This window comes from Bos indicus x Bos taurus, chromosome 13 (genome assembly GCF_003369695.1).
Source record: "Bos indicus x Bos taurus breed Angus x Brahman F1 hybrid chromosome 13, Bos_hybrid_MaternalHap_v2.0, whole genome shotgun sequence".
NCBI classification, from domain to species: Eukaryota; Metazoa; Chordata; class Mammalia; order Artiodactyla; family Bovidae; genus Bos; species Bos indicus x Bos taurus.
Window position 1 is genome coordinate 35,012,110 of NC_040088.1, and position 130,138 is coordinate 35,142,247.

The window sequence follows — 130,138 nt, forward strand, 5'->3', positions numbered from 1 at the left end:
TCTAGAGGTGGTCTCCAGGGGGAAATACTCTAAGCCACATGGGCTCCTCAGCCAGTGGGACAGACATGCCAGAAGGAGCTGCAGGAGGAGAAAGGGTTCTTGCCAAGAAGGGTAGCACTGCCCTTACCTGTCCTCCCTTCTGCATTTCCTGGTTTTGGTGTTTACATGACAGTAGCAACTCTAGACATTCACATAGTCCGTATGGAAGAGGAGTGAGAGAAATCAACCACATCTCTCTAACAATGCTCTGTGGTATAGTCCAAGAGTGGGCACCTGCTCCTGCCAGACTGGTGGGAAGCCTTCCCAGGACATTGTCAGAACTTTCAGCATTTCCAACTATAGAGTCATAATGGGCATGGCAAAGTTCATCCTTTTCACCTAGTTGAGTCAGCCTGAGAATAACACCACTGCAGAAGAAAACAGAGCCAAGACATGGGGAGAAAGAGGCAGGGCTCTGATGAAATCCTGAGTCCTGCCACAGCTCTCACATCTCAGTTATGACAAATACACTCCTTTTGTCCCTGAGCTACTTTCAGATGGTCTCTTCTCTTCCTGATTTCAATCTTGCAAGATACAGACAGCAGCTGATTTCAAAATGGAGACATTATTGCTCCCATTTCAATGGGACACATCTTCCAGAAGCCTTTCCCAACCCCTCTAATCAGCAAGAAGCCTCCTGCATTGAAACCTACAGTTCTGGGGAGTTACCTGGTGACCTAGCTGTTATGATTCCTAGTTGTTATGATTCCTGCCTTAGCTCAGGTTCAGGGAACAGAGACCTCACAAGCCACTCAGTGTGGTCAAAAAAGAAAAAGAAACCCACAGTTCCAACAGCCCCAGGCCTCTCATTTGGAACTTTTTATTTATAATCCCATTTATAAAGCATTTTCCAGTTACGAAGCCTCTTTCAGACACATAGTCCATACAAGAAGTAAACTGCCTGGGTTCAAAGCCCACTTTGCCCCTTCTTAACTATGTGATGTTGGGCCAGTTACTTAGCCTCTTTGTGATTCCGTTTCTTCTACTTAAGGCTGCTATGATGTTTGGTTGGTTGGTGTTCAGTCGCTAAGTCGTCTGACTCTTCGCAACCCCATGAACTGCAGCACACCAGGCTTCCCTGTCCTTCACTATCTCTCTGAGTTTGCTCAAACTCATGTCCATTGAGTCTATGATGCTGTCCAACTGTCTCATCCACTGTAGTCCCCTTCTCCTCTTGCCCCCAATCTTTCTCAGCATCAGGGTCTTTTCCAATAAGTCAGCTCTTAGAAGAGTGCTCAGCACATGGTAAGATCCATATACATGCCTTCCATTACTTATTATAACTACTGATGTTATTTTATCCCAAAACAACCTTTCAAAGTATGTATTACTGTTTTTATCCTTATTCCCGTTTTACAGGTTAGTGAAGCAGAGCAGGACCCTATAGCCCTTGTTCCGCCACCCCCCCCTCCCCATCCATATCCTCTGCCTGTCTTTTGTCAGTGGTAAACTTTAATCATAGAATAAGTTTAATAGAGCAATGAAAAATGCAGAAACAAAGGAAGACAGTCAAAGGAGACCAAATAATAATAATGTAGTCATTAAGCATAGTCAAAGACTTTTAGTTCCTTCTCAAGGGCTATAAATATTCTGAGCCACAGCCCATGAGCTGTCTTATAGAAACTGAAATCCCAGGTGGTGAAGTTAACTACATGATGACCAGACTGTACAGATGACATGAGTTGTGACAATTATGAGAACTGGGCTCAAAAAAAAATGGAAACAAACTGACCTGAAACTGAAGATTAACTGTACCTAAAACAATTGAGATGATGCTGCTCAGACCACTGATGACCAGTATGAAGATGACTGTTCTATTTCTGCATGTAGCCCCCTCCTTCTGTCTATAAAACCTCTTGCTTCCCCTAGAGGTTGACATCAGAGGCTGGTATCAGAAGCTGGCATCTGAAAAAAAGCAAACTTTTCTTTCCACCAACCTGGCCTGTTTATTGGCTTTTGAGCAGCTAAGCAGCTGTACCCCTCACCTCTTGGTAACATTGAAAGTGAAAGTGAAAGTCGTTCAGTTGTGTCTGACTCTTTTCTGTATAGTCTATGGACTATACAGTCCATAGAATTCTCCAGGCCAGAATATTGGAGTGGATAATCTTTCCCTCTCCAAGGGTATCTTCCCAACCCAGGGATTGAACTCCAGTCTCCCTCATTGCAGGCAGATTCTTTACCAGCTGAGCCACAGAGGAAGCCCAAGAATACTGGAGTGGGTAGCCTATTCCTTCTCCAATGGATCTTCCTGATCCAGGAATCAAACCAGGGTCTCCTGAATTGCAGGCGGATTCTTTACCAACTGAGCTATTATCAGGGAAGCCTCGGTAACATTAGGAGACTGAAAATATCGTATGGAAAATTCATTTAGTGAACAAAATTGCTGAGATAATTTCAAGTCTTCTGATTCTATATACCCATCAACAATCTTCCCAAACTGTAATGTGTAATTAGGACTTTCCTAATATTGTCATATTATTCAGCTTTTGTATTTGTATGCCTATTTTAGGTCTTCTCATTAACTAAACTGTAATCTCCTTGATGCTAGAAACTCTCACTAATACATCTTTAAAATCCCTGTATGGTGTTAGAAAGTGTTCTAATTTCATTCTTTTACAAGTGGTTGACCAATTTTCCCAGCACCACTTGTTAAAGAGGTTGTCTTTTCTCCATTGCATATCCTTGCCTCCTTTGTCAAAGATAAGGTTTCCATAGGTGCGTGGATTGCCTGAGCAAGTAGCACAGTAGCGCCAGGTAGTAAACAAGCATTGTTGTTGTTTAGTCCCTAAGTCGTGTCCGACTCTTTGCAACCCCATGGACTGTAGCCACCAGGCTCCTCTGTCCATGGGATTTCCCAGATGAGAATATTAGAGTGGGTTGTCATTTCTTCCTCCAGAGGGTCTTCCTGACCCAGGGATTGAACTTGTGTCTCCTGTGTCTCCTGCACTGCAGGTGGATTCTTTACTCTCTGAACCATCAGGGAAGCCCCTAGTAAACAAATACCCAGTGACTAATAATATTTAATGGGATAGAAATACATTAATACTTAATGTGTTATACATTAATTCTTTAGGTGGTAGAGACAGTTTGTAAAGCAGGATGTATATGAATCTTATTACTGTAAAAAATATTTTTCTATGTATTTTTCTGTATAGAGACAGAAAAAAATGACTAAAGGAACTTATATCCAACAAGTCTGTCATTTCTGGGTAATGGCTTATGGATAACATTTTGTGTGTTTCTGGGATTTTAATTAATAGATTTCCAAAATTATATACACCCCAGTGTCTATAGCAGAATTATTTATAACAAAAAGATATGGAAGCAATCTAAATGCCCATTAACAGATGAATGGATAAAGAAGATGTTGTATGTACATACAGTGGAATACTACTTAGCCACACATAAAAAGGAATAAAATTCTACCATTTGCAACAACTTGGATGGACCTGGAGGGTATTATGTTAAGTGAAAAAAGACAGAGAAAGATAAATACTGTGTGTTATCACTTATACGTGATATCTAAAAAAAAGTTTATGGATAAATATAACAAAACAGAAACAGACTCATAGACATAGAGAACAAACTAGTATTTACCAGTGGGGAGAGGGACAAGATTGGAGTGGGATATTAAGAGGCACAAACTACTGTGTATAAAACAAATAAGCTACAAGGATGTATTATACTTCACAGAGAATATAGTTAATATTTTATAATAGTATAAATGAAATACAACTTCTAAAAACTGTGAATCACTGTATTGTGCACATGAACCTAATATAATATTGTACATCAGCTATACTTTAATAAAAATAAATAAAAATTTAAAGAGACTTCCAAAGACTCAACAGCTGGCAGGTGTGATGTGCTGTGCTCTCTCACTTCCATCCTCCCCAGTGCTACCTGAGGGCTGTCAGGGTTCCTGTAATCACCTCAATTGGAAATGGACCAAGGAGCCTTCTCAAGTCCAGAATCTATATTTGTTAATATCCTCGGTGTGACCACCTGTCTCAAGCTCTCCCAGTTGGGTTCAAACAGCTTGAGTGAATGCACCACTTTTCAGTGATGCATAAAACTCCCTCTTAGTGCTGCTTGGTGTCTCCTCAGTAAAGGATTCTCAGAGGAGCATAGAAACTGCCTGTTCTTCATTCAAGAACTCTCCCAAATAGGGGGTGGACGATCCCAGGTGATCCTCTGAGCAGAAGAGAGCGAAGTTCCCCATGGGCGCTCTCCATTCTACATCTTCTACCACCAACATACATCTTACAATAGAGAAAAACACATTGTTAAAAGCATTGTAACCTGTATTGAAAATATACTGAAATGAGTTCTTTGTCCAAGTCTTGCCAAGTTTGCATGCTTTTCCTAGTATTTATTTTTGCTCTTTGGGAGTCGAAGCATAATCATCTTTAAACAGTCTATTCTGGATTTTTTTGTTTGTACTTCCTCTCAGATTCCTGGGATAGTTTTTTATCTCTACAGTGACTGGCACAGACAACTCTAGACATCTATAAAAGGTCTTACCTAATTTCTTTTTTTTTTTTAAGTATTGGGTTTTTTTTTTTTTTTAGTATTATCTTTAAATATTTCAAAGGATTAAAAATCAGGAAACTATAGAGTAAGACTGGTTCCTCTTTATTATTTAGCAAATATTTTTTGGTAACTTCTATGTAACAAACCCTGGGAAAAAGTGAATTAAAATACACACTTTTCTTATCTTCCAGGAGCTTAGAGTCTAGTAGCCTTCAATCTCACTCACCTCTAGAAGTGGTGTCCCTTTTCTCCAACTGTCATCTGTCTATTCTATTATTGTTGCTACTGTTTAGTGACTAAGTTGTGTCCAGTGCTTTGCAACCCCAGGTAATGTAGCTTGCTAGGCTCCTCTATCCATGAGATTTACCATTCAAGAATACTGGAATGGGTAGCCATTTCCTTCTCCAGAGGATCTCCATGACCCAGGGATTGAACTCACATCTCCAGCCTTGGCAGGCAGATTCTTTACCAGTGGGCCACCAGGGAAGCCTATGCTCTATGCTCTTTAAATTTTCCAAAATCAAAGCTTTGCATACACACTAAACAGAAATATCAGAAGGAAAGGAATTAGGGGAAAAGGAGAGGTTGCCTCACATATTGTCTTCCTAGTTATTGGTTTAACATCTACCTTTACAAGTGTATTGCAAACTCCATCAGGGCAGAGACTATATCTTTTCATTCATTGCTTTATCTCCAGCACATAGAACATTGACTGGCACAGATGAGGCACTCAACAAATACCGATTGATTTGTTGAATGAATGAATGGACTTAGGAACATTGCCTGACAGGGAATTCACTGGCTGTCCGGTGGTTAAGACTCAGCACCTTCACTGCCATGGGTTTGGGTTCAATCCCTAGTCAGGGAACTTAGATCCCAAAAACTGTGTGGGGTGTGGGAAAAAAAAAAGAACATTGTCTAACAGATGTAGGTGCTCGTTTATGGATAGTTAAATGAATAGGTGGTCTGAGTAGATGAGTGGATAAGCATATAGATTAGCTAACAGTGGGGATGAATAGGTAAAAGGGTGGGAAGGTCAAGGAGTGGATGGATGGGTCAGGTGGTGGGGTAAGCAGATACATGGTTGGGTTGATGCATATGTGGTTGGTTGATTTTAAAAATGGAAAGTTTCAGTACAGTTACCAAGATTCTTGTGATAATGTTTGTAAAGAGGTTTGAATTTTCTCTAGTCAGGAAGAAATCACAGAAGCACCACCATAGTTTGGAGCAGCCCACGGCCTAAATATTCCTAAATCACACCCCACACCAAGGTCATGAGGCTCTAGCAGCACACATGGTTCAAACCAGGTACATTTTGCTACCCTCACCCATTCTTACTCCTGGCAACAGCATCTATTTACCCTTTGAAGAATCACCCACCCCTCCAAATATGATCTCATGAGTGCACAATAACATGAGCTGGACTACTCGGATATTTTGAACCTGAAGCAGGAAAACACTGTATTTGTTTCCTAGGGCTGCCATAACAAAGTATCACAAACTGAGTGGCTTAAAACAGTAGAAACTTTTTATCTCATAATTCTGGAGCCTCGAATTTTGAAATCAAGTTGTTGACAGGGCATTTCTCCCTCTGAAATCTGTAGTGGAGAATCCATTCTTGCCTCTTCTAGCTCCTGGTGTTTGCTGGAAATCCTTGGCCTCCCTTGGGTTTTAGTTGTGTCACCCCAATCTCTGCCTCCATGGTCAATCACCATCTTCTCCCCATGTCTCTCTCTTCCCCTCTAATAAGGGCACTAGTCATGTTGGATTTGTCACCCCACTCCAGTATGACCTTGTCTTAACTCAGACAACCTACTTCCCAATAAGCTCACATCTGCAGATATTGAAGAGAGGACCACCACGTATCTTTTGGTCAATACAATTCAATGCCTAACAGACACAAAGCCTGAAACCATTTGTCTGAAAAGAGAAGCCTAAAGTGATTTGATCCCTCTATGCCTTAGTTCCTGTGCTTTCCAAAGTCTAATGGGGAGCTTTTCCCTGAGTCTGTGAACTGCAGCTACTTAACCGTACATTTCAATTTTATTTGTTCACTCTTTTAAGACAGAAATGGTTTATGTTGTCTACAACCAAAATATCCTACCAGCTAGACCCAGTCCTCCAGGACAAAGGGATTGGGTGTGGTGCACACACAAACACACAGTCATCTCTCCTTCGACCTTGATGAGTGAGCTTGTCAAGAAGAGGCCAAGGGGTTCCTTTGTCAACTCAAATGAAAACAAAAGGTCTTTTCCAGTACATTTTGCTTAACCTTGGGGGCTCAGACAGTAAGGAATCTGACTGCAACGCAGGAGACCCAAGTTTGACCCTAGGTTGGGAAGACCCCCTGGAGAAGGAAATGGCCACCCACTCTAGTATTCTTGCCTGGGAAATCCCATGGACTTCCCAGGAAGTCCGCGAAGAGTCAGACACAGCTGAGTGACTAACAGTTTCAGTTTTCCTCTCCCTCTGTATTTTAGTTTAAGAATCTTGAACAGTTCATCAGCTTGATTGTGTTGAATCCTTGTCTAAACTTATCATAAGGGTATTGTGAAAACTAACTAGGGGAAAGAGGTTTGAAAACACAATATGACCAACAAAGTGTCACGAAACAGTGAAGGCCATACTTTAGTTGATGAGGACTGAGAGTAAACTGTAGATTCAGAAGACTCTTGTTAAGGGTCAGTCTCTTATCCTTCTGTATTTTCCTTTGTAAACAATTTTATTACCTGAAATTGCATTTTATTTGTATTTATTTATTTACTTGCCTATAATCGACTTTCCACTAGAAGACAAGTTCCTGTAAGTGGGGACTTGATTTCCCTTGCTGAAGTCTCCATAATGCCTGGATGAATGACTGAAAGAAGCTGCATTGTCAGCACTGAAGACAAATTGGTTAACCTGAGTGTTTGTTGTTTGCCAACTTATTACAGGAATTGAGATAAACTAAGACTAGTAATAGGCTTCCCTGGTGGCTCAGACAGTAATGAAGCATCTGCCTGTAACGCAGAGACCTAGGTTGGATCCCTGGGTCGGGAAGATCCCCTGGAAAAGGAAATGGCAACCCACTCCAGTACTCTTGCCTGAAAAATCCCATGGACGGAGGAGCCTGGTAGGCTACAGTCCATGTGGTTGCAAAGAGTCAGACACAACTGAGTGACTTCTCTTTCTCTTTTCTTTCTTAAGATTAGTAATGCACAATGTAGCCTGGAGACCAGCAGCATTGGCATCATCTGGGAGCTTGCTGCAATGCAGGTTCTCAGGCCCCAACACAGACCCACTGAGTTGGAATTTGCATTTTAACAAGATACCCAGATGATTCATCTGCAAGGTATAGTTTGAGAAGCCTTGAATGTGAAAGGTGCATGAAACTGTTCATTTATTAAGGTGAGTGAAACTATAAAACATAGACATTACCACATTATTATATTGTCGCTATATGTCCCTCACTTTTTCACTTGTGTGTCAAAAGACAGGTATCCTAAGGGCCTAATAGAACATAATATTTAATATAAGAGTGATAACAATGCATAATAATCTTAGAGGAGTTCTGATATACTGCTGGACAGAATATTAACAGATACAATCTTTCTGGTGAAAAAGCTTTACAATCACACCAAAACTCTTTATTTTTTACTCATTTTTGTTTATTTAAACATCTGGATGCTCTGAGTCTTAGTTGTGGCACGCAGGATCTTTTGGTTGTGGCATGTGGGACTAGTACCCTGATCAGAGATGAAACTCAGACTCCTTGCATCAGGAGCATGGAATCTTAGCCCTGAACCACCAGGGAAGTCCCCCAAAACCCTTTAAATTTTTACATACTTGCACAAAAATTTAGCAAGATGTCCAGCAGAGCCTTAACTTGGAGGGCAATGGAAACAATTCAGAACAGTAGATAATGGATTAAAATAAATAATTCTTACCCAGACAGTAAGTAGAAAGCTTGTAATCATGTTCAGTATATATGAACATATGTATTATTAGTACAATGATTAAGCAATATTAATACAATTCATACATCATAATCTTTTAAAACTATTTTACTTGTTTCCCATTCTGCCTGTAGACACAAGGAGAAGGGGTATTTATCTTCCCTTGCTGCTGCTAAGTCGCTTCAGTCATGTCTGACTCTGTGCGACCCCATAGACGGCAGCCCACCAGGCTCCCCGCTCCCTGGGATTCTCCAGGCAAGAATACTGGAGTGGGTTGCCATTTCCTTCTCCAATGCATGAAAGTGAAAAGTGAAAGTGAAGTCACTCAGTCGTATCCAACTCTTCGTGACCCCATGGACCGCAGCCTACCAGGCTCTGCCGTCCATGGGATTTTCCAGGCAAGAGTACTGGAGTAGGGTGCCATTGCCTTCTCTGGATATCTTCCCCTACTTGGGTGAAAATCAGGGCAGCTTTTATAAGATATCTGGGCCCTCTTAGATCATGAAAAGTGCTCCTGACACTCGCTGGTCCTTTAAAAAAAAAAAAAAAAGTTTGATAAGTGATAGTCTAGTTTCACGTAAAAATTTAAATATCAACTTCATTCAAAGTTAAAAGTTCTCCTTCCTCCACCTGTGCTTCCCACAGCTTCACCACCTGCAGTGCTAGTTCTTAAAGGAAGGTTAGGAATTTACACAAAGAAAGGGTGGAGGAGGGCAGTACAGACAGAAAGAACTGTGTAAACAAATGTGAGAAGCAACAAAGAGCACACCTTTCTCGGTGGACTCCAAGAAAACCATCCTGCTGAGATAGAGCCCTCTTAAATGGCAATAAACTCTCAGAAGCTGCCAGAAATTCAACCTATCAAAACTAGGTAGAATTGGAATTTGCAAAACAATACTGCATGTGTGTGCCAATAGTATTGTGAGCTATTGAGAGCATTGATTTGAGAGTTAAACAGGTCCAAGTTCAAATTCCAAGTTTTCCACTTAATAGCTGAGTGACCTTGAGCAAATTGCTTAAGAAGCTTCAGTTTCCTCATCTGTAAAATGTCCCCTTAGTTTGTGAGGATTAAGTGACATAATGCACGCAAAGAACTAGATACTTTGCCTGGGACACAGAAAGTACTCACCAAAAGGTTAAAGACTGCCTCCATGACCCAGGAAACTGCAAACTTGAGCTTACCCTCCGTAGTGGTCAAGGATTGGAGCAACTGTCATTTGCAATTACTACAAAGAAGTTGAGGTTGCCATCTGCTGTTCCCTTCCTAAGAACAAAGAAAAATGCAGGAGAGATATTCACTGGAAGCCTTAGGGCAAGACTCAGACTCAAACTGGGCTCGGGAAAGGAAAGACATTTCCTTTAAGTTAGTAAGTACTTAGAGAAGACAAATTTTTAGAGACCAGTGGAACTGGAGCCCAGAGAGCCCTTCCAGAAAGCTCTATAACCCTAAGATGCTGGATGGGAAGTAAAATCCAATAACAACAGATAACAACAGAAATCCCTTGCATTCCTATACACTAATAATGAGAAAATGGAAAGAGAAATTAAGGAAACAATTCCATTCACCATTGCAACGAAAAGAATAAAATACTTAGGAATATATCTACCTAAAGAAACTAAATATGTATATATAGAAAACTATAAAACATTGGTGAAAGAAATCAAAGAGGACACTAATAGATGGAGAAATATACCATGTTCATGGATTGGAAGAATCAATATAGTGAAAATGAGTATACTACCCAAAGCAATTTATAGATTCAATGCAATCCCTATCAAGCTACCAACGGTTTTCTTCACAGAGCTAGAACAAATAATTTCACAATTTGTATGGAATTACAAAAAAAACTCAAATAGCCAAAGCAATCTTGAGAAAGAAGAATGGAACTGGAGGAATCAACCTGCCTGACTTCAGGCTGTACTACAAAGCCACAGTCATCAAGACAGTATGGTACTGGCACAAAGACAGAAATATAGATCAATGGAACAAAATAGAAAGCCCAGAGATAAATCCACGCACCTATGGACACCTTATCTTTGACAAAGGAGGCCAGAATATACAATGGATTAAAGACAATCTCTTTAATAAGTGGTGCTGGGAAAACTGGTCAACCACTTGCAAAAGAATGAAACTAGAACACTTTCTAACACCATACACAAAAATAAACTCAAAATGGATTAAAGATCTAAATGTAAGACCAGAAACTATAAAACTCCTAGAGGAGAACATAGGCAAAACACTCTCTGATATACATCACAGCAGGATCTTCTATGACCCATCTCCCAGAATATTGGAAATAAAAGCAAAAATAAACAAATGGGACCTAATTAAAATTAAAAGCTTCTGCACAACAAAGGAAACTCTAAGCAAAGTGAAAAGACAGCCTTCAGAATGGGAGAAAATAATAGCAAATGAAGCAACTGACAAACAACTAATCTCAAAAATATACAAGCAACCCCTACAGCTCAATTCCAGAAAAATAAATGACCCAATCAAATGGGCCAAAGAACTAAATAGACATTTCTCCAAAGAAGTCATACAGATGGCTAACAAACACATGAAAAGATGCTCAACATCATTCATTATCAGAGAAATGCAAATCAAAACCACTATGAGGTACCATTTCACGCCAGTCAGAATGGCTGTGATCCAAAAGTCTACAAGCAATAAATGCTGGAGAGGGTATGGAGAAAAGGGAACCCTCTTACACTGTTGGTGGGAATGCAAACTAGTACAGCCACAATGGAGAATAGTGTGGAGATTCCTTAAAAAACTGGAAATAGAACTGCCTTATGATCCAGCAATCCCACTGCTGGGCATACACACTGAGGAAACCAGAATTGAATGAGACACGTGTACCCCAGTGTTCATCGCAGCACTGTTTATAACAGCCAGGACATGGAAGCAACCTAGATGTCCATCAGCAGATGAATGGATAAGAAAGCCGTGGTACATATACACAATGGAGTATTACTCAGCCATTGAAAAGAATACATTTGAATCAGTTCTAATGAGGTGGATGAAACTGGAGCCTATTATACAGAGTGAAGTAAGCCAGAAAGAAAAACACCAATACAGTATACTAACGCATATATATGGAATTTAGAAAGATGGTAACAATAACCCTGTATACAAGACAGCAAAAGAGACACTGATGTATAGAACAGTCTTTTGGACTCTGTGGGAGAGGGTGAGGGCGGGATGATTTGAGAGAAGGGCATTAAAACATGTATAATATCATATATGAAATGAATCGCCAGTCCAAGTTCGATGCATGATACTGGATGCTTGGGGCTGTGCACTGGGACAACCCAGAGGGAGGGTATGGGGAGGGAGGAGGGAGGAGGGTTCAGGATGGGGAACACGTGTATACCTGTGGCAGATTCATGTTGATATATGGCAAAATCAATACAATATTGTAAAGTTAAAAATTAAAATAAAACAATAAAAAAAAATAACATTTCCCACTATCATAGCAGAAGGGAAAAGGCAAGGAAGAAGGAGTGGTTTAAAATACTTTTGAAAAATTATTCATTTTAAATTTTTTAACAGGTTAAAGCCTATACTTGATTAAAAGCAACAGATTTGTTAGAGGAAGCATGCTGATTGAAACCACCCACCCTGGCCATGAGTTGTTTTGCAACAGGAGGTCCTGGTAAGGAACAGGGGACTAATAAGCCTCCACCAACCAGAAGAGTTCAGGAAGGTCAAAAGGAGACACCACCTGCCTGACCACCTCCCAGAATCCTTCTCTCTGGCATCCATCTTGGCTGAACAAGGCATGCACCACCAGGAAGGACTCTGTCAGAATTTTTGGCCAAAGACAACCCAGAAACTAATCCCATCACCATAAAACCCAAAACTGCAAGCCATGTGACAGAGCAGTTCTCCTGGGTTCCCTTACCCTACTGCTCTCCACCTGGGTGCCCTTTCCCAATAAAAATCTCTTGCTTTGTCAGCACATGTGTCTCCTCGGACAATTCATTTCTGAGTGTTAGACAAGAGCCCAGTTTCAGGCCCTGGAAGGGGTCCCCCTTCCTGCAACAGATTCATACACCATTCCTTGCCATACAGTGTCCTCCTGTTCCCAGAGGCAAATATTTCTAATTCTTTTAGCTCTTTCTCCTGGGTGTTAAATCTATATCTCTATACAGTGGAACCTCATTACTCAGTTCCATATTTGAGAATTTGTCCAGCCTTCCCTGGTGGCTCAGACAGTAAAGAATCTGCCTGCAATGCAGGAGACACAGGTTCGATCCCTGGGTCAAGAAGATCCTCTGGAGAAGGGAATGGCTACCCACTCCAGTATTCTTGCCTGGAGAATTCCATTGACAGAGGAACTTGGCAGGCTACAGTTGATGGCGTCACAAAGAGTCAGATGTGACTGAACAACAAACACACACTACTAGCTAAACTTTATTTGTAACTCCAAAATTAATATTCAAGGTGCTTTTGCAGCAGACAACAAAAAATCTGAGTCATCTCTAACATGCTCGTGTCCAACTGAGGTGGAGCAAGACAGTAGATGGCTTTCTTATTTCATGTCTCACACAGATGTCTTCAAAAATAATCAATAAAGAACTTCCCTGATTGTCCAGTGGTTAAGAATCTGCCTGCCAATGTAGGGGCCACTGGTTCAATCCCTGGTCTAGGAAGATTCCACACGTCATTAAGCAGCTAAATCCACGTGCCACAACTACTGAACCCTGCTCACTCTAGAGCCTGTCCTGGGCAGGCCTCTAGAGAAGCCAACACAGTGAGAAGCCTGTGCACCACAACTCAAGGGTAGCCTCTGCTCTCCAAAACTAGAGAAAGCCCGCACGCAGCAACAAAGACCCAACACAGTCAAAAATTAATAAATGAATAAATAAAATTTTAAAAATAATAATCAGTTAGAAATCTACAATAGTAGTATAAGAGAGATTTATTTGACCCAAATTGAGGACTATGGTCAGGGAGACAACAACTCAGATTACTCTGAGGAACTGCTCTGGAGAAGCATGGTTTTCTGCACAGTTTTATGTCTTATCATAACAAAGAACATCAAGCAAGTCAGGGATACATCATTTCAAGTTTTCAAAAATAAACAAATAAGCACATACACAGCCAGTTAGTATGTCCTTGGCATCTAGGAAGGGAGTCATCACTGAAGGAATACCAGCATTGGCATCACTTGAAGACAGGCATTTCAACTTTATTTTTAATGTGGACATTTCTTTACTTCTAGTCAATGCAATCCTTTTTTTTTAGTGATTAAAGCAGATGTACAATGTATGTTCAAGAGACCACAAACAAGCTGTTTCAGTTAACATAAATTCAATTAAAATCATGATTAACCCAGAAACCAGGCATTCCCATACCTCAATAGGTGAAATTTTCCATCCATTATTTTTCCCTTTTGATGGCAAATCTTTCTATAGAAAGCACTAATGATCAAAATATTTGTCCCCTCAAGGCCAGGGTGGTTGCTGCCTGCCCTGGGCCCATCATGTCCCTCAGTGCTAAGCTTCCTTTTTTGTTGTTTACATATGTATAGAGATCTGCCTAAGAAGGAGATAGCCTACCATCCAAGTGAGGGGCCTGTGCCAAGAGGAGCCACAGTGGAACAAAGCCTGAGCATGGTGGGAGCCAAGCAGAACATAGCCCCGGCACACAGAGGAGATCCTAATCCCACCTGGCCCGCACTGCCAAGGCAGGCCTGGCATGCAGGAGGAGTGCTGGGTGCTCTCCATTCAGAGCCATGTCATCCACAGCTAGAGGGCAACTGAGTGGCCATGTTCCTGCTGCAGGTTTTGGGGTTTGAGGTGGACACAGTGAATTTTGTCCAGTTTTCAAACCACACAGGCCACTCTCCCTGGAAGGGCCAAGTGTTGAACTCAGATGAACTCCCCAAGCTGTCAGATGGGCTGAAGTTGAATGACATGAAGAAATATGACAATGTGCTCACAGGTTACATGCGAGACAAATCCTTCCTGGCCGTGGTGGTGGACATCCTGTGGGAGCTGGAACAGCAGAACTCCAGGCTTATGTGAGCAACCCCATGACTGGAGACAAGTGAAATGGAGAAGACTCCATGTACTTCCCTTGAGGACTTCCTTCAGGTTTACAGAGGGAAGGTCATGCTGGTTGCAGACATCATAACCCCCAACCAGTTCTGGGGCTTCCAGTGGTAAATAACCCACCTCCCAGTGCAGGAGAACTAAGAGATGCAGGTTTGATCCCTGGGCCAGGAAGATTCCCTGGAGGAGGACATGGCAACACACTCTAGTATCCTTGCCTGGAGAATCCCATGGACAGAGGAGCCTGGCGGACTACAGTCCATAGGGTAGCAAAGAGTCAGACATGGCTGAAGCAACTTAACACACACAACCAGCTCAAGACTGCGTTGCTGAGCAGGAGGAAGATCCCTAGCCAGAAACAAGCCTTAGCAATGATGCATGTGCTGCATGATGGGCCCCAACATGGTGGTCATCACCACCTCAGATCTGCTGCCATCCAAGAGGCAGAAAATACCCAGTCGAGCTGGGGAGCCTGAGGATGCTGACCACCGATGGCTCTGTGGTGACACAGCACATTCATGTGGAGATGAGCAGGGTGGACACAGCCTTTGTGAGCACTGAGGGCCTCTTTGCAGCCATGCTCTTGGTGTAGACACACAGGCACCCTTAGGATCTCTGGGTGGTCTGTGAGAACACCATGTTGCCAGGTACCATGTTCTGCAGTGGACAGTCAAGTGCACAAAAGCCAAGGCTGGGGACAGACCAAAGCCTAGCCTGGCCTAGCTGAAGCTGAGAATGGTCCAGAGCAAAAAGAATATCAAGAACCCAGAGATCATTGTCCAGGCCACAGTGCTATGAGTGATGCAGAAACCTGCCTCCTTAATGCCCATCGTTAGGTTTTCATCCTTGTGAAAAATGTAACATCTACCTTAGAGCTGTGACTGAAATTTGATTTTTCTTTTATGAGAAAAAAAAAGAAAGAAATTTGCCTGATTATTCAACTGGGGGAAGGCAGAGTGGGGGGACAAGTCAGACACAGCTAATTGGGCATGCACAGGCATGCTAATTGGGGAACATTTTATAGGCAATGCATGCATGCATGAGTGTGCTAAGTCGCTTCAGGCATGTCCAACTCTTTGCAACCCTAAGGATTGTAGCCCACCAGGTTCCTCTGTCCGTGGGATTCTCCAGGCAAGAATACTGGAGTGGGTAGCCATGACCTCCTGCAGGGGATCTTCCCAACTAAGGGACTGAGCCCACATCTCTGATATCTCCTGTGTTGGCAGGTGGGATCTTTACCACTAGCACCACCTGGAAAGCCCTTCAGATCAGATCAGATCAGATCAGTCGCTCAGTCGTGTCCGACTCTTTGCGACCCCATGAATCACAGCACGCCAGGCCTCCCTGTCCATCACCAACTCCCGAGTGCACTCAGACTCACGTCCATTGAGTCAGTGATGCCATCCAGCCATCTCATCTTCTGTCGTCCCCATCTCCTCCTGCCCCCAATCCCTCCCAGCATCAGAGTCTTTTCCAATGAGTCAACTCTTCTCATGAGGTGGCCAAAGTACTGGAGTTTCAGCTTTAGCATCATTCCTTCCAAAGAAATCCCAGGGCTGATCTCCTTCAGAATGGACTGGTTGGATCTCCCTGCAGTCCAAGGGACTCTCAAGAGTCTTCTCCAACACCACAGTTCAAAAGCATCAATTCTTCGGTGCTCAGCCTTCTTCACAGTCCAACTCTCACATCCATACATGACCACAGGAAAAACCATAGCCTTGACTAGATGGACCTTTGTTGGCAAAGTAATGTCTCTGCTTTTCAATATGCTATCTAGGTTGGTCATAACTTTCCTTCCAAGGAGTAAGCGTCTTTTAATTTCATGGCTGCAGTCACCATCTGTAGTGATTTTGGAGCCCAGAAAAATAAAGTCTGACACTGTTTCCACTGTTTCCCCATCTATTTCCCATGAAGTGATGGGACCAGATGCCATGATCTTCGTTTTCTCGATGTTGTGCTTTAAGCCAACTTTTTCACTCTCCACTTTCACTTTCATCAAGAGGCTTTTGAGTTCCTCTTCACTTTCTGCCATAAGGGTGGTGTCATCTGCATATTTGAGGTTATCGATATTTCTCCCAGCAATCTTGATTCCAGTTTGTGTTTCTTCCAGTCCAGCGTTTCTCATGATGTACTCTGCATATAAGTTAAATAAACAGAGTGACAATATACAGCCTTGATGAACTCTGTTTCCTATTTGGAACCAGTCTTTTGTTCCATGTCCAGTTCTAACTGTTGCTTCCTGACCTGTATACAAATTTTTCAAGAGGCAGGTCAGGTGGTCTGGTATTCCCATCCCTTTCAGAATTTTCCACAGTTTATTGTGATCCACACAGTCAGTCACTCAGTCATGTTGGACTCTTTGTGACCCCATGGACTGGAGCCCACCAGGCTCCTCTGTCCATGGAATTCTCCAGGCAGGTATACTGGAGTGGGTAGCCATTCCCTTCTCCAGGGGATCTTACTGACCCATGGCTCGAACCCATATCTCCTGAATTGCACGCAGATGCTTTACAGTCTGAGTCACCAGAGAAGCCTTTATAGGCATAAATTTTATCAATTATACTGAATTGTCACATAAACATTGTTACACTTGTTTTTAGCAATAACCTTAAAGCATGTCCTGAATAACTTCATAGCCAGCAAAAGAATAATAATACCTACTATGACAAAGACGATCATTTGTAAAGCAAAGTAGGAAAAAAAGATCAGATGACCTTGTAGCCATTTCATCCTTTTGGGAAATTGTGTGTGTGTGTGTCTACTTTTCCAGGGTTGTTGATATAAGTGCAACAAGTAGTGTGAGCAATAGAATTATTGCTTTCTTGTTTAACCAGCAAAACTATGAGGCAGTTCTATTATCCAATATTATGTGGGCTAAGGAATTTAGGGATGTCTGCTATGCTGCAGTGCTTTTTGCACTTTCCTCAACTATTTGACCAATGGTGGCTGATGGATTTCTAATCATATCTCTGTTTATACATACTCCTGCGTTAGGAACCAAGATTGCCAAAATATTTTGACATGAGATATCTTATTATCTTGCTAACATGGATCTCTTGACTCTGTAATAAAGAGGGAAAATGGATTCATCTCTTTACTTATGTATAGACAATGTAGTAATATATTATCGTAGTAAACATAAGCCTTCTATTTGCCAGCTAGTTAAGACTATGTGCCCATCTTTAGGAAGGTGGATCAGCTCCAATATCACATACAAAGACAAAACCTGGGTGAGCACAAGTAATCTCTCCCACAGTGCTTTCACTGCTAGCCTCATTAGCTGGAAGTTTTGTTAGCATGAAATTAAGCCATGGGTCATTTCTCTTGCAGGCTTTCCAAAAGCCATCTCTATAGTATTTGACATAAGGGAGTCACTGGCATAATTTACTTGTGTTTTTTTTTTTTTTTCATTAAGACATTTGTTAAGTAAATAAGAAACAGAATGAGGTGTCCTAAAGTAAGTTATGTCAAGTCTCTAAGGATCAAGGATCATATCAAAGGAGGGACACATCAATATATTGAAGAATTTGTACCTGAAAGGTTAGGCCAGAGGGAGGTTAGTATAGGTGGATGGTAATGTTAGAAACATTTGAAAAGTCAGCGATATAGGTATTATGGTCTTGTACTATGGCCAATTGGTCTTGCGCTAACAGAGGAATTTGATGGCAAATCCAACAATCAATTAGATTGCCTCCAGCAGTTATTGTTGTTGTTCAGTCGCTGTCATGTCCAGCTCTTTGAGACCCCATGAATTGCAGTACACCAGGCTTCCCTGTCCTTCACTATCTCCCAGAGTTTGCTCAAACTCATGTCCATTGAGTTGATGGTGCCATCCAACCATCTCATCCTCTGTCACCCCCTTCTCCTCCTGCCCTTAATCTTTCCTAGCATCAGGGTCTTTTCCAATGAGTTGGCTCCTCACATCAGGTGGTATTGGAGTTTCAGCCTCAGCATCACTCCTTCCAATGAATATTCAAAATTGATTTCCTTTAGAATTGACTGATTTGAACTCCTTGCTGTCTAAGGGACTCGCAAGAGTCTTCTCCAGCACCACAATTCAAAAGCATCAGTTCTTTGGTGCTCAGCTTTCTTTATGGTTCAGCTCTCACATCCGTGCATGACTACTAGAAAAACCAAAGCTTTGACTATACAGATTTTTCTTGGCAAAGGGATGTCTCTGCTTTGTAATATATATTAATGTCTAGTTTTGTCATAGTTTCTCAAGGAGCAAATGTCTTTTAATTACATGGCTGAAGTCACTGTCCATGGTGATTTTGGAGCCCAAGAAAATAAAATGTCACTCTTTCCACTTTTTTCCCATCTATTTGCCATGAAGTGATGGCAGTGGATGCCATAATCTTAGATTTTTGAATGTTGAGTTTTAAAGCCAGCTTTTTCACTCCCCTCTTTTGCCTTCATCAAGAGGCTCTTTAGTTATACTCTGTGACAATTTTACTAAAGAATTTTCTTTTCATTCTCAGCATTAGGACAAAAGTATAGCTAGAAGCAAAACAATAACTTTGCATTTTGAATAGGAGGACAAGTATTTAGTACACAGAACAATTGAATTAGTAGCATGGGTCTTACAGGCCCAGTGTGGATTCCTGTGTCAGCTGTATGCCATTGCTGTCATCCTTCTGTCTTAGTGTGGGTGTCATTTGAGGTCAGAAGTCCTTTCTATACAACAGTCCAGTGCAGAAGCCCTTCTTAAGTAGGAAATACAAACTTAAGAGTCAATTCCCATCAGTTTCACTGTACATGAGCTACTTAAGAATACTTTTTTTATTAACTTATTTTTTATTGAAGGATAATTGCTTTACAGAACCTCAACATGAATCAGCCATAGGTATACAAATATCCCCCCCCTTTTGAAACTCCCTCCCATCTCCCTCCCCATCCCACCCCTCTAGGTTGATACAGAGCCCATGTTTGAGTTTCCTGAGCCATACAGCAAACTCCTATTGGCTATCTATTTTACATATGGTAATGTAATTTTCCATGTTACTCTTTCCATACATCTCAACCTCTCCTCCCCTCTCCCCATGTCCATAAGTCTGTTCTCTATGTCTGTTTCTCCATTGCTGCCCTGTAAATAAATTCTTCAGAACCATTTTTCTAGACTCCATATATATGTGTTGCTGCTACTGCTAAGTCACTTCAGTTGTGTCCAACTCTGTGTGACCCCATAGATGGCAGCCCACCAGGCTCCCCCATCCCTGGGATTCTCCAGGCAAGAACACTGGAGTGGGTTGCCATTTCCTTCTCCAAAGCAGGAAAGTGAAAAGTGAAAGTGAAGTCACTCGGTCATGTCCGACCCTCAGCGACCCCATGGACTGCAGCCTACCAGGCTTCTCCGTCCATGGGATTTTCCAGGCAAGAGTACTGGAGTGGGGTGCCATTGCCTTCTCCATATATGTGTTAGAATATGGTATTTATCTTTCTCTTTCTGACTCACTTCACTCTGTATAATAAGTTCTATATTCTTCCACCTCATTAGAATAGACTCAAATGTGTTCCTTTTTATGGCTGAGTAAAGGCCCATTGTGTATATATACCACAACTTCTTTATTCATTCATCTGCCAATGGACATCTAGGTTGCTTCCATGTACTAGCTATTGTAAATAGTGCTGCAATGAACAATGGGATGCATGTGTCTCTTTTAACTTTGGTTTCCTCAGGGTATATGCCTAAGAGTGGGATTGCTGGGTCATATGGTGGTTTTATTCCTAGTTTTTTAAGGACTCTCCATACCGTCTTCCATAGTGCCTGTATCAATTTACATTCCCATCAACAGTGCAAGAGTGTTCCCTTTTCTCCACACCCTTTCCAGGATTTATTTTTTGTAGACTTTTTGATGAGGGCCATTCTGACCATTGTGAGGTGATACCCCATTGTAGTTTTGATTTGCATTTCTCTAATAATGAGCAATGTTGAGCATCTTTTTATCTGTTAGCCATCTGTATGTCTTCTTTGGAGAAATGTCTGTTTAGGTCTTTTTCCCACTTTTTGATTGGGTTGTTTATTTTTCTTGTATTGAGTTGCATGAGCTGCTTATGTATTTTGGAAATTAATCCTTTGTCAGTTGTTTCATTTGCCATGATTTTCTCCCATTCTGAGGGTTGTCTTTTCACCTTGCTTATAGTTTCTTTTGCTGTGCTAAAGCTTTTAAGTTTAATCAGGTCCCACTCATTTACTTTTGTTTCTATTTCTATTACTCTAGAAGGTGGGTAATAGAGGATCTTGCTTTGATTTATGTCATCAAGTGTTCTGCCTATGTTTTCCTCTAAGAGTTTTATAGTTTCTGGTCTTACATTTAGGCCTTTAATTCATTTTGAATTTATCTTTGTGTATGATGTTAGGAAGTGTTCTAATTTCATTCTTTTACATGTAGCTGTACAGTTTTCCCAGCACCATTTATTGAAGAGGCTGTCTTTGCCCATTGTATATTCTTACTTCCTTTGTCACAAATAAGGTACCCATAGGTGCATGGGTTTATTTCTGGGCTTTCTATCTTGTTCCATTGGTCTATATTTCTGTTTTTGTGCCAGTACAATCCTGTCTTGATGACTGTAGCTTTGTAGTATAACCTGAAGTCAGGAAGCTTGATTCCTCTAGCTCCATTCTTGTTTCTCAAGACTGCTTTGGCTATTCAGGGTCTTTTGTGTTTCCATATGAATTGTGAATTTTTTTGTTCTAGTTCTGTGAAAAATGCCATTGGTAATTTGATAGGGATTGCATTGAATCTGTGGATTGCATTTGGTAATATAGTCATTTTCACAATATTGATTCTTCCTACCCAGGAACATGGAATATATCTCCATCTGTTTATGTTATGTTTGATTTCTTTCATCACTGTCTTATAATTTTCTGTGTACAGTTCTTTCATCTCCTTGGGTAAGTTTATTTCTAGATATTTAATTATTTTTGTTGCAATGGTGAATGGGATTGATTCCTTAATTGCTCTTTCTGATTTTTCATTGTTGGTATATAGAAATGCAAGTGATTTCTGTGTATTGATTTTGTATCCTGCAACTTTACTAAATTCACTGATTAGCTCTAGTAATTTTCTGATACCATATTTAGGATTTTCTATGTACAGTCATGTCATCGGCAAACAGTGAGCAATTTACTTCTTCTTTTCTGATCTGGATTCCCTTTATTTCTTGTCTTCTCTGATTGCTGTAGCTAGGACTTCCAGAGCTCTGTTAAATAATAGTGGTGAAAGTGAACACCCTTGTCTTGTGTCTGATCTTAGGGGGAATGCTTAATGCTTTCAGTTTTTCACCATTGAGAATAATGTTTGCTGTAGGCTTATCATATATGGCATTTACTATATTGAGGTAGGTTCCTTCTATGCCTGTTTTTTGAAGACTTTTAATCATAAATAGGTGCTGAATTTTGTCAAAGGCTTTTTCTGCATCTATTGAGATGATCATATCATTTTTATCTTTCAATTTGTTAATATGGTGTATCACATTGATTGATTTGCATATATTGAAGAATCCCTGCATCCCTGGAATAAACCCAACTTGATCATGGTGTATGAGTTTTTTGATGTGTTGCTGAATTGTTTGCTAAAATTTTGTTGAGGATTTTTGCATCTATGTTCATCAGTGATATTGGCCTGTAGTTTTCTTTCTGTGTGTTGTCTTAGTCTGGTTTTGGTATCAGGTTGATGGTGGCCTCATAGAATGAATTTGGAAGTGCTCCTTCCTCTGAAATTTTTTGAAAGAGTTTTAGAAGGATAGGCATTAACTCTTCTCTAAATGTTTGATAGAATTCTCCTGTGAAGCCATCTGGTCCTGAGCTTTTGTTTTTTTGGAGATTTTTGATCACAGCTTTAATTTCAATGCTTGTAATTGGGTTGTTCATAATTTCTATTTCTTCCTGGTTCAGTCTTAGATGATTGAACTTTTCTAAGAACCTGTCCATTTCCTCCAGATTATCTATTTTATTGCCATATAGTTGTTCACAATAGTCTCTTATAATCATTTGTATTTCTGCATTTTTCATTTCTAATTTTGTTGATTTGATTCTTCTCTTTTTTTCTTGATGAGTCTGGCCAAGGATTTGTCAATTTTGTTTATCTTCACAAAGAACAAGCTTTTAGTTTTATTAATCTTTACTATTCCGGAGAAGGCAATGGCACCCCACTCCAGTACTCTTGCCTGGAAAATCCCATGGACGGAGGAGCCTGGTGGGCTGCAGTCCATGGGGTCGCTAAGAGTCGGACACGACTGAGCAACTTCACTTTCACTTTTCACTTTCCTGCATTGGAGAAGGAAATGGCAACCCACTCCAGTGTTCTTGCCTGGAGAATCCCAGGGACGGGGGAGCCTGGTGGGCTGCCGTCTATGGGGTCACACAGAGTCGGACACGACTGAAGTGACTTAGCATAGCATTGTTTCTTTCATTTCATTTATTTCTGCTCAGATCTTTATGATTTCTTTCCTTCTACTAATTTTGGGGGTTTTTTCTTCTTCTTTTTCCTGAAGTTTTAGGTGTAAAATTAGGTTGTCTATTCTATATTTTTCTTGTTTTTTTTTTTTTAACTTTACAATATTGTATTGGTTTTGCCAAATATTGAAATGAATCCGCCACAGGTATACATGTGTTCCCCATCCTGAACCCTCCTCCCTCCTCCCTCCCCATACCCTCCCTCTGGGTCGTCCCACTGCACCAGCCCCAAGCATCCAGTATCGTGCATCGAACCTGGACTGGCGACTCGTTTCATACATGATATTATACATGTTTCAATGTCATTCTCCCAAATCTTCCCACCCTCTCCCTCTCCCACAGAGTCCATAAGACTGTTCTGTACATCAGTGTCTCTTTTGCTGTCTCATATGCAGGGTTATTGTTACCATCTTTCTTAATTCCATATATATGCATTAGTCCACTGTATTGGTGTTTTTCTTTCTGGCTTACTTCACTCTGTGTAATAGGCTCCAGTTTCATCCACCTCATTAGAACTGATTCAAATGTATTCTTTTTAATGGCTGAGTAATACTCCATTGTTTCTTAAGGTAGGATTGTATTGCCATAAACTTCCCTCTTAGAACTGCTTTTGTTGCATCCCATAGGTTTTAAGTTGTGTTCTCGTTGCCATTTGTTTCTAGAAAATTTTTTTATTCCTTTTTTGGTTTCTTCAGTAACCTGTTGGTTGTTTAGAAATGTGTTGTTTAGTCTCCATGTGTTTGTGTTTCTTACAGTTTTTTTCTTGTAATTAATATCTAGTGTCACAGCATTGTGTTCGAAGAAGATGCTTGATATGATTTCAATTTTCTTAAATTTACTGAGGTTTGATTTGTGACCCAGGATGTGATCTATTCTGGAGAATGTTCCCTGTGCACTTGGAAAGAAGGTGTATTCTTCTGCATTTGGATGGAATGTCCTGAAGATATCAATGAGATCCATCTCACCTAATGTATCATTAAAGACTTGTGTTTCCTTATTCATTTTCTGTTTTGATGATCTGTCCATTGGTGTGAGTGGGGTGTTAAAGTCTCCTACTATTATTGTGTTACTGTCAATTTCTCTTTTTATGTCTGTTAGTGTTTGTCTTATGTATTGAGGTGCTCCTATGTTGGGTGCATAGATATTTACAATTGTTATGTCTTCTTTTTGGACTGATCCCTTGATCATTAGGTAGTGTCCTTCCTTATATCTTGTAATCTTCTTTATTTTAAGGTCTATTTGTCTGATTTGAGGATTGCTACTCCAGCTTTCTTTTGCTTCCCATTTGCATGGAATATTTTTTCCATCCTCTCACTTTCAGTCTATATGTGTCTTTAGGCCTGAAATGGGCTTCTTGTAGACAGTATATATATGGGTCTTGTTTTTGTATCCATTCAGCCAGTCTGTCTTTTGGTTGGAGCATTTAATCCATTTACATTTAAAGTAATTATTGATATATAGGTTCCTATTGTCATTTTCTAATTGTTTGGGGTTGATTGTAGATCTTTTTTCTTCTGTTGTATTTCTTGACTATAGAAGTTGGTGTAACATTTGTTGTAAATCTGGTTTGGTGGTACTGAACTCTTTTAACGTTTGCTTGTTGAAAAAGCTATTTATTTCTCTATCAATTTTGAATGAGATCCTTGCTGGGTACAGTAATCTTGGTTGTAGATTTTCCCCTTTGAGTACTTTAAATATATCTTGCCATTCCCTCTGGCCTGCAGAGTTTTGCTGAAAGATCAGCTGTTAAACATATGGGGTTTCCCTTGTATGTTACTTGTTGCTTCTCCCTTGCTGCTTTTAATATTCTTTCTTTGTATTTAGTCTTTGTTAGTTTGATTAGTATGTGTCTTGGGGTGTTTCTCCTTGGGTTTATCCTATATGGGACTCTTTGTGCCTCTTGGATTTGATTGGTTATTTCCTTTTCCATGTTGGCGAATTTTTCAACCAAAATCTCTTTAAAAATTTTTTCATACCCTTTCTTTTTCTCGTCTTCTGAGACCCCCTATAATTCAAATGTTGGTTCATTTGATATGGCCCCAGAGGTCTCTGAGACTGTCCTCAGCTTTTTTCATTCTTTTTACTTTATTCTGCTCTTTAGAAGTTATTTCCACCATTTTATCTGATTCATTCTTCTGCTTCAGATATTCTGCTATTGATTCCTTCTAGAGTATTTTTAATTTCAGTAATTGTGTTGTTTGTCTCTGTATGCTTATTCTTTAACTCTTTTAGGTCTTTGTTAATTGATTCTTGCATTTTCTCCATTTTGTTTTCAAGGGTTTTGATCATTTTACTATCATTATTCTGAATTCTTTTTCAGATAATTTTCCCATTTCCTCTTCATTTACTTTAACTTCTGTGTTCCTAGTTTGTTCCTTCATTTGTGAAGTATTTCTCTGCCTTTTCTTTTTTTTTTTTCTTTTTTTTTAAGTTATTGTATTTGAGGTCTCCTTTTCCCAGGCTTCAATGAAAGTTGAATTCTTTCCTTGAAGAAGATTGAATTCTTTCTTCCTTTTGGTTTCTGCCCTCCTAAGGTTGGTTCAATGGTTTGTGTGAGCTTCGTAGAGGTTGAAATTTGTGCTGAGTTCTTCTTTGTTTTTCCTCTGATGGGCAAGGCTGAGTGAAGTGGTCCTCCTGTCTACTGATGACTGAGCTTGTATTTTTATTCTGTTCGTTGTTTAGATGAGGCAACCTGCACATGGTGCTACTGGTGGTTGGGTGATGCCAGGTCTTCAAGTGGTTTCCTTTGTGTGAGTTCTTACCATTTGATATTCCCTAGGGCTAGTTCTCTGGTACTCTAGGGTCTTGGAGTCAGTGCTCCCACTCAAAAGGCTCAGGGTTTGATCTCTGGTCAGGAACGAAGATTTCACAAGTGGTTTGTTATGGCATGAAGGGAGAGTAACACAAATATCCAAAAACGAGAAACCAAAGATGAACCCCAGATCAATGGCAGCTACAAAATCAGGCAAATAATAATTAAAATAATTGAATATACCCATGTATATATACACTCATGAGCATAGTGAAAACAGTCCAACAAAAATAAAGCACAGTAGTTATCCAGTGAACAAAGGAAATCAAAAATTGTATTTATCAGTTAAGAACAAAACTAACTTGTGCACAAACTGGAAAACAAAACTAAAGCAAGGTTCCAAGTGGAGAATAAAGCAATGAAAACAAAAGTAACAAATGTATTGAGAGGAAATGAAAGAAAAAAAAGAAAGAAAGAATAGATATGCAAAGTTAAATAGAGGTAGATGAAGAAGATATATGTGTATTAAAGATTAACTGCAAGGGGAACAGAATAGTAGGAAAGGCAAACAAAGGAATAAATGTAGAAAAAATATAACAGGTTTAAAAGATTAAAATTAATAAGAGGAAAACTCCACAGAACTGCAAAATCCCAATGTAGAAGTTTATGACAACAATAAAAAATGTGATTGAGAAAAACAAAACAAAAAAAACTCAAAAGCTTAATTGGATTTCTTAGTGCCAATAAAATCGTCAACTACAACAAGGTGGGGGGGGGGGTGCAAAAGAATCTACAGAACAAGTCAAAAAATAAGAATAACAAATGTTTTTCTTGAGTCACTGCTGTCAGAGTCCTTTCCCACGCTGGGAATCACAGTCCACCTTACCTCCCTAGGATGCCTTCCAACACTGTGCTGATCTCTGGACCTGCTGTGGGGGCCGCTCAGATTCTAATCTGGTCCTACACCTGTGTGTTCTTGCCTCCAATGTCCTCAGCTATCAGAGCTAGTGCGTTTTCTTTTGTGGGAGCTCTCAATGTCCTTTTATATATTCCATAGACACAGAGTCTGCCTAGTTGATCATGTGGATTTAATCTGTAGCTTGTACAGCTGGTGAGAAGGTTTGAGGTCTTCCTTAGTCACACTGCCCCTGGGTTTCAACTGTGATTTTATTTCCACCTCTGCATGTGGGTCGTCCACTGGGGTTTAGCTCCTGAGGCTGCCCTGAAGGGCTTGGATTTGCCCTTATGAGGGCCAGGTGTGGGGGTGGTGCAGCTGCTTGGGTTGCAGGGGTTCTGGCAGCACCAGGTACTCAGGGGGGTTGACGGCTAGGGCAGCAGGAAATATAGTGCTCTAGAAGGTATGGCAACCAGTATTGGCTGATGTGCTCCAGTATTCTTGCCTGGAAAACCCTTTCTCTGACAGAGAAGCCTGGCAGGCCACAATCTACAGGGTCACAAAGAGTCAGACAGGACCAAAGCGACCCTGCGTGTATAAACACAAGACTTATTTGGTTGTGGGTTGTTTTTTTTGTTTGTTTTTTTTTTTGCCTCTGGCAACTCTGCCCCAGTGAGAGTTGAACACAAAAGTGGTGCAGCTGCTTGGCTTGTGGGGGCCCTGGCAGCACCAAGTGTGCAAGGACACAGACTGCCTCCGCTGCAGGAGTTATGGCCCTATCAGAGTCTTTTCTTCAAGCCTCAGGTAGCTGGTGATCAGAAGGCCTCTTTGGCCAGTCTTTGTCCCTAGCTTCCCATTCAGGCACTTAGAGGCATCCCTTGCCTTGGGTCCTTCTCTGTTGTTCCACGCGTCATGCACATAGAGGGGGCCCCCCCTAACAGGGGTCCTACTCTGTAATCTGGCGCATCAGGCACTTAAAGGGGCACCCTGGGTGGGGTCCTACTCTGTAGTTCAGTGCATCAGGTTTTGGTGCCGGCCTCTCTATTATTCAGCTGCCAATGCTGGTATGTGGAGAAAGGGTTTGGCTCCACCCCCTACACCTGGCTCAGCAGTATCGCCTTGCTTCCATGGCTACCTGGCTTTCCTCTTTTCCACCATGATCTCCTCCCTCACATCCCCTCAATCCATCTCTCTGCAGTCAACAACAGCCCTTGCCCTGGGATTGCTCCACAATCCCTAAGCTCCATCTCCCAGCCGCTGCCCCTTCCAGGAGACCCACATTCCTGCCCGGCATATGTATGGCTGTGGCAAGGACCGTCTGATTCTCATTCCATTTAGGCTGCCACGGATCAGCTATTTCACCCTCAGCCTTAAATTTTTCTCCTCTGACTCAGACAGTTGCCCCACTGTGGGGTTTGGAGCCCTGCTTCAGTGCCCCCACCCGCCGAGGGCAGGTCCAGTCCTACTAACACTCCTGTTTTTCCTCCTAGTTCCTTTGTCCTACCGAGTTTTGCGTGGTTCTATGTATTCTTTTCCACTGGTCAAGTACTCCTGTCTGTTCTCAGCTGGTGTTATGCATGCACTTCTGTGTCTGAAGGTGTATTCCTGATACATCCGTGGAGAAAGATGTACTCCACATCCACCTACTCCTCCGCCATCTTGTTCTCCCATCAAGAATATCTTTCATCTATGATGGGAAGTCCTTTACATGGTGTTTCTCTCAGTAAGCATGGTCTCCTGGATGCAGATCATGTGGCATCTAATCTTCATCCAAAGATAGATTACTGTAATCAACTTCAGAAAAAGCTTAGAATATTCTTTCAATAATTCAATAAAATTTACAGTAAAGTAACATAGCAACAAAGAGGCACCTCAGGTGTAGGTAGTAAAAGCAAAACTTCAGTATAAACAAAACCTCAATATCCATAAAGATATATTATGGAAACATAATTTTTCTCTCTAAATTATCTTCATTTTTACCAAATATAATAGTCAAATTAAGACTAATTTGTTTGTAAAATAAACCTGGTTCCAGTAAACTTGGCCTGATTACATAGGTGGAATTGATCATATAGGTTCTTTTAAATATGGCTTTGCTGGAACTTTTCAAGAGGAATCAAAAGTCCTCTCAAAGAGTAGCTTTGAAAAATACACATTCAGTTCAGTTCAGTTCAGTCGCTCAGTCGTGTCCAACTCTTTGTGACCCCATAAACTGCAGCACGCCAGGCCTCCCTGTCCATCACCAACTCCCAGAGTCCACCCAAACCCATGTCCATTGAGTCGGTGATGCCATCCAACTATCTCATCCTCTGTCGTCCCCTTCTCTTCCTGCCCTCAATCTTTCCCAGCATCAGGGTCTTTACTATGTGTAAAATAGATAGCTAATGGGACATGGTGGTATTATGCAGGGAGCTCAGCCTTGTGCTCTGTGACAACCTAGAGAGATAGAATGGAGTGGGAGGTGGGAGGGAGGTTCAAGAGGGAGGAGACATGTGTATACCTATGACTGATTCATATTTATGTATGGCAGAAGCCAACAGAACATTGTAAATCTACTACAATTGAAAATAAAATTTTTTTAAAGTCCTCTGAAGACCAAGAGTGTCATGCCAAGGGCTTGCCATGAGATTCTGCCTGCAATATCTAAAGATTTAGGGGTATATCTCTTTTCCCAGGGTCTAAAATACCTTGAGGTTCCTGCATCTGCCAGGAAGTAGCCTTCCTTACTCTCTTGGATAGGCTGCTGGGAATCCAAGAGTTTCTAAATTCTGGAGGGTTCAAGTAGAGAGGAAAGATAAATGCTTCAGTCTGCTTACAAAGATACAATTTACAAAATTGTTGTAAAATTAGCTTAGGATGGAAAGTTTCCTTTGTTTCAGAAAAAAATTAAAAATTAGTAATATTTCAGACAAAAAGGTCATTAAAATTGTATTTAGTTCATTCAGTCTCATGTAATTAATTTCTGTTCTACTCAAGTCCAGTTTTCCCATTAGTTTTATTGACCTTGCCTGATGATTGAGGATGACAGTGTCAGTGATAATTTCAAGAAATTTGCAAAGGTTTTTGTTAATACTCATCTGATTTGCCTGGTGAAGAGGTGCCTTAATCACTGGAGATTGTAGAAGATATTCTCTAACTGGAAAACACATTTTCTAACAGTTTATCATTGTTAAATCATCAGCCTTGCAGAAAGAGAAGATTTTAACCCATCAAATGAAAACTGGGATTTGTCAGAGAGCTGGGGAGAACCCAGCAACCATCTTGAGTTTCCCACTTACAGTTGTCACTTACCCACCTTAATTTCTCTGATTTAGGAACAGACTGATCATGTTACAAGGACATCATGATGGCAAAAGCCTGACGATAAGGGGTCAATCTTGCAGAGGCAGAATGGACTTTATCTATATATGCCATAATCTTACAGATTCTGTTGTTACCTTTACATGAAAGCCAACTAGGGCATTCTCCTAATATTTGAGTTCAGTTCCTTTGACATAAGCCTCAATTTTAATGACAAGATAAGATTTTATGTCAGGACATATGACTTCCAGGAATTCACATAATTTCAGGAGACTCGCTGTCCATGGAATTCTCCAGGCAAGAATACTGGAGTGGGTTGCCATTCCCTTCTCCAGGGGATCTTCCCAAACCAGGGATTGAACCTGGCTCTCCTGCATTTCAGGCAGACTCTTTAACATCTGAGCCACAAGGGAAGCCCACATAATATATTCTGATACCTATATAACATGTATGGAGATGATTTAATGCTACCTTTTATTTTACAGTGCTTCCCATATAATTTAACATACTGAATAAGCCTAATTAGTTTACTATCTCTCTTTGAGATGCTTCAGGACAAAAATCTTAATTTTCTTTTTATTTATTTATCTTTGGTTGTGCTGAGTCTTCGTTGCCACATGCAGGGTTTTCTCTAGTTGCCACAGTGGGGACTACTTTTCATTGCAGTGCATGGGCTTCTCATTGCAACGGCTTCTCTTGTTGCAGATCATGGATTCCACGTGTGCAGGCTTCAGTAGTTGTGACTCATGAGCTCTAGAGTGCTGGCTCAGTAGTTGCAGAGCAAGGGTTTAGTTGCCCTACTTCATATAGGATCTTCTCAGACCAGGGATCAAACTTATGTCCCCTACTGGCAGGTGGATTCTTAACCACTAGACCACCAGGGAAGGCCCATTTTGTTTTTATTTCTGTATTTTTAAATTTTTATTCATTTATCCTGGCTTCATCACACAGCATGTGGAATCTCAGTTCCTTGACCAGGAACTGAACCTGTACCCCTGCATTGGAAACACAAAGTCTTAACCACTGGACCACCAGGGAAGTCCCCAAAATCACTTTCTTTGTCTTAACAAAATGCATTTCCACTTTTCATACCCTCTTTTACTGAAAACACACATCTTATTTTCATTGTATAGTGAAATATTTCCCTATTTCAAATAGTTTTGCTGCTGCTGCTAGGTCGCTTCAGTCAGGTCCGCCTCTGTGCCACCCCCCAGATGTCAGCCCACCAGGCTCCCCCATCCCTGGGGTTCTCCAGGCAAGAACACTGGAGTGGGTTGCCATTTCCTTCTCCAATGCATGAAAGTGAAAACTGAAAGTGAAGTCGCTCAGTCGTATCCGACTTGTAGTGGCCCCATGAACTGTAGCCTGCCAGGCTCCTCCATCCATGGGATTTTCCAGGCAAGAGTACTGGCGTGGGCTGCCATTGCCTTCTCCTTCAAATAGCTTTAATTACCTATATATTACTATTTTTAATTTTTTTAAAAACCTGGAACTTCCCTGACAGTCCAGTGATTAAGACTTGTGCTTCCACTGCAGGGGGCATGGGTTCAATCCCTGGTCCCAGAACTAAGATTTCACATCCCACAGGATGTGCAGGGAAAACGCAAGGGGCGGGGGAGGAGGCAAAAAAAAAGCCTGAATCTCTAGCAAAAACAAAAGCAAGCAATTGTGAACTGTTTGTCATATCAGCATTTCCTGGTTGGCAAACTTGTAAACATACTCTGTAATCTCTAAAAACATGCATTTACTCATATCAAAATTTCTTCCCTCAATGTTATACAAGACATGTTTCCAATAAACTCAAACATCTTTAATTTTTCTCTAATAAGGGGAGAAAAGTGGGTAAATTTAGACTTGCTTAGCAATTAATGTTTTAGTATCTTACCTTAATTGGAAGTGATCCGAATATTCAATGAATTCCTATCATTTAACTTAATTTAGAAAAAACTTTCAGAGAAGGAAATGACAACCCACTCTAGTACTCTTGCCTGGAAAACCCCAAGGACAGAGGAGACCGGTAAGCTGCAGTCCACAGGGTCAAGAAGAGTCAGACATGACTGAGCGACTTCATTTTCACTTTTCACTTTCATGCATTAGGGAAGGAAATGGCAACCTACTCCAGTGTTCTTGCCTGGAGAATCCCAGGGATGAGGGAGCCTGGTGGGCTGCCATCTATGGGGTCGCACAGAGTCGGACATGATGGACACGACTTAGCAGTAGCAGCAACAGCAGCAGAAAAAAACTTTAAAGCTTCAAGGTACCAAAAACCTGGAGAAACTATTTTTAGGTAGACATACTACAAAGCCTGACTGGCCTCTTGAGAAACCTATATGCAGGTCAGGAAGCAACAGTTAGAACTGGACATGGAACAACAGACTGATTCCAAATAGGAAGAGGAGTTCATCAAGGCTGTATATTGTCACCCTGCTTATTTAACTCATATGCAGAGTACATCATGAGAAACGCTGGGCTGGAAGAAGCACAGGCTGGAATCAAGATTGCCGGGGGAAATATCAATAACCTCAGATATGCAGATGACACCACCCTTATGGCAGAAAGTGAAGAGGAACTCAAAAGCCTCTTGATGAAAGTGAAAGAGGAGAGTGAAAAAGTTGACTTAAAGCTCAACATTCAGAAAACGAAGATCATGGCATCTGGTCCCATCACTTCATGGGAAATAGATGCGGAAACAGGGGAAACAGTGTCAGACTTAATTTTTCTGGGCTCCAAAATCACTGCAGATGGTGACTGCAGCCATGAAATTAAAAGATGCTTCCTCCTTGGAAGGAAAGTTATGACCAACCTAGACAGCATATTCAAAAGCAGAGACATTACTTTGCCAACAAAGGTTTGTCTAGTCAAGGCTATGGTTTTTCCAGTAGTCATGTATGGATGTGAGAGTTGGACTGTGAAGAAGGCTGAGCACCGAAGAATTGATGCTTTTGAACTGTGGTGTTGGAGAAGACTCTTGAGAGTCCCTTGGACTGCAAGGAGATCCAACCAGTCCATTCTGAAGGAGATCAGTCCTGGGTGTTCTTTAGAAGGAATGATGCTAAAGCTGAAACTCCAGTACTTTGGCCGCCTCATGCGAAGAGTTGACTCATTGGAAAAGACTCTGATGCTGGGAGGGATTGGGGGCAGGAGGAGAAGGGGACGACGGAGGATGAGATGGCTGGATGGCATCACCAACTCGATGGACATGAGTTTGAGTGAACTCCGGGAGTTGGTGATGCACAGGGAGGCCTCGCATGCTGCAGTTCATGGGGTCGCAAAGAGTCAGACACGACTGAGCGACTGAACTGAACTGAACTGAACTACAAAGCCTACCACAGTGCAGTCCATGGGATTGTGAAGAGTTGGACATGACTAGGCAACTGAACAATGAACAACTGCAAGACAATCATTCTTAAAGAGTTCACCTAAAAACTTTTATCCCATTTATTTCTATTCATTACTGATGAAAATTTCATATTGACAAGTTAATTTTCTTGTTGATAAATTTTGTAACAGAGGTAACATGAGCTTACTGATTTTTAGTAAACCGAGGTAAAATATAAATGTTATATTTAATGTTGGTGACTAAAGACATGTCTCCCTTAGTCAAACCAACAACTTAAACTTGTTTTCATTCATTAAAGATTAATCCTAGATCACATGATCTTTTAAAATTTGGGCTTAGTTTTATGTTATGTTTATAAATATTTGATTTGAGAATTCACTGGAAGGCTAGTGGTTAGGACATCATGCTTTCAATGTAGGGTACATAAGATCCCACATGTCACTTGGAACAGGAAAAAAAAAAATTTTTTTTTTTAATTTGTAGGTGCTTTTTTCTTAAGCCAATTAGTAGAGCTCTTTAAAAAACTAATTTTTATATTATCTAGAGGTATAAACATCATAGTTATAATGTGTACACATACATAATACATCTGCTGCTGCTGCTGCTAAGTCGCTTCAGTCGTGTCCGACTCTGTGCGACCCCATAGACGGCAGCCCACCAGGCTCTGCCATCCCTGGGATTCTCCAGGCAAGAACACTGGAGTGGGTTGCCATTTCCTCCTCCAATGCATGAAAGTGAATCTAGCTAGACACAAACAGAGACCTCATAGTTTTCTTGCTTGAGTTTTAAATGACCTCTTTTTCCATTTTTTCTTTTTTTAAGTTTTAGGATCTACTAATTGAACTGTAGTCTGAAGCAATGTGGGCTGTGTTTACATTTCAGGGACATGATGAGAGTTAAAATTTCAAATATTCTCCTAGGACTGCTTTTGTACTATCAGGATTACAATTTTGAAAAGACGTTTTATTAAGCCAGCTTACTCTAACTGTGCACACAACAGACTTGGAATGTCAAAAGTGTCCCATTCTTGCCATTTTAGGGCTGGATAAGTACTGGCAAGTATTGACTCTGTACCAATGGTACACGAAGCTAACTGAAGTTCCAGTGGGTAATCAGTCTGTCCAGGAGCTGGTAGTCTTTAAAAGCACAATTTCCTCCTCCTCTTTTTTTCCAATTTTATTTTACTATAAAGGACAAATATCTCCAATTTTAAGCCACATTTTTTTAAAAAGTCAGCCAACTCGTTTCACTTCAAAGTTCCTTCTAGGCTTTTCCTGCCTAGCAATTCCCTCTAGGTTCTCTACCCAGTAACTTTCCCCTATGCGCCTTTCATTAGGAAATATAGTGGTATCCCTTTAAGACTCCAAGTCTTAAGATAACAAGCAGCTCAAATAAAATTCATTGACCATCACTTAATGCAAGGAGATCCAGATACCAGGAAAAACTCAAGGAAGCACCTGAAAGATGCTGTGAAGTTTGTAGGGTTGGGGCCCAAAGTAGACTCCAGGTAACCTCCGGTGAATTTTTATGATATCCTGTGGGTTATGCCAAGCAATGTCATTGGAAATTATCAGTTAAAAAATCTATAGTAGAACTATAAAAGAGTTTTATTTGGCCCAAATTGAGGACTATGGTGTGGGAGAGAGCCTCTCAGATTAATTTGAGGAACTGCTCTAGAGAAGCATGATTTTCAGCAGTATCATATCTTGTCAGAGCAAAGAACATCAAATAAGTCAAGGACACATTCCTTCAAGGTTTCAAAAATAAACAGATCAGCAGAGCATATATACAGTGAGTCAATATGTCCTTGGCAACTGGACAGGGTGTTTTATAATTGAAGAAATACCAGCACTGCCATCCTAAGAAGGGATAATTTAATCTTTATTTTTAATATGGACATTCTTTACTTCTAGTCAACACACCCTTTTCTTTAATAGTTAAAGCAGATGTGCAAAATATGCTCAATAAACCACACACAGACTGTTTCAGTTAGCATAAACTTTAAGCTAAATCATTTACAAGCCAAAATGATTTCCCCATACTTCAATATGTGAAATTTTCTTCCATTATAGAGGAAGAAGAATGGAGAATGACCAGAGGATGGAGATCAGTGGACAGTGTCGTGTTCTGCAAAAATCTCCAGCTCTGGGGTCATTTGGATGCAGTGTGAATCCCAACTCTGGCATCTATTAGTGGAGCAGCCTAAGTTAGCCACAACATTTCTGAACCTCAGAAAATTTTTAAAAATAGAAGCTACCAGGATAAGTTGTTTTTAGATTTAAAATTATGATCTATGGGAAATATGTATGTATGTGTGTTTGTGTGCATATATCTCCCAAGGAGCAATGGTTCATTATTGACTAATCCAATGGTCATGGCAACTTTATAGAACATAATTCCCATGAATAATAAGACTCAACTGTATATAATATGTTTCTACTACTAATTCTTAAGTTATCAATTTGAGACATCTGTGGACTTCCATGTATAATAGATGAGTATTAAGTTCTTTTACAAATCTCCCACCTCCAAAAATAGGTATATCTAGGCATATTTTTCAGAGAAGGCAATGGCACCCCACTCCAGTATCTTGCCTGGAAAATCCCATGGACGGAGGAGACTGGAAGGCTGCAGTCCATGGGGTTGCTGAGGGTTGGACATGACTGAGTGACTTCACTTTCACTTTTCACTTTCATGCATTGGAGAAGGAAACGGCAACCCACTCCAGTGTTCTTTCCTGGAGAATCCCAGGGATGCAGGAGCCTGGTGGGTTGCCATCTATGGGGTCGCACAGAGTCGGGCACGACTGAAGCGACTTAGCAACAGCAGCAGCGGCAGACATATTTTTAATTTAGTTCTTCTCTTGGCTACTTTTGTTACGCCAGTCCAGGTTCAATGCATGATACTGGATGCTTGCGGCTGGTGTACTGAGACGACCCAGAGGGATGGTATGGGGAGGGAGGAGGGAGGAGGGTTCAGGATGGGGAACACATGTATACCTGTGGTGGATTCATTTTGATATATGGCAAAATCAATAAAATAAATAAATAAATAAATATTTTTTAAAAATTAAATAAATAAATAAAACAAATTAAATCCAAAAAAAAGAGTAATATATTAATACCTTGATTACTTGTTTATTAAGCATATCTTTTGGCATTCTGTAATGTAACATGAGGCTTTTAGCACCTCTGAAAGTTCTCATGAACTGAGAACTTCCAGATGTACAAGCTGGGTTTTGAAGAGGCAGAGGAACCAGAGATCAAATTGCCAACATTTGTTGGATCATGAAGAAAGCAAGGGGGTGGCTTCCCTGAAAGCTCAGTTGGTAAAGAATCTGCCTGCAATGCAGGAGACCCTGGTTCAATTCCTGGGACAGGAAGATCCACTGGCAAAGGAATAGGCTACCCACTCCAGTATTCTTGGGCTTCCCTTGTGGCTCAGCTGATAAAGAATTCACCTGCAATGTGGGAGACCTGGGTTTGACCCCTGGATTGGGAAGATCCCCTGGAGAAGGGAACAGCTACTCTTTCCGATATTCTAGCCTGGAGAATTCCATGGACTGTATGGTCCATGGGGTTACAAAGAGTTAGACATGACTGAGCGAATTTCACTTTCCAGAAAAACATCTACTTCTGCTTCATTGACTACACTAACATTTTTTGACTGTGTGAATCACAACAAACTGTTGAAAATTCTTAAAATGATAGGAGTACCAGATCACCTTACCTGTCTCCTGAGAAACCTGTATGTGGGTCAAGAAGCAACAGTTAGAACCGGACATGAAACAATGGACTGGGTCAAAATTTTTGGGAAAGGAATACGTCAAGGCTGCATATTGTCCCCCTGTTTATTAAACTTATATGCAGAGTACATCATGCGAAATGTCATGCTGGATAAATCACAAACTAGAATCAAGATTGCCAGGAGAAATACCAACAACCCCAGATATGCAGATGATACCACTCTAATAGCAGAAAGTGAAGAGGAGCTGAAGGGTTTCTTGAGGAAGATGAAAGAAGAGAGTGAAAAAGTTGGCTTGAAATTCAACATTCAAAAAATGAATATCATGGCATCCAGTCCTATCACTTCACAGCAAATAGAAGGGGAAAAGTGGAAACAGTGACAGATTTCATTTTCTTGGGCTCCAAAATCACTGTGGACAGTGACTGCAGCCATGAAATTAAAAGACGCTGGCTCCTTGGAAAGAAAGCTATAACAAACCTAGACAGCATACTAAAAAGCAGGGACATCACTTTGTCAACAAAGGTCCGTATAGTCAAAGCTATGGTTTTTTCAGTACTCATGTACTCATATATGAATGTGAGAGTTAGACCATAAGGAAGACTGAGCACTGAAGAATTGATGCTTTTGAATTGTGATGTTGGAGAAGACTCTTGAGAGTCCCTTGAACTGCAAGGTGGTCTTAAGGGAAATCTTAAGTGAACCAGTCAATCTTAAGGGAAATCAACTCTGTATATTCATTGGAGGGACTGATGCTGTAGCTGAAGCTGCAATACTTTGGCCACCTGATGCAAAGAGCTGACTCACTGGAAAAGACCCTGATGTTGGGAAAGATTGAAGGCAAGAGGGGAATGAGGTGACAGGGGATGAGAATGTTAGAAAGCATCACTGACTCAATGCACATGAATTTGAGCAAACTCTGGAAGGTAATGGAGGACAGAGAACCCTTGTGTGCTACAGTCCATGAGGTTGCAAAGAGTCAGTCATGACTTAGTGACTGAACAACATTCTTTATTCCACCCCAAAATTCTGCCACCTGTGCCTTTATCTTTGTATTGTTGAGGTTGACTGGAAGGTTTTTTTCCCCCAACCAGTTCTTATTCTCTGACACAAAATGGTGTCCTTCAAGTGAATGTAATTCTGTCACTGGCCACCTGGAGTAGCAGCAGACCCCACAGGTATAAGAGCTCAGTCCCACAAGACTGTCCTCACTTCAGATGCCAGTGATAAGAACTGCATCCCAAGTTACCTGTATTCTGTCTGATCTGGTTACAAAGTCAGACGTTCCCACAATCCCCTTTCCTCAATGCAAAATAATTTACTGGAAAGATTCACAGCACTCAGGAAAAATGCTGTATTTACTACTCCAGTTAATTAGAAAGGATACAAAGGAACAGGCAGATGAAGATACTGAGAGTGAGGTCCAGAAGGGTGGCAAGTTCAGGGGCCTCTGTCTCGGTGGAGTTGGGTGCAGGATCTCCTGGCATGTGGATGGGTTCACCAACTCAGAGCCTCTCCAAAAACCATCACTGAAGGGGTTTTATAGGCATGATTGTGGCAGGTGGTGATAAAGTCAAACTCCAGCTCCTGGAGATTAGAGGATGGTGCTGAAAGTTTTTAATCAAAGCCTGGTCTTTCTGGCCACCAGCCCCAGCCAGAGGCTATCTAGGGCCCTGTCAAGAGTCACTAGTTACAACAAAAGACACTCCTGTCGCCCTTATCACTCAGGAAATTCCAGAAGTTTTAGGAACTGTGTGTCAGGAACCGGATGAAGACCAAATATCTTTCTTACTATATCACACTGACAATGTTTACATCCTGTTTCATAACTATAATTCAGTCTTATCTGCTTTGTTTATGGATTAATTTTTGAAATTGAGAAAGTTGTATATCCTTTTTTACATCTATTTTCTTTCCTGAGTTTTCTAATTGACTTTACTTTTTCTTGCACTATTTTCCTTTACCAATCCCAAATCTTTTTCCAAACCTCTCCTAGCATCAAATATTCTTGACATCTTCTTTTACCCTATAGACTTCCTCTCAGGGAAAGAGGTCTTCTTTGCTTTTCAGAATTGAATCTACTGTTCCCTGTATCCTAATATCCCTCTCTCTTGATTCACTACCTTGCTTTCTTGAACTCATTTTGAGAATGTTTCTAAGACAGGTTTTGTGAGAATTAAATTTTCTGAGTCCCAGCATTTCTGAAACATATTTGATTGATGGTCTGACTCGGTATAGAAAGTTCATTTGGGTTCTTTTATAGATAAGCTGGGTTTTCTTACTAAAAGCTTTTGAGTTTGTATATTTCCACAGTGTTATTACATTTCTTAATGCTGTACCTTGATATAGCTATTTCTTACTAATTTGATAGGTATCCAGTAAACTCTTTAAACTGGAGACTCTTTTTCCTCACTCTGGACAGTTTCTCACTCTATTTCTGTGATAATTTATCCCACTGTGGTTTTGCTTTTCTCTTGTATTGACCTTGATGCTTTTAAACTGTGGTGTTGGAGAAGACTCTTGAGAGTCCCTTGAACAGCAAGATCCAACCAGTCCATTCTAAAGGAAATCAGTCCTGAATATTCATTGGAAGGACTGATGCTAAAGCTGAAACTCCAATACTTTGGCCACCTGATGTGAAGAACTGACTCATTTGAAAAGATCCTACTGCTGGGAAAGATTGAAGGTGGGAGGAGAAGGGGATGACAGAGGATGAGATGGTTGGATGGCATCATTGACTCAATGGACATGAGTTTGAGTAAACCCCAGGAGTTGGTGATGGACAGAGAGGCCTGGCATGCTGCAGTCCATGGGGTTGCAAAGAGTCGGACGCGACTGAGTGACTGAACTGAACTGAACTGTATTCACCATCTAGGTTTCTTATCTTTTTGACTTGTTTTGTATTATTTATTTATTTGGCCATGCCAAGTCTTAATCACAGCACATGTGAGATCTAGTTCCCTGAGCAGGGATTGAACCCAGGCCCCCTGCTTTGGGAATACAGAGTCTTAGCCACTGGACCACCAGGGAAGTCCTGTTTTTTACTCATTTTTTGTGTGACATTTTCTCATGTCAGTTATTTCAATAAAACTGGGGGAAATAAATAAAATAAGAATTTTTAAAAGTTTGTTTCTCTCTCATGTTGCATGGTTTCCTTAAATGTTTGATAGCACTTGAAAATGGGGATATAGATTTTTTTTGGAGGGGGGCGGGAAGTTTCACTAATAGGCTTTGCTTTCAGGTAACTGAGCGGGGAATTGGTCTTTATAGCAGGTAGCCTTTTCAAAGGAGACATTTAACTTCTAAAGAGCAGAGCCATCTGAATTCAGGCCAGCAGGGTGGAGATCTTGCAGCCACTCCCTGAATGTGATAGTGAGGCAACTGACTGTTCTTTATAGAGATTTTCTATTAATTCCCTTGTTTTTGATAACACACCTCATATCCACATTTGATATTTCATACCTATTTGTTATACTTGTCATTTTCTGGGACTTGAATTTCTCTGAGAATATTCTAGAAAGCCACGGTTACATTCCCATTTTCACATACTCCTAGACTATGGATTTCACTGCTCTGCTTCATTACTAACCACTCCTTCTTCAATTTTCTATCTTCTAGTAAATCTTGAAATCTCTTATTGGTTGATGGCCTTTCTCCTGTTAACCTTTGTTGTTGTATGTTTATACCTTTTATTCCTATACTGTAATTTTAGCAGGGAGTCAACAGGAAGAAAAGATGAGTGGCAATCAACTATCTTTAACCAAAAATTAAAATATAAATTTAGACTTAGAAAAATTAAGGGTTATGACTATTCTCACACTCAGCATTCTGAATTTTCCAAAATCATACTTGCTACTATAATAATAGCTAGTGTTTATTGAATATATATTACTAGAAAGGAGGACAGAAATCACTCCAATATTTCTAGAGCACCTTACACCTATATTGAGATTTGGAAAGAACTTGCTGTGACCCTTTTCCTATTGGCCTGGTGTAAACTGTCACATTTTCCCTGTGGTACAGTCTGGGAAAATTGATAAATTCCTAGAGATTCACCTAAGTGACAATTCCTCCTCTTCTTTCATCCCTTACCTGTGAGCAAAAATGCAGAGAAGTAAGCACAGTCTTACCGCACTGGGATGAGATGCAACACCTTCAGAGTCTCCAATTCCTCCTCTTTATTGGAGAACAGCCGTCTTTCTTATTTACTTATTACTGTAGTAAAGTTTCAGGCTCTATGCTTGGGGAATATCCTTTCATTTCACAGCACCTTATGAGATGGGTATTAATAGTCCCATTTTATAGAACCAGAAACTGAAGCTCAGAGATCCAGACTAAAATTTGCCCGACCCTTCTCATGTGTAATGTCAGCAGTACCAGAATGTGAACACAGATTTGTCAGTTTTCAAATCCTGAACCACCATTCTGTAAAGTCACTGCCAAGATGAGAATATTAGATATGGTCCCCAAACCCCAATCTAGTTCAAAAACTCTGAGTTACAATACCAGAAAAGTAAACAATCCAATCAAAAAGTGGGGGAAAGACCTAAACAGACATTTCTCCAAAAAAAGACATACAGATGGCTAACAAACACAAGAAAAAATTATTATTAGAGAAATGAAAATCAAATGAAAATGAAAACTACAATGAGATATCACCTCACACCAGTCGGAATGAACATCATCAAAAAGTCTACGAACAATAAATGCTAGAAAGGGTGGAGAGAAAAGGGAACACCCTTGCATTGTTGGTGGGAAAGTAAATTGATACAGTCACTATGGAAGATGGTATGGATATTCCTTAAAAAAACAAGGAATAAAATGACCATATGACCCAGCAATCCCACTCCTAGGCATATACCCTGAGGAAACCAAAATTGAAAAAGAGACACGTACCCCAATATTCACTGTAGCACTTTTACAATAGCTAGAACATGGAGGCAACCTTGATATCCATCAACAGATGAATGGATAAAGAAGTTGTGTTAAATATACACAATGGAATATTACTCAGCCATAAAAAGGAACACATTTGAGTAGGTTCTAATGAGGTGGATGAACTTAGAGCTTACAGAGTGAAATAAGTCAGAAAGAGAAAGATAAATATCGTATGCTAACACATATATACAGAATCTAGAAAGATGTTATTGATGAATTTATTGGAAAGGCAACAACAGAGAAACAGACATCACAAACAGACTTATGGACATGGGGAGAGGGGAGGAGAGGGTGAGATGTATGGAGAGAGTAACATGATAACTTACATTACCATATGCAAAATAGATAGCCAATGGGAATTTGCTGTATGTCTCAGAGAATTCAAGCAGGGGCTCCCCCTAGAGGGATGGGATGGGGAGGGAGATGGGAGGGAGGTCCTAGAGGGAGGGGACATATATCAACCTAAGGCTGATTTGTGTTGATGTTTGACAAAAAAAGCAGCAAAATTCTGTAAAGCACTTGTCCTTCAACTAAAAAATAAATTAATTTTTTTAAAAACTTGAGTTACAGCAAACAACCACCTGCACATGACATTTTCTCTACCTGCTCCCTGGAAGGTCATGGCTGGATCCAGAACCTCAGTTCTCCTTCTCTTTTTAGTGAGTTGCCTCAGGGTCAGAGCATGCTCCTATTGTTATCTTCCTCCTTCTCCTCATTTTGAATAATCTTGGTCTTATAGGAAAGTTATGAAAAGTACACAGAGAACTTGTATACCCTTGTACATAGTCACAATAAAATTATGGAAATCAGGAAATTAGCATTCTAATAATACTATTAACTAATCCACTGCCCTATTCACATTTCACAGACTTTCCCTACTGACATCTGCTCTCTGTTGCAGGATTAAATCTCACACGGCATTTGTCTCTTTGCTGCTGCTGCTGCTAAGTCACAGGACTCTGTGCGGCCCCATAGACGGCAGCCCACCAGGCTCCCCCGTCCCTGGGATTCTCCAGGCAAGAACACTGGAGTGGGTTGCCATTTCCTTCTCCAAAGCAGGAAAGTGAAAAGTGAAAGCGCACTCGCTCAGTCGAGTCCGACTCTTAGCGACCCCATGGACTGCAGCCTACCAGGCTCCTCCGTCCATGGGATTTTCCAGTCAAGAGTACTTAGTCTCCTCCAATCTGACACAGTCTCAGTTTTTCTGTCTCTCATTGTCACTTTTGAAACATATTAATGATTTATTTTATAAAAAATGTGAAAGTGAAGTCGCTCAGTCATGGCTGGCTCTTAGCAACCCCATAGACTGTCGCCTACCATAGACTATAGCCTACAGGCTTCTCCATCCATGGGATTTTCCAGGCAAGAGTACTGGAGTGGGTTGCCAATTCCTTCTGCAGGGGATCTTCCGGACTCAGGGATCAAACCTGGGTCTCTCACATTGCAGGTAGACACTTTACCCTCTGAGCCACCAGGGAAGCCCCTTATTTTGTAAACTATCCTTCAATTTGGGTTTGTCTGATATTTTTTCATGATTAAATTGAGGTTATATATTTTGGTCAAGAATACCATGGAAGTGATGCTGTGTCTTCTCAGGTATGCAAGGTCAGTATGCATTATTACAGATGATGCTTATTTTGATCACTTGATTAAGGTGACAACTACCAGTTTTTTCCATTCTAAAATTATAATGTATCTTGTAGGGAGATACTTTGAAACTAAAACTATCCTGTTTCTCATCATACTTTTACTCATTTATTTTCTAATCCTTTCTTTCCTAGGATTACTAGATGTGGAAACTTCAAATACATCTTGTCTTTGCATCTTACTCACTTCCAAATTAAAGTTGTGCTTGTGTGTACCCGAGCAAAAGGGTCTAGGTCGCAGGCCTGTGCCCCAGCTGCAAAGGAGGTTGGAAATTTGAGTTCTGATTTCTAGACTGAAAGAATTTCTACAAATGTAAAGAAGACTTTCCAAGGGTAGTAGACAATGATGACTATGAATGATGTCCACTATCAAAATATTTTAGAGTGAAAAAACAAAACACAGGAAAAAAATATATGTATAGAATATTACCACTTGTATAAAAGCTAAATAGTCTACTCACACAGACTATCTCTGGAAGGTTCAAGATGAAACTGCTGCTGCTAAGTCACTTCAGTCGTGTCCAACTCTGTGTGACCCCATAGACGGCAGCCCACCAGGCTCCCCTGTCCCTGGGACTCTCCAGGCAAGAACACTGGAGTGGGTTGCCATTTCCTTCTCCAATGCATGAAACTGAAAGGTGAAAGTGAAGTCGTTTAGTTGTATCCGACTCGTAGCCATGAAACTAGTAACAGTTTTTTCCAGAGAAGGGAACTTAATATTATCAAGAGAAGATGAAGACAGTTATCAGAGTATATTCTTTTGTACCCTTTGATTTAAATGGATGAAAAGGAAGGAGGTCTGGCATGCTGCAGTCCATGGGGCCGCAGAGAGTCAGACACAACTTGGCAACTGAACAACAGTAACAACAAAGGAAGGAAGAAGAAAGAAAGAAGGAGGGAAGGAGAGGGAGGAAAGCACAATCTTTCTTGCTCTTCTCACTCAACGGTGGCCTGCAACAAGATCTCCTTTGCCCTTCCTCACTATCTTTACATTGTACTTGTCCACAGACCAGGACATACCTCTTTGCCCACTCAGGGAGAACATTTTAGAACTTGTCTGAGCATAGAAAGTACTTATTACCCACCCAACTGGAAAGGAGGGTGTAGCTGCAATAGGCACATTGTGATTTTTTTTGCATTAAATAGAACACAAACATGAATACAGCTACTGAGTCTCAAGGACTCAGTGAAAACAAAAATACATTTTCAGTGACTGTTGCCTTTTCTTAGTTGCCAGACTAGTGACACATTTATGAGCTGAATGCGCAATACAGAAATTTACATTGAGTAATGGCTTATTTGTTTTGTCAAATAAAACCATCAATCAGGGGAAAAAAATCCCTCTTTTCTCTTTCTAACATTTTTCGAATTTTCTCTAAGTCAAGCATATAGAATTCTTTAAACTGTGCTGGATCATCTGGTAGAAGTGAAAATGTATTAGCAGAAGAAGGTCATTTGTGTCTAACAAGTTAAAGTAGCTAGGATGGTCAAAGGCCCTCTACTGGTTTATTTCCCTTTTCTGTTCAGTGAATAAGAACATGGCCACATCAATCATCCACTCCAGTGTGCTTGTTACCAAGTCCGAGCTCACACCACTGGCCAGGCAACAGGCCAATAAATCAAGAGATGAGCTGTTGGGACAAAGAATAGCAACTTTATTTGGAAAGTCAGCATGTTAAGAAGATGATGGACTGGCAATCCAAAGAACCATCTTCCCAGCATTAGAATTCAGCCTTCTTTTATCCCAAAAGAGGAGGCCTGTGTCTGGTTGTTTCAAACTTCTTGGTACTAGAATCCTTTGTGCTTGCAGCTGTCCAAGTAGGTCAGGTCACCATGTTTATGTAAATATTCAACAAGGTTCCTGTAAACCAAAAAGTTTCCACAACTTTTTGTCTCTATATGAGTGAAAAATGTTGTATCTTTAAAGGGGGGAGGAGCCTTGAAAATGGGCTATCCTGTATATTTTAGGTTTGTTCTTTTCTGTTATACCTTTATAGTCCACATGATAATGCAGACCTGACTAACTTACCTATTGAGGGTAATGATTTTCAGTCCAGCTCTGCAGTACTATAAGTATCTGATAATAGTTATTGTTTCAATATTTGCACTGTGAACCTGGAAATTTTTGAGATGAGGAAATATATCTCCTGAAGCACAATAACTATTTACTAACTAAAAAATATACCTTAAAACTGTTTTCTAGAGACTACAAGTTATTATCAGAGAAGGCAATGGCACCCCACTCCAGTACTCTTGCCTGGAAAATCCCATGGATGGAGGAGCCTGGTAGGCTGCAGTCCATGGGGTCGAGAAGAGTCAGACACGACTGAGCAACTTCACTTTCGCTTTTCACTTTCATGCATTGGAGAAGGAAATGGCAACCCACTCCAACGTTCTTGCCTGGAGAATCCCAGGGACGGGGGAGTCTGGTGGGCTGCCGTCTATGGGGTTGCACAGAGTCGTTCACGACTGAAGCAACTTAACAACAACAACAACAACAGGTTATTATAGGCAACTATCAAACTTCCAATTCTATCTCAAAAAACCATCTCTGAAGCCTTTTCTAAAGCTCCCCACCATGCCACACACCTGGGAGAGGTACACACCACTCCTCCATATTCCCTCGGATCTGAAGATAAAGTCTGTGCCTACTCTGAGTATTTTCAGCACTTGTTTCAGTGTCTAGCTCACAGTAATACCATGGATGAATGAATAAATAATCTTATTCATTGCTTGATGAACATGTGTGGATTAAATAACAGACTCAAAGTGTTGATTCTGCTTGTTTTTAAGAAGAATTCAAGCAAGCATTGCTTGTTAATATATTATGAAATTTTGAAGTCGAAAATATACTTTTTAATACGCTTGTAAATCAGAACCTTAGAGGATGAATTGAACTATCACAATAATAAGCAAGTACTAAAAAAAAAAAAAAAAAAACCTAAGACATTCAATATAGATGAAACTCAAAAACAATGCTAAACAAAAGAAACTAGACACAAAATAATATATATCATCCAATTCCATTTATATATGGTACAGATATCAGCAAAAACCCATTTAAGGATTTGAAGTCAGGATAATGGCTACTCTTGGTGAGTGGTGGTAGTATTAAAAACTAAAAGGTGAGATTAAGGGGCTTCTGAGGACTTGCAAAGTCCTGTTTCTTCATCTGGATGTTCATTTCACAGATGTGTCCAGCATGTGAAAATTCATCAGCTATATATTCTTGATTTGTGTTCTTGCATATAAAAGCATATTTCAATGAAAAGCTTAAAAAGGAATTTAGGCCAAGCAGAAAGCTTAAAACCAGTTAAATTCTTTAGCGCAATCTAGATATTTTCAACTAAAATAGAAAACCAATTTGGTGCAGAGAAAGCCATCACTACTTATGATCGTTTCCAAAATCCTGAAGACAGTCTATACTCTAATCAGTCATGCACAGTCTCCAGAAAGCAAGTCTTAGACACTCTCTACTCCAAATAAGTGCATATTTGCTCAGTTGGTATTAGGTATGCAAGAAAGTGGAACCAGATGACAGTTGACCACATTCCTATAGTTGACAAACTACCAAATTAGGAAATTCAGTTTCAAATTTTTAATCATTTTAATTCTAAAACCCCATATTTTCTGCTGTTTGTTCAACTGGCCTTTTAAAATTAAATGTAAAGTACTTTCAGAACCATAATAATGGCTGAATATGGTAATGCCAAGCAAAAACAAGGATTCCACTTCTAAATTTTGCAATATTTTAAATTAAACATAAGTTATCAGAAGCTTTATGTACTTGATGAAAATCGGTAAAGACTGTATTACTGCATGAAACTCCTCCATGGACTGAAATTCGGGTGGTGGGAATCCCTTTACCCATTTTACAAATGAGAAAACTATAATTTCCTGTTTTATAACCCTGTATCCTCAAAGCTCAGACTCAGGCCTGGTGCGCAGTAAATACTCAACAAAAGGTTTGGAGAGCTGTGCCAATTGCCCAAGGTCACCCACCCTTCCTGCTTCCTTCGGAAGTGAATCCGACAGGAAGGTGAGTGGAGGGCTGGGTGGTGAATCTGAGGTGAGCCACCCAGACTTCAGCGAGGGGAGCGGCCTTAGGTTGCCCAGGGATCTTCCAACGTGCGTGTTTGGGACGCCTCGCCCTTCTCAGAGGTTTACACCATCCTCTTACTCAGAGATGAACCACTTTTGTTTCTTCCAGCTGGCAACCACAGGTGCTCCGGGCTGAGGCAGTTGAGCGGAGGCAGTTGTTCTTGCCTAGAGCCAGGGCTGAGAGGAAGTGGATGCACCCGGGATGTGAGTGACGAGTACACCCGCAGGGCGGGGAAAGTAGCAGGATCTTAATCACCAGGCTAGTCCCGGGCGGGCCTCGGGGAACTGGGAAACGAGAGGCGGTCTAGAGAAGGGTGGGCAGGATGAGAGGTCGCAAGAGGTGCGTGGGTCTGAGCATCCGCCCCGGTTCTCCCCGCTGTCCCGCCGCGCGGCAGCCCAGAGACCACCATTTGTCCGTAAAGTCTGCAGAGCGCCCCCTCCCTGGGCAGTGGGACCTGGCAGGCTGGGGCTCGTCGTGCTGCTGCCTGCCCGCCGCGCTGGCCGGCCGTGCCCGGAGGGCCGCGCGGGGCGGAGACCAGTCGGCGGGGGCGGGCGCCAGTCTAGGCTGTAGGTCCGCGCGCAGCACTCGCCCGCAGAGCCTCGCGAAGCAGCCGCCGCCACCGCGCGCCCCCAGCTCGGCCTGGGTGGCCTCTGCCCGCGTCTCCAGGAGGGCAGCGGCACACGTGCCCGGCCGCGAGACCGCACGCCGCAGGCTTGAGAAAGGAAGTGAGTGCCCAGGAGCTGGGCCCCGGCGGGGACTGGAGACTGGCGGGGAAGGGAGGCTGCGATGGGCACCGCTGGTTCCCCAGACCCCCGCTCCTGCCTTTCTGCGGCTTCCTGCACATAAATAGCTGTTGAATTAAAAATCGCGTGATCAGCTTGTGACCACCTTCTCCAACCTTGAGCATCTGGCTGCGCAAAATAAACTCAGTCCAGCAGCGGTGCTGACCTTACGGGTAGGGAGGGGTTTCTACCCACCCACCACATTCCCCTGGGCCCCAGGACCTTGCATACCTGGCAAAAGACAGGCCAGTGGCCTTCGGACCCACTCACTCTCTGTTCTTCCAGAGGAAGCATTCGGTCTATTTCCCTCTCTGTCTCTCTGTCTGCCTGTGTCTGTCTGTCTTGACTGAGTTTTCTATAAAGGACCGCCGGAAGTGGGCCACTGGGTTTCCCCAGGGAAGGCAGGTGTGCTGGTGCGCTTTGCTTCTTGTTCTGATCTTTAACACACTAGGTCTGCTTTCCCAGCCGAAGTTTGAGGCTTTCCTCAACAAGCAACAGCTTGCTGCAGAAGTTCACTCTCGAAAAGAAAGGCGCAGAAAAGATAGGAGTGGAATGTGGGTAAACCAGATTGTCTAATTTTAGCCTGAATTTCGTTGTAAGGAAATCACTACCGCCTGTTTTTTAAATGAGAAATACTTTATTGCCCAGGTTAGATAAAGAAAAATCCTGATTGCTCCCAAAACAAGCAGCAAGGAGTCATTTTAAAAGTAAGGTTATTTTCTTTATGTACAAAACATTTTAAATAACAAAGCCTCAAAGCATAGCATTTAAAAAGCTGTAAGAATCTTAAAGTCAAATACTTCAATACCATGTTAAGAATTTGACAGTGAAAGAGGTATCTTTATTGTCTCCTAACTGGGAAAGATTTATGTTAGTTACAATGTTTGGTGAAGGTACTGAGAATTTAGCTCATAGTTTTAAGTGTTGTATTTCATATTAACTTTGTAATATTATCGAAAATATGTCCCAGAGTGCTGGTTGAGAGTTTGGAGTTAGAACCTGAATTTCTGTTTGCACTCCATGATCTAACTTGCTGTGTGACTTCTGATAAATTACCTAGCTTTTCTGTTTCCTCATTTCTAAATGGGATTGCTGAGAGGATGGAGATAACACAAGGATAGTAGTTATCCCAGAGTACATCATTCTGCATGATGTACACAATAAATAACACCTGAGGCTGAAGATGACAGTGAGGTGGTTAGGCCCAACATAATCACTGCATGACACTCCCCATGCAAGAAGTCTTGTATGTTCCTCTGTGCATTGGGAGGTGCAAACATTAGGATCCTTCTAGTCGCCTCTGAACTCTTGAAGTTGAGTGGAACAAATGAAATCTGTTCTAAGCCTGTTCAGATTTGCATTTATCTTGTGATTCTCTTTTGCTTACAAATGTGAACAGTGACACTGGTGGTTTAATTATTGCTTTTTATAATTTTTTTAACTTTTTAGTGAAATATAGTTGATGTACAGCATTATGTTACAGATGTACAACAGTGATTCACAATTTTAAAGGCTATACCCCATTTATACTTATAAAATATTGGCTATATTCCCTGTGTTATACAATATATCCTATAAGCTATAAAGGTTATTTGATACATGATAGTTTGTGGCTCTTAATTTCCCCTATTTTGCCCCTCCGTCCTTCCCTCTCCCCACTGGTAACCACTAGTTTTTCTCTATATATGTGTTCTCTATCTATATATCTGTTTCCTTTTTGTTATATTCAGTAGTTTATTATTTTAGAGTCCACATATAAGTGTTATCATACAGTATTATCTGTCTGCCTTATTTCACTTAGCATAATATCTTCCAAGTCCATCCATGTTGTTGGAAATGGCAAAATGTCATTCTTTTTTATGGTTGAATAATATCCCATTCCACATATTTATCCACTCATATGTTGATGGACACTTAAGCTGCTTCATATTTTGGCCATTGTAAATAATATCTTTACAATATGTATATTCTGTATCTTTTCAAATTGGTGTTTTGGGGGGATTATTTGTTTTGTTTTTTGATATATATCAGGAATGTCATTGCTGGGTCATATGCTAGCTCTATTTTTAGCTTTTTGAAAAACCTCCATACTGTTTTCCACACTGGCTACACCAATTTACATTTTCACCAACAGTGTATTGAAGGTTCCCTTTTCTCCATGTCCTCACCAACGTTTGTTATTTCTAGTCTTTTTGATCATCGCCATTCTGACAGGTATGAGACTGTATCTCACTGTGGTTTTAATTTGCATTTCTCTGGCGATTAATGATGTTGAGCATCTTTTCTTGTGCCTGTTGGCCATCTATATGTCTTCTTTGGAGAGATGTTTATTTAAGTCTTCTGCCCATTTTTTGAGCGGGTAGGGTTTTTTTAATTGAGCTGTATAAGCTGTTCGTATGTTTTAGAAATCAATCCCTTGTCTGTCACATCTTCTACAAATATTTTCTCCCATTCTATATGTTGTCTTTTTGTTTTGTTTATAGCTTCCTTTGCTGTACAAAAGCTTTTACATCTAATTAGGTCCCATTTGTTTATTTTTGCTTTTATCTCATTTGCTTTAGGAGACATACAAAAAAAAATGTTGTTACCATTTATGTCAAAGGTGTTCTGTCTATGGTTTCTTCTAGGAGTTTTATGGTTTCTGGTTACATTTAGATCTTTAATCCATTTTGAATTTTTGTATATAGTGTTAGAGAATATTCTAATTTCATCCTTTTACATGTAACTGTCCAGTTTTCCCAGTAGTACTTATTGAAGAGACTATCTTTTCTCCATTGTATATTCTTGGCTCCTTTGTTGTAGAATAATTGACCATAAGTGTGTAGGTTTAGTTTTGAGCTCTCTGTTCTATTCCATTGATCTAAGTGTCTGTTTTTGTGCCAGTCCCATACTGTTTTGAGTACTATCAGATCAGATCAGATCAGTCGCTCAGTCGTGTCCGACTCTTTGAGACCCCATGAACCACAGCACGCCAGGCCTCCCTGTCCATCACCAACTCCCGGAGTTCACTCAGACTCACGCCCATCGAGTCAGTGATGCCATCCAGCCATCTCATCCTCTGTCGTCCCCTTCTCCTCCTGCCCCCAATCCATCCCAGCATCAGAGTCTTTTCCAATGAGTCAACTCTTCTCATGAGGTGGCCAAAGTACTGGAGTTTCAGCTTTAGCATCATTCCTTCCAAATAAATCCCAGGGCTGATCTCTTTCAGAATGGACTGGTTGGATCTCCTTGCAGTCCAAGGGACTCTCAAGAGTCTTCTCCAACACCACAGTTCAAAAGCATCAACTCTTCAGTGCTCAGCCTTCTTCACAGTCCAACTTTCACATCCATACATGACCACAAGAAAAACCATAGCCTTGACTAGACGAACCTTTGTTGGCAAAGTAATGTCTCTGCTTTTGAATATGCTATCTAGGTTGGTCATAACTTTCCTTCCAAGGAGTAAGTGTCTTTTAATTTCATGGCTGCAGTCACCATCTGTAGTGACTTTGGAGCCCAGAAAAATAAAGTCTGACACTGCTTCCACTGTTTTCCCATCTATTTCCCATGAAGTGATGGGACCGGATGCCATGATGTTTGTTTTCTGAATGTTGAGCTTTAAGCCAACTTTTTCACTCTCCACTTCCACTTTCATCAAGAGGCTTTTGAGTTCCTCTTCACCTTCTGCCATAAGGGTGGTGTCATCTGCATATCTGAGGTTATTGATATTTCTCCCAGCAATCTTGATTCCAGTTTGTGTTTCTTCCAATCCAGCGTTTCTCATGATGTACTCTGCATATAAGTTAAATAAACAGGGTGACAATATACAGCCTTGACGAACTCCTTTTCCTATTTGGAACCAGTCTGTTGTTCCATGTCCAGTTCTAACTGTTGCTTCCTGACCTGCATACAGAGTTCTCAAGAGGCAGATCAGGTGGTCTGGTATTCCCATCTCTTTCAGAATTTTCCAAAGTTTATTGTGATCCACACAGTCAAAGGCTTTGGCATAGTCAATAAAGCAAAAATAGATGTTTTTCTGGAACTCTCTTGCTTTTTCTATGATCCAGCAGATGTTGGCAATTTGATCTCTGGTTCCTCTGCCTTTTTGAAAACCAGCTTGAACATCAGGAAGTTCACAGTTCACATATTGCTGAAGCCTGGCTTGGAGAATTTTGAGCATTACTTTACTAGTGTGTGAGATGAGTGCAATTGTACGGTAGTTTGAGCATTCTTTGGCGTTGCCTTTCTTTGGGATTGGAATGAAAACTGACCTTTTCCAGTCCTGTGGCCACTGCTGAGTTTTCCAAATGTGCTGGCATATTGAGTGCAGCACTTTCACAGCATCATCTTTCAGGATTTGGAATAGCTCAACTGGAATTCCATCACCTCCACTAGCTTTGTTCGTAGTGATGCTTTCTAAAGCCCATTTGACTTCACATTCCAGGATGTCTGGCTCTAGGTGAGTGATCACACCATCGTGATTATTTGGGTCGTGAAGATCTTTTTTGTACAGTTCTTTTGTGTATTCTTGCCATCTCTTCTTAATATCTTCTGCTTCTGTTAGGTCCATACCATTTCTGTCCTTTATCGAGCTCATCTTTGCATGAAATGTTCCTTTGGTATCTCTGATTTTCTTGAAGAGATCCCTAGTCTTTCCCATTCTGTTGTTTTCCTCTATTTCTTTGCATTGATCGCTGAAGAAGGCTTTCTTATCTCTTCTTGCTATTCTTTGGAACTCTGCATTCAGATGTTTATATCTTTCCTTTTCTCCTTTGCTTTTCTCTTCTCTTCTTTTCACAGCTATTTGTAAGGCCTCCCCAGACAGCCATTTTGCTTTTTTGCATTTCTTTTCCATGGGGATGGTCTTGATCCCTGTCTCCTGTACAATGTCACGAACCTCATTCCATAGTTCATCAGGCACTCTATCAGATCTAGTCCCTTAAATCCATTTCTCACTTCCACTGTATAATCATAAGGGATTTGATTTAGGTCATACCTGAATGGTCTAGTGGTTTTCCCTACTTTCTTCAATTTAAGTCTGAATTTGGCAATAAGGAGTTCATGGTCTGAGCTCCTGGTCTTGTTTTTGCTCCTGGTCTTGTTTTTGCTGACTGTATAGCCTTATAGTATAATCTGAAATCAGGAAGCATGATTCCTCTAGCTCTGTTCTTCTTTTTCAAGCTTGTTTTCACTATTTGTGGTTTTTTGTGTTTCCGTACAAATTTTTTAATTATTTGTTCTAGATCTGTGAAAAATGCCTTTGTTATTTTTATAGGGATCACACTAAATCTGTAGATTTCCTTGCATAGTATCATCATTTTAACAATATTAATTCTTCCAACCCATGAACATGGTATATCTTTCCATCTGTTTGTATTAGCTTCCATTTCTTTCATCAGTGTCTTGTAAATAGACCCAAGTACAGATCTTTTACCTCCTTAGATTGTTTTATGACTAAGTATTTTATTATTTTAGATGTAGTGGTAAGTAGGATTGTTTCCTTAATTTCTCTGATAGTTCATTGTTAGTATACAGAAATGCAACAGATACTATATATATATATACATATATATGTGTGTGTGTGTGTGTGTATAGTATCCTGCAATGTTACCAAATTCATTGATTAGCTCTAGTAGTTTTCTGGTGGCATCTTTAGGGTTTTCTATATATAGTGCCATGTCATCTGCAAACAGTGACAGTTTTACTGCTTCCTCTCCAGTTTGGCTTCCATTTATTTCTTTTTCTTGTCTTACTGCTGTGGCTAGGTCTTCCAATACTATGTTGTATAAAAGTGGCTATAGTGAGAATCCTTGTCTTGTTCCTGATCTTTTATTTATTTATTTATTTATTTATATGCATCAGGTCTTAGTTGCAACACGTGGGATCCTTCATTGCCTCACAGGGACTCTAGTTGTGGCATGCAGACTTCAGTAGTTGCAGCATGTGGGCTCTCTAGTTTTGGCACAGAGGCTCTGGAGTGCACAGGCTCAGTAGTTGCTCCAGGGTATGTGGGATCTTGTTCCCCTACAAGGGATCAAACCTGTGTCCCCTTTATTGCAAGATGGATTCTTAACCACTGGACCACCAGTGAAGTCCCTGTTCCTGATCTTACAGGGAAATGCTTTTACCTTTTCATCACTGAAAATGATGTTTGCTGTGGGTTTCTCATTTATGACCTTTATTATGTTGAGGTAGGTTTCCTCTATGCCCACTTTCTTGAGAGTTTTTACTATAATTAGTGGTTGGTGGTTTAGTTACTAAGTTATGTCCAACACTTGTGACCAAATGGACTGGAGCCTGCTAGGCTCCCTTATCCGCGGGATTTAGTGCTTAATATTAAAAATAATGTTCCTCAGAGGTCACCATGGTCCTAGCTTAATACTGATCTAATTAGGTTGAAGGGAGGAACTGAGTCCTGGAGCTAATTTTTTTTAAGTGGCTGTTGTGACTTAAGAGTTTAAGATGAAGACTAGCATCAGCTGGAGTATGTTATGAATGCAGGGTTTCCACATCATTCCCAGATCTGCTGACTAGAAACTGCATGTTAATAAGATCCTGCTGAATAGAATCTGCATATAAATAAGATTTACAGGGTTCCTGTGCACTTTCCCTTAGAGAGACCCTTTCCCAAGCCCTTTGCATACACTGATGGTTTTCAAGAACAGGCCTTATGAAAACAGGGATTTCTTATAAGCTGTCTTTACCTAGCAAAGTGAAACAGGTTTGTCATCACTTAAATGACTGATTTTTATTTCAAATCTTAAAATAGCCAGAAGAGGTATTATCATTTTCTTCCTACTTAAGAGAGAGCTGACATTTTTAAGTTCTGCAAATTTGGGATTCCAGTCTTCCTATTATACTCAAAACACTCAGTTGTGATACTGCTTAGCTTCATTCATCCTAGTTCCTCCAATGATGGGACACTGTGGCTTTGAAGCACTCACCCCATCTGCACTTTGAAGAGTGGGATTGTATGTCTATCACTCCTGTTTTAAATATTTTCCCAAAAGTGTGTCCAAAAACTTATATGACATATATAATATAAAATGGTAACTCAAGTAAGTTGAATATGTGCTGCCCCTGGCCACCCTGGGGCTGATCCACCACTCAAGAGCAGAGGGCCCCTCTCACCTTCTCTGCTGCTGCAGGTCACCCTGGAGCTGATCCCCCACCGCTGCCAAGCTCTGGCCCCAGCCTCTCCTCTCCTCCTGCTCTGTGCTAGGAATTGGTGGTGCTGGTCACTACCCTGCTCCCATCTCTGTCTCCAGTGTGATCTCTGTGAAGCTGCTTCCCAGGCTGCAAGTGCCTCTTCAGGCTGCTGCTGCCATGTTGTCCTGTGGACATCCAGTCTACCAGAGAAGGGAATGGCAAAGACCCCTAAGGAGGCCTTACAGAAACTGAGAAAAGAAGGGAAGCGAAAGGCAAGGAGGAAGGGAAAGATATACGCAACTGAATGCAAAGTTCCAGAGAATAGTAAGGAGAGACAAGAAAGCCTTCTTAAGTGTACAATGCAAAGAAATAGAGGAAAACAATAGAATTGGAATGACTAGAGATCTCTTTAAGAAAACTGGAGATAGCAACGGAACATTTCATTGCAAAGATAGGCACAATAAAGGACAAAAATGGTAAGGACCTACAAAAGCAGAAGAGGTTAAGAAAAGGTGGCAAGAATACACGGAAGATGGTGTGATCACTCACCTAGAGCCAGCCATCCTGAAATGCGAAGTCAAGTGGTCCTTAGGAAGCATCACTACAAACAAAGCTAGTGGAGGTGATGGAATTCCAGCTGAGCTATTTCAAATCCTAAAAGATAATGCTGTGAAAGTGCTGCACTCAATATGCCAACACATTTGGAAAACTCAGCAGTGGCCATAGGACTGGGAAAGGTCAGCTTTCATTCCAGTCCCAAAGAAAGGCAATGCCAAAGAATATTCAAACTGCAACAAAATTGCACTCATCTCAATGCTAGCAAAGTAATGCTGAAAATTCTCCAAGCCAGGCTTCAACAGTACATGAACTGTGAACTTCCAGATGTTCAAGCTGAATTTAGAAAAGGCAGAGGAACCAGAGATCAAATTGCCAACATCTGTTGGATCATTGAAAAAGCAAGAGAGTTCCAGAGAAACATCTACTTCTGCTTTATTGACTATGCTAAAGCCTTTGACTGTGTGGATCACAACAAACTGTGCAGAATTCTTAAAGAGATGGAAATACCAGACCACTTTATCTACCTCCTGAGAAATCTGTATGAAGGTCAAGAAGCAAGAGTTAGAACCGGACATGGAACAGACTGGTTCCAAATTGGGAAAGGAGTACATCAAGGCTGTATATTGTCACCCTGCTTGTTTAACTTATATGCAGAGTACATCATATGAAATGCTGGGCTGGATGAAGCACAAGCTGGAATCAAGACTGCTGGGAGAAATATCAATAACCTCAGATATGCAGATGACACCCCCCTTATGGCAGAAAATGAAGAAGGACTAAGAGCCTCTTGATGAACATGAAAGAGGAGAATGAAGAACTTGGCTTAAAACTCAACATTCAAAAAACTAAGATCATGGCATCTGGTCCTATCACTTCATGGCAAATAAATGAGGAAACAACGGAAACAGTGACAGACTATTTTCTTGGGCTCCAAAATCACTGCAAATAATGATTGCAGCCATGAAGTTAAAAGACGCTTGGTCCTTGGAAGAAAACCTATAACCAACCAAGAAAGCATATTAAAAAGCAGAGACATCACTTTGCTGACAAAGGTCTGTCTAGTCAAAGCTATGGTTTTTCCAGTAGTCATGTATGGATGTGAGAGCTGGACTATAAGGAAAGCTGAGTGCCAAAGAATAGATTCTTTTGAACTATGGTGTTGGAGAAGATTCTTGAAAGTCCCTTGTACTGCAAGCAGATCAAACCAGTCAATCCTAAAGGAAATCAATCCTGAATATTCATTGGAAGGATTGATGCTGAAGCTGAAGCTCCAGTACTCTGGACACCTGATGAGAAGAACTGACTCATTAGAAAAGACCCTGATGGTGGAAAAATTGAAGGCGGAGGGAGAAGGGGATGACAGAGGATGAGATGGTTGGATGGCATCACTGACTCGATGGACATGAGTTTGAGCATGTTCCAGGAGTTGGTGATATACAGGGAAGCCTGGCCTGCTGCAGTGCATGGGGTCACAAAGAATCAATCGGACATGACTAAGCAACTAAACTGAACTGATACACAGAGTTCAGTTCAGTCACTCAGTCGTATCCAACTCTTTGGGACCCCATGGCTGCAGTCACCATCTGGAGTGATTTTGGAGCCCCAAAAAATAAAGTCTACCACTGTTTCCACCATTTCTCCATCTATTTGCCATGAAGTGATGGGACCAGATGCCATGATCTTCGTTTTCTGAATGTTGAGCTTTAAGCCAACTTTTTCACTCTCCTCTTTCACTTTCATCAAGAGGCTCTTTACTTCTTCTTCACTTTCTTCCACACACAGAAGATACACAGAAGAACTGTATTAAAAAGCTCTGAATGACCTGGGTAACCATGATAGTGTGGTCACTGCCCTAGAGCCAAACATCCTGGGAGTGTGAAGTCAGGTGGGCCTTAGGAAGCATCACTGTGAACAAAGCTAATGGAAGTAATAGAATCCCAGCTGAACTGGAATGATGCTGTTAAAGTGTTGCACTCTTAGCCAGCAAATTTGGAAGACTTTGCAGTGGGCACAGGCCTGGAAAAGGTCAATTTTCATTCCAATCCCAAAGAAAGGCAATGCCAAAGAATGTTCAAATTACTGTACAATTGCACTAATCTCAATGGTAGCAAGATTATACTCAAAATCCTATGCAGTAGGCTTCAGGAGTATGTGAGCCAAGAAATTCCAGATATACAAGCTGGAATTATAAAAGGCAGAGGAACCAGAGATCAAATTGCTGACATTTGTTGGACCATGAAGAAAGCAACGGAATTCAAATGAAACATCTGCTTCATTAACTATGCTAAATCCTTTGACTGTGTGGTTCACAACAAACTGTGGGATATTCTTAATGAGATAGATGTACCAGACCACATTACCTGCCTCCTGAGAAACCTGTATGCAGACCAAGAAGCAACAGTTAGAACTGGACATGGAACAATGGACTGGTTCCAAATTACGAAAGGAGTATGTCAAGGGTGTATATTGTCACCCTGCTTATTTAACTTAAATGCATCATACAACATGCTGGGCTGGGTGACTCACAAGCTGGAATCAAGATGGGCATGTGGATGGACATGAGTTTGAGCAAGCTTCGGGAGATGGTGAAGGACAAGGAAGCCTAGCATGCCTAGCATACGACCATGGGATCACAAAGAGAAGGGCATGAGTTAGTGACTGAACAACAAGAACAAATTATTAATGACCTGTATCTCTTATGTGCTTAAGATAAAACTACATGTTATATGACTAAAAAAGAAACTTTTTTGTTCTGTTTTTTTTTTTTTTTAATTTTTCATACCAGAAAATGTCCTTACTATTTTATGGGTGAATGTAATAATACCTATGTATAGATATTCTTTTTAAAATCAATTCTATTTAAGTATAATATGCATATAATAATATGCATCAAAGTATACATTTCAATTCAATGCATTTTATTGTATGCAAATTATGCTTCAATAAATGTGATTTTTTTTTATGTCAAGGATTGTCGTGATTTGTTGCCTATTGCTAAAGTAGTTCATAGAAAGTCAAGAAAAGTCAGGAGAAAGGGATGGATGCATTGGGCAGACACAGAAAATAAATAGATAGGTAGACCTGGGAGGGTAGAAAGTTTAAAGTACAAGAGATTTAGAAGAGATCATTTTTATAAGACTTTTTGTCTTTAAAGTTAAGATGCTGAATTTAATATCAGGAACTCTGCAGCATTTTTGAGGAAGGGACTAAAAATGAGAGAAAAGAAAGTTTTGCTCTGCAGAGTCTACCTGATGAGCCTCAGTTTCCTTCTGGTCTGTCTGCCTTTTTTCATGTAGACACCTGTATTTGCCACAATGCTCTCATCCAGTGACTTTGCATCTGCTTCTTGGGAGCTTGTGGTCCGAGTTGATCATCCAAATGAAGAGGAGCAGAAGGACATCACACTGAGAGTGTCTGGAGACCTGCACATTGGGGGAGTGATGCTCAAGTTAGTGGAACAGATAAGTAAGTTGCTGCTTATTTATGGTTTCTCTACATTTGAAACCCTCTGTGTTGCATCATCACTGAATGACTGAACTAGGCTGTCTGACTATCTAAGTTTTTCTGATCATCCATCTTGCAATGGCCCCTTTCTGCAGGAAGAAGAGAAATGGAGCCCTGAAGGAGCCCAAACAACCCCCTGACCCCCTCTGTCGAAACTTGGTAGCAAACTGAAGCTCCCCAGTAGGTGTAATAACCTATTTGCACTGGAATGAGGTCACCCTCCATGGTGACATCTAGGGTAACCTTAGACCACGCCTGGGGCCTTAGACTGTTATGTGATTTTTTTGTCAATGCTTGATTGCTCTGTGAACAAGCAGCCTGGTGCCAGTGTCCTTACCCACCGTTTGCTACTAGCCCTTGTTTAAACAAGGAAAGAAGTCTTCAGGGTCAGAGTCTTAACATCAGGAGTCAACATGATGGACCTAGAATTTAATAATGTTTTATTTTCTTTGCATTTATTTTTTTGTCTTCCATTTAAGACCACAGATGTTGGCTTTTCACTTATACTAGTGATATAAAGTATTTTTAAGTTGTCTTCATTGGAATATGATATACATACAAAAAGTGCAATTATCAGAAGTGTATAGTTCAGTGAATTTTCACAAAGTCATATAACCACCACCCAGATCAAGATATAAAACAGTACCTGTTCCCCCACCCAAGTCCCACATCTGACACCTCCCAGCCACTGTCCCACTAAGGGTAGCTACTACCCTGAATTGTAACTCCAAAGGAATAATTTTACTTGTTTTCAAACTGTATATACGTGGAATTACACAGGATAATATACCCTCAAGCATCTGCTTTCTTTCATGCCACATTATGTCTGTGAGATTTATCCATTTTATTGCATATAGTTTGGGTTCTTTGATTCTCATTGCTGTATAATATTCCATTATATGATTTTTTTTCCCACAATTTATCCATTTACCTGATGGTTTATGGATATTGGGTTCTTTACATATGGGGGCTTTTATAGATAGTACCTGTCTTAAGTAAGTATAGGCATTTCTGTTGGACATATAGATCAGGGAAAATTTACTGAATCATAGGACTTTCCAAAATAGTTACAGCATTACAGCATTTATGCCACACTGTGCTGTGCAGTCGCTTCAGTCATGTCTGACTCCTGTGACCCCGTGGACTATAGCCCGCCAGGCTCCTCTGTCTATGGGATTCTCCAGGCAAGAATACTGGAGTGGGTTGCCATGCCCTCCTCCAGGGAATCTTCCCAGCCCAGGGACTGAACCCACATCTCCTGCATTGCAGGCAGATTCTTTACCACGAAGCCACTGGGGAAGCCTACAGCATTTATACTTCTACTAATAGCACTGAGAGAAAGGTTTTCTAATTTAAAAAGAGAGAAAGAGGGAGAAGCCATTTTTTAAGTAAAAGTACTGATGGCTCTTAATTTAGCAAAATAAAAGATTGAATATGACTCTAACATTGGCAAAGGGGAAAGATTCAATCTTGATGCCAAGGGGCACTGAGGAAGTGGAAGGGTTCAGTGTTGATGCTACCATTGAGAAATAAAATATTCAGCTCTGATTTTAGTGTTATCAGTTTTGGAAACTGGTAATGCCGTGGTCCTGATAAGAGGTGGACATTCCTGAGAAGGGTGAAATGTAAACTTCTCAGTAGTTCTGTGTGCACTTTGACTGGAAGCTTTTGATATTCCCTTGTGAGCCGGTGTCTGAAGGATTCATCTGTTTTCCCTCGTTGTGGTGGTGATGTTGGTGGTGTGTGGGCTTCTCTAGTTGTAGCACATGGGCTTAGTTGCCCCACAGCAGGTGGGTTCTTAGTTCCCTGACCAGGGATCAAACCCACGTGCCCTGCATTGGAAGGGGGATTCTTAACCACCAGACCACCAGGGACCTGGAAGGATCCATTTCTATTCGAGAAATCATCTTGATTAAATAAAGCCTTGCTTCTGGCACTGAGGGACTTGGGAGAAGACAACTTTAGCATTTCATCGTGAATAAAAGTTGTATGTTTCTGTTCCTTCCATAGTATTTAAATATAAAGAAGGTAAGGTTCAGTCGGTCTTCTAGCTGCCTTGTCTTAGGGACTTTGACAAGAAGCCAAGAATGATGGAGGCTTGGGTTGTAGGAAGATGAGAGTGGAAGACCAGCATTGGTTTTGGTTTTGCACATGCAGGACTTGACTCCAGGGTGCAAGTGCTTGCTCTCACTTTACTGAGATCTGTTCTCTATTCTTGCAGACATAGCCCAGGACTGGTCAGACTTTGCCCTTTGGTGGGAACAGAAACATTGCTGGCTTCTGAAAACACACTGGACTCTGGACAAATGTGGGGTCCAGGCAGACGCAAAGCTTGTCTTTACCCCTCAGCATAAAATGCTTCGCCTGCGCCTGCCGAACATGAAGACAGTGCGACTGCGAGTCAGCTTCTCGACTGTGGTCTTCAGAGCTGTCAGCGACATCTGCAGAGCCCTGAGTGAGTCCCCACAGGCGGGCACCTCTGCCCTCTGTACTCTCAGCAAAAGAGGACAGGAAAATACACGCACTTCTGCCCACAACTGCTTGGCTTTACATCCCTTATTAGGAGCACAGTTTTCAAGCCCAGTTCTGGGGACTTGAGCCATTTAAGTGAAGTTAAACCAGATGGAACATTATCAGAATAAATCAGGTTCATTTTCCCAAAGCTTAAAGCTATTTCAAAAGAGACTTGTAAACAGAAAAGACAACTCCATTAAGATTTCCACCCCAAAACTCATTTCCCTAAGCCATACTGAAATTGTTATATTGAAGACAAACGAAAAGAGTTCCATTAAATCATTATCACCATAGAGCTGATATGTCTATGTTGTTCTTGAGATAATGGTGATGCAGTATCCTAATTGCTTCCCTAACACTTGGCTCCAGTAAATAACTCTGTCCATAAACATCATTTGTGGAGTTTATTTTAAGCAGAAAAGTACACTTAATTATGGATCAAAAATTTTAACAGCCTTTAGGGACAACACTGCCCAAACCATTTCTTCTTTCTGGGACTTCCATAATAGTAGCAAACTCTGGGTCAGGAAGTATATTTTTTGAAAGTGTGTAGGTATACTCTTGAGTTCCAAGGCTAATATTTAGGATTTGAACACAGTATACACACTATGTGAGTGGGTGATCTATCTTCCCCATTAAACTGTACACTGCTTATTCATTCCTTCAGCAAATATATATTTTGACTTGGCAGGCACTATGGTAAGTGCTAGAGATTGGTTAGCAATAAAAATAATCGAAACCCTCTGCCCTCCCTGAGCTTCCATTGTAGCATACAGAGACAGAAAATAAATCATGTAAAAAATAAGATGTTAAAAGAGGGTAGGTAATGGAGGAAAAAAGGGAAAAAGTCTAATAATATACACAGTATTGAGAGTGCCAGTAATGAGTGGTGCAGGCTGGTATGGTATTATATAGGATGAAGACAGCCGTTTCTTGAGCATGTCTGTTCCTAACACTTAGCACAATGCCCAACACATATCACCTGCTTAGTAACTGTTTGCTGACCAGACAAATGATTGGAAGCTTCCATTACAAAAGGTAAGTTCCAGAATTTTTCCTTGATGCATGGTGAGCAAATGATATAAGCACAAGGTACCTGGCTTTCAATAATATTCTAATGAAAATTTGAAAACAGTAAATGAGTAAATAAAACGTACATTTCAGACACCACAGTGGACTAGAAACACACATCATGGCTAGGGTCAAAAACTTGAAGTTTTTAAATAGAAGCATTCATACATTCTTTTCTTTCCAGATTACACCTTCATGGTAGCTCTAAATGACTCAACTTGGCATTTCTAATAATCACTTTTTTTTTGACCAAGATGCACAGCATGTAGGATCATAGTTCCTCAATGAGGGATTGAACTTTGAACCTATGACCCCTGCAGTGAAAGTTCCAAGACCTAACCACTGAACCTCCAGGGAATTCCCTAATAATCACTTTTTATATCTGACCAACTGAACTTAAATCTAGCAATAGGATGATTTTTTTTTTCTCTCAAAGAAAAGACAAGATACAAACCTTGGGCTTAGGTATCAGTGAGGTTTTTGTTTTGTTTTGTTACTAATGCTTCCACTAGAAATTTTTATTTGTCTCCTGGTTTTGTGTATAAATTATGCATTTGGAATGGTTACAGGTGTGTGTTGCAACCTGACAGTCAGGCTTGTTTACTGGCAGCTCAACTGCCAGATTCAACCTCAGCTGAACTAAGAGGTGGGGATACCTGTGGAATTAGTGCATTTACCTCCAGGAAAGCTGCCCAGAGATTCTAACATCCACATTCCTTGATTTTTACCTGGGATCATAACAGCCCAGTGTACAATCAGTTCTAATTGGAAATGGCAGTTAGAAGTATATTTGAGTAATGGAGGACAGTGGGGACTATCTTCTTAGCTTGAGTTTTCCAGAAGAAGACCTGAGATAAGAATTCAAGTATAAATATTATTTATTTAGAAGGTTATGCCAGGAAACACTGGCTGGGAGTGGTAAAGTGAGACTGGAAAGAGAAGGCCACTAATAAGTGAGTGTCACTAATCAGCTCACACTACGGACAGCTGGGGCCCTCTGGGAAGCGGTGTGGTCATGCCTTGGAGCTGTGCAACCAAGGGGTGAGGGACCTGGGGTGTTAATATACCATTCCACCAGTCACTGAGTTATTGAGGGCTGCTCTTGAGGAGTGTTAACTCTCTGAACTCATGTGACCTGTTGCATCTCTGTCTGGGGAGTGAGGACTCTGGCATCCAGAGCAGGCCCTTGGATAAAGAGATACATCCTAGCTACCACTGGAAGGAGGTCAGAGTGCACCAAAATGGGGAGGGCCAGGAGATGGACAAGGTGCCTAGGATGTCTGCCACAGGGATGGAAGAAGCCACTTGGCAGAGAAAAGCTCTGAGGGTCACTGGCCCATAAAGAAATAGATGGAGTCCTTGCTGGTTGCTTAAAAACCTAAAAACAGAAAAGGAAGGGGGAAAGGAAAGAAGGAAGGAGGGAGGGGGAAACTGCTAGTAAGTAAATGACACAAGAACAGCGAAATACTAGGAAAGGTTTAAGGGGGTGGCGAGCATGGGAAGGGGCCACCATACTAGCATTGAATATGTTTGAAATAGTTTCACAACAGATTTAAAAACAAACTAGAAATGTTCCTAGAATGAATCTCCCTCCACTGTTTGATCTCTACACACCCATTTTGGGGGCCACTGATCTTCAATTTCTTCAAAAGGAATGTCATTTAGTTCCATTTACTTCTCAGGAATTTTTTGAGAAATGGTTTCACATGCCCAACATGACTCAAAGTCTTAGAAGGAATTTTCTTTTTACTTCTTGCTTTTCTTTTTTCTTTTTTATATTTATTTTTAGATATTAGAAGAGCAGAAGAATTGTCGTTATTAAAGCCTTCAGGTGAATATTTTAAAAAGAAGAAGAAAAAAGACAAAAATAATAAGGAGCCCATAATTGAAGATATTTTAAACCTGGAGGGTTCTCCAACAATTTCAGGTCCATCTGGTAAGATTCATGATAGGTGTTTCATTATTTTAATTTATTATTAAATCCAAGAATTTCTTAAATTCTTAAGTCTCAAGAACTCTCCTTTTCTCTACTTAGCCTTTCCTCCTCTCTCCCTAAACAAGGACTAAAATTAAGGATTCCGGTGATAAGGAAAGAATATCCAACTAATTTTAGAACAGAAATTTTTTAATAAGGTGTGTTATATAGCTCATTATTTTAATTGTATATATTATGTTGCTGATGAATGAAAAACTTTCACAGAATTGACCATGAATTTGTGGGATAAGGAAATTTGTTAGATCATTCAAATATACTTCTCTTCCTGATTCTACCTTCACATGACTCTTTTCTGAACTCAATTTAAATCTTGCATTGGGTATGTAACAGGAGAGGCAGTAAAAACTAGAAAAGTGTCATCCTTTTATTTTTACAGACATACTCAGAGATACTGCAGACTGCTGTAATAAAGCGAGTTGCATAAAATTTTTTTTTTTGTTTCCCAGCACATATAAAAGTTATGTTTACACTATATTGCTACCATTAAGAGTGTAATAGCAGTATGTCTTTTTAAAATGTACATACCTTAATTTAAAATATTTTATTGCTAAAAATGCTAACATCATCTGAGCCTTCAGCAAGTCATTGTAGTAAAATGAAAGATCACTGATCACAGTGACAAATATAATAGTAATGAAAAAAAGGTTGAAATATTGGAGGAGTTACCAAAATGTAACACAGAGTCACAAAGTTAAAAATAAAAAAAGTTAAAAAACAAAAAAACGTATCTTCGAAGCATAGTGAAATGAGATATGCCTGTATATAAGAATGAATCTCTACCTTGCTTGCAACACTGAGAGTTTCTTGCATAGTACATTCCAGTACAAAGAATGAAAGGGATTATTATACTTCCCTTATGCAAATTAGAGTCAGATGATTTATAAACCATCAACTAGCTAAATTCCTTAAATTGGTAAGCATTGCAATTTAAGAGATTTGCCCAAAAATAAAGTATATGCATGTATTCTGTGAGAGCTCCAGTTTTCTAATAGTGCCAGAACGCACTACTGATATAAAAAATTTTTGAATTATTGAGAAGAAAATAGTCCTACATTTGTCTGGGTTGATTTTGGAAGATTTTACAGCCGATGAGTTTCCTAGCTTTCCAGGAACTAAATACCCAGACTGGAGTTTTACCTGTGTTTAACTTCTGCCATCATTCATCTGATTTTTCTAAATAATACAAACATTTAAGTTCAAAATCCATTTTAGTACAAGCAGTGTTGTTCTAAAGATTCTTATCCCAAATCTCATATCCTAGTTCGTACTTTCCTTTGCTTTGCAGTAAGTCCTGGCTTATACAGTAAAACCATGACCCCCACATATGACCCCATAAACGGAACGCCAGCATCATCCACAATGACTTGGTTCAGTGACAGCCCTCTGGCAGAACAAAACTGCAGCATCCTGGCATTCAGCCAGCCACCACAATCACCAGAAGCACTTGCTGATATGTACCAGTCTCGGTCTCTGGCTGACAAAGCCAAGCTTAACTCAGGGTAAGGACGTGACTTGTTTTACTTCTCTGTGAACTGATATTAATGTAGGAAGAGAGATGCTGCGGAGATGAGACAGGGAGGGGTTGTTCAGTTCTCAAGTCAGCACACCTAGGAATTGTATACTATTCACAAAGGTCAGCACTGATTTTAGCAACAAAAAAGACAAAATGTAGCCATTTGTCATTTCAATACATTTAAAGTGTGACAACATTTACACATTGGGTTAACTCAATGGTTTACTGGCTAGTGAATGCTAATTCTTTGTTCGGACACGTGTGCAAATTTTATGGGATGTAGATCAGCTTGTAAGTGGGCTGGTCCCCTCTGTGGCAGCAGGGGAGACCCAAGTGGCCCTGCTGTCTTTTGTAGAGCACCCCTTTTCCATTCTCCATTCCAATTAGTGAGTCCTTAAGCTTTGAAGTAGTCTCAGAAAATACACTCAAACTATTTCTCAAACCACCACTTATTTCATTCACTGTTGTCCAAGTAAAGTCACATTTGTTAGCATTCCACTCCCCCGGATCCTAGTTCATACTCTCCTTTGATCCCCTGAGATCAGACCCCATGTATGTCCATCTGTGTGTCCTGCTATGCTCTCATGCTCCCCATCCCCCCAACGTGCATGTTCATTCCTGTGTCGCTGCCTTGCCTCCAGCTTTCCCTCTGCTCCAGGACCCTCTCCTTCCCTCCTGCTCTACTGGCCTGTCCCTGTTTGTCCCATAAGGCCCAGCCACTTCCAGTCTTCTCAGAAGATCAGTCACTCCCTCAAGTCCTGTTCTACTGCTCCAGTGTCACCTTGTTTCTTTAATATGAGGCTTGGTTACCCCACTGACTGTCAGTTCCTTTCGGATGGAGACTGCATCTTGGTTATTCTTATTCTCCTACAGGGGAATATATGATTATATAATAGAATATTTTATATATAAATAAATAAAATCAATGTATATAAACATATAAAATACATAAAACATATAAACTGATCTTCTATATATTCATATATAGAAGTTCAAGCCATTTTCAGTGGTATTGGAGGGCCCTCATTCCCACCTCATTCATTGTTAACTTTTATTCTCTCCTCATCATTACCCAGTATTTATCTTTCAGACTCTAGAACTGTGCTGCCCAGTACAGGAGTCACCAGCAGCATGTGGACATTTACATTTATGTTTGAATATAATTAAAATTAAAACATGGCACTGCTGCTGCTGCTGCTGCTAAGTCGCTTCAGTCGTGTCCGATCTGTGCGACCCCATAGACAGCAGCCCACCAGGCTCCCCCGTCCCTGGGATTCTCCAGGCAAGAACACTGGAGTGGGCTGCCATTTCTTTCTCCAATGCATGAAAGTGAAAAGTGAAAAGTGAAGTCGCTCAGTCGTGTCCAACTCTTCATGACCCCATGGACTGCAGCCTACCAGGCTCCTCTGTCCATGGGATTTTCCAGGCAAGATTACTGGAGTGGGGTGCCATTGCCTTCTCCAAAACATGGCACTAGGCACATCTAAATCTTCAGTAGCCTCATGCAGTTAGTGGCTATTCAATTGGACTGGGCAATGTAGAAGATTTCCATAGTTACAGAAAGTTCTAGACAATAAGATAAAGCCACTTTGGGGTCAGATCACCTGGTGTGGAAGTGGTCAGCAGTCAGCAAGTGCACACAGCACAAGTAGGGGCAGCAGTCAGCAACTGCAGATTCTTATTCCAGCTCCACCAGGAGGCACAGGACCTTGAACATGTCATTTACTGTTACTGAGGCTCATTTTCATCATTGCTAAAACTAGGAAAATAATAACTGCCCTGGCTCCTTCACTGATTTACTCTAAAGTCAGTGAGAAAATACATAAATACAAAAAAACACTTAGAAAGCTGTGTGATAAAATGGAGGCACACGCTACTATCAAGTCATCTCCTTTACTGGGTTTAGATTATGTTACATACCCAGACTTTGTTCAAGGGTGTATATAGACATACATGCATACATTTACATGTATATATATCATATTATATAATACTAAAATATGTGTGTAAAATTGATTGACTTTTAAAACTTATCTTGTTTTCTAGTTGGCTAGACTCCTCACGTTCCCTTATGGAACAAGGCATCCAGGAGGATGAGCAGCTGCTGTTACGATTTAAATACTACACTTTCTTTGACTTGAATCCCAAAGTAAGATACTTTTTCTCTATTCTCTCTCTGTTTTTAAAATGAATGCATAGAAATGTAAAACTGAATCATTTAGTTACCAAAATTTGGATTAATTCTTGTAACCTTCTGTTTAGCTCTGCAGGGTTAGACCGATAAGTGTATACTGGTCCCTGGATTTTCCTGTTGGTTTCTAGTGGGAATGGTGAGCTTCCCCTGAGTTAGGGGAGTCTCTAAGGACCTTCCGGAGAAGGCAATGGCACCCTACTCCAGTACTCTTGCCTGGAAAATCCCATGAATGGAGGAGCCTGGTAGGCTGCAGTCCATGGGGTCACTAGGAGTCAGACACGACTGAGCGACTTCACTTTCACTTTTCACTTTCATGCATTGGAGAAGGAAATGGCAACCCACTCCAGTGTTCTTGCCTGGAGAATCCCAGGGACGGGGGAGCCTAGTGGGCTGCCTTCTCTGGGGTCACACAGAGTTGGACACGACTGAAGCGACTTAGCAGCAGCAGCAGCAGCTAAGGACCTTCATGCATGGCATGTCCTGTCCTTCTCCACAGGGACCCAGAACAAGAAGAGAGTGAGTGGCTCACAAGCATGAAGCCAGAGCCCTTCATGCTTAAGAAAGGAGTTGTCAGGGCCAGGTTAAGAGGCATAGGGGTTCTGGCGAAGAAGCCAGGACCCCATGATAGCACACGCTTGGCTCCCCACCACAGTGCTGAATGAGTCTTGATTGGTGAGACAGAGGGGTCACCTGGGTCAATAAAGAGCCCAGCTGGTTGCCAACTCCCATATTAAGTGCACATCCCCTCCCTGAAGTTTCCCAGGACAGCTGAGTGATGAAACAAGGCCTCTGAATGTCTGCCCTTTCTTTGCCCCAGCTCTCCCTTTTGTAGAGCTGTGAACCAGCACTTAAAATGGCCCAAAGTAGAAAATACAAACTGGTTACCTGAGTGCACAGAAGGATTGTATTATTTCCACCCCAGTACCATGCTGGCTGCTTTTGTCCAATTACCAAAGGGCTGCTCTTCGAGGAGCCTGCTCCAGGTTGCCTTCTGCACCCATCCTTTCCTTGTGCATGGCAGTGTCTCTGTCTCTTGTGCCACTGTCTTCTCCTTAGTCCTCAATTTAAATCTGGTCTCCAGAGGCCTTCTGGGCTCACTGCTTCTCTAAGTGGTGTCTTCTTTAAAATAAGCCCTATTTCTTGTCCTTCTGTGGAGCTCTTGCTCAGTCTTTGGTTGAGATCCAGCTTTCTGCCCCTGGACCTGGCTTGTGTCTGGAGTGCATCACTTCCATCAAACCATGGTAAGAAAGCAAATTTTGGTTCTTCTTTGATTAAATCTTGAGGAGAAATGACTATTACAGCTTTTCCTAACCAATTGTTTTAATTTTACTAAACACCAGGAAGGGCAATGTGAATTGTACAGCTATTAGGATTTTCTTTTTGTGTTGCCTATTAGAACCAAATCTTTTTTTTTTAATATTTATTTATTTTAATTGTTGATGACTGGTTACAATGTTGGTTTGATTTCTGTTATACATCAACATGAATTAACCATAGGTGTACATATGTCCCCTCCCTTTTGAATCTCCCTCCCACCTCCCGCCCATTCTCACCCCTCTAAGCTGTTACAGAGCCCAGTTTGAGTTCCCTGAGTCATACAGCAAATTCCCATTGGCTATCTATTTACATATGTCAGTGTATATGCATCCATGCTACCCTCTCCATTTATCTCACCCTTTCCTTCTTCTCCCCCACCCTTGTCCATAAGTCTGTTCTCTGTGTCTGCATCTCCATTGTTGCTCTGTGAACAGATTCGTCAGTACTGTCCTTCTAGATTCCATATATATATGTTAATATATGATATTTGCTTTTCTCTTTCTGACTTCCTTCACTCTGTGTAATAGGGTCTAGGTTCCTCTACCTCATTAGAACTGACTCACGCATCCCTTTATATGGCTGAGTGATATTCCATTGTATATATGTACCACTACTTCTTTATCCGTTCACCTGTCAATGGACATCTAGATTGCTTCCATGTCTTGGCTATTGTAAATAGTGCTGCAATGAATACTGGGGTTCATGTGTCTTTTTCAGTTCTGTTTGCTTCAGGGTATATGCCTAGAAGTGATATTGCTGGGTCATTTGGTAGTTTTATTCCTAGTTTTTTTTAAGAAATCTCCATACTGTCTTCCACAGTGGCTGTAACAATTTACATTCCTACCAGCAGTGTAGGAGGGTTCCCCTTTCTCCACACCGTCTCCAGCACTTGTTGTTTGTGGATTTTTTAATTATGGCCATTCTGTCTGAGATGAAGTGATATCTCACTGTAGTTTTGATTTGCATTTCTCTAATAATGAGTGATGTTGAACATCTCTTCATGTGTTTATTAGCCATCTATGTATGTTTTCTTTGGAGAAATGTCTGTTTAGGTCTTTTGCGCACTTTTTGATTGGGTTGTTTGTTTTTCTGGTATTAAGTTGTATGAGCTCTTGTATATTTTGGAAATTAATTCTTTGTCAGTTATTTTGTTTGCTATTATTTTATCCCATTCTGTGGGTTGTCTTTTCACCTTGTTGGTAGTTTCCTTTGCTGTGCAGAAGCTTTTAAGTTTAATTAGGTCCCATTTATTTATCTTTGTTTTTATTTCTGTTATTCTAAGAGGTGGGTCATAAAGGATCTTGCTATGATTTATGTCATACGGTGTTCTGCCTGTTATCTTCTAAGAGTTTTATAGTTTCTAGTCTTACATGTAGGTCTTTAGTTCATTTCAAGTTTATCTTTGTGTATGGTGTTACTAAATGTTCTAATTTCATTCTTGTGTAGTTGTCCAGTTCTTCCAGCACCACTTATTGAAGAGACTGTCTTTTTCACATTGTGTATTCTTGCCTCCTTTGTCAAAGATAAGTGCCCGTATGTGCGTGGATTTATCTCTGGGCTTTTTTTCCTGTTCCATTGGTCTATACTTCTATTTTTGAGCCAATATCTTACTGTCTTGATGACTGTAGCTTTGTAGTATAGTCTGAAATAAAGCAAGTTGATTCCTCTAGCTCCATTCTTCTTTCTCAAGATTGCTTTGACTATTCGGGATCTTTTGTATTTCCATACAGAATTGTGAAATGTTTAGTTCTAGTTCTGTGAAAAATGTCATTGGTAATTTGATAGGGACTGCATTGAATCTGTAGATTGCTTTTGGTAGTATAGTCATTTTCACAATATTGATTCTTCCAACCTAGGAGCATGGAATATCCCTCCATCTGTTTATGTCGTTATGATACTGCACATAGAAAACCCTAAAGACACTATCAGAAAATCACTAGAACTAACTAGTGAATTTGGTAAAGTCACAGGATACAAAATCAATAAATAGAAATCACTTGTATTCCTATATACTAACAATGAAAAATCAGAAAGAAATTAAGGAATCAATCCCATTTACCACTGCAACTAAGAGAATAAAATACCTAGGAATTAACCTACCTAAGGAGACAAAAGAGCTATATACAGAAAACTATAAGACACTGATGAAAGAAATCAAAGAACCAAATCTTTACATTTTCTATGACCTCAGTTTCTAGTCTCATTCCTGACTCAACTTACTCTTTCCTTGTCTAGTTTCTAGGTAGCTTATTCTATCTTGTTGTATGCTATCTATTCTAATACATAAGGTTTTTTCTGAAATCTGATAACACATAAATAAAGCATATTTATGCATTTTCTAATTGCTAAGTCAGGAACGTGGCTCCATCTTACCCCTGTTGTTTATTTTTTCATTTCTTTATCAAACAACTGCTGTGTGCCAAGGGCTTCCCAGGTGGCTCAGTAGTAAAGGATCTGCTGCCAATGCAGGAAATGGTCTCTGGGGTCCCCTGGAGAAGGAAATGGCAACCCAACTCCAGTATTCTTACCTGGAAAATCCCATGGACGGAAGAGCCGGACAGGCTACAATACATGGGGTTGCACGGAGTCGGACATGACCTAGCAACCAAACAACAGACAACAACCATGTGCCAAGAGCTAAGATAGCAGCTGAGGACCCCAAACTGCTGGACAGTAGAATAAGGTTTTCACATTTATGAAATGAAACATAAGATTACAATAAGGAATAATTATATTGAACTACAGTAACCAAAATCTTTTCCAAAATGGATATAAGTAAATCTCTTTCATTAACTGAATAAATATATAGTGGCCATTCATAACTAGCTTAATATTGAAGTGGTGGTGATGCATGTGAGCATTATTGGAAAATAGCAACTGTGAGGAATATGAAAAATCTGTGATTCTGATAGTCATGAGTGCTCTATAATACTGTGGTTTGTTGCCTACATTCATCATGGATGGAAATGCTAAATTTCCATTAGGAGTTGGTACAAATTGAGATGTAGTTTTTCCTCATCCAAGCTTATGGACTACCTGATTTAGACTCCCAGATTCAGAAACTCTGTCCTAGGATCACACTCAGGTCTTATTCCTTCTAAAATAAGAGCTTTTCTGTGTTCTTGGTCACGCTGGCCCTTCCATTTTCTGAGCCACAACTGAGTGTGATTTAAGGACTCATACTTCTAATTGTACCACGTTCATGAATTTTCTCTACAAACTGCAGACTCCTTGAAAATAGGGAACACTTCTGATATATCCTTTGCCCTCCACTCCTACATGTTGCAAGGATGCTAGGAGAGTGATCCTTGGTCACTTGCTCTGTGATTGGATCAGCTAGGTCTTGAAGGCCCTCCTATCAGTTTCCTTGCCATGAGATTCTGCATTAAATTCCTTGCTTTGGCAATTGAGCTCATTGCTGAAAATAAACTCAGTCATCTACTTCTAAAAAATGTCGGAAACGTGAATGACATCACAGTCAAAAAATTCAGACATGTCAAATCATCAGCCTAAGTAAGCAAACATGGAAGAGCAGTGTTAAATACGTGTTGTCTAAAAAGTGGAAGATTATGAGACTTCCCTTGATGGTCCAGTTGTTAAGACTCCATGCTTCCAATACAGAGGGTGTGGGTTTGATTCCTGGTTGGGGAACTAAGATCCCACATGCCTCTCAATGTGGCCAAATGTTTTTTAAAAAAGTAAAAAGAATTTTAAAAGTGGGAGATTAAAAAGAATCATAATCCCAGAAGGGGACAAGCACACCAAAGACAAAGGTCACCAGGGCCATTATCCTAGGCTGTTTGCCTCCAGTCTCTGCTTGCTTAATTGGTAAGGAATTCTCTGTCCACAGCCTATGAACAAAATGTGTTTGAATCCAACAGCCAAATAGCAGCTACCAACCCAAAAATGACTGAAAGATCCAGGCTGGCAGCATATGACTTTGTGGCGCAAGATGATTCCCAACCATCTGGAGTTGTGGCAGCCCTCCTTCCCTTCCCCTCCTAAAGTACAGAGTGCTATAAATGAAACCAAGTTTAAGGCTTCTACCGTGTACTGGGTAGAGCGATACAGAAACTTAAGATAGAGTTCATGTTTTCAAAGAATCTACAATCAAATTAAGAAGAGCAAAGATGGCACCCAGGAAACCACTACAAATATACAAGGCACCCTGTATTTAGGAGCTAAATCAGTTAATTGGACCAGGGAGCTTCTCTACTCTGGCTTTCAGAGGAGAGATACAAGCAAGCTACTGGATGGCATCACCAACTCAATGGACATGAGTCTGAGTGAACTCCAGGAGTTGGTGATGGACAGGGAGGCCTGGCGTGCTGCGATTCATAGGGTCGCAAAGAGTAGGACACGACTGAGCGACTGAACTGACAGGGTGTGGGCTACTGGAACTGATTAAAATCTCAGATGTATGAGAGTACTAGAATACAACATTTCAAATATATTACTTTAGAAAGGCTAAAAGAATCCATAAAAGGAAAGATTGATACATTTTAATTAAAAATAAAAATTGTACACATGGCAAAAAACTACAAATAAGTAGAAAAATGTTATTGTAATACTTAATACAAACAAAAGGCCAGACTCTCTAATATATAAAGAGTTCTTCCAAACCAGTAATAAAATAGCAACAACGCAGTAGCAAAGGATGTGAACACATAGTTCATAGAAAAGGAACTACAATAGCTCTTAGTCTTATATCCACAAAGAACAAAAAGTTCCATACACTATCTTATTTATCTAGAGTGTGGAGAAACAGGTGCTCTCATACACAGACTGATTGTAGGTCAAAGTACAAATTAAGTCTCTGTGGAAGACTATTTGACAGTATCTGTCAGAATTACAATTCTGCATAGCTTTGACCCTGAAAATCTACCCTTTGGTATTTTTACCACAGTTATACTCAAATATGTGAGACAGTATGTCTGTACACAAGAATAGTTATTATTACACTGTTTGTTTTAGGGAAAAACTGGAAACCACCTAAACAGCCAGCAGTAGGGAACTGGTTAGTTACATTATGATCCATTCATATAGTGTTGTGATTAGGAAGAATGAGTCAGCTTCCTTTTGATGGGAAACATGGTCAGGGAATATTATTGAGTAAAAAGGAACAAGATACAAAACAATCAGTAGAGAAACCACCTTGTTTGTGCGGAACAAGGAAGAAAGAGTTGACTTTTTATTGTACACCTTTTGTCTCTTTTAAATTCATTCAAAATTAATTTCATCATTATATACTCTTTTGCCCCATTTAAGGGCATTTTTAAATGTGTGCATTAAAAAAAAAATAAACTTTTATGACTTCAAAGAAACACTTTCCTTTTTTATTAGGCTCATGTGGACTTTTTAAAGTCCAACGTCTTTGAAAAATGTTTCTTTGTTATTAACTTCCTTGTTAGGAAGCAGACAAACTCTGTCCTTGAAAGATGTGTTTTCTACTTGATACTACACTCAGTCTTCAGGCCTGCCCAAGCAGCAGTCAAGTCTAACATCTTAGAGAATAGTGCTGTCAAGGCAGGAGGTAATCAACCAGGGCCTTCCATACTTCATACATATGTGTATGTGTGTGTGTGTGTGTGTGTTAGTTGCTCAATCATGTCTGACTCTTTGCAACCCCATGGACTGTAGCCCACCAGGCTCCTCTGTCCATGGAATTCTCCAGGCATGAATACTGGAGTAGGTTGCCATTTCCTTCTCCAGGGTATCTTCCCAACCCAGGGATCAAACCCAGGTCTCCTGCATTGCAGGTAGATTCTTTACTGTCTAGGCCACAAGGAAAGCCTATATAGATAGATAGGTGCATATATACATTTACATTTGTTTTTTACAAAAATAATATAACAGGGTTTACAGAGTTCTATTAATTCTTTAAAGTTACATAGTCAAGGTCTATGCTTCAATATACTCATTTTTTACTCTGGAGTAAAATGGGAATTTTAGGCCTAAAATTAGATTTAAGATTACTGAACAGAGGCCGTATAGCAACACAGACATGATAAATCTTGATCATCACATAACTAGAAATATGTTGCTTTTATCCTTATGCTGGGTCTTATACACCCCCAATCAATTAGTTTCATTTTAAGTAAAATACAAAAACAAAATAGTTCACTGAAGTAATCTTCTTTTCATTACATTAGCACATATGCCAAATTATACTAACTGCATGATAATCTCTGTGTACTGAGGCTATATTTTTAGCATGTGCTCCTATCTACTTCATTAAATACAGCATCCAGCTAGCAACCACAAAAAAAGGAATGCATGCTGTACAGCAAAAAAGAGAGCAACAACCTGCAGGATGGTATCTTGCAGGGTTTGTTGTTGTTTTTTAGCCACTAAGTCATGTCCAACTCTTTTGCAACCCCATGGACTGTAGCCCACCAGACTCCTCTATCCATGGGATTTCCCAGGCAAAAGTACTGGAATGGGTTGCCATTTCCTTCTCCAGAAAAGGCATGTCAGTTTTAGTAAGAGGCTTAAAAGATACTAAAAGTTGCTACCCAACTAACAAAGAATCTTGAATGATTAGATCAAATAGTAATCCTCTCCTGAGAGCATGAAACCTATGGGAGGTAGGCTTTATTATTTTTTCATATTGTTGATTGGTGGAAGGAGAGAGAGGTTTATTGAACTGACTAGATGAGGAAAAATGGATTTGAGCAGTGGAGGTGGCAGAGGCCACATGTTTTGGTGATTTCTATTTTCAATTAACCGGGAGACAAAGGAAATCGAGGGCCAAGGAGAGGGCAGCAGTAGCCAGTCCCCACCAGGGAAAAACATGTTTCTGAATCACTGAAACCCCTGAAAGAGTTCTCAGGGAAAATCTTTTGGGGCCCCTCTTAGCAAATGAACCTGCAAAAGACCCAGGACCCTGTGCTCAGTGGGAATGCGAACAGTCCAAAGAGGAAAGCCCAGAGCTCTCTGGACGCAGCAGACGATCTGGGGTTCCTCAGCAAGAGCCAGGCCTGGCCCAGCCTGTTCTCCTGATGTCAGTCTGGAAAAGTAGGCAACTCTTATTAACCAATACTTTCAAAGAATTGTTTTACCAGACTTGGGAATGGAAAAGAGATAAGTAATTTTAGGTGTGGAAGCGCGTATTCAATTTTTTAAATCTGTACTGACTGCATTTGAGAGAAAAGCCTTATTGGGTGATTTAATTTACTTTAAGTAGACAGAGAAGGAGTGATAGTTAGACCAATAGATACATACATGCACACAGATATATATAAATATGTATATGACAAATGACAGTTTATTAGCCCAATTCAAATTTCAGCAACTGCACATACTATTTAAATTGTGTGTGTCAGCTTGAATTCAGGGCAGGGGCCTTTTGTGGGGAGAGGGTTGGGAGTTGGTTGCCTGGTTTTTGGTGTGCACTGTGTGTATGTGTGGTTTTTTTAGTTTTCATGTCTTTGGATGGTAGTATAATTGACATGCCATAAAATTCACCATTGTAAGTATACAGTGTAATTTTTAGTAAATTTACATAGTCATGTAGCCATCACCACAATCTCATTTTAAAACACTTGCATCACGCAAAAACGTTTCCAATCATACCCATTTGTGGTCAGTGTCTGTCCCCAGCCCCAGCCTGCACCTGATCTGCTTTCTGTCTTGAGTTTTGCCTTTTCTAGAAATTTCACATACGGAATCTACAGCATGTAGCTTGTGTCTGGATTCTTTCATTGGGCATGATGGCTTTGATGTGTATCTGTGTTTCTGCCTGAGTGGTGTCCCATCTGTGGATGGATACATGTGGATACATTTTGTTTATTGATCTTCAGTTTGAGGGACATTCAAGTGTTTCTGGTTTGGAGCTGTTGTGAATAATGCTGCCATGGGGGTTTTCATGCGTGTCATGTTTCAGTTTGTTTTTGGAGGATTCTGGGGCAAACTCCTGAGGGTTTCCATGACACCTGGCAAAGTTAAGAAAACAAGGACAGACTTTCTTGAGATTGTTATTATTCCAGCCTCCTGAAAACCACACACTTGGATCTGCATTTGCCCTCCTTTCCAAGCAGTTTTAAAAGCCATGAGAAGGAGAAAGCCTGGGGGCAGGTCACAGTCCCACATGCATAAAGTTAATGCAAAAGGAAAAGTGGACTCACGCTAACCAACCGGTGATAAACCTGTTTACACGCTCTGAATGTCTTTCTATTTCTCCACCATGTTTTCTTCAACATTTTTATCTTTTTTAAAGGATACAGTATAAACTCAATATGAAGGGAAAAAAAGAAAATCAAACATAGGAGTTACTGTTTAATTGAAACAGAATTCCAGTTCTGCAAGATGAAAGAAGTTCTGGAGTCAGATGGTAGTCAATGCGAGTGTACTTAATGCCACTGTGTATACTTAAAAATAGTTAAGATGGTAAATTTCATATGTATTTTTAAAAGGAATTTTTAAAAATCAAACATAAAAAGGAAGTAGTTCCAGTAAAAATGGAAAGTAATCCTTTACCAAGATCTTTCTCCTGAGAGGTAGCCATGGTTAACAGCGTAATGATTAACCATCCTTGCAGATTTTTTCACATACATTTATAAATGTGTATTTGTTTTGTAGCTTGCTTCTTTTTACTTTATATCAGCCATATTTTCATGTCAGCATATATGTGTCTGACTCACTTTTTTTAACTACTACAAAATAATCAAAGAAAAGGCGAAAGCATAGTTTATCAGGACCTGTGGGTTGCTTCTTTGAGGAATGCTTTGTATCTCTTTAGAATAGTAGCCATGGACATGCTCATGAAAGGGCAAAAAGACATTTAAAGATCCTGCCAAAGTGCTTCCTACTGACACATGTGTAAGTGCCAGTTTACACCACGTCCTCACCAATACCACACATTATCAGTACTTACAACCTAGATAAATCTGATAGGAAAACAGAAATTATGTCATCGGGTTTTAGTTTTACTTCTCTGATTATTAGTGAGGTCGAGCATATTTTCCAATGTTTATGTGGCCATTTTGGTTTCATCTGTGAATTGCCTGTTTTTATATATTTGCCCCATTTTTTATTGAATTCTTTATATTTTTCATATTGATTTATAGGAGCACTTACTTATTGCAGATATTTTCTTTCAATCTATATCTTGTCTTAACATATAATCTTCTCTAGGGTATTTTTCACCATTAAAAATGTTTAAATGATTTTAAAATGATTGTAAAGTCAGCCTTATGCATTATAACCTAAAGGCTTCCTGTCTTGCTTAGAAAGGGCTTCCTCTCTGAAAGATAACAAAGTTTTCTATTGTGTTTCCTTCTAATAGTTTTGATTGTTACCTTAGATTTTTAAATATAATATGCCTTTAGATATAAAATCATATACCATGCATTTCATGTACCAACATTTCACTCATTTAAAATGTACAAGTCAGTGGTTTTTAGTATATTCAGAGTTGTGCAACCATTGCTGCTATGTAATTTCAGAGCATTTTCATCATCCCATCAAGAAATCTTATCACCCATTAGGAGTCTCTTCCCATTTCCCTCCAATTCTCCCAGTCCTCAGCAACCATCAGTCTGCTTTCTACCTCTGTGGATTTGCCTGTTCTGGACATTTCATATAAATGGAATTATACAATATACAAAATACGTGGTACTCTGTGACAGTTTCTTTCCTTTAGCATATCTTCAGGGTCCATCTGTATTGTAGCATGTATCAGTATTTTATTTCTTTTTATTGCCAAATAATATTCCATTATATGTATATGCCATGTTTTATCATGGACATCTGAATTATTTCTATTTTTTGGTTATTGTGACTAATGCTGCTGTGACCATTCATGTACCCATCTGGGGTTTTTTTCCTTTGACTTTTTTAAATTGTGCTAAAATATACAAAATATAACATTTGTCATTTTAATCATTTTCAGGTCTACAGCTCAGTGGCAAGAAGTACAGTCACAGTGTTGTACAACTATCACCACTATTTCCAGAACTGTTTCATCATCCTGTACAGAAACTCTATACACATTAAACAGAACTCCCCATTTTTTCCTTCCTCCAGCAGCTAGTGAACTCTATTCTACTTCCTATCTGTATGAATTTGTCTATTCTCAGCACTTCATCATATAAGTGGAGTCATACAATGGTTGTCTTTCTGTGTCTGTCTGTTTTCACTGAGCATAATGTCTTCAAGATGCATATATGTTATAGCTTGTATCAGAATTCCTGTCCCTTTTAAGGCTGAATAATACTCACTGTATGTATATACTTCTTTTTGTTAGTCATTCAATTGATAGATATTTTGGTTGTTTCTACTTTTGGGCTATTGTGAATAATGCTACTGTGAACATTGCAGTACAAGTATCCATTCGAGTCCCTGTTTTCATTCTTTTTCAGTATCTACTTATGAGTGGAATTGCTGGATCTTATTCTGTGTTCAACTTTTCCATGAACTGCCAAACTGTTTCTTATGGAGGCTGCACCATTTTACATTCCCACAAGCAATGCATAAGGGTTCCAATTTCTCCACATTCTTAGCAATATTTGTTATTATCTGTCTTTTAGGTTAGATTGATCCTAGTGGATGTGAAGTGGTATCACACTGTGGTTTTGCATGCTTGGGTTCTTTAATCTATCTGTATATTTTGGATGTGTAAGGCTTTGTGATTTTCTATCTTGTTTTCCAAATGGCTAGGCATTTTTAACACTATTATAGTGTTGAAAGAAAGCTTCTCTTGCTTATAAAATGCCATTTTATTTTATATTAAATTACATACCTTCATTAGGTCTGTCCTCACTCCAGTACACTTGCCTGGAAAATCCCATGGATGGAGGAGCCTGGTGGGCTGCAGTCCATGGGGTCGCTAGGAGTCAGACACGACTGAGCGACTTCACTTTCTCTTTTCACTTTCATGCATTGGAGAAGGAAATGGCAACCCACTCCAGTGTTCTTGCCTGAAGAATCCCAGGGACGGGGGAGCCTGGTGTGCTGCCATCTCTGGGGTCACACAGAGTCGGACACGACTGAAGTGACTTAGCATAGCATAGCATAGCATTAGGTCTGTTGCTAGATATTGCTTTATTGACATTTTGTCCATTGCCACAGCAATAACACACTGTTTTAGTTGCTGCCACTTTACTATATGTTTCAATAACTGAGAGGAAAAGTACCTTCCCAACATTGCTATTTTTCAAAATGTTCTTGGAGATATTTGAACATTATCTTTTCCAGCCCAACTTGAACAGCTTGCATGAAGTTCCACTAAAAACCTGTGTCCTTGTCCACTGAAATACAGAGGGTGGAGGGTTAAGATTCTGCTTAGAATTACACAGAGTACAGATCAGCTTGAGGACCCCTTCTCCTTATTTTACTTAACACATAAACCATTCCATTAGCTGTGTTTCCCACCAACAGAAGTATGATAAGAAAGGAAAAATAATGGAGTCTAACTAAGATGGGTCAGTTTGGGCTCTTGAAGAAGCTCTGGGAAATATTTTGAGAAAGAAAGTTCTTAATTCAGAAGTAAAATGAACAGGGGTAGTAGAAAGATAGAGGGGTTTCTTTCAGTTACTGAACTAAAATGCATTGCATCTGATTAACAAGAATTGACCTGTTATTCTAAAACTTTTGTATCATGGGATGTAAATATGTCCCACCACACACACATAAGCACATGCCTGTTCTTCTCTCTAGTATGATGCTGTCCGAATAAACCAACTCTATGAACAAGCCAGGTGGGCCATTCTCTTAGAAGAAATTGACTGCACAGAGGAAGAAATGTTGATCTTTGCAGCACTACAGGTATGGGAACGTTGGTACCTTCCTCTGGAAGGAAACAAAGAAAATTTGTTCTCCTTAAAGTTTCATTTTCTTTCTACTGATTTTTTCTTTGAAAAGGAGTTGAAAATTAGTGTAGTAAATTTAAGTTTAAAATATTCCTCATAACCAACCCATGCATACATCTTATAAGGCATCAGTCTTGCTATCCTCATTGCTTCTGCACAATAAGGTCAACCAATGACGGAGAAGAACTGAGTTGGAACATGACTAACCATGAATCTCAAAATAATTTACATTAAAATGTCATTTTCCATGCATACCCGGGAGATCTCCTTCCAGGAGATGTTCAGTATTTTCTTTCCTCATTTGTGTTTCTAATAGTCCTAAAAACTCTGTTTCTGTTGTAGTATCACATTAGCAAACTGTCGTTGTCCACTGAAATACAGGATTTTACAAATGAGTCTGAGGTTGACGAAGTAGAAGCAGCACTTTCTAATTTGGAAGTGACCCTGGAAGGCGGAAAAGCAGACAACACTTTGGTATGAATGTTTCTGATAACTCAGAATTGTGGCTTTGCTCTGATTGACAAGTATAAATGAGCTTTTTTATTATAAATAAGGGAATATTTTGTCTGATTTTGAAGAAAGGAAAATACTCTCTTCCTCGAACAAACTTAAACTTGACTAGCTTTTCTCGGATCAGCTCTGTAAGTAACTGTAAGGTATTTTTATCACTCCCAATGACAATTCTTTTGTACTGTACTTCTTCTTAAAAATAAGCTAGCTTGGTATGAGGGAAAGACCGCGCTGGTCTCCATTTCACTAAAGTGGAACATGAAATTGGCCCTTTAACTGAAGTCTAGAAGAATGAGGTAGCTGTGAAAGTAGAGAGAATGCTTCACAGATACAAAACCATGTGATCTGTTGACCTAGTCATGCATTTCTTTGGGCAAGACTGTACACTGTAAAAAGTTCCTGAACCCTTTGACTTTAGGAAATAAAGAAAAACTCTCCAGTAAAACATAAGATAATAACGCTCCTGCTTCTTATCCAGGATGGATGTGGCTGAACTGTCAGCTTTATAATTGCAGTGCCCTGCCTTGTTTGATTCATTTGTTGGGAGCCACCCTTTTGTTTAACTTCTTCAATCATTAGTTTAATCACATTGAATCAGAGAGGTAGAGTCATTGTAATTTGTATAAATAGTAATAGATGCAATGAGGCACTGTATTGTATACAGTAATACACACATTATTGTATTTAATGTGTGTTCTCTTATGATTAAATTCCTTAAAATAGGACATTGCTATAATGCAAAAGCAACTACCTTATACAAATGAAATTCTCAGATTCTGAAGAGATCCAAGCTCTGAACCACATTTATGAGACCTGGGCCCCACGAAACTGGATTGTCTTTTGTTACTTCCTCCACCAAATACTTACAGTGGAAAAGTCATCCTTAGAACAAATAGAAAATTCCCTCTCAACGCCCTCAATATTTTTATGTGATGCCAAACAATAGTCTTTTCAGTTTGAAAATAGGCACCAACCTATACCATAGAATGAACTTTGAACCAGATTCTTTCTGAGAATCAGTAGGATTCTATATATCAGTAAACTAGATATAGCTACTCTTATACACTCTGATGTAAAAATTATGAAACATTTTGTTTGGACATAAAAGTAGTAGTTTCTAACTCAGATTTTTAACTTGAATGATAGTGTATGGTCAGGTTTTTTTTAATCTTTTTTCATTTGTGTAATATATGACACAGAAAGTGAAAAAATACAAAAATGTAAAGCTTAACAAATCAGTATTAAATTATCAGCCAAGTTAAAAAAATAAATAAATAAATAAATTATCAGCCAAGTTACCACCCAAATCAAGAAATAGAACTTCACCAGTTACCCCCAGGATCCCCACAGGTGCCTAATCTCAGTCCCAGCCCTCTCTCACCCTATCCCTGAGGTAAACTACTGGAAATGTAGCTAGTATGACTGAGGAAGTGAGTTTTTTATTTTATTTAATTTAGTTAATTCTTATGTAAATTGTTCCACGTGGCAGGTGGCTACAGTGTGGGATAGAGTACCAGCACCACCTGTCTAATTACTGCTTGTCAAATGTTATCTGCTTTTCCTCAGGAGGACATTACTGATATCCCTAAACTTGCAGATAATCTCAGATTATTTAGGTAAGTCACCCTTGAAGAGGAAAGAAGTTACTCATAGCAAAATCTTGCAGGTAAAGAGTGTAGGAGTTTAAATTGAACATCCATTAGGCAAGTTCTTGGTTCAAAGGTAAAAGCACAAGCTTTGGCATCAGAGACATAATGGATGGAGTCCTAGCGCCATAGCGCACAACAGCGGGATGATCTCAGGCATTGCCATCATGTCTCTGAGCCTCAGTTTCCTGATCTATGAAGTGGGGATATACCTCCTCTTGGGCATGTTGGGAATATTAAATTAAATGATGCATATGAAGCATTAAACATGGTTCCTGGCTCATTAAATGCTGGTATAAATATGGTCAGTATTGGTGATCGTGAACACATATGCCACACTTTTATGGTCCACCTGCTCAGGGCTCTCATACCATTTGAAGGCTCTTTTATGATTTAAAAGCAAGTTGTCTCTAGAGCTTTGATCCCAGACTTATAGAGAGTTGGCTTCCCTGGTGGCTCAGAGAGTAAGAATCTGCCTGCAATGCAGGAGATGTGGGTTTGGTCCCTGGGTCAGGAAAATCCCCTGGAGAAGGGAGTGGCTACCCACTCCAGTATTCTTGCCTGGAGAATTCCAAGGACAGAGGAGTCTGATGGGCTACAATTCATGAGTCAGACATGACTGAATGACTAACACACACATATACACACCTTAGTTTATCTACCTTCACCTGTTAAAGTATTTCTGATAAACCCCCCAGTCGCCTCAGATCATTCTGAAACTGTTAAAAGGAATAGAAGTTTTTTACTTTCTTCATGAAAGACTGCCACATTTGTGATGGTGCCAAGGTGGGTTAGGATGAAAGCAGTAAGGTTCGTTTGAAGTTCTATCACTTTATGGTTTGTTGACTTTCCTTACAAACTGACACTTCACTTAGTTGGCTTGAAAAGAAACACCGGTTGCTTTTGTTACCACGATTCAAAGAAAAACTTGGAAAGAATGGGCAATGAATCAGATATAAATGAGAAATAAGAGTCCAAAGGTAACAGTATTTGTCACTGAGTTTCTGCAGGGTTTTTTTTAATGTGATCTTAGCAGATGGTCCAAACAATTGGGTCATTCATTTCACTTCTGTGGCATAAATAATTGTAACCATGCATATCACTACAGTTAAAATTACAGAAAAAAATAATAACAATTTGAATCCACAAATCTATCTTTATAAATTATTAATTGTTCTTGAGAGAAATCTGGTTGCCATAGCTTCTGTATAGAGCAAACTGAGCTCTTCACAGACCAAATGATGACAGTATTCTTCCTATAAAATGATAAATCCTAAAAAGGAGATGATATTCTGGAAGTAAGCCCCACATCCATATCACTTTAAAGTGACTTTCATGCTAAAACTCACAAAGTTGTCCTCATATTTGGCCAGTGGACACTTTGTCTGCCAAAGTTCTCAATGCATTGAATATAACATATAATATTGTTTCTGGAAGAAAAAAATACAGGACAAAGGGAAGAGGGAGAGTGGAGCTGATGACACAGAAAAGGAGAAGGGAAAGGAGGAAGGAGGTTGGAGGGAGTACCTCTGCTGTTGGTGGGTGTGTGACCTTATAGGCCATTCTTTTCTCTGGGCCTCCTCTCCTCAACAGAAGAGCATTGAACTAGCCCTTTGGTTTTAAACTTTTTTCTTTGACAGTGAAGCTCCTTTTTCTTTCCTAAGCCACATCTATTGAACCCACATGTAAATAATGGACTTCTCTTCCTAGCAATGTGGTATCTGATCTGATGCAAATCTCAATCTTGCTTACCTATACAAAATTGATCTTGAAGTGAGACTGGGAAGTCACAAGTGAGACTTCCTCAGCTTGTAGGGAATGAAGAGGGAACCAGTTCTATTAGGTTGGTGCAAAAGTAAATGTGGTTTTGTATTGTTGAACTTTGCCATTTGATATTGGAATACATTCTTAAATGTGGTTATGTTATATATCATTTAATGCATATTTCTCGCTTTATTTTTTTCTGCTAATGACATTACTTGCTGTGTATTTTACACTCATTTTAGAAATGTAAAGTATGGAAATGATATTAGACAAAAAGCAAATTCAAGCAATCTTCTGATTTGAGTTCAGAAGGGGTCATAAAGCAGCAGAGATGTTGCATAAAACCTGCAATAATGCATTTGGCCCAGGAACTGCTAATGAACGTACAGTGGCAGTTCAAGAGTGTTGCAAAGGAGATGAGAGACTTGAAGATGAGGAGCGTAGTGGCTGGCCGTCCAAAGTTGACAACAACCAATTGAGAGCAATCATCAAAGCTGATCCTCTTATAACTGCATGAGAATTTGCCGAAGAACTCAGCATCGACTATTCTACAATCGTTTAGCATTTGAAACAAATTGGAAAGGTGAAAAGGCTTGATAGGTAGATGCCTCATGAGCTGACCAAAGATCAAAAAAATCATCATTTTGAAGCGTCTTCTCTTATCCTATACAACAACCACCAACCATTTCTCGATTGGATTGTGACGTGCAAGAAAAAAGTGGATTTTATATGATGACCAGTAACAACCAGCTCAGTGGTTGGACCAAGAAGACACTCCAAAGAACTTCCCAAAGCCAAACTTGCACCAAAAATATGTCATGATCACTCTTTGGTGATCTGCTGGCAGTCTGATCCACTACAGCTTTCTGAATCCCAGTGAAATCATTATATCTGAGAAGTGTGCTCAGCAAATCAATGAGATACACCAAAAACTGCATCACCTGTAGCTGGCACTGGTCAACAGGAAGGGCCCAGTCCTTCACACCTAACCACACTGCATGTCACACAACCAAAGCTTCAAAAGTTGAACGTATTGGGCTACGTACCAAGTTTTGCCTCATTCATCATATTCACCTGACCTCTTGCCAGCCTTGGACTACCACTTCTTCAAGCATCTCAACAACTTTTTGCAGGGAAAATGCTTCCACAACCAGCAAGAGGCAGAAAATGCTTTCCAAGAGTTCATCAAATTTCGAAGCACAGACTTTTTACATTACAGGAAAAAACAAACATTTCTTGTTGGCAAAAATGTGTTGATTGTAATGATTCCTATTTTGATTAATAAAGATGTGTTTGAGCCTAGTTAAAATGATTTAAAATTCACAGTCCAAAACAGCAATTACATTTGCACCAACCTAATACAGATGCTGGAGAAGGAAATGGCAATCCACTCCAGTATTCTTGCCTGGAAAATCCCACGGACAGAGGAGCCTAGCAGGCTACAGTCCATGGGGTTGCAAGAGCCAGACATGACTTAGCAACTAAACCACCACCATACCTGAGTGGTCTAGTGGTTTTCCCTCCCTTTCCCTAATACAGATGAAGGGCTTCCCAGGTGACTCAGTGGTAAAGAACCCTCCTGCCAATGCAGGAGACATAGGAGACGGTTCGATCCCTGGGTCAGGAAGATCCCCTGGAGGAGGGCATGGCAACCCACTCCAGTATTCTTGACTGGAGAATCCCAAGGACAGAGGAGCCTGGTGGGCTACAGTTCATAGAGTCACAAAGAGTCAGACACAACTGAAGCGACATAGCACACACGCACAATACAAATGAAGCCTCAGTTGCACAGGCAGATAAGGCTATAGACATCGATTCTCGTGGCTCAGGGCTGGGATTGTAATCCCTGTACAAAATTTAAGGTGGGGTTGCCTCCTGTGAGGCAGTGAGCCAGGACTGAAGCCACTGCCTAAAAGCAGAAACTTGTAAGACCTGCCTTCTTTGCTTAACCGGGAATAGAAAAACTGCCCATCAGTGGAAGGAAGAGTAAGAAGTTCATCTTTGCATGGAGTTCTGTGTGGGGAAATGTGATGTCCTTTGAAAAATAAGAGCCATGGTCTGTGCCCCACACACATGTAGATCTAAATTTAAATGTCTCATATGGTAAAAGAATTCTGAAAAATAAAACATACTGGTCCAAAACCACAAAAGCTATGAAACCCTGGCAAATGTAATTGCAGAAATACCTAGAGAGCTACAGAGAAAGTAAACCCCCTCAAATAAACAAACAAATAAAAACCTTCCCAATAAAATTGCTAACCATGTGAGTTCATAAACTACCATAAAGGTCAGGAGGCCCAATAAATAAGAGGATTAGGTAGTAGAACAATCTGAAGAAACCATAAAATGAGTATGTTGCTGCTGCTGCTGCTAAGTCGCTTTCAGTCGTGTCCGACTCTGTGCGACCCCATAGACGGCAGCCCGCCAGGCTTCCCCGTCCCTGGGATTCTCCAGGCAAGAACACTGGAGTGGGTTGCCATTTCCTTCTTCAATGCATGAAAGTGAAAAGTGAAAGTGAAGTCGCTCAGTTGTGTCCGACTCGTCGAGACCCCATGGACTGCAGCCTACCAGGCTCCTCCGTCCATGGGATTTTCCAGGCAAGAGTACTGTAGTAGGTTAGGAATCATTAAATATACTGAAAGGTAAACATTTTAATGAAAGGTAATACTAGAAACTCTAGAAAAAAAAAAACACAGTCACAGAAATTGAAAATTGAATACATGTGTTAAACATCAAGTTTAAAACTCAGCTAAAGGGAGTCCCCTGTCAGTCCAGTGTTTAGGACTCAGATTTCACTGCCAAGGGCCCAGGTTTGTTCCCTGGTCAGGAAACTAAGATCTCAGAAGCCACACAGCATGGCCAAAAATAAAAAAAGTTAAGGAGAGGACTTAGAAAGATAAAAGTGGAAAATATGATATAGGTAGAATAAGAGGGTTCAACTAGGAGTTTAAGAAGGAAAAAAGGGTGGAGAAGCAAGCATTCAAAAGAGAATACTCCTGGACTTGCCTGGTGATACAGTGGATAAGACTCTGCTTGCCAATGCAGGAGACACAGGTTCGATCCCTGATCTGGGAAGATTCCACATGCTGCAGAGCAACTAAGCCCGTGAGCCACAACTACTGAAGCCCATGCTGCTGCTGCTACTGCTAAGTCGCTTCAGTCGTGTCCGACTCTGTGTGACCCCATGGACTGCAGCCCACCAGGCTTCTCCGTCCATGGGATTCTCCAGGCAAGAACACTGGAGTGGGTTGCCATTTCCTTCTCCAATGCATGAAAGTGAAAAGTGAAAGTGAAGTCGCTCAGTCGTGTCCGACTCTTAGCGACCCCATGGACTGCAGCCTACCAGGCTCCTCCATCCATGGGATTTTCCAGGCAACAGTAATGGAGTGGGGTGCCATTGCACAGCCAAATAAATAAATAAAAAGTCAACAAATGAGAAACCCTCAGGTTAAGAGGATTAAACTGCAGAGATTGAACATTGCGGCTCTGCCTTTCTCTGAGCATTCCTTGACATGGCATAGGCAAATTACAGGAAGAATTTCTTTGAAGGGCCATTAGATGAAGAAAATATGATTCTCACATTGTATCCAGTTAATGAGGAAATTGTTGAAAACCATCAAGTGGAACCAGGTGTTTCCTCAACTTCAGACGTCAAAGAGGAGGCACTGAATACAAATGATCAAGTTCCTCCTCCTCAAACAAAGGAGCTTGAGGAAGCTTGTCCGAGCTCTAGCTTTAGAAGATCAGTTTGTCCCTAGCCAACTACATTGCCTCCAATTAACGACATGAGTCGGGACACTGTGGAACTGGTGCCAACAACTTAAGTTGAGTACCGACGTCCAGAAAATAGAAGTTTATCGGAGACTCCAAGAACATGCTTATCCTGAAAAAGATCAGTATGTTCCTAAATCATCACGGGAGGCCCAAATGCACTCATGTTCAAGGAAATACAACATGATGACCAAGAGGGGAAGTATACAGAAAAGAAAGATGAGTGAGAGTGAGGAAAGGACTAACATGGTTGATGTGGTAACTTCAGCTCAGGTAGCCGTGCTGGCAGCATGGTCAAGAATTGCTGTAAGGGCTGTTCAGCCGAAGGCTGTGAATTCGTGTGCCCTTCTCACCTCTCAGTACTTTCTGCCCCAAGCCTCAAGCATCCGGTGTTTTGTGGTCCACAGCAGACCACTCTTGGCAGACATAGAATGTTGGGTTCACCTGCAGTTCCAAGCAGGTCACACCTGGGTTCCCAACACCCCCAGGAGGATGACCTCTCTCTTCATGACCTGGAAGATAATATGTTATGCCCTGAATGTGTTAAGAGGAATAAGAAGATTATGAAAAGATTAATCCCAATGGGGAGGAGGAAGAAACCTGCTTTGGATACATCAACATCATTGCTTTTAAATGGGCCGTGTCTTAAAATAGAATAAGTGATTACCAGAGAGGAGGGAGTGTGAAGTGGGGAAATGGGTGATAGGGGTAATTTTATGGTAATCATGGTAACTAGATTTTTGTAGTATCAAATATCGAATTACCATGTTGTATATCTGTAGTGGTGTGTGCATGTTTATGTGTGTGTGTGTGCTCAATCGCTGTTGTTCAGTTGAGCTTGATTCTTTGGGACCCCATGGACTGCAGTCTGACAGCCTTTGCTGTCCATGGAATTTTCCAGGCAAGAATACTGGTGGAGGACTTGCCATTTCCTTCTCCAGGGGAAACTTCCTGACCCAGGGATCAAACCTGCGTCTCCTGCATTGGCAGGAGGATTCTTTAACACTGTGCCATCTGGAAAGCCCTGTACACCTGTAATGAAATGTTATATACTGGTTTTGCCTCGATTTTTTAAAATGTTAGAATTTATCACTGGAGCCATCTGGTCTTGGAGTTTTACTTGTTGAGAAGTTTTTGATTACTGATTCAATCTCCTTACTAATAATCAGGGGGAAAAGAATAAATGGTGGAGAGCCCACAGTTAAAGTGATTCACATCCCAATGATTGCTATGCTCTGTCCTCACCATCCTCAGTGTGGCCTGGTGCCTTAAGTACAGATGGGAATGTCTGTATTCTGTACTTGAGGTTTACCTGAAAGTGACTGTTACTAGCTATGTATTGATAGAATGTAATTTGGTTTTGTTTTAGTTAATAGATTTTTTTTAGCAGTTTTAGGCTTAATGCTGAATACTCCTTTGTCTGGATGTACCATAATTTATCCATTCATATCTTGAAGGCCACCTGGGTTGCTTCCAAGTTTTGGCAACTATGAATAAAGCTGCTAAAAACAAACAAACAAAAAAGTCTATAAATAAGGCAAAAATCACATATTAAAAAAAAGAGAATGCTTGAGAGTTTTTCATAATTGTTGAGGACAAAATCCTTAAATTCAGAAAACTCAAATCCCAACAAAATAAATCAATATAAATGTACATCTTGATATGGCCAAACATTGGTAAGAGAAAGTTGTTAAAGTCTGAGAGAAAAGATAGATTTCCTACAAAAGAAGAATAGGGGCAGCAGATTTCTTGTTGGCTGGAAGATATTTTGAAAGGACTAAGGAAAGATAAGGGCTTTCCAGGTGGCACTAGTGGTAAAGAACCAGCCTGCCAATGCAGGAGACATAAAAGATGCAGGTTTGATCCTTGGTCGGGAATATCCCCTGAAGGAGGACATGGTCACCCATTCCAGTATTCTTGCATGAAGAATCCCATGGACAGAGGAGTCTGGCAGGCTATCATCCATGAGTGCATGCTCAGTCACTTCAGTCATGTCCGACTCTTTGCAACCCTATGGCTCCTCTGTCCATAGGATTCTCCAGGCAAGAATACTGGAATGGGTGGCCATGCCCTCCTCTAGGGGATCTTCCTGACCCAGGTCCGTGGGGTCGCAGAGTCAGACATGACTGAAGCGACTTAGCACACAGCACACAAGAGAAGATAAGTCAATCTAGAACTTTATGCCCAATCTCATCAAGATTTTACTTGCTACAAACCCTTAAATATAAATCAGGCAAGATACAATCCCAATAGTCAATTATATGTTTAATAAACACAACGATTTATCCCCTAACTGTGAAGTATAACCACTGTTGGAGAGACTGCTTTGGAATAAATGGCTCCACAGCAAGGTTATAGCTGAGAGGTTATACATAAAATTCATTCATGGAGCTATTCACAGTCAAGTTACTATAGCAAAGAAGTTCCAATCAGACATACAGAGTGTGCTATAGAAAACTGTCAGTTTGATTCAATTTATAAATGAGACTCTTTACAGTACTTTTAAAGAGATGGAGGGTGACCATGAAAATCTTTGGTCCTGCTCCAAGGCTCACTGGTTATCACATTCAAAATTACCTATAAGTGTTATACTTTAAAAAAAAAAAAAAAACTGCTCCAAACCTATGACTTTTCTGTGATGGTAAGTGGCCATTGGTAGTGAGTCTCCAGATACTTTAAAAATAATAGATACTTAATCTGTAATTTTTTTAAGGTGATTGTAAAATGAGTGAGTATGGAACTAGATTTTGAAAGATATTAATGCCATGAAGAGAACATTTTTAGAGTTATTTGGAAATGTTCCCATTGCCACAGTGTTGCCGGTAATGATCCTGCCTATTAAAACAGTATTATCTGCTCACCCTTAAAACCTGGAAACAGAATTTTTCTGTTAAACAGCATCCAAATTGAGTGATAGTGTATTTGAAACACACTTATTAAAAATACTAAATTACAACATATCCTGATTAATTTTCATAAGTGAGTGATTGACATCAAGGAATATGAAAATTAGTAGCCTTGCTTCAACAAAAACCTTCACAAACAGATAGACAGCATTAAAATATGAATATTGTAATTAGTGAACACAGCCAACAGTGTGGTTCCTCCACTGGGGTTTGTATAACCTCCCTTCTTGAAACAAAATGAACTTTTCATATATAATTTTCAATAACTGTAAATATGTTAGGAAGTAGGTACTCAAAATATTTTAAAGATAGATTGTGCCCAGATTTACTTTGGAGATTATGGGGCAAACTAGGAAACCATGTTAGGAAAGCTTACCTAAATTGCAGACACCTGTGCCCTAAACTGAACCTGCTGAATAGGACTCTGGGAATGGGTCCAGGCTTATATATCTCCAATAAGTTCCCTTCCATGTCTTATGAACACCAGAGTTTGAGAACCATTTTTCTAGAAAATAAAGTCCAACTTCTTAGCCATACATCCAGAGGCCCACAGTGGCCTCAGCCTGCTTGCTGTTCTTGTCTTCATCAGCCCTGACATGGAAATGACATAGTTTCAGAAACTGCCCCTCTGCCCATTTCCATGGCTCAACCCAGCAGCACCCAGCATAAGGGAGATGTCCAGGAAGTGTTGACCCAACTTCTACCAGCAAGGTACCCAACTCTGACTCACCTCTGCATTTTGGACATGCAGTTGCCTGCACTTTTCTTTTTGAAATTTCTTTTCTGTTCCTCCCATCAAATGCTTATTGATCTTTCATTCTGAGTTTAAACATTGTGTCCTCTGTTACAACTCCTAGATCCTTGTTGTGTGACTTACCACATTTTTTTATATTTATTTACTTATACATTTCCCTCTTTAAAAGGGAAGCTCCATGAGGATTTGAGACTGTCTCATTCTTTTTTCTTTTATTTCTCTTTGTCATTCTTCAGGTAAAATTTATGGATTACTTTTTCATTTATTTTTATTGAGGTAACACTGATTTATAGTATTATGTAATTTTCACATATACATCATTATATTTCTACTTCTGTGTACCCTACAGTGTGCTTACCACCAAAATTTAGTTTCCATCTATCACCATGGGCTTCCCTGGTGGCTCAGTGGTAAAGAATCTGCCTGCATTGCAGGAGACACAGGTTCAGTCCCTGGGTCCAGAAGATCCCTTGGAGAAGGAAATGACAACCCACTCCAGTATACTTCCTGGAAAATCCCATGGACAGAAGTGCCTGGTGGGCCACAGTCTATGGGGTCACAAGAGTCAGACACAATTTTAGCAACTAAACCACAACCACCACCACCATATAGTTTATCCCTTTAACCCATTGTGCCCCCCTTTCCCCAACCCTCCCCTTCTAGTAACTGCTACTCTCATTTCTATATCTATGTGTTTGTTTTGGTTTGTTCATTTATTTTGTCTGTTTTTAATTAGTTTTTTGTATTCCACACATGAATGAATTTGTCTTCCTCTGTATGACTTATTGCACTTAATGTAGTACCCTCAAAGTCCATGACAAATGATAAGATTTCATTCTATTTTGTGGCTAATATTTCATTGTGAATATATATATTGAAAATATACATATATATTCATATACATGTTCATATCATATCTTCTTTATTCATTTATTGATGGATACTCTGGTTGTTTTCATATCTTGGCTATAGTAAATAATGCCACATTGAACATAGGGGTGCATATATCTTTTCAAATTAGTGTTTTCATATTCTTTGGATACTCAGAGAAATGAAATTGCTGAGTTATACAGTAGTTCTATTCTTAATTTTTTGAGGAATCTCCATATTGTTTTCCATGGTAGCTACATCAACTTACATTACCACCAACAAACAGTGTGTGAGAGTTCTCTTTTCTCCATAATCTCACCAACACTTTTTATTTCTATTTTTCATAATAGCCAGTCTAACAAGCATGAAGTGATTTTAACCTTGTGCCTTTGATTTGCATTTCCCTAATAATTAGTGATGTTGAACATCTTTCCATGTACCTATTGGTCACCTGTATGTCTTTGGGAAAGTGTCTATTCATCTCCTCTGCTCAGTCTTTAACTGGGTTGTTTGTTTTTTGTTATTGTTGAATTATATGAGCTCTTTATATATTTTGGATATATATATTTGCTTTATTGGATATATCATTTGCAAATATCCTCTTCCATTCTGTAGCTTGTCTGCTCATTTTGTTGATGGTTTCCTTTGCCATCCAGAATCTTCTTAAAATCCAGTTTTTAAAATTTGCTTTTGTTTCCCTTGCTTGAGGAGACTTAGCTAGAAAGATATTGCTAAGACCAATATCTAAACAATGTTGGCAAACATAGGTGTAATGCCTATGTATTCTTCTTCTAGGAGTTTTATGGTTTCACGTTTTTCATTCAAGTCTTTAATCCATTTTGAGTTGTTTTTTGTGTATGGTATAAGATAATAAGCTTCCCAGGTGGCTCAGTGGTAAAAAATCCATCTGCCATTGCAAGAGACATGGGTTTGATCCCTGAGTTGGCAAGACCCTCTGGATAAGGAAATGACAACCCCCTCCAGTATTCTTGCCTGGAAAATCCCATGGAAAATCCATGGACAAATCCCGTGGACTGACAGGCTACAGTCCATGGGGTCACAAAAGAGTAGGGCATGACTTAGCAACTAAACAACAACAATAAGATGGTGATCTCATTTCATTTTTTTGCCTGTAACAGTCCAGTTTTTCCAACACCATTTATTGAAGAGACTATTCTTTCCCCATTGTATGTGCTTTGCTCCTTTATCTAAATTAATTGTCCACATGTACATGGGTTTTTCTGCTTATACCATGCTGTTTTGATTACTGTGGCTTTGTGATATAGTTTAAAACCCGGGACTGTGATACCTCCAGCTTTGTCCCCCTACCCTCATCAGGATTACTTTGGCTATTCAGAGTTTTTTGTGGTTCCATATAGACTTTAGAAATTTTTGCTCTTTATCTGTGAAAAACATTCTTGGGATTTTGATAGGGATTGCACTGAATCTGCAGATTGCTTTAGGTAATATGAACATTTTAATTATGTTAATTCTTCCAGTCCATGAACATGGAGTATCTTCCCATATATCTGTGTCTTCTCCAGTTTCTTTCAACAATGTCATATAGTTTCCAGTGTACAAGGGACTGTCTCATTCTTGTGTACATCATTCCCCGTTCTGACGCCTTCTCCACTCTTCTTTCCCTGCCTTTCCTCAGTCTCTGGAACATGGAATGAGAGTCTGGGGATATGGGACAGCAGTTGGAGGATGACCCAACCTGGAAGAAGATAGTAGGAAGAGTTTAAAATCTGTTGATATGTTTCAAGTCCGATTAAAATGGAGAAACAGAGTTTCATTCTTAATTCTGAATAGAAATATTTAGACACCCGAGACTAAACTGAGACTTCACTATATTTTGTTTGTAGGCTGCGTCCTTAGATTTTATTTTGAAAACGTTAACTTTGGAAAATCTGATTCTTAGACAGGTACCTTTTAAATGTGTCCCTTAAAATTAGCTTACAACTCTCAACATGATAAAACTTTTTTAAGTAGTAGTTTGTTAAATCTGGGAAATATTAACTACATATAATGTTTTTCAATTTTATTATATAACTGTTATGTAACAATCTCCTGTAATATGCTGGTTTTTTAAATTAACATTTCCCTTATCCTTGTGTTAAGGATAGCACATTTTTAGCTGACAAAGATTAGTACCAACATGTTAAAAGACTTGCCTAGAAGCATATGTGAGTGCAGTTAACCCCAAGCTTCCTGTCTTCCTCCCATTCTTGAATGCAGAAACCCACCTCTCTGATACGAGGTACCCTGATCCACCCCCAAAGCCAGAATTGTCCCACTGAACCACATATGAAACCTGCTACCTTTTCTCTGTCTAGCTGTACCCTCTTCCCTGCTCCCCAGCTTGCTCTCTCGTTTCCTAGTTTGAATGACTCAGCTGAGGTCTTCTTTTGGCACTGCCAACCTTGTCTAGCCCAGAGTACAGTTTTCTGGCCTAAACAGATACCATGGTTAGAAATCTTTCCTCAAAATATTTTTTAATGACAGTTGGGTCTACACGGATTAGCTATAGATTTTGGTGATTTCCGTGGCTCACTGGGAATTTTCTGGTTGGTTTCTCTTAGGGTCAAGAGGAAAATACAGAAAAGGTTGCTTACTTTTATATCTGGTCTTTATGTCTGTAACTTGAAGCTTGCGTTGTCCATATGGAGAGCTTTTTCAGAATCAAGAAATAAATTGAAATTTTAGATGTCGCCATATTCATGGATGTTTCTCACATCATCACAATAATAATAATTTGTTGAGCACTTCAGTTTGCCAGGCACTTTACAGAAATTACCTCTTTCTACCCTCACAAAAGCCCTGTGAATTCGAGGCTGATACTCTCCCATCACACAGAAGTAGCACACATGACCCAAACAGACACAGTGTCTTTCCCAGGGTCACACATTTATACCGCAGAGCCAAAGTGTAGCACTGAGTGGTCTAGCTCCTGAAATTTTGTGTTAACTTCTACATCTCATATCAAAACCCCCATTGTCCATTTTTAGAAATGAGTTAGCAATTTGAAAATTATTAAAAAATAAAGAGAATGTTGTTTGAAAGGATCTCTAGAGCATCTTGATTCGCTTGAATTTGCAATGTGTCCTACATTTCTGGATGGTTTTTCAAATGTTTACTGTACTTTAATTTGCAGGCCCAAAAAGCTAATATTAAAAGCTTTCAAACAATATTGGTTTGTCTTTAAAGACACATCTATAGCCTACTTTAAGAATAAGGAACTTGAACAAGGAGAACCAGTTGAAAAATTAAACCTTAGAGGTAAGAGGGTCCAGTATCTCAGTATGTCCTGACTTGGCCCATCAAGAGGGTGAAAGCATGTCCACTCCCAGAGAAACCTCTGTCTGTCATGGCTGTCAATGGCCACCTGCCTGAAGCTCGTCCTCCCCGTGAAGTACGAACCTGGAATGCAAATCAGTGAAAAAACAATCAGTTATTATGCCGTCCCTTCTTTCCCAGTGTGTCCAAGTCTCTGATGTGATGGTAATTGTTGTCATAAATGTAGTACATGAGACATTGTTGGATCCTGTAAAGCTTTCTGAATTCCAAAACAATTTAGTTTAATTCAATGTCACATTTGGGCTTTATTTCTGAAAATGGCTGTGAGTGTACTAGTAACTCCATTAACTAAAAATTTAATTAACTAGTGCACTCAATTCCCTTATCATTGTGACAATCGGAGAATTCCCTCTTCTTTAATTCTTTCAAAGTTCATGTTCAATAACTGATCATATGAGTTAGCCAAATTAGCCTGAAAAGGAAGTCAATCAATGATATATTTAAGAAATCCATAAAATAAAGTATTTTTATTTATCCATGTTAAGGTCCTAACTTACCTAGTGATCATTTAATTCAGCAGCCCCTAGCCCTTTTGGCACCAGGGACTAGTTTTGTGGAAGACAGTTTTTCCACAGATTGGGGGCGGGGGTGGGGGGACGGTTTGGGGATGATTCAAGCACACTACATTTATTGTGCACTTTATCCCTATTATTGTTACATCATCTCCACCTCAGCCCGTCAGGCACTAGATCCCAGAGGTTGGGGACCCCTGCTTTAATTAATGTTATCAGCCTGCTCTTCAGTTTTTCAGAAGAGAGTCAAATCTGAGGAGTTTATGTTCAAACTCTTTGTTTTTAGATGCACATCTGATATTTGATTTCTCAGAACTCAGTTCTTTCCCTGCCTTCTATCGTTCAGGTTGTGAAGTTGTGCCAGATGTGAATGTAGCAGGGAGAAAATTTGGAATCAAATTACTAATCCCGGTTGCTGATGGTATGAATGAAGTGTATCTGAGATGTGACCATGTAAGTAAAATCACTTCTCTTCTATTAAGCCTCAAGACAAACCATCTCAGTTGTTTTCTCAAATCAGAGCACTCACCAGTCAGCTCCTGCTTTGTAACAATCACAAAAATCATAAAGATACATACCAATAAGCATTCTGCCAGGTGACTAGGGATTGGATGATTCAGGCTGTGGGCAGCTGGACAAATCTGCTTCAAGCCATCCACCTGGCTCAGCTGGCTCTTTACCACTGGCTGAGCTCATGGGCTTTACTTTGAGCCCCGGGCTGCCTGGGGAGGCTCTTCTCATTGTGATGGCAGAAGTGCCAGAAGGAAAGTGGGAATGTGTGAGACCTCCTAACACTTAAGCTTGGAGTCAGTTGGTAGGTATCCTGTCATTTCCAACCACACTCCATTGATTAAAGCACATCCTTGGCCAGGCTGAAAGTCAAAAGATGGGAAATTACACTCTGGCTCTGATGGGAGGGACTGTAAAATTACACGGCTAGAGATGTGGATGCAAGGAGGGTGATGACTGAGGCCAGTGATTCAGTGAACCACACCTACTGTTGCCCTGAAGAATTAATTTCACTCTTCACCCACATCCCCTTGGCTTCTGGACCACTCCCCTTTGCTCCCTGAGGTAGCAAATGAGCACAGACATTAAAGAACAATAGAAGCCGCAACTAGCTGGTTCACATCCACCAATGGACCTGATTCCTATCATAGGATTAGAAGCTTTGCTAAGGACAGGCCCGGAGAGAAATAATATGAGAAGTCAGTTAATGATTTTCCTCACTGTCTTCTGTAAAGGGATAAGACATGATATGAAAATGGGAATATACATCAAGGACGTCCCCCAGTAGTTTGAGTTTCCACCTGTCTGTGCTCCACGAAGCTCCTTTGTGTCCTTGGTTCATCTTTAAATTCAAAGTTCTCCACACAGAATTTCTCAAAGTCAACATTCCTGTTCTCCAGTCCCTTGGTCTCTAGAAACTCAATACAGGACTCAAAAACTCTCATATGGTGTTAAATTAGGTGATTAACAGACAGTTCAAATGCATGCCACCCCACATCTTCTAGATTGATGGTCCAAATCCTGCTCTGTTCCCGAGCATGGCAGCATTGTACTTGAACTTGCTTCTCAGCCCTCTGGTATTTCTTGCAGGAGAGTCAGTATGCCCAATGGATGGCTGCCTGCATCTTGGCATCAAAGGGCAAAACCATGGCAGACAGCTCCTACCAGCCAGAGGTCCTCAACATCCTTTCTTTTCTGAAGATGAAAAATCGGAACTCAGCACCTCAAGTGGCTTCTGGTCTCGAAAACATGGACATGAACCCGGAATGTTTTGTGTCACCTCGGTGTGCAAAAAAGCACAAGTCTAAACAGGTACTGCTAATCTGGCTGGGGTGATTATTTGCAGTACATTCTGTATTTTCTGAAATAGAATAGGGAATTAAATTGATTGAGATCATCATCATGAAAAATCAGCTAATGGGGAAATTTAACTATGACTGGGTATCAAATGATATTAAGAAATTATTGTTAATTTTTTAAATGTTTATTTATTTGGCTGTGTTGGATCTTAATTACAGCATGAGGGGTCTTCATTGTGGCAAGTGGCCCTCTCTCTAATTGCAACACAAAGGCTCTAGAGCATGCAGGCTCAGTCACTGTGGCACATAGGTTTAGTCGCTCTGTGGCATGTGGGATCTAAGTTCCCTGACCAGATATTGAACCCATGTTCCCTGCATTGGAGGGTGGATTCTTAACCACTGGGCCAACAAGGAAGTCCCAAATAATTGTTAATTTTGATCGCAATGACTGCACTACTAACTGAACATGGCAATATTCCCAGAATAAAAATTTTGAAAGAATGATTTAGTCCCCACAAATTAAAATTTTAAATTTATGCTTCCATAAGAGTGGGTTGAAAGTTACACAGTAAAATGATTCGAGTTGAACCATTGCCCATGGAGACTCCACAGACCCCAGAAAGAAAGCAAGCCTACATATTACCTGATCATCCTGCTTCTCCCCAGTGATTTGTATGTATTATAGAAAAAGAGAGAGAGTGAATCAATGAATGAATGGAAAGGAATTGTCTTTGTGAAGCTGCAATTGGGTCTTGTGTTCATTCTTCTCACTGGAGACCTGAAGCCAACAGGATGCTTGCTGTAGAGAGTCAGTGTCTGCTAAAGGGAATTTGACATCTCCCACTTCTGCTTAGCTGGCAGCCTGCATTCTGGAAGCCCACCAGAATGTGGCCCAGATGCCCCTGGTCGAAGCCAAGCTGCGATTCATCCAGGCATGGCAGTCTCTACCTGAATTCGGCCTCACCTACTACCTTGTCAGGTGATTATAATGCTCCCCTGCCTCTTATTTTCTGTTCAATTCTAAGTGGCTTCCTTGGAATCCAGTTTATTCTCATTTGGTCTAGAATATAAAATTCTCTTTTTTTTTAACTTTAGAATACTGTCTCTTCACAAATGACCATCACTTTTGGCTGCTCATGACAATCTTCCATACCTCTGTTCAGAGTGCCTACCTGATCTCTCTGCTTCTCCTGCTTGTCCCCTAAGTTTTCAATTTAGCAGCCTGTGTGATCCTTTTAAGTCAAATCCTGTCAGGCTTCTTCTCACCCCATCTAAAGGCATTCTGTCACACTCAGGGTAAAGGCCAAATCCTTACAGTGGCTCTGCAGGACCTTAACTCTGGAATTTAACTTCCTATCCCCACTCCAGTACTCTTGCCTGGAAAATTCCATGGACGGAGGAGCGTGGAAAATTCCATGGCTGCAGTCCATGAGGTCGCGAAGAGTCGGACACGACTGAGCAACTTCACTTTCACTTTTCACTTTCATGCATTGGAGAAGGAAATGGCAACCCACTTCAGTGTTCTTGCCTGGAGAATCCCAGGGATGGGGGAGCCTGGTGGGCTGCCGTCTATGGGGTCGCACAGAGTTGGACACGACTGAAGTGACTTAGCTTAGCCCCTCATTCATGCTGCCCTGGCCTCCTGGCAGGGAGCCACGCTGGCCTCCTGGCAGGGCTTTGAGAATGAGGGGGCTGGTGAGGGAAAGAGAGCTCAGGCCTTTGCACTGTGCTCTCCACCTAAGATACTTTTTCTCCAGGTATCCACATAACTCACGCCCTCATAGACACCAGTTCTTCAATCAAATCTTCCTTCTCACTAAGATCTCCCTGACATTCTATTTAAAATTGTAACAACCTCCTCGCCGTTATTCCCTGTCTCATTTCTGTGCTTTATTCTCATTCATGATCTTATCTGACATATATATTTCACTTATTCATGACCCTGTCCCCCAGCTAGGATATAAGCTCAATGAGGTTAGGAATGTTCTTTCTGTTTGCTTAGGTCACTGTGCCTAAGCAGTGCCTAGAAGGGTGCCTGGCATACACAGTTGGTACTAATTTGAATTAATTGACTTGACTACCTCTTATTTTGCTTTCCTCTGATGTCAATTTCATTTAAATAATGTCAGCAGGACATCCTAATTCTCTCCAGCCTTCATATTCTCTCTATCACAATAATAATGCCCTTTGCAGAAAGTTAATCCCTCATTGTCTACTCTTCAGAAATGATTTAGAAATGTTGGTATTATTTTTAAGAAGTTGTGTGTGAATAAACATCTTGTCACAGGAAGCAGTTACATCTTTTAATTAATTTTTTTCAGATTTAAAGGAAGCAAAAAAGATGACATTCTGGGAATTTCATATAATAGGTTGATTAGAATCGATGCAGCCACTGGGATCCCAATTACAACATGGAGATTTACAAATATGAAACAGTGGAATGTAAACTGGGAAATCCGGCAGGTAAAGTGAAAGTCTGGATACATTCAATGTTGAACCTATTAAACCTGTGCTCCCTCAGAACTGCAGTTTATTCTGATTTTAAGAAGGTATTCTTATACCTAGAATTTAGAAACCACAAGCATGTGGTAATTGTCTGCTAAAATAATCACAGGCAGTTCTGGGCAGTTCCCTAACAAGTATAGGCCAAATGCTTTTGAATTAACATAAGTTGGCTTGGTCTCCATACAGACAGACTCTAAAATTGCTCAGTAGTTTAATTTCCTTCAACTCATGTATGATTATATAAGATTTAGGCTGATAATTACTTAGCAGAAGCCACCTGAGATGTATATATCATACAGAATAAATCCAAAACAGGCCTCATCTGACTGGCTGCCAAGAGGTATAACTGGTTGAGGACTCTCAGGTCCACCCCGATCATCACTGCCCTAGGAACCAGGCCACACCTACGTCACAGGCTGTGCTGGACTGAGTCAGAGACACCTGAGAGTCCTGATGATTTAAAACATTCTTCTAATGATGATAAAGGATCTTTACCTCATTCCTTTGGCATTCCCATTTTTCCAGTAGAAAGCTGTCAGTGTAGAGGGAGGTTAAGAGACTCACATTTTTTTAAGAACCATGGATTCCTCTCAGCACAGCTGTTGACAGTCTTAACTCTTTTGTAGCATGAAGGTCTGAGATTAGATGGCCTCTAAGGCAGTGGCTTGAAAAACCTTGCTATACCCTCAAGGCCATATAAATCCACCTCCGGGAAATGGTAATCAAAACTACAATGAGGCACCACCTCACACCAGTCAGAATGACCATCATCAAAAAATCAGCAAACAATAAATGCTGGAGAGGGTGTGGAGAAAAGGGAAACCTCCTACGCTCTTGGTGTAAGTTGGTGCAACCACTCTGGAAAACAGTATGGAGGTTCCTCAGAAAACTGAAAATAGAATTACCATATGATCCAGAAATCCCACTCCTGGGCATATATCCAGACAGAACTCTAATTCAAAAAGATATGTGGACCTCTATGTTTAAAGCAGCACTATTCACAATAGCCAAGACATGGAAACCACCTAAACGTCCAACAACAGATGAATGGATGGAGAAGATGTGGTCCATAGACACAATGGAGTACTACTCAGCCGTGAAAAAGAACAGAATAATGCCATTTGCAGCAACATGCATGCACCTAGAGATCCTCATACTAAGTGAAACTAGTCAAAAAGAGGAAGATAAATACCATATGATTATTATGGTATAATGGTGTACATATGGTATACAATTATATGGCTATACCATATGATACAGAATCTAAAATATAACACAAATGAACCTATTTACAAAACAGAAACAGACTCACAGACATAGAGAACAGACTGATGTTTGCCACAGGGGAGAGAGTTGAGGGAGGGATGGAGGGGGAGGTTGGGTTTAGCGGATGTAGGCTTTTGTATATAGAATGGATAAACAAGGTATATTGCTATACAGCAATATACCTGCTGTATAGCACAAAGAACTATATTCAATATCCTATGATAAACCATAATAGCAAAGGCTATTGTAAAAATGTGTGTGTGTGTGTGTGTGTGTGTATTGGGTTGGCCAAAAAATTCATTTGGGTTTTTCCAGAAGATGTTACAGAATGAACGAACAGTTTGGCCCACCCTGTATATATATATCTGAATCACTTTGCTATACAGCAGAAATTAGCATGGCATTGTAAATCAACTGCAATTTTAAAAAATAACCCAACTGTGTACCTTAAATAGGTCTGTTTATGATATATCAGTTATACCTCAGTAACACCATATGGAAAAAAATCCAACTCTGGGAATTGCCAAAGTCAGTGACTCTTTTTCTTAAGGTTTTTAAAATAACATATATTTCTTAAAAGCTACCCTGTGCATAATAGGAAACCAAAAAACACAAAAGGCAAAACACAAAGTCATCCATAATCACAAGCAGTCTACCATTTGATGTGTCCTTCTAGGTTTCATTTGTGTATCTATAAAACTAAGCATCCATTTTTATATAATTAAGATCATACAGCTACATATCATGCTTTTTCACACATCATGAATATTTACCATTTCAAAGTGCCAAAGTTATATGAGTATTTGATAACCAAGAATACAGTACACCAACTCAATCTAGAAGGAAAAAATGTAGTCCTACCTTTCTTGGGACAAAAATTTCGTAAAAGTAGAAAATGGCAACAGACCTCTACATAAAGATGTTGGCAGAGTCATGATTAAAATACTACATTCCCTTAATATTCCATTAAAAATGAGACATGAAGCAAAATATAAATATGAACACATCCACATATATCCCTCCATTTATACTTCCTCCTGCCCCTCTGCTCCCAACCTAGTGAACAAGTCCTGACATACATTTCTCAGATGGATTAATAAGTCCATGTCCAAGATGCTACTTTTTTTTATCAATTATAACAAAGATATTTACAAATTGATTAATTCACTAGCTCTACTTTTTATCATATGTTGTCACCTCAGGACATCTAAAAGGCTTAGATGTTGCAAATAGAGAATGAACTTTGCAAAGATGTTTTGCTTTGTGTACAAGAACATTTCAACATATCCATTGTTGTATAAGTTACATGCATTTTAGCTTTACTGTATATTCTTTGTAAATACTGGACAGTATGTCCCAATTGTTTAATATCTAGTCTCTAGATATTAAAGAGTAGCCAATGTCTGACAAAAGTACAGTTAGTAAACGAACACATTTTGCACACTTTGTGTTAAGATTCATTGAAAGGCCATCTTCTGAAAGGGATCTTTGGAAGTGAATTTGTAAGTCACATCTAAGTGAGACATGTGCCCATACGTACCCACTGTTGGATGGATGATGGAAAGAAGAAATTGGGAGAAATGAAGCATTCTAGATTAGAATGTTTCTATGTAGATCATCAGTTCTTAAAGGTCGTCAGCTGATTCCAGTGGGTAGCCAAGGTAGAAAACCCGTCAAGCTTCAATTTCTTCTAGTGTAGAGTTTATGACTTCTAGCTGGGAAGGACTGAGGGCCGTGGCCATAGAAAAATTCACGTGAGCCTTTTCTTCTCCACTCAAAACTCTGCAAAGCATCCTGTCCCTCCACACACAGTGTTTAGACAGTTCTTTCATCTAAAGAGAGACAGACAGGAAGTATCTTTGCATTAGGTCTTAGCGTTTTCCCAGGTGTGCGGCAAAGTTGACACCACAAGAGGGCGCACGCAAAGCAGAGATGTTTTTCTGTAAGCTTTGATGCAAGCAGTGGGGTTTTGTGGGGTTTGGGGAAAACTGTCTGTCAGCACCTCAGCAGTCCTCAGCTCTGGACCATCTCTAGCCAAGCGGCTTCTTTTCGATCCATCCTTGTCAGGTTTAAGCGTACCTATGCCTTCCCCTTCCAGGTGGCTATCGAGTTTGACCAGAACGTCTCCATTGCATTCACCTGCCTGAGTGCGGATTGCAAAGTCGTGCATGAGTACATCGGAGGCTACATTTTTCTGTCCACCCGCTCCAAGGACCAGAATGAAACGCTTGACGAGGACCTGTTCCACAAGTTGACCGGCGGCCAGGAGTGAGCAAAGCAGGCCTACACAGAGGGCGGCCTCCCCGGAGCTGGGTCCACGGCCCGAAACGTGTGTACGCTCCAGGCTGACAGCACATATTCCCATGGACACCCAGACCCTCTCCTTATTTCAGACACCTTGCCTAGTGCATCCCTCCCCCAACTCTTCCCTCTGCCACCTGTGGTGGAAGGAGCCTCAGTTAACTTAAAATGTGGGGTGGGAGAGAGCACCTTACTTGGCATTGCTCTAAGGCCCCACCTGTGACTTGAAAAGCCCGCACGTACAGGGTTGGAAGCTCCCTGTGTGCTTATGGCTTGGTTGTTAAGTCGGAGGAAAGCCAGGTAGCACATGTAGTAAGGACAAATCTTATTCCCCAAACTCAGATATGAAAAGAAATACGTCTTTCCTTAACAGAAGTGCTTTTACCTTCCCATCTTGTGAAAATGGCAGAGGGAGCCCTGAATATTCTCATGTCCTGGGGATGAAGGTCTAGGGTGCAGATCTGGGTTAAGGTGGGGTTACCTGTACTAGTTGGTGACAAGGTGTCAGAGTAGAGGCCCTTGGTGTCATGAGTCCAGAGTGACATCTGCCAAGGTGATCATTGACCCCTCTTGTCTTGGACAGTTACCGCCCCCTACCCCGCTGCAAGTCCCATTCCATTCCAGCCACCTTTAAGTCCTTCTAAAGACATGAAAACACATGGGTTCTGGGAATCCCACTCCTCAAAACTGCTTCATGTCTCCAAAGCTTCTACTCTGGGTTGGGGCTCAAGAAGATGGGTCCAGTTCTTTCTTCATAAAACCACCACATGCATCGAGGCTTCCAGCAAAGTTTCCATTGCAGCCAGTAAGGGAGAGAAGAGCAGGACAGCCCATCCCCAAAGCCCACCAAATTTAAGAGCTCTTGGCATCCCTAGAGACTTCCGTCTACTGGGCCTTTGGCTGGTGGGTGGGTGGGGTATGGAAGCCTTGCTCTTACCACTCAGCAGTGTTCTCTTAGATTTGTGTCTAATGATTGTGTGTGCTCAGTTGCTTGACTCTGTGACCCCATGGACTGTGACCCACCAGGCTCCTCCATCCATGGTATTTTCCAGGGAAGAATACTGGAGCAGGTTGCCATTTCTTACTCCAGGACATGACTAGATAGCATCACCAACTCAATGGACATGAATTTGAGCAAATTCTGAGACAGTGGAGGACAGAAGAGCCTAGCATGCTGCAGTCCATGAGGTCACAAAGGGTCAGACATGACTTAGCAACTGAGCAACATATGACTCATGGCCTTTCCCCTAAAGGCTTTTGACTTTTGTAAATCAAAAGCTGATAACAAACTTTTTTTTTCCTCTGCTTTTTGCTTTGTCATCTTTGCCATGAGACATGAACATGGGCCAATTAACAGCTGCCTCGATTGTCATTTCCTGTTTTGGTTTGTCACTGTTGGGATGAGTGAATTTTAAGAAAGTAGAAAGCAGTACTGGGGATAGAAGGATATATGAGATGTATTTTATTATGTTTTTATAAATATTCTTCTGTCACACAAAGGATATGGGTTGCAAGGTTAAGGCCGAGACTCCCTTTCCACTTTGAAGTTCTTTTAGGATGCAAACCTTAGGGGGCCTGGCTGGACCTCAGATGCCCAAAGACATCCACTGTTACTTTATTTTCCAACAGAGCTATTTGAGAAGACAGATCTCTGCAATTCAGGGGGGCCACCTCAAGACATCCTTGGCTGGGCACTCTTCAGCCCTGAGGCAGAAGTTGTCACTGGAAGTTCCTCTTTCAGCCTCACCTTAGAAGTGAATGTTAGTGAAGAATCTTCAGGCAATACCTGAATTTCTGAGGCCTAGCTTAAAGATTAATTGTGCCTCAGGCACTTGACTAATCTGGTCCATGTCATAAAGAACTGAATTTGAAACATTCTATACAGAAACCAGTGCCAAGTGAACGGTGTTGAACTTGGTGGTCATTTCTCCATAGTCCTGGGCCCCATTATTTTAGAACCTAGCTGGGCCCTAGATTAAAATAGTGCTCCTTGATATCACAGTTTACCTGTCTGCTGTCAAACATAGCTCTGCCTAATTTACCAAAGCTAGACCAAAGCTAGACCTTTGGTTCAACTTTCTTCCTCCACTTTTCCTAGTTGTCTGATATTTCCATGTAAACCCTCAAAAGAGTTGACTGGTTTTAACCAGACCTTTAAGGGAGCATTTCTTCCATGACTATACAGCAACATCCGAGAGGAAAAAGCAAGTGTGACAAAAACCATAAACATTGCTATTCTAAAGAGCAACTTACAGATTTTTTTACATTGGGTGCAAAGGTCACTTGACTTCCTATGATGAAATTTGAAATTAATGTGTGGCTTTCAACCTTGTTTTCTTATCTATGGTACATGGGGAAATCTGCATTTTTTTGTTATTTTATATGACTTTTTAAAAGTTTTCTACAGATTTGAATATGGTCTAGTTGTGTCATCTCCAGTCTGTTGACTCTAAAAAGGTGAATATTTTCTCCATTTTAAAAAAGAAGTGCAACTTTCAGGTTTAACATATGCCTTTGCTCACAATTCCAAGATTTGAGCATATTCTCTGCAGTGAGATTGACTTAGAAACATTAATCATTGGTTTCAACTTCTTTTTTGAAACCAATTGATCATCACCAGATTTTCTGACATATAGTGAGCTCTTTTTATCCAGGTCTACCTTTTGGAAAAAGCACCATAGAGCAAAAATAGCCAGAGGCATCAGAAGGCCTCTGATTTATGGTCAAATGTCAAGGGCACATCTTTCATTTAGATGGTCCATAAGGATTAGGGATGTGGAGTTTGTAGACATCCTTTCATGCAGTTCTTTTTTTTTAACTGCAGTTGATTTTCAATACTGTATTAGTTTCAGGCACAGATTCTTTTCCATTATAGGTATTACAAGATAGTGAGTATGGTTTCAGGTACTGTTGCGCCCTTTGTGCAATTCTCATATCAACCCATAAGGGGCAGGAATGACTTGCCTTCTCATTTCACAAAGGAGAAACCAGGCTCAGAAGATAAAGTAACTTGCCCAAGGTCACAGCAAGAGTAAGAAATGGAACAAGATTGAGAGGCAGGTCTTAACTGCAGAGACCATTGACCTTAGCCCAGCAAACCCCACCAAACCTGCGCAGCATTGAAATGCCTACTCCAACCCCAGGCCCAATGCAGGCCTCTCCTGAGCTCAGTGTCCCCATTTCACACACTGGTTGGGGAGGGCCAGGGAAGCTAGACGGTTGGTTGCCTCCTAGGAGCTAGGGAGGTGCAGGGGTATCAGAAAGGTCTGGGTGCCAGACAAGTGAGTTGCCTCACAAGTATTTTGATTCTGGGAAAGTTTCATTTTCAGTCCCAAGGTCAAAAAAGTAAGCAGATGAGTCTCTCATTTGAAAACTCATCTTTGAGTTGCAGGCATTAGAAGCAAGACATTCTGAAATTGCTTAAAATTTTTAAACAATTTTTTTAATTCACTTGTAAAGACTTTTTTTTTTCACTTCAGTACAATTTTTTTAATTCACTTGTAAGTAAAGACTTTTTTTTTTCACTTCAGTACATTCAGCAAAAAGTGAAATAGAAAAGGAGGCTCCTTTTCCACCCCTCCAACCTCCCTGAGAGATTCCAGGCTGACCAGAGGAAGAGAAGAGGCAGCAAAATCATGTGAAACAATGAAATATACATGAAATACATTCTTTCATTATTTTCCCACACAAACACATGATTTTTATAAAATCACAGGAGAGCTGATCATGTGAGATAATGACATACATATGATTTTCATTATTTTCCCACACAGCATGTGGTTTCCTACTTCCTCCTCATCCCTTGCTATCACCCCAAAATCTCTCTAGATGGTAAGGGTGGGAGAAAGCTGCCTCCTTTTCTTTTCCACCCCCTTTCCCCTCTTCATGCCCCTTACTTCCCAGAGCCATTGGACCCTGAAAATCCTAGAAGAGCTGATGGTCTGCACATAGCCCTTCCTTGTATTCAAGTTTCCCTATCCTCTTTCTCAATAGCGGGTTCCTCCCTGAATCCAAGGGGAAGTACTGAGCTCCAGCAAAGAGAACAAAACCAGCCTGTGGGTTCTCCCTCCTCACAAACGCCTGCACTGCCCTGAACTCTTGCTGGCCTTGGGGTGATGGATTCTCAGATTTATTCAGAGCAGAAATCTTCTGAGTGAAAGTTCATATTCCAATAAGACACCCTGGAGCCCAGAGCTCCCAGAAGCCACTTCACATGACACTAGGTCAGAAGATTTAGAGAGAGCCTCCAGGAGCCTCCCCACATTTGCCCAGACATCCGTGTTGCATGAAGACCCAGTTCCCTCAGAGCAGCCCTTCTGTAAACAGAATGTAAACAGAATGGGAATGTGAGGTTTCTCTTCAGATTTGCTCATGCTCCTCACTAACAACTGTCAAAAGAGATTTTCAACTAAATGAATTTCCTTCCTTCTGACTCGCCGCTATGTGACCTTGCAGGCCTCAGTTTCTCCAGTCCTTACAGAGAGAAAATCCCACAGTCCCTCCTTTACAGAGGACCTCAAATGACAGTGCTGTCCAGGACCCAGCAGGGTGTTGTTTCTCTTCTCCTCCCTTGAAAGTTGGGAGGCAAGCCTCTGGCTGCTCTCTGAGATCCCCAGAGGCAGGAATGTGCCAGGGGATGGGGAGAGCCTTTTGTGAGGGGCCCCAGGGCCTCAGGGGAGAGCAGGGCCCAAAGCCCCAAGCCTGTGTCCTTGTTGGCCCCAAATAGGGCCCATAACAGCGAAGCAAGGATGGCAAATGAGGTCCCAGAAGGGGGAAAGAATTGTATATCTTTGAGAAAAGAAGGGATGGGGAATGCAACAGGGCCTGGGGGCCCAGGCCCCACACATAGGGGTTGGTGGTGGAGTGGCTGGTTTGGGCCCAGCACCTGCCTTGTAAAGGAAGCCCTGACTTGTGCCCACTGTGACTATTGCAAGAGAACAAGGACGTTCTTTCAGGCAACATAGTGGAGAGTGGGAAAGCCAGTGCTGAAATAGTGAGGTCTTCCAGGAACGGGTGAGGCTCAGGGATGGAGGTCTGATGGAGGGGCTTACAAAGGGGCTCAGATACCTGCAATGTTCCAAAAAAATCAGTATTAGCAGCCAGGTCAGTTCACATGACCCAGCATTAAAAACACAGCAGAACCAGTGTTTCTCTTCTAGGACTTAGCCCACACACTCAGCTTCAAAATGGAAAAGCACGCTGTTTGCTATTGAGGGTCAGAGGCTGAGCACTAAACCCACATACACTGCAGCTTGCGTGCATAAGTGCTAAGTCACTTCAGGTGTGTCCAACTGTGCAACCCCATGTACTGTAGCCTGCCAGACAGCTCTGCCCACGGGGATTCTCCAGGCAAGAATACTGGTGAAAGTGTATTGTTGGATCCACAGCACTAGTTAGAGATGCCAGATCCACAGGGCCGGGAACAGGGTGAAGCAAGCAAGTCACCCGGGGCACATTTAAGGAGGTCCTCACCACCAGGGCCTCCTTGTCTCATCCTTGTCCCAGCTCCAAGGCCCACCCTGACCTCCTGAATTTTAACAAGACCTTCAAGTGATATGTGTACACAGCAAAGTCTGAGAAGCTCTGGCCTAAGACACATGGCATGGATTTGGCGGACAGGACATTAAACACTGAGGAATTGTGAACACAAATACCATAAAACCTGCTTGCCAGTGTATGGGTTGACTAGTTTTCCCCCCAAACTTCATGTTTACCCAGAACCAGTGAATGTAACCTTAATTGGAAATAAAGTCTTTGAAGATGTAATCAGGTTAGGATGAGGTGTACTAAATTAGGGTGGCCCCTAGATCCAGTATGACTGGGGGCTTTATAAGAAGAGAAGAGACAGGCAGAGACAGGGAGAAAGAAGGCCCTGTGATGACTGAGGCAGAGACTAGAGTGGTGTAGCTGCAAGCCAGGACTCCCCAGGTGGCACTAGTGGTAAAGAAGCCACTTGCCAGTGTAGGAGACGGAAGAGACGCAGGTTTGATCCCTGGGTTGGGAATGACAACCCACTTCAATATTCTTCCCTGGAGACTCCCATGGACAGAGGAGCCTGGCAGTCCATAGGGTCGCATAGAGTTGGACGTGACTAAAGCAACTTACCACGCACGCACACGTGCAACTGCAGGTCAAGGACTGCTGGCAACCACAAGAGCAAGAACACACTATTCCCAAGACCCTTCAGAGAGATCACGGTCCAGCTGACATCTTAATTTTAGACATTTAGATTCCAGAACTGCAAAAGAACAAATTTCTATTTGAAGCCACCTGGCCTAAGGTAAAATTTTATGGCAGTTCTAGGAAAATAATGCAGCCAGAATTTTCACATCTTTAAAAATGGGGGTGCTGCTTTCCCCACCAAATCACTGGGTTACTGGAAAGAATATATGACAGAATGACTGCAAAGATGTTTCAAAAACTATAAAACACAGAGATTTCCCTGGTAGTACAGTGGCTAAGATTCTGTACTCCCAACTCAGAAGGCCGGAGTTCAATCCCTGGTCAGGGAACTAGATCCCACATGTGGCAACTAAAGATCCCACAGGCCACAACTAAGACCTGGTGCAGCCAAAGAAAGAAATGTTAATGAAAAAACTATCAAATGCAATTCAAAGATGAAACATTATTTTTTTTCATATTTTTAAATCTTTATTTTTAGGTCATGCTGTGTGGCATATGGGATCTTAGTTCCCCAACCAGGGATCGAACCCTCAGCCCCTGCATTGGGAATGCAGAGACTTAACCACTGGACCATGAGGGAAGTTCCAACATTATTATTTTTAATGAGAACATTCAGTTATAAAATATTTATATGCTTATTTTCAAAGAAGTTTGTGTAATAATTTGGATACTTCCCCCCCTCCCAGGTGTTGGTAGTACATACCTCTTGGCCCATTGTGTGGATTTGGCCACTTGACTTCCTTTGAACAATCGGATGTTAGTGATTGATGTGAGCAGAGGCCCTCATGCGCTTGTACAGTTTGACTGTCCTTTTGCACTCCTGTCATCCACTGTGAGAACAGGTTCCCCAGATAATCACCTGGGCCACACAATGGAACATAATGCTTCATCTTTTAAGACATTTTCTTTTTTTTCCTTTTTTTCCCCCCTATCTTCACCTATTTCTTCCATTCTCCACTCCCCACCTCTGGAAACCACCAATTTGTTCTGTTTCTAGGGGTTCAGTTTTTCTAGATTCCACATATAAATATGATTATACAGTATTTATTAAAATCTTTTTCTGTCTGACTTATCTCACTTGCCATAAAACCATCCAGGTCCATCCATGTTGTTACAGATAGCAGCATTTCCTTCTTTTATGACTAATATTCCACTGTGTAGATCTATCCATTCATCTGTCAGTGGACACTTGAATTTTTTCCACATCTTACCTATTGTGAATGATGCTACAGTGAACATGAAGGTACACTTACCTCTTCTAGATAGTGGTTTTCATTTCCTTCAGATAAATACCCACAAGTGGAATTGCTTGATCATGTGGTAATTCTATTTATACTATTTATCATTTTTTTTTAGGAACCTCCATACTATTTTCCACAGTGGCAGCACCAGTTTATATTCCTATTTTAAGATGTTTCCCTGTTTGCTTTTCTGATCCTATTTACAAAATTCTCTTACAGAGTCTGAATTTGATCATTTTTTTTACCATAATCAAAAGCTAAAAACAACAGCCTGGTCAAAAAGGAAATCGGAAAAACAACTGTAGAGGAAGATCAAGCCTTGATCTAAGAGTATCTGTCTCCTCAGCTGAAAAGCAAGGGTTTAAGACTGGGTGGTTTCTTGTAGCCCCTTATATCCCAGGTTTCAGTGATTATTGTCCATTCCCCCACCTCCTCAGTCAGGTCAGGGTGCATCCCCCACTCCATTGTAACACTCCAGGCCTTTCTACCATATCTTTGCCTTTCTCTCAAAACTCTGTCATCATTCTGCCAACACAACCTCATTATCTGTGTCAGGACCTATTGTCATGTAACTCAAATTTCAGGGTAGGATGACAAGCTGCTGTGGCAGTCAAATATGCCCCAGGGGCCAAAGGAATACTGAGAGGCTAAATGGTTCAGCCACCTTAGAGCCAGTGAAGTCAGCGTCTGCCTCCCCAAAGAGCAGTCTCAACAGTAACATTGCTAACGATCCATGGCTAAAAGAACTAGGAAACTAACATGTATTAGGGGCTATCACTTGTGCTTCCCACAAGGTCATTCCATTCATCCTCTGGCTGAGATAGGTATTATCAGCCCCTGATAGGTATTATCAGATTTGGAAAAGTACAGGGAGACCTGGTAAATTTTTAATAACTCCATGGGCAGGAGGGAGCCCCAATTTGCCAGTTTCCCTGGTTTAAAGATGCCTACCACAGCCAACATGACCCAAGATGACATCAGAGTTGGGAAGAGATTCAAACACCTGGCTCTCTGACAGGGCTGAGAAGACTCCAGCACTCACCATAACTGTGTACAGAGAGGTCAAGCAACTAATCAAGGTCACCAGCTAAAATGTGGAAAGTGAGGATGTGAACCCAGACCTCTGACTTGAGTACAGCTCTTGATATTCCCACGTGAACGGCAAGTCCTTGTGAGCAGAGAGCCCTAGACTGTCTTTATACGTAATAATATACCCCTGAGGTGATTTTTCCCAGAACATATTAGGTCAGACCTACAAAACTCCATAGACATTTTTTCCTCCCAATTATATCACATCAGATTTCCAACAACAAAATGAAGAAAATTTCTTTCTAAAATCTTAGACCTAACTGCTGACCTACTTGTTCAATATGACATTTGACTGCAAATGGGACAGAGGCGGAATTTAGGACGGGAAAGAATTGTGCCTTCTTCCAAATAGCGCAAACACCCAACAGTGACCGGAGACAACCCTACCCACTCCCACTCCCACCCCTATACAGGGTTGGCCCAGCTCCTGCCATTGCATATAAATGATTGATGCCAATTCCACAGGGAGAGGTGACCCTTCCTCAGGAACTGAGCGCCACTTTCAGAGGCTGAGTGAAATGTTTTTATTCTAACCTTTGCCTCCCTTTACAGATGGTTCTTTAAAACCAGTAGACATCAGGAGAACAGATGGGCAGTCAAACACTCTGCAAGAAGCTGTTGAATAATCAACTGTTTATAACCCAGCTGAGTCCACTCTAGGATGTTGTTGTTGTTATTTAGTCACCAAGTCATCTCTGACTTTGCAACTCCATGGACTGTAGCCCACCAGGCTCCTCTGTTCATGGGATTTCACAGGCAAAAATACTGGAGGGGATTGTCATTTCCTTCTCCAGGGGATCTTCCTGATCCAAGGATCAAACCTGTGTCTCCTACATTGGCAGGCAGATTCTTTACCACTGAGTCACTGGGAAACAATACTCCAGGATAAGGGGCTGTAAATGCAAGTACGTTCAGGGGCAGACAATGTGCATGGTCACAGCCATACATGTGAAACCACAGGGCTTCATGAAGCTCACCCATGCACATATCTTTAAAATACGTGAATATGTGTCCCATGTATCTGAGAACATGATGCAGCCACTGGGCCGAGAGTTTTCAAGCCTTGCTAGGGTTCAGTCAATAATAATTCAACCAATGTAGTTAAATTACACACACACACAATTTTTACATATTTCAGTTAGAATTGTTAAGCTACAAGTGACAGAAAACCCAAAATAATAGTGACTCATAAACAAGCAAGAAGTTTTTTCTCTTCCACCTAAAACTCTCAAAGCAAGCCCAGACCAAAAAGGCATTATGTATGTACATGTCAGAGACCCACATCCTTTTAACCTTTTCCTCTGCCATCTCATGGTGTGACTTTGGTGTCATCTCTTTGGTGGCTGCTTTAGCTTCAGGCATTATGTCATACAGCTTCAATTAGCTACAAGGGAGATTGAAATATTTGGTCTTTATTCAAAGTAACCATGAACTCAATTCAAAATCAGCATTCTGGGACTTCCCTAATGGTCCAGTGGCCAAGAGTTTGCATTGCCAATACAGGGAGCCAGGGCATGATCCCTGGTCAGGAAACTAGATCCCACCTGCCACAACTAAGAGTTCACATGTGCAACTAACAAGGCCTCGTGTACCATAACTAAGACCCAGTGCAACCAAATAAAGAAAGAAATGTTTTTAAAATAGGGTTGTAAAACTAACTTTGCTAGTTGGGGGGATGGAAACCCAGTTGATTAATAAATATAAAGAATACTGGAGGGAGAGAAGGCATAGATAATAATCAGTGGACACAGACAACGAGTTTGGTTTGGGTGATCTAATATCTCAATCACTCCTGGTACGATGTAATTCTATGAAGTACATGCGGATCTTTGCAATGGTGCATCGTCAAAACTCCCCTTTGGAAATTCTTAGCAAAGCCTCATTCACCTTATTTGGGATATCCTGACTGGATGAATCTTCATTGTTTTCATGGGAATTCAGCTTTTGGAAATATCTAAAACTAAATAAGGTGAGTTATGAGATTTTGATAAAATATTTTTGTGAATGCTCTAGTAAATAAAAGTAATTCTATTGATTGTTTTCTGTGCATATCATAGTCCTTCTAAAAGCAATTCCACAACAAGAAATACAAATGTTTTCAACTATGAAAGCATCATTTACAAAAGGACACCACCTACCAAGTAACCTCACTCAAGACAAACTCTTGCCAGATTTTTTTTTTTAATTACACTCAGGAGTTGGTGATCCAAACATCCTCTTAAATAAAACAGGCAGGTATTTTTCATTTTCTCCATACTCCTAAAAAAAGAAATGATCTCAGAGTTCTAATCTTGGGTTCTTCCTCAGGCTTAATTTATGAAATTAATCCTAATTCCCCCAAGCAATAAAACAGAAACAGCAAATGCCTCCCATCGAAAGGAATGTGGTGAACAAGAATTGGTCATCAACTTCCTAGAATTTAGTGTATCTCCCCTAGTTTACATAAGTACTTGACATAATTAATAATCACCAGTAAAATGGTTTTGTTATTAATATATTACTCAGGATTGATCATCAGATACATAGGGCTTCCCAGATAGTGCAGTGGTAAGGAATCTGCCTGCCAAATGCAAGAGACACAGGTTCAATCCCTGGGTCAGGAAGAGCCCCGAGAGTAGGAAATGGCATAGTATTCTTGTCTGGAAGATTCTATCCTGTCTCAAGGCCGGCTGCCCCATTCTGACTACAGAAAAATCTGAGCAGCCAGCTAGTTCCCCTCTTGTTCGCCCTCCCTCAATTTTGTTTTCATGTAAAAGACAAATAAATGACTTGACTCCCCCCCTCCCCCCCCAAAAAAGAAGAGGCTGGTGGGCCACAGTCCGTGGGGTCACAAAGAGTATTATCTATATTCCTTTTGGCAATAATAGAAAGGCAGCACTGTTAAAATCTGCTTTTCAAACAAATACCTAATGTTCCCACTTTCTGAAATCACTGTGCTGTACAGCTTCTTTTTTCTCAATCCTCAGCACCTACCCTTAGCTCGTGATTTGTAATGTAATGACCTATACATTACTGGGCACAGTGAAGTCATCAGAGGGGAGCAGTCTCATCTTTTCACTCCAGATCCTTCCTCACCACGTTCTTCTTCCCTCCTGTCCTGGTGAGAACAGTGCTCAGTCTCGAGCCTTTGAGTATTGTCCCCTTGTGACCTGCGAAGGACTTGATTTCTAAAGTTTGCTCTTCTCTCTTTCACATCATTCACCTCTCCCTATTTCATGGTGCACTCTCACCCAGCCTGCAAACATGTTCTGATCTGTGGGGATTTAAAACATAGCTGCAAATTCTCTGACTGTCCTTCCACCAAAGGGCAGGAACTATGTCCCAACCCTTAATCTGGTTGGGCTTCTGGCTAGATTGATCAACAGAGTACAGCCAAAGTGATAGTCTTTGACTCCTAAACATTAGTCATAAAAGTCCAGGTAGCTTCTATCTTGTCATGGGACACTCCCTCTTGGAGCTCTGAGGCCATCATACTAGAGAGGCCACAAGCAGGCACTCCAGATGACAGGCAAGTGAAGCCCATATCCACCAGATGCCAGACCTGTGAGTGAAGCCATCTTGAACCCTCAAAACCAACCTCTTCAACAGCTGAATACTAACAATGACTCCAGTTAATACAAACTGGAGCAAAAGAATCATCCAGCCAATCTCTGACCAAATTCCTGGCCCACAGTAATCATGGAATAGAATATAAGGGTTATTGCTTAAAGCCACTATTTATAGGGTACTTGCTAGGCAGCCATTGAAAACTACAACAATATTTCCAACTTTAAAAAGTTTTGAATTCCACCTTACCCCATTTTTCTGCTCCTTCTCACAGCAAAATTTCTTCCAAGCATTAAGAAGGCTAAAACCTTCTTTCTTGTACCTTAATTTTTTCCTCTCTGGCTTCTGCCCCTTGCTCCCCACCTCAAACTCTGCTCTCACCCAGGTCATGTCCTCCCTTTATTTGGTCTCTCCAAGCCTGATGAGTCATGCCCTCCTCACCAAAACTCTGATAATACAAAACTTTCTTGAGTTTTCTTCCCCTCCCTTGCTGATCCTTCTCAGCCAGCTAGGTTGCCTCCACCTTCACGTGCTGGTAACTGAGTCCCCTCCTTTCCTCTCTGCACACATTCCCTGGGAAGCCTCGACCAGGCTACTGGCTTTAAGCACCATCTCTATGTGGTGACACCTCCAGAGTGTAGCTCTCCCGTTCTGCCCTCCCCTCAGAATTCCATAGTCAGATGTCTGCTTATCTCCTTAACAGCTCTGGAAGTCCAGCAGATACCTCAAACAGTATGGCCCAAACAGAGCCTGTGATTTTCCTACCCTGAATCTGTTGTTCTCTGAGTCTTCTCTTTCCCAGTAAATGGCATCTCAATCCATTCAGTCCTCAAGCCAAAAGCCTGCATGGGTGCTAAGTCGCTTCAGTCGTGTCTGACTCTGTGTGACCCTATGGACTGTAGCCCTCCAGGCTCCTCTGTCCAGGGGATTCTCTAGGCAAAAATACTGGAGTGGGTTGCCATGCCCTTCTCCAGGGGATCTTCCCAACCCAGGGATAGAACCCACGTCTCTTACATCTCCTACATTTGCAGACAGGTCCTTTACCACTAGCACCACCTGCGGGTCATCCTTAATACCTTCTTTTCTCTCCCTCATGTATCAGTTTCCTACAGGTACTATAACAAATTGCCACAACCTCAGTGATTTAAGAAGGCAATAGCAACCCGATCCAGTACTCTTGCCTGGAGAATCCCATGGATGGAGGAGCCTGGAAGGCTGTAGTCCATGGGGTCGCTGAGGGTTGGACACGACTGAAGTGACTTAGCAGCACTGATTTGAAACAACACATGTAATATTCAGCTATAAAAAGGAATGAATTTTTTTTTAAAAGGAATGAAATTTTGATATATGTTACAACATGATGGACCTTGAAGACGTTATGCTTTAGTGAAATAAGCCAGAATAGAAGGACAAATATTGTATGATTCCACTTACTGAAAGTATCTAGAATAGACAAATACAGAGACAAAAAGTAGAATAGAGGTTACCAGGAGTAGGGGAGAGGGGGGGAATGAGGAGTTATTATTTAATGGGTTCAGAGTTTTTATTGAGATGATGAAGGTTTTTAAGCCAAAGATAGTGGTGATGTTATACAACACTGTGAATGTATTTAATGCTACTGGTTTGTAAACTTAATGAATAGTTAAATTGATAAATTTTAAATTATGTAAAATTTGCCACAATAAAAAAAATAACATACATGTATTCTCTCAGAATTCTTGAGGTGAGAATACTGAAGTCAGATTCACTGAGCCAAAATCAAAGTGTCAGCTGGACCATGCTCCTCCAGAGCAATTAGAAGAGGATCCATTCCCTTGCCTTTTCCAGCCTCTAAAGCTGCATTCCTCAAGCCAGCAGTGGAGCATCCTTCTTCAGTCTCCACTTTGCCTTCTTCTTCACAGCAAAATCTCTCTCTGCCTCCATCTTCTGAATAGATAAATAAAAACACCTGTGATTACATTCAGTGCCCATCCACATAACCCAGAATAATCTCATCTTCAAGATTCATTACCTTAACCACACTTGCAAAGTTCCTTTTGCTATGTAAAGTAACATCTATAGGTTCCAGGGATTAAGACTGGATATCTTTGAGGGCAATTATTCAGCCTACCATTCCTCATTTTCAATCCACTAACAAATTCTGTGGATTCTACTTCATACATATCAAATATCTACCCTTGCCTCCACTTTTATTATCAACATTCTCAAGCCAGTATCATCACCCTACTAATGTAACTCCTTAGCTTTGTTCCAGGAAGGGGGACCCCTTCTAGGGCTCAAGACTAGACTTTTATCCAAGGAGACATACATGCTGACAAAGCTAGAGACTTTATTGGAAAGGGGAGCCCAGGCGGAAAGCAGCAGAGTAATGGAACCCAAGAGAACTGCTCTGCCACCTGGCTCAGTCTCAGGTTTTATGGTGATGGGGTTAGTTTCCAGGTTGTCTCTGACCAGTCGTCTTACTTGGCCCATAGTCTGACTCGGGGTCCTTCCTAGTAGTGTGCACATCTCTCAGCAAAGATGGATTCTGGCAACAAGGATTCTGGGAGATTGGTCATCTTCTCCCTCCTTTTGGCCCCTCCTGAATTCTACTGGTTAGTCTTCCAGTGGCAGCACCAAGCTCCTTATTGGGACCTCCTGTTCTGAGACAATTCAAGCAAGCAGTTATCATTGTAACCCTAACCCTGGCCATAGACAGCATTTTGGTCAAGAGTTCCCTAGCAACTTTGCCCTTGCCTACAACAAAGCAAAGACAGTGACCTTTCAACACACCAAGCAGGCCATGTGCAATTTATTTGCAACATACTGTCCCTGCCTTCCTATCCCTCCCCTACATTCCTACACACACAAAGATCTACTTTCTGTGACTCAGACCCAGCAGGCCCTTTCCTGAAGGCTTTTCCCTGGAACATTATTCCTGTGGCTCTTGGCATGACAGCTCCCTCTCATCCTTGGGTCTCAGTTCAAATGAAGCAACCCCTCTTGATGTCCATCTCCACTCCCCTCCATGATTCCTTTACATTGTAAAGGAATGTAACAGTTACTAGCCTGTTTATTTCCTTTACAGCTCTTACTGCAATCTGTAATTACCTTATCTATGAATTTGCATGTCTTCTATACTCCCCAATAGGATGAAAGTTTCCAAAAGAAGAGACTATATTTGTTCCAGCATTTTGAATAGTGGTTAGTGTAGAGCAGAAGCTCAGTGTGTTGAATGAATTAATGAACAAATACAATTGACATTGTAATCAAGGTCTGTATCAACCAAAATAGATAAAAACATGCTTCAGTAGTAACTAGCAACCTAAAACTACAAAGTTTATTTCTCACACTATATATGTCCAACCTCAAGAGATCTCTGGTCTTCCTAGGGGCCAGGCTAATGGAGCAGCCACCTCCCAAACAGTATCAACTGCAAGAGAGGAAGAGAGAACTCCTTCAAAGTTCTCACTATAGCAGTTAACGACAGAGGATGAGATGGTTGGATGGTATCACCAGCTCAACGGACATGGGTTTGGGTGGACTCCAGGAGTTGGTGATGGACAGGGAGGCCTGGCATGCTGCGGTTCGTGGGGTCGCCAAGAGTTGGCCACAACTAAGAGACTGAACTGAATTGATAACAGTTAAATGCATTGCCTAGAAGTGACACACATTGCTTCCTGTTACAACCCACTGACTGGAACAAAACACGGAAACATGGTCCCACTCAACCACAAAGGGCCAGGAGTAAAATCTTACCAAGTGGCCAGAGGGAGAGAATCTGAAATATGTGGCTAATAACATTAAGGGCTACCACAGTGCCTTTTACAAAATGGGCCAAGAAACCTTCCAATCTCTCTCCCTACAAGCCTCCTCCCTGGCTCTTGCAATCCTCCTGCCACACTAGGTTGCCCCCCTCAAAACACCAAGCCTCGTCAAAACTCCATCTCTTTGTACATACTGGGCCCTCTGCCTGGGATGTTCTTCAGAGTCCACTGCTATAGCCCATCATATGACTATACCATGATTTATGTATCTATTCTCCAATTTTGTGTGTGTATATCATAACAAACTGTGGAAAATTCATCAAGAGATGGAAATACCAGACCACCTTACCTGCCTCCTGAGAAGTCTGTATGCAGGTCAAGAAGCAACAGTTAGAACTGAACATGGAACAACAGACTGGTTCCAAATCAAGAAAGGAGTACATCAAGGCTGCATATTGTCACCCTGCTTATTTAACTGTTATGCAGAGTACAATCATGCAAAATATCAGGCTGGATGAAGCACAAGCTGGAATCAAGATTGCCGGGAGAAATATCAATAACCTCAGATATGCAGATGACACCATCCTTATGGCAGAAAGCGAAGAAGAACTGAAGAGCCTCTTGATGAAAGTGAGAGAGAGAGTGAAAAAGTTGGCTTAAAACTCAACATTCAGAAAACTAAGATCATGGGATCCGGTCCTATCACTTCATGGCAAATAGAAGGGGAAACAATGGAAACAGTGGTAGACTTTATTTTGGGGGGTTCCAAAATCACTGCAGATGGTGACTTCAGCCATGAAATTAAAAGAAGCTTGCTCCTTGGAAGAAAAGCTATGATCAACCTAAACAGCATATTAAAAAACAGAGATGTTACTTTGCCAACAAAGGTCTGTCTAGTCAAAACTATGGTTTACCCAGTAGTTCTGTATGGATGTGAGAGTTGGACTATAAAGAAAGCTGAGCGCTAAAGAATTGATGCTTTTGAACTGTGGTGTTGGAGAAGACTCTTGAGAGTCCCTTGGACTGCAAGGACATCCAACCAGTCCATCCTAGAGGAAATGAGTCCTGAATATTCATTGGAAGCACTGATGCTGAGGCTGAAACTCCAATACTTTGGCCACCTGATGTGAAGAACTGACTCATTGGAAAAGACTCTGTTGCTGGGAAAGAATGAAGGTGGGAGGAGAAGGGGACAACAGAGGATGAGATGGTTGGATGGCACCACCAATTCAATGGACATGAGTTTGAGCAAGCTCCGGGAGTTGGTAATGGACAGGGAAGGCTGGTGTGCGGCAGTCACAAACAGCTGGACCTGACTGAGCAACTGAAATGAACTGAACATTCTTATTTGTATCATTTGGTCTATTTTCAGTTCAGGGCTTTTGAATAAAGCTGTTATATATATTCTTTTGGTGGATATATACACTCATTTCTCTTTAATATTAACCCAAGATTAACTGCTGAGTCACCAGTAGATGTACACTTGATATTCACAGATCGATAGTGCCAGTTTTCCAAAATAGCTGTACCACTTTACACTCTCATCTGCAGGGTTCTAGCTGCTCCACATCTTCCCCACAACTTGGTACCATCAATCTTTTTCGTTTTGGCCATCCTGGTGGGTGCCTACTAGTATCTCATTGTAGCTTAAATTTGCGTTTCCACGGTGACTAATGACATCGAGCACACACTCATATACTTATTGGATGACATGCATTACTTCAGTCCACAAAATGGTACTGAACATCCACATTGCATGTGTATGTGGCTATAGCAATGGGAATAAATAACACTCAGGCTCCATGAAATCCTATATCATTGCCTTGTTTGTGCAACTTGAACATTGTTGCTTCAGAAAGAATTTTATTCAACATATTAAAAATCTAAATAAATATACAGGCAAACCCTGACAGTCCTTCTATGGAAAATCCTAAATTAGGAAATATAACTGATCAGAAACAGAAGGAGATGCAGTTAATAAACCCTTATTCATTCAGGAAATATTTCTTAAGCATACATGTGTGCAGGTACTGCCAGACCCTGAAAACAGCAAGGAACAGGCTGGACACCTCCAGAGCTAGCAGAACTTTCAGTTCAGCCCTTTGTGACGGGATGGTGCACTCACACTATGCAGGACTGTATTCTGTCCTCTGCCCTTTCTAGTCTGGGAACTGCGTGAGGACAGAGTCCCATGTCCTGTTCATCTCTGAGTCACCATTTTATATCCTGAGCACCTCAGGCAAATGCTGCCATCTTCTGAGGACTGTTTTTGTTGTAGTTCAGTCACTAAGTCGTGTCTGACTCTTTGCGACCCCATGGACTGCAGTGCACCAGGCTTCCCTGTCCTTCCCTATCTCAAACATGTGTTGAATTGCAAAGCCTGAACCAATTAATTTACTTAAAAATATGAGACAGGATCTTCCCTGGTGACCCTGGTAAAGAATCCTCCTGCCAATGCAAGGGACATGGGTTTGATCCCTGATCCCAGAAGATCCCACATGCCACAGAGCAACTAATCCTGTGTACACAACTATCGAGCACGTGCTCTAGAGCCTGGGAGCCACCACTGAGCCCATATGCCCTAGAACTTGTGCTCTGCAACAAGAGAAACCACTGCAATAAGAAGCCTGTGCACTGTAATGAAGAGTAGCCCCTGCGACTAGAGGAAGCCTGTGCAGCAACAAAGACCCAGCACAACCAAAAGTAAATAAATAAATAAAATTCAGCATTGGGAGTAGAAAGAAAATATATGAGACAAGTAGAAGCTTAAGGATGCAGACCTTGTACCCAATCAAAGATTAGCACTGTTATGATGCAAACCCAGTATCCTGTCCCACTTTAAAGAACTTCTTATTTGTGTACTGCCTCTGAAAAGTGAAAAAAGTGAAAATGTTAGTCACTCAGTCATGTCCAACTCTTTGCAATCTCATGGACTGTAGCCTGTCAGGCTCTTCTATCCATGGAATTCTCCAGGCAAGAATACTGGAGTGGGTAACCATTCCCTTCTCCAGGGGATCTTCCTGACCCAGGGATCGAACCAAGGTCTCCCGTATTGCAGGCAGATTCTTTACCACCTGAATTACCAGGGAAGCTCATGCCTCTGAGATGTGGTAAATTCCAGAATGTGTTTTATAAAAACAGCCTAGGGACTTCCCTGGTGGTCCAGTGGTTAAGAATTCACCTTGCAATGCAGAGGACACAGGTTCAATCCCTGATGGGGAACCTAACATCATACATGCCTTGGAGCAACCAAGCCCACACACCACAACTAGAGTCTATGCGCTGCAATGAACATCCCATGTGCTGCAACAAAGACCCTAGTGCAGACAAATAAATTAACTTAAAAAACAAACAGCCTATTTACTACCTTATCCCACTTACTACAGCCGCATACAAAATAAAGTGGCAGATTAGAGTCTCACTTTTTAATTTTTTCTCTTCCACTACAAATTTTAACAGGATCTCAAGTGGTAAATTTTTTTCTCATTCTAAGCATCCTACAAATCCTTACGTTAAAATTTCACTGTCACTGACTGATGTGTCAATAGAAAAATAAACACGAGTCTCAACCCATTACTATTTCATTCTGTCAAGTTCAGATCGGCTGCATGAGCGGAGCCCCCACCTCTGTTCTGCATACCATTCCGTGAGAGCTGCTGCCTGGAGACTTGACAACCTGGTACCATCTCCTCCCACAATCACCCTCCCATTCCTCCAGCTTATCTCTGATGTCAGAGAAGAATGAGCCTCAAACTTGTACATTCCAACTCCAGCCCTTGGGGGAAGAACCCTCGGCACAGACATTTGGCATCTGGAGGCAGGATGGGGCAGCTGGCTGCCCAGTCACCCATCACATAAGCCAGGCCCCCACACTCCACCCAGGCTGGCAGAACCATTCACAGAGCTAGACAGGGTCCCTTTGGAAAGCACCAAATCTGAGTCTCTGGGGCAGCCCCATATAGTCTCGGGGTATTTATCTCTGGGGTACTGGGAATGGTATCAGGACCACAGGGGTCAGCACCCCTAGAAACTCCGCCAGTCACCTGACGAGAGTGTTCCATCAGTCACGCCTATGGAGAAAGGCCCACCATGCTAATGCCAGGGCAGATGAGACCTGGCTGGCTATGCAAACAAGCCCAGAGCCCAAAACAGAACAGTGAGAATTAGGTCAACCCTTCCTTCTCACTGGACTATTGGGACTCAACTATGTGACCCCAGACAAGCCAGTGTTCCTCAAAGGGGCTCAGTTCTCTCCCTCTAAAACGGACAGAGATGGGTGGAACCAGACAAGTCACATCTAAGGCCAAAGATCCATGACTCTGATTTCAATCTAAAACCAGAAAAAACGTGTAGCCAGGTGTGTAATTACTAATGTACTGTTTTTCTTCTGAAGGCTCTGGGTTTACTAACATCTAACCTTGTGATCTTCTTCCAAGAGAACTTTCCCCCAAATATCCCTAGTTGTACTGGGGAAAGGATTGGAAACTTCTTTGGGACTCAGTTCTCTCCTTCCATTCCCAACTCCACCACCTCCACCTGTACCCACCATGCCCACTTCAACCTTCACCTGAGCTCTTCTCAAGGCTGGGATGCTGGCAGACCAGGGATGTAAATCTCAGGCACTTGCATTTTTAAAAATATTATTTATTTGGCTGTGCTGGGTCTTAGTTGCAGCATGTGGGATCTTTTATTTACTGAACTCTTAATTTCAGTGTTTGAGATACAATCCCACGACCAGGGATTGAACCCTGGGCCCCTGCATTGTGAGTGCAGAGTCTTAGCCACTAGACCACTAGGGAAGTCCCAAGCACTTGCATTTAACATTCGCTGTTTAGAGTCCTGCCCTATCCACTCCTGGGCCCCTTGGAGGGAATTCTAACTCATTTCTCATCCTGTGTGCCAGCCTATACCCTGGGCACCTGGGCTCAAAAGAAGAATGATGTGTCCCATACTCAGGGAGTTGACTCTTAAATTAGGGAGGCACCACATCAGTCCATGGGACAGCAGTTAACCCCAGGCCCACCTGGGAGAGAACACCAAGTGAAAGCCTGCCTGGGCAAAACCTTGAAGGTGCTAGGCAGATGCTGTCAATGCCCCCCCATCCCCATAGCCCTCCTTAGAATTCTCAGGACAAAGCAGACGTGCTGAGCAGTTAGAGCCATAGGAAGAACCCTTGAGCCAACAAGCAGCAGAGGCTGAGGGGGTAAACACCCCACCTCCTCGCCACGGGATGAAATAATCCCAAGGCAGCTGGACACAGGCTCCCAGGAGGGCTGAGTGAACTGCTTGTAGTTAACACAGCTGTAGTACCTGCCCTTCCGGGTCTCACTTCCTTACTCCCTCTCCATGCCTCTCAGGATGGTCTCTGGAGTAAACTACCTGCATGCAAGTCCTTACCTAAAGGCCAACTTCTGAGGGAAGCCACGGAGGTCTGGAAGAGTGAGCTGGATTGGAGAGTAAGGTGCTCCTAAGGAGGGCACCCAGACAGAAAGCCCACTTGGGAACACCCCCTGGGCAGGGGCGGGGGGTTGCAGCCTGACACACTTGTTGGCTCCAGGACTTTGTCATTGGACTTTAGCACCCTTGTCCAAAGAGGGCAAACACTTGAGTCATCTTTTCCAGAGGTGGTGCTGAGGGAGGAGAAGGAGCAGGAAAAGATGACCAGGGTCTTCCTGAGAGGTGCCCAGTGACCCTGCCCAGCCATCTGCCTCAGTCCTGAGACCACAAGGGCCCAGAAAGTCAGCTCTGTTTCTTTGGAGAATGATCTGCTCAACTATGAAAGGAAATACCCCATCTGTCCTGGCTTCTAGAGTGATTTGGATCCAAGTATTTGGAAGAGTTTCTCTTGTGCTTACAAAGGATATTACAGTGTGAAATCCTGAAGCGTGTGGAAGGCAATATAAAGCAGTGGGTAAGCCAGACAGAAACTAATAGTGTGCTCCAAAGCCTAGAAAGCCTCTGAGAGCCTCAGTTTCCTTACCTGTAGCATGGGAAAAATCTTACCCAGTGAGGATCCAAAAAGATAACGCATACGGCATTGGGCTCTGAGTATAGTAAGTGCTCAATTTTAAAAGGCAGAGGGAGGGTCCAGGATGCTGGTAACAAGCAGAGTGCACCCACTGAGGCAAGGCCAACATACAACCTGGGTGAGACCCCTGAACAAATGCTGCCATGAAGGATCTGCCTCCAGACTCCCTGGCTTAAAGGCCCAACTGGACAGCCCACCAAGAGCATCTCTGCTTGAGTTGCTGCTGCTGCTGCTAAGTCACTTCAGTTGTGTCCAACTCTTAGCGATCCCATGGACTACAGCCTACCAGGCTCCTCCATCCATGGGATTTTCCAGGCAAGAGTACTGGAGAGGGTTGCCATTGCCTTCTCTGGTCTGCTTGGGTTGGGTATGACCAAAGCAACAGAGCAGTCAGAGGGCCGAGCTCAGACATTGGGCCCACCTCACTGGCCAGGCCCTTGCTGCCACTGGCGGGCCCCAGCAAGAGCAGGAATGAGAAGGTGGCTCAGAGGGCCTGGGGCTCCGGCAAGTGTCAGACAATGACCTCAGGGGGCTCCTTGAACAGGGCCTGTCCAGGCCTCTTGCCCCACTGGTGTCCAGAGGAGCAGGCCAGCATCACTCTCTGGAGTCCTCTTTATAGGCCTCCATGGACAGCCACTTCCTCCTCAGGGTCTCTGTTCCAATGGGCATGTTTCAGTGGATTCAGCTCCCTCTCATCTGGGCACCCCAGCCTGAACACCCCAAACCTCTTGCCCTCAAGTTGCTGGTCACCTTGAGAGCAGACCCAGCTGGTTATTCTCTGAAAGAAGATGAGGTTGTGGTTGACCTGCTGGGTGCTCTCTGGCACGAGAACCAAGCAAAGGCAGAGGTCAGGGCCTTACCTCAGGCTGCCCACTGACCCCCATGCCAGTCCTTTCACTCTTCCCATATTTCCCTGACCCCTCCTCCCTCTTGACCTCAGGTAATCTGTGACACAGCATTTCTACCTCTGGGGCCTGAGCCTCAGGCTCCTTGGATAGTGAATGCAATGCCCCAAACAGTGTTGCACAGAACAGGCATCTCCCTGCCCTCTCATGTGGCTGATGGAGGTATATTTCTGAGCAGCAAGGCTCCGGGCTAGCATTTAACTGAAAGGACATTTTTGAGGCTTTAGGTAGAGAAGGCCTCAGAAGAGATGCCCAGGAATTTGCAATTATCTAATTAAACATGCCAATCCCCAGAGGTCCTGGAGTTCCTCAGGGCTGTTCAGATAAGGACTGACAGGAGGAAGAAGTTCTGGTCTCAGAAGTCTGTGTACACAATGCTGGGAATGATTAACCCCTGGCTGGGGGTGGGGGGGGTGTGCAGATCAAAGACCCTAGATGAACAAACAGTCTTGGAATTCTGGAGAAGAAAGGCACTGACTGCTCTAAACAAATATGCTCGAAGGAACGCACACTTAACATCCCCACAGCTTCAGGAAGACCTGGGCTTGTGGTAACCAGGACTGATCACCCCAGCCATGAGGTGGGAATGATCTTTCTGTACTTCTGCCCTCTTTATTGTTTCCCACCCCTTATGAGAGACAAACATTCGTACTTTCATCAAACTGGGTCCCAGAGAAACGAAGCCATGGAGCTTCCCTGGTGGTTCAGTGGTAAAGAATCTGCCCACCAATGCAGGAGACACGGGTTTGATCCCTGAGCCAGGAAGATCCCATATGCTGAGGAGCAACTAAGCCCCTGAGCCACAACTATTGAGCCTGTGGTCTAGAGCTCAGGAGTCGCAACTACGGAAGCCTGCGTGCCCTAGAGCCTGTGCTTAGTAACAAGAGAAGCCACCGCAATGAAGAGTAGCACCCACTTACCACAACTAGAGAAAAGCCCAACAACAAAGCCCCAGCACATCCAAAAATAAATTTAAAAAATTATTTTTTAAAATAGGAAACAAAACCAGTCCTTCTCTATTTGCCCCATGCCTGCCCCTGCTCTCACATTCCTCTGAAGACGCCCCTCCTGCCGCTTTTTGTTTCCTGTGGACTGGGGTGCCTTCCTCTTCTGGAAAGGGGGCTTTCTCCTCATACCAGCTTACCATGCAGCCTCCAGGAAATGGGAACCACCTGGCAGGAGGATCAGATTCCTGGGAGGTGATGGGGCTGCCTCTGCCCCTCTGCAGCCATCAGCCCTCGGCGCTCATGTTGGCCCAGAAGAGCTGACTCCCTCCATCTCAGGCCCCAGAAAGGTGGTTG

The 130,138-nt window shown here is 41.2% G+C and overlaps 1 protein-coding gene, 1 long non-coding RNA gene and 1 pseudogene across 4 annotated transcripts; 2 read left to right on the forward strand and 1 right to left on the reverse strand.

The window, feature by feature from the left end:
- Positions 1-14,211: 14,211 nt before the first annotated feature.
- On the forward strand, positions 14,212-15,365 carry LOC113902813 (annotated as a pseudogene).
- Positions 15,366-45,272: 29,907 nt separating this feature from the next.
- LOC113903359 lies at positions 45,273-49,336 on the reverse strand. Its single transcript, XR_003514086.1, has 2 exons — positions 48,756-49,336; positions 45,273-45,501 (listed from the first exon to the last, which is right to left on the reverse strand). It is a non-coding gene; the product is annotated as an uncharacterized LOC113903359 (long non-coding RNA).
- On the forward strand, positions 47,256-108,513 carry FERMT1 (fermitin family member 1). Of its 3 annotated transcripts, none has more exons than XM_027559396.1 (15): positions 47,256-47,945; positions 59,507-59,675; positions 61,936-62,169; positions 65,089-65,235; positions 66,581-66,794; positions 68,855-68,957; positions 81,978-82,085; positions 82,472-82,603; positions 84,206-84,255; positions 97,505-97,629; positions 98,566-98,672; positions 99,819-100,040; positions 100,882-101,006; positions 102,349-102,490; positions 105,897-108,505. In XM_027559396.1, the coding sequence occupies exons 2-15, from the start codon at positions 59,525-59,527 to the stop codon at positions 106,068-106,070; spliced, it is 2,034 nt and encodes a 677-aa protein (XP_027415197.1). In that variant the 5' UTR covers positions 47,256-47,945; positions 59,507-59,524; the 3' UTR covers positions 106,071-108,505. The 3 variants fall into 3 exon arrangements, with proteins under 3 accessions (XP_027415197.1, XP_027415198.1, XP_027415196.1); XM_027559397.1 differs by lacking the exon at positions 47,256-47,945 and adding an exon at positions 48,012-48,081; XM_027559395.1 differs by lacking the exon at positions 47,256-47,945 and adding an exon at positions 48,222-48,467 and having other exon boundaries at positions 105,897-108,513.
- Positions 108,514-130,138: the final 21,625 nt, after the last annotated feature.

Bases quoted from the DNA above. Each gene is read 5' to 3' on its own strand.
- FERMT1 (XM_027559396.1), top strand. From the start codon at position 59,525: ATGCTCTCATCCAGTGACTTTGCATCTGCTTCTTGGGAGCTTGTGGTC. The intron at 82,086-82,471 runs GTATGGGAACGT...TTTCTGTTGTAG, and splicing joins TGATCTTTGCAGCACTACAG to TATCACATTAGCAAACTGTC. The intron at 98,673-99,818 runs GTAAGTAAAATC...TATTTCTTGCAG, and splicing joins TGTATCTGAGATGTGACCAT to GAGAGTCAGTATGCCCAATG.